The sequence below is a fragment of the Rhinolophus sinicus genome, chromosome 1 (assembly GCF_057876585.1).
Source record: "Rhinolophus sinicus isolate RSI-liver-muscle chromosome 1, RSI-T2T, whole genome shotgun sequence".
Lineage (NCBI taxonomy): Eukaryota > Metazoa > Chordata > Mammalia > Chiroptera > Rhinolophidae > Rhinolophus > Rhinolophus sinicus.
This window is the reverse complement of record NC_142501.1, coordinates 107135405-107279583: the sequence shown is the minus strand read 5'-3', so window position 1 is coordinate 107279583 and position 144179 is coordinate 107135405. Positions and strand designations below refer to the sequence as shown.

Sequence of the window (144179 nt, the reverse complement as noted above, 5' to 3'; positions counted from 1 at the left end):
TGGGTCCTACCATAGGGGAATTCCACCTGACAGCTTCTCAATTTAAGATTTCTCAGTTTATGCTGAATTTGGTAAATGGGAGCCAAATATGCATTGTTTTTATTTTGAAATTTGGATGTATACAATTAATTAAGTGAAAGCCAGCATGCTATATGAATGCTAATTAATTATTCCTCATTTAAATATCAACAATTAAACCATTGTTCATGCCCTACTAGTCTGCATATGCAAATTGTGTTTTTCTCTGCTACTGGAAACTCACTGATCACAGCTGCATGAAAAACTGTCTGGTTTATGAAGTTTCCATCAATCTTCACATGATAATGCTTAGTTATGCAGAATTAATTAGCATTTGCAAATTAAAATATTTGACTTTCAGTTATGTCTACCTTTAACGCCTACAATTGTATAATTATTCCCTAAGAGAACCTATGAAGAATAACTATTGAATATTAAATCAAATAATACATTTAAAATGGGATGTACACATGTGAAAGAGAATGAGTGTGCTTCTGACAAATTGCACACATGCGGCCTTTTGATTCTTGTAAGAGCAATGATCCTGAGAAACCCCCAGGCAGGTCACGTTGGCAGATTCTCCAACGACTAAGACTGGTCTTGTTTTCTCTACGCCTTTTTCCACTTTCCCAGAAGCATTTTTAAACTGTGTGCTGTTTTCTTCACTGAAATCAGCAAATTACCTCAGACTTTTACAATAAAGCAAGAGAAAGGCCATTAATTAATCACAGGTACAGTAACAGGTACAGAAGCTGTTTTATCTCCCACACTTCCTGCAGAAACCATTTGCTCTCTCTGCACTCACAAGTTTTTTTTCTCAACTCACACCAAGAAAGACTGTCGTGGGCTCATTCATTCAGATGTGTATTGAGGTTTGTATAGCTTAAAAGTAAAGGTATCTCTAAGCCCCAAACCAAATCATGGTAAGAAATCATCCCATTTTCCTCCAATGACTCGGTTTAAAAGCCAAATGTTGTCTAGAAGTAAATTTGAGCATTTGTAGAAATTCAATAGGGATAATTAGGTACAGGAAAAATACCCAAATTTTCTCACAATTATACAGATCCAGCCACAAATCACCTGGTTCCCCTGGGCCTTTAAAATCAATGGGTGATTGACATGAGACTTTTCATAGAAGAAAAGTGCAGCCTGAGAATGTACATGACGTGGTCAAGAAATAATTAGTCAACTGGTTTAGGAGAGAGGGCACTTACGGAAATAAAGGGAGGTAAACTGGGAGAGACAGGATGGGACTGGACTATGGAGAAAGACAAAGATCAGAGTAAGAAGTCCGGATGTTAATTCCACAATCCGGGTCTTATTGACTATTTGTTGGCTCAAACTGCTATGAATAACCCTTGAATCCAGTGGACCAGGAGTAATAAGAAAATATCTCAGGTCATATAGGAGAACACAAAGAAGAGAGCACAGTCTGTTCTAGAATCAAACAGTGCTCCCCTCAAATGTTGGGAAGAGTGAAAAGTGAATGTGGAGACTTTAAATAAGGCTTGAATACAAGGGAGGCAAAAGGCAAGGCCTTATATTTTGAGCCGGAAGCTTCCAGCTCGGTTTGATATCAGTGGTTTTTCTGAACAAAGTCATTCATTTTTACAGAAATCATGACCCCTAAATCCTAAGACTTACAGGATACTTGTAAGATGTTTGCGAAGCATTCAAAGCTCAACTACCTAATGCACCAAAGAGTTAAAAATGATGAAATAATTAGGCAGGTGAGAATGGAGCGAGAAAAAGGCTTTAACATCTGCAGCAGGAGGATGGACTCAGCTAACTCTATTTTTTTTTTTTTTTTTTAAATTTATTGGGGTGACACTTGTTAGTAAAATTACATAGATGTCAGGTGTACAATTCTGTATTACATCATCTATATATCCCATTGTGTGTTCACCACCCAGAGTCAGTTCTCCTTCCATCACCATATATTTGATCCCCCTTACCCTCATCTCCCACCCCCTACCCCCCTCATAGACACAGACAATAGTTTAGTGGTTACCAGAGGGTAAAGGGAGCTGCCTCTATTTTATTTTTATTTTTTCTTCCTTTTTATTTTATGTTTTTAATTCTATATATAAAAAACTCCTTCACTCAACAAATATTTTTAGAATGAATGCTTACTGCGTACTATGGGAAGGCTGTCAGAACACAGGCTGGGAGTCGCAGCTGCCTCTAAACCCACACTCGGCCATTTTCTGGCCATGGGATTTTGGCAAATTGTATGGACTCTGTGGCCCTCAATCGCCTTTTCTGTAAAACAGCAGAAATGATATCCACCTCAGAGTCTGTTATAAGAATTTTGTTTATAAAATGCCTATAGTACGTGACCAATTAAAGGAAGCTTAAAATTTTTAAAGTTTCATTTTCTATGTTATCGAAATACTATGAAAAGACTTCCCACTGTGTGAATAGAGCATTCGCTAATTTCCTAGTCACAATTTCAGCAATTATGGTGGGTTCCTCCTATAGAAATAGCTTTGGTTAGGATTTAAATGTCTCCATTAAATCTTTAAACGTCTGTAGGAAACATCAATGAGAACTTCTTGGTCATTTAGGTGTTGGTCAATTCAGTTCCCGTGGATTTGGCTTCACTGCTTCTCCTCCGACTCAAAAAGAAAATAACAAACTGAACACTTTATTTGTTTCATGTGATTCTACTCAAATCACTTGGCATGTCTGCTTTCTATCTTCTCAAGCATTTAAAAATTCTTTCAAGCAACCTTGAAATATAGAATAACTTCTATCTTGCTCTTCCCGTTCTGTTTTGAGTTTAATTCATTGAGATTCGGTTATTTAAGCTTTTAGTAAATGATCATCCCAATTCTACTACATCAGCAATTCAGCCGAAAATTTTCCACAACTTATCATTGCAAAAAGCATTTTAATACTTAGATTTCTTTAGGCAGAGACAAAACAACTGATAAAAATTCCAAAAATTAGCTAAATCCCTAATACTCGTTAATAAGCCTGCTGTCTTTGACAATATTGCGGTAATGTTTATACTGAATAAATGGCTTGGTCTCTTTGCCTCTTTGAGCCGCCGGACATCGCGCAGGCGCCATGAAGACCTGGACTTCGGAGCACGTCTTTGACCACCCACGGGAAACTATGACAACAGCTGCAATGCAGAAATACCAAAACCCATGAACGCAAGTGTGGCTGGAGTTGATGTATTGGACAGACATATAGATCCTTCTGGAAAGCTGCACAGCCATAGACTTAGCACTGAGTGGGAGCTGCTTACTGGTGCAGCAAGAACCAAAACATACGTGCAAGAATATTCTGTAGAGAAAACAATGGAACTCAAATCAGCTAATATTCCACTTACAAATATGGTTTCAGTAGATGAGACATTTATATACAAACCACATCCTCAGGCCCCAGAAACAATTGTTTTGACTCAAGGACCCACAATCACTAATAAAGGAGTCAGTCCCAGTAGTTGTCTCGAAGGACTGATGGCAAGCACGGTATCTTCCAATGCTAACAAGGGCCAAGAAGCAATGGAACAGGCAACACACTGATTAAATGCTGAGACTGAAGAACTGACGGCTTTGGCAAGAGGACGCATAAGGACACCAACAGTGGCAGTGGCAGCATTTGCAGGGAAATGACGATGAAAGTTCATATACAAGGCCCAGTACCCCAGGTCTCGCTAGCTGGCAACATATTTATTTGTTATTTAATTTAAAAATACAACTGTATTTTAGGTCAAATTTTTTTTTTTTTTAATAAGCTGAAGACAGGCTATGTGACTTTCAATCAAAAGCAAGAAGTACAGGGTTTTAAATAAAAGGGATCATCCGAAATGATTAGTGTTGTTTGAAATGACTGTCTGGTTTTGAGGATCCCATTATTTATGTGAAAAATTAACGATTTTTGAAAAGTACTTGGAAATTGGTATTAGCCTAGTAAATCTCCTTAAGGTAGAATTTCGAAACTTTACATGTATTGGAACTCTACCTGGCTTTGAACCAACCACAGAGCAAAGCAGAGCCACCTCTTAAATATATGCAATTGCCCTTTGCAGCAAACTTCAAGAGGGAACTCACTTTAAAAGGAGAAATTGTAGAGTTTTAAAAGACATTGATTTGTAATAAAGTAACTTGCTCTGCTATAAACCACCACTAAAAACCACACTGTTTTAATTTAGTACTTAAATGACATTTTTGGAGTGAACAATATCACTAAAGTAACACATAATGCCAACAAAGATACGATTTTATTGTATTAGAGTATTGCATCAATTTGCCAAAGTTTTGTAACTTAGTAAAGGAATTTCTTTCCTTGGATTTGTATTGTGTGACTTAGTATGCTGTATATTGGGCTGGTTATATTAACTGAAAAAAATAAAGTCATTACTGGAATTTTGCAGCACTGTAAACTTAAACAGAAGCTGCTTACATCTTCTAGTAGTTCACATTTGCCTAACTTATAAATTGCCATGTGTCAAAATCCTGATTCTGTAACCCCTAAAGTATGATATTTCAGGTTATTTGAATATAATTACTTTTTGAACTAATTGTAACCACAGAACATCTTTTTTACATGAGGAGCTGTGCATCATTTGAAATCACTCAAATGATGTCTTGATCTGAAGCATAAATCCCAGGTACTTAATAAAGTGGTGCCACTGCAGGGTGTGGGGGCGGTGAGGAAGAAGGAAAGAATAATAGGGAGGGAAAATAGTATTGACCTAAACTAACCACTACATGAATTGTTCTGGAGTTTTTATTTTTGAGAAATCCTCATTTTGGGTGCTCTGCACTCTGAAAAACAATCCAGTAAATGTATTTTGTTTCATATTTTGTAGCAGTCAATTATCAACAAATAAATAAGATTTTTGATACTTGCAATTGTTGCATATAAAGTCTTTTTGTTAAAAGGTGAAGCTTTGGCCTCTGTTTCACAATGTTTAATGTGATAAACTTCCAGTCAGGTTTCCTATGAAAGAAACCAAGTAATATATGTACATACACCACAGGAATAGTACACCAAACTATTTAAAATTAGTGTTTTTCTACTTAAAATATTGTTTAGATTAAGACTTCTTAGGGCATTTATAAAAGCAAGTTAAATTCAATAAGGTTTTTGATTATTTTTTTGTAACCAGAAATGGTTTTTGCAACTGAACTAACATTTCAGCTAAACAAAACATTACTAGATACTGATTTAAATAAAAAATTGCCTTGTATAATTTTTATAAGTTATACTTGTTTTGGAAAAAAAAAGGTGTAATGAATGCCCTAATGATAAAAAGATTTCTAAACAACACACAAAAAAAGGCTTTGTGCAAGTTGGAGAAACACTTAAGAGTGACATTACCAGGTGTCATTTTTTACCTACAGAAAAATAACAAAATGGAAGCACATCAGGAACATTATATGTAGCCTTAGTTTCAAGAGCTTTTTTTGTCTGAAAATGGCAGAAAATCTACGATATTTTCCCATAGTTGACATGTCTCCATCAGTTAGAAAGGAGGGCAAATGTATGTAGCAAAATGTGATTTCAATCAGTAGCTTGAGGCATCCAACAAAAATGTTGAGATCGTATAACGTCTTCTCCCAGGGATGCTGTGCAAGCCAGTATTTTTTTCCCAAAAGACAAAACCAGTGACTGTTCAAAACCAACATGGCGAGGTGTACAATATCAGTAACAGCTGTGAATTTCTCTGCAAACCCATCAGCAGGCACAGGCAGTAATTTAACAACCAAATAAGCAAAGTAAATGACTCTACAGAGAACTCTTTTATATACGATGGGCAATGGGTGGTGACGCGATCAAATTACTCAGGCTCTCCCACTGAGTTTACAGTTTTCTTCTCCCAAAATACAATGCCAACTATCGTCACTGCTGCCATCACCACCTAGGTCTGAATGTCCCCTACCTCCAAACACCCATCTGCTACTCCATTCAAGTAAGACGTCTCCACGTTTTCCAAATCCATTAGGAACTTCCACAGCTTCTTATCTTTGCTCATGCTGTTACCTCTGCCGGGAATGACTTGTGTTTATTTCTCCCCTTGGAGAAAGCCTACTTATTCTTCCAGATCCTGTTCACAACATTACCTCCCCTTGGAAGACGTTCTCCCAGAGGCCCCTAATGGAACAGTTAGTCATTTACCTTTTGCTGTGTCCCCCGCCCCCCAAAAAAAATTCATATGTTGAAGTCCTAGATCTATCTAACCACCGATTTGACAGCTCCAAATGTATGTTTCAGGCTGCTCCAAAGTAACATGGCCAACACAGAACTCTGAATTTTGTATCTATAGTCTTTTCCATCACAGTAAAGGAGTACCACCACTTGTCCAGACGCATAAGCAAAATCTACAAGACTCACCTTTGCTCCTCTCTTTGACTCATTCCCTACATCAAACCCATCAGCCCCCTGTGTGTGTCAGAGTCAGACTTTGAAAAAGTCTTTCTCTGTCCAAGATAATTTTTAACCTTCCCCCACTCCATTGCTCTCCTTATTGTGTCCACTGGAACTCCAGTCAATCATCAGGGAACTCCCCTCCCTCTGTGACATCTTCTGTGCATGTGTTTTCATTGCCTTGAATCTCTTCTGAGAACCTGCCTTACCTGTAGCCTTCCCACGAGGTTTCTGCATTATCCCCAATACCCTTCATGGTACCCCATCCCGAGGCTGGGTTGGTGCTCTCCTTATTCCTCATGTTTGCTTCCAAATAATCCTCTCTTCCTCCTTCCTACAACTCCCTACATTTGAATTTTACGCCATCAATAATAACCCTGGCACAATTTCTTCTCCTTGCTGCAGTTCCTCATTGCCCCATGGGGACACTCTCCCTAAACCCTTGAATATTTTAGCTCCTCTCTCATTGGTACTTTCTGTAGCATGGTTTCTGTCATAAACCCATATACACATCAATGATCCTTCTATTTACGATGCTCATAGTTCCTTGACTTTCTTCTTCTACTATTTCTTGTAACTCACTCATTCCCATGGTCCCCCTCTTAAACTTGCCATCGCAAATAACTACAAGCCTTCCATTCCTTGACCATCATCTTCTGTCTTTCTAAATCATCCTTTCTTGTATTCTTGTCCCAACAATTCTGTAAACTCTGCCAACACAGAACCTTCAATCCATCGCTCATGCCACCATCTTTTACTGTCCCTCTCCCCGTCACATCCCAACTTCTTTCCTTGTCATGCATAAATTCCACTGTAAACTACATGCACTTCCTCACATAAACCCTTAGCCCCCTTATGCCTCTTTCATTATAGTGTATTCATCTGGCTGAGTCATGACACTGGATGTGGGAAGAAGTAGTTTCTGGATATATTTTAAAGGAATGTGGGATGCACGAGGGAGAGTCAAGGGTGATTGCAAGATGGTGGCCTAAGGGATGGAAGAACAGAGTTGACAGCTCCATAACAGGGAAGTCTGGGAGAAAAGCAAATGTGGGTGAGTAATATCAGAAACTTAAGTTTTGAACAGGTGCATTTCAGATGCTATTTGACATGTCAGTGGATATGTAGACGATCTGATTATTCAACTCTGAAGTTCAAGGAAAGATCTTGGATGGAGAAATAACTGTAAGATTCATCCACATCTAGATGGTATTAAAAACCAGGAGATAATGAAATACCTCAGAGATGAATCAGTAGAAGTGACCCAAAGACCCCCAGGAGTAAGCCTTGGGCACCCCAACATTGCATGGCCAGTAAAGTCAGCAAAAGATATGGAAAAGCAAGTAGTCAAAGTAGAGGAAATCCGGTGTGTTTGGTATCCTGATATCCAAGTGAAGAGATATTTCAAGAATAAGAGAGTGATCAGGTGTGTCAGATACTGATGCTTCCGTGGTAACAAGAAATCCCCAAATCTCAATGGCTTACCTGAACAAACGTTCATGTCTCTTTTCTGTTACATACTGGCTGTAGGTCAGCTATCACTCCGTTTAATCCAGAATCTGGGTCAAGGAACAGCCCCCATCTGGGAAACATCATTCTCATGGCAAGGGGTAAAAAGAACCCACATAATTCACTGACACTTGTGCTTAAACAAAATTCCTGATACTGCTCCCCTCTGTTCACTTAGTCAAATGGCCAAACCTAACTTCACAAGAGCCTGGGAGAGGTAGTTTAGCCATGTGCCCTGAAAGAGAGGAAGATTTTGATTAACAATTGTCAACCTCTAGGGAATGGTGGCAACAAGATGGCTGAATAGAAGTTTTCTACCACCTCCCCCCAGCAGAGAACACTCATTTTGACAATCGCCTTTTGACAAGAGTACCTTCATGAAAGTCCAAAAGTCCAGCAGAGAAGTTCTAGCACACTTTGGAGCAAAAATACTGAGACTGGATACCCTGAAGAGGGTAAGAGGAATAGTTTCACTTTATTTGTGTCACCCCTTCCCCAAAGTGGCACAGCTCAGGAACAAGAGAGACCTTCATGGCCTGTGATTCCTCCCAGGCAGGGGGCTGGGGGGGGGGGTGACAACCTGTGAGTGAGCACCCAGCTTCCTGTTGTGTGGGATGCTGCCAAACAGGCCTGCGTCTTTCTCAGCCCACCCAGAATAGCGAGGTCAGCTACAGGACTACAGGGCAGGCTCGGGCTGGGAGAACAGACAGGGCTCCGAATGTACCAAAGTGACGGAGAGCCTACCAATCGCTTCCCGAATAGCTACAGCATCTCGAGCAAGAACAGCAAAGCTGGAAGCATCACACTTTCTGATTTCCAACTATACTCCAGGCTATAGTAATCCAACGTCATGGTACTGGCATAAAAACAGACACATAGACCAGTGGGACAGAATAGAGGCATCAGGAATAAAATTAAGCATACCTGGTCAATCAACTTTCAACAAAGGCACCAAGAATACACAATGAGAAGGTATAGTCTCATCAATAAATTGTGGTGGGAAAACTGGATATCCACATGCAAAAGAATGAAATTGGATCCCTAGCTTACACTATCCACAAAAACCAATTCAAAATGGAATAACAAGAAAAATGTAAGACCTGCCGTAAAACTCCGAGAAGGAAACATAGGAGGTAAGCTTTTTGACATTACTCTTGGAATGATTTTTTAGATTTGACACCAAAAGCAAAGGCAAAAAACTGGCAAAAATAAATAAGTGGGACTATATCAAACTAAAAAGTTTCTGCAGAGCAAAGGAAACCATCAACAATGCAAAATGAAAAGGCAACCTATGGAATGGGATATATTTGCAAATATATTCAATAAGGGATTAATACCAAAAATATATAAAGAACTCTTACAACTCAGTAGCAAAAAAAAAAAAAAAAAAATCCCAAGTAACCTAATTTTAAAAATAGGCAAACGAGCTTAATAGACATTTTTTCAAAGAAGAGAAACAAATGTCCAATTGGTACATGAAGTGATGCTCAACTTCACTCGGCATCAGGGATACAAATAAAAACCATAATGAGATGTTACCTCACATGTGTTAGGATGTCTATTATCAAAATGATAAATGTTGGCAAGAATGTAGAAAAAAGGGAACTGTTGTACACTGTTGGTGGCAATATTGGTACAGCTGTTATGGAAAACAGTATGGAAGTTCCTCAAGAAATTAAAATAGAACTATCATATGATCCAGCAATTCCACTTCCGACTATGTGTCAAAAAAAAAAAAAAAATCACTAACTCAAAGAGATATCTGTACTCCCACATTCACTGCAGCATTATTCACATTAACCAACATATGGGAACAACCTAAGAGTCAACAGGTGAATGGATAAAGGAAATGTGGCATATATACACAATGAAAGTATTCAGCTTTAGAAAACAAGGAAACCCTGCCATTGCGACAACATGAATGAACCTGGAGGGCATTATGCTAAATGAAATAAGCCAGACAAAGAAAGACAAATACTGTATGACTCCACTTATATGTGGAACATTAAAAAAAAAAAAAAAGTCAAACTCATAGAAACGGAGAGTAGAAAATTGGTTGCCAGGGGCGGGGTGTGGGGAAAGGGCAAGAGGTTGGTCCAAGGGCAAAAACTTTCCGTTATAAGATGGATGAGTTCTGAGGATCTAATACACAGCACAGTGACGCCAGTTAATGATACAGTACTGTACATTAGAAATTTGATAGAGGGTAGATCTTAAGAATTTTTGCCAAAAAATCAAAATAAAAAACATAACTATGAGAGGTGATGGATGTGTTAATTAACTTGATTATGGGAATCATTTTACAATGTATGTGTACACCAAATCACCATGTTGTATACTCTAAATACATTACAATTTCATTTGTCAATAATACCTCAATGAAGCTGGAAAAAAATAAATGTCAGTTTTTGCCCCATCTACCCTATTAATTTTTTAAATAATAACTGTTAGCTATAACTTATTTTTGCTATATTAAAATCCATTAATTTTTATATATTAATTTTATGTACAATAACCTAAACTCTCAACCTTATACTTGATTTATACATTCTTTTTAATTTTCTAAGTACACAATCATCTCATCTACAAATAATGATCGAAGTTTTCTTCCCTATCCAATCTTTAATAGGTTTATTTCTTATTTTACTCTGCTGGCTAGAACTTCCAGTATAATGCTGAAATGTGGTGAAAGCAAACATTTTTGTCTTGTCCTAATATCAAGGGAGAAAGTTTCCAATGTTTGGCTATTATATTGACTCTAGGTTTTTTTAGATACTCTTTATCAGATTAAAGAAGTACTCTTCCATCATTAAGTTGAAGAGTTTTATCATGGATGGACGTCCACATACATCAAATGTTTTTCTGCATTTCTTAAAATGAGGGTAACTTTTCTCCTTTAATCAGTTAGTGTGGTGGCTTATTACACTGATTGACTTTCTGATGTTAAACTAACCCTGCAGTTTTCGATAACCCCAGTAAGCCATGATGGATTATAGTTTTTAAATATTACTGGAATTGTTTTGCTCATAGTTTGCATCTGTATTTATAAGATTGGACTGTGATTTTTCTGTATGTCCTCAAATTTGACAAATGAACTGATAAAGAAAATGTGACATATCCACCCAATGAAATATTATTCAGCCTTGAAAAAAAAAAGAAGGAAAAAAGAAAATCCTGCCACATGTGACACCATGGATGGATCTGGAGGACATCATTCTAAGAGAAGTCAGTCACAGAAAGACAAAAACTGCACAATTCCACTTATAGCGCATCTAAAATAGAAACAGAGAGTAAGATGGTAGTTGTCAGGGGTGGGGTGGCAGGAGGGGGACAGGGAGCTGCAATTTAGCAGGTGTAAAGCTTCAGTTATAGATGAATAAGTTACAGAAACCTGCTGTAAAACTCTGTTCCCAGAATTAACAATACTGTATTATGCACTTAAAAATTTGTTATGAGGGTAGATTTCATGTTGTGCTCTTACCACAATCAAATTTAAAAAAAAATAAAAAGTGTTCACTTAAAAAAATAAAAAGCCTCCTAAAATACATTGGGATAATGTCTCCCACATTTTTTTCCTGGTCAAGAATAGGCACCAGATTTAAATTATTTTATTACTTTTTAACACTTGTATTAAGGAATAATTCCCCTGCAGTAAAAGTCATACATTTTAATTGTACAAGTCAATGACGTTTGCCAAATGTGTAACAGAACCATCACCCAATCGAGATGCAGAGAATTTCCAACTCTCCAGAAAGGTCTGTGTGTCTGTGTAGTCGGTCTCCATCCCCAGCCCCTGCCCCAGGAAACCGCTAATGTAATTTCCCTCCCCACAGATGAGCAGTTCACATAAATGAAGACAGGCACACAATATGGGCTCTCCTTCTATGTTCAGCTTCTTCCACTCGGCACAATGCAGAAGCGGTTCTTCCTGGACCGGTTACATGCAGGGGTCCACTGTGGGGGCGGCTGCAAAGCCACGTTCCAGGCCAGTAGGAATTACCCATAGCATCCAAGTCCTGTGTGTGAGTCACTTCTTAGATGTCACTTCTCCCGTCTAAGGTCCACACTTACGGGCATCCCATCTGCCTGCAGCTAGTGTTTCAGTGTTTCTGTGTCCGCTATGGTTTAGATGTAGTTAAGGTTCATTGTGGTCTTGCTGTTTCCATTGTTGCTTTTGGGCGATGTTTGATAAGAGGAAAAAAGCAGTACTATTTTTACTCTGCTATTTTAATACTGGAAGTCTGAACCTTAGGAACTTGGGTTAGAGATTGCTGTTCTCTCTGCCTGGAAAGTTCAGCTGCTGTATCCCTCTTCCCTAGTTATCCACACGGCTGACACACTCGCCATTCTGGTCTTACTTACACGTCACTCTCTCACTGAGGCTTTCCACATCACTCTGGCACCTCATCTCTATCACATTCCCCTGTTGTACCTTCTTCGCAGCATTTATTATTATCTGGAGTGATCTCATTCCCTTAGTTGTTTACTTGATGGCAATCTCTTCCCCTACTAGACTGTAAGCAGTACTGGAAATAGTTCCTGACACCAAAAGGCTTTAATAAATATTTGTGAAAGACTGCACTAAAATGTTATTACTGAAATTTCTGATTTATACATCAATCTCTTATAAGCTTCTTTGACATACAAATTGGTCTCTCAGGGGTTGTTCTTTCTTGATAGATTTTGATTCAATCAAAACCATGAATATGCAAAGTTGCCTGGACTTTGTGCCAGGACTTTGGTACAATGCTGTATCTAGTCTAGGATGCCACCAGTTTGTCTCTCTGTCTCTCTCTCTTTCAACCCAGACTTGAAGCCTGATGAAAAACCTTATGACAACCGAGAAGCACTCTAGTCTCGGCAGCAACCTATTTTTAAGATCCCGAATATATGGTGATGGAAGGAGAACTGACTCTGGGTGATGAACACACAATGGGATTTATAGACGATGTAATACAGAATTGTACACCTGAAATCTATGTAATTTTACTAACAATTGTCACCCCAATAAATTTAATTAAAAAAAAAAAAAAAAAAAAAGATCCTTCACTGGCAGTTCCTTTTCTGGGTAACTAAACCTTTAATTCTAGGAGGTAATATTTTTCTGAAACTATCAATTAAGAATGAGCACCTGTAGTGCACAGTTCAGAATAGCCCCTCCCAAAGATGTCTGCTCCCTAACCCCCAGGTGTACCGTGCTCCCCCGAAAATAACACCTAGCCGGGCAATCAGCTCTAATGCATCTTTTGGAGCAAAAATTAATATAAGACCCAGTTTATTTCATAGTAAAATAAAACTGGGTATTATATTATATTATATTATTACTAGACCTGGTCTTATATTAATTTTTGCTCCAAAAGATGCATTAGAGCTGATTGTCCAGCTAGGTCTTACTTTTGGGGAAACACAGTAACTAAGTTGCAGGCCTTAAAATAGGGATGTTATCCTGCATTGTCTGGGTGGGGCCCAATCTGACCGAATGAGCCATTAAAGGCAGAGAATTTTCTCTGGCTGGAGGTAGGAGATGTGGCAGTCAGAGAGATTCCAGGGGTAGGAAGGGCTCTGCATGCCCTGGCTGCACATGCCACGTGGGGGCCACATGCAAGGACTAGAGCAGGGCTTCTAGGAGTGGGGCAGCTCCCATCGGACAGCCAGTAATACATGGGGACTTCGGTTCTACAGCTTGGAGGAACTGGGCCCTGCCACCAACCTCAACGAGGCTGGAAGCAGATTCTTCCAGAGCCCCCCAGGACCAGCCGTGCCAGTCAACACCCCGATCGCTGCCTTGTGAAACCTCGAGCAAAAGAACCAGCTGACTCAACCTGATTTCTGGCCTACAAACTGTGAGCTGGTGAATTGGGGTTGTTGGAAGCTGCTACATTTATGGTAATTTGTTACAGCAGCAACAGAAAACCAGTATTTGACAACAGGGATTCCTTGAGTCATCACCATTGAGTAATTATCAATTAATGAATATTTTCATTGACTTATTACCGATGCTTATGGAGGTGATTTGATTCCAACTTTCTGAAAGAAGATAGTCCATTTAAAGTAAAGAATTTGCTCTTTGTTTTGATTTGTAAATGTATTAAATAATTCTTGGGATCTGAAAAGACTCATTAAACCAGTTACTCAAAATCTGATAATATACAACATGTGACTCTAGTTGAAATATTGTTTTATACACATATATCAAATCATCATTTTGTATACCTTAAATACATACAATTTTTAATTGTCAACTATAGTTCAATAAAGTTGGAAGAAAAGTACATTTAAAAAAATAAAGCATGGGGGTCTGCCGGATGGCTCAGTTGGTCAGAGCGTGAGCTCTGAACAACAGGGTTGCTGGTTTGATTCCCACATGGGCCAGTGAGCTGCTCCCTCCACAACTAGATTGAAGGACAATGACTGATGGGTCCTGGGAAAACACACCGTTCCCTGATATTCCCCAATTAAAAAAATAACAATAATTTTTTTTAAAAGTATTTGCTCTTTGTTTTTACTTGTAAATGTATTAACTTCACATGATCTTAGAGGACTAATTAAATCTACAGCTATTTAGTCTTTTCCCTAAATACATGTGAATGTATTTCATATATAGGTCAATGTATTGTGATTAGCTGCCTGTAATTAATTCATCCATTTACCAAATACTGTCTGAAGCACTGCCGTGTGCCAGGTCGTTGATATGACAGAAAACCAAACAGAAAACGTATCTCTGCTCACATGTTCCAGAAAGGAGAAACAAACTGCGAAGGGGCGCAGGGAGGGCGGGGAAGGGGACACAGAGAAGGCTGTGCGAGGATGGACCCGGGCGGGTCTTAGGAGCTGCGATTTTAAAGAGTGACAGGGAAACGGATGTCCAGGCCGAGACCCAAAGACCCAAAGACCGCCTTGTGCTGATGCACCGAGCCGCCTGTCTGACGTGTTGAGGAGCATGACGAGGCCATGTGGCTGGAGCTGGTGAGGAAGATGAGTCAGAGGGGTGCGTGGGGAGCGGGGCTCGAGCAGGTCGTCAGTGAGAAGGGAGCCCCTCGAGGGCTGGGGCGGGGCAGCGGCTCGCGTGAGTGACATGAGGGAGGAGAGGCAGGCGTGGCGTCGGAGCAGAGGCGGGAGTGCCAATTGGGAGGACAGAAATGCTCGTCTTACTGTACGCATCTGTGCCTGTGTCTAAACACGCACACTGATACCATCTCTGCAGATAAGAGCCTGACAGATGTAGAACCGCTCACTCCGGCTTTCTCCTTATACATGTGTTGCTGTAAAACTGAACTCACGTGTGACAGTCGTTTGTACCTGCTCCTCCTGACACACTAAAGAGCTTCACTTACCATGTTCTTCATTTGATTGTGATCAGTAACACAGCCGGAAGAAAAAATTTAAACCTACCGTGTATTTATTCCTCGACTTATGCATTTTTCTCTGGCAGCTTTGGCAGATGGCTTCTTGAATCAATGCATGAAATGCAGTCAAGAGTGGCTTTCCCTCACTACTAGGTAACACGACATCTGAAGGGGGATCTCCAAAGTGAAAATAACAGTGTCTCGTGAAAACAGAATTTACATCAAACTTACTCCACATCTCTTAATAGCTTTGGATGGTAGGTAACATTTCAGGAAATTCATAGGACTTTTTTGTTGCTTGTTTCTTGCATTTCCTTCTGATTTGCTGTGAAATTTGGACAAGTGCTCACATTGTGAACTAGTTGGTGCTCTCTAAATATTTATTGAGGAAGTAATTCATTTCAGATACAAAGTAAACTCAGCTGATCACAGTGGAAGACAGAATGCCTTGTTGAAAATAGCTGTGAAGGTGAAATGCTAGAGGAAGAACTATTTTGATCAGGCTAAGTGCTTCAAGACGGGATTTGATGAGGGATACTTAGAGCTACGTGGAAATGGGAAGGGTGACCTGGAACCACTTTCTCCAGATTTCCCAGCATTTGAATTAAAAGAGAGTGGCTGCCTGAAAACACGCTGGAGGACTGGAGACATCCAAGACACTGAAGCTTCTGCAGTTGTGTGACCACTACTCTGTCCTGTGACAACAGATGCAGTTAGGCCTTGTTTTCCAACAACTTTTGAAACTTGCAACAACTACTAACAGTGCTCTTCTCAAGAAAAACTCTACTAACACGGGTTTTCATGTTTAAAGGAACTCCCCACAACACTCTCTCGGAGCTACTCTTTTTCTATTTTCTAGTGGAAATTATAACCACAGGTTACCTTGTTTTCTTTCCTGTGTTTGAAAACCACATGTGTTTTAGTGAAAACATTAAAGTGAATAATGAGATGGAAGGCTTTAAAATACTGGGTACCTGTCACTGGCAATGGAAATATTTTATTTACTGCTGCCTCAGTGGCAATAAATTCTAGTAAGTTGAAAATGTAACTTTTAGTTGTCAATCTCAGCTGAATACAAATCACATTTAACGATCCAAAGTAAAAAAGTAATACTAATAATACAAATATTTGTCAGAGTTAGTTATTTGGTACCTTATGGATCTTTAAAATTGAAAGGAGCATTATCTAACCCATCACTTCATTTTAAAGCTGAGGAAACTGAGGCCCAGAGACATGATGGGAACCCACACATCCACGTGGCTTGTCAGTGGTGAACTTGGAGTTCCACTGCTCTGAAGTCCACCAGCCTCCACTGCACCACTCTCAATACAGCAGAAAAGGGTAAGGGGGGATAGATTGCGTGCTTCCCTAGAAACTTCCACGTTTTATTTAAACTCTTTGTACCTGTGAGGTAGGTCAGTAGAAGCAGAGATGTGTTGTAAAATGTACTGAGCACCTACCATGTTTCCCAGAAAATAAGACCTAGCGGGACAATCAGCTCTAATGCATCTTTTAGAACAAAAATTAATGTAAGACCCAGTATTATATTTTATTATTATATTATATTGTATTATATTATATTATATTATATTATATTATATTATATTATGCCCAGTCTTATAGTAAAATAAGACCTGGTCTTACATTAATTTTTGCTCCGAAAGATGCATTAGAGCTGATGGTTCGGGGAAATTTGGTATTATAGTATGCAGGCACTTTGTCATAGGGAGACTCAGAATCAGGATTCCACTAGTGTGGAAGGTAAAGAAGGTGATAGTGCTTCTTTACAGATGCAAGTCAGAAACCAAATAAATTAACATTTACACTTTTCTAAAAACATAGCTGGAAAGTTCTCTCCATTTCTCTGACTTGCTCAGCAACACCAGAAAACCCCCAGGCCTGCAGTCTGAGCTGAGGCCGGCCACCGTGAAGGACACAGTGCAGCCGTCGCTGGTGTCCGTGAGGGAAAGGCTGAGGACCAGCTGGCTACAGGTCGGCCGGAGCCTGCGGTCCCCGCTAGCCTGCACCACGGACCTTCCTCTGTCCCATCCATTCTCTCACACTATGTCCTTCTCTGCTCTCAGCAGCTGGCCCCTCGGGTGGCTGCTCCTTGAAAGCTCCCTCTCCCAGCACCGATCCTGGTTTAGCAGTTGCAGAGACTCAGTTTTGTCTGGGTGATGCATGCGTGATGAAAAAGAGTGCAGTCCCCATCACAGCGGGGGCGAGACCAACTCATGAGCTAACCGGCATGGTTCCAATCATTCAGGAGAATAAACCACAGGTTGAATCAGTTTTTTGGGGAGCAAAGGAATTTCTGAAAAAACGATAACAAAAGGTAGTGGGTTTTTTCAAAAGGATATTTCTATCAAGCTAATAGAGGCGTAAGCTTTTGCAGTTTAGCAACATATTTTTGGAAATAAGTATTTTCAGCTCTTTAAGAACAGTTAAGTACAACTGAACAATTTGGAAGACAAGCAGACAAGTTCTTATCGGCCAGCACTCCGTGTTCAATATTCTTTATCAGTCCCCAGGACCTCTGTCATTAAACGCTTATCTCTAATTGACTCATGTAAAAAAATTTCTGTGTGATTTTTCATTGCCTTTATGTATATTCTGTGGCAGTGACTTCGGGACACTTCAAGCTCATGGACATGCTACCACCAAAAACAGGTGGGTCGGTCATAACTGCTGCCATTTGTACTTGTGCATTCTTTACTGGACTCCATTTAGAAATTGGCATGAGCTGTCCTTCGCCCCAGTTAGGAAATATCCTACTTTTTTAGTTTTTCAGGCATTTATCCACCAACTATACTGTGGAATTCGGACTTTTCGTCACTGAATTTTGCCTCTAGAACAGATATTTTGTATTATCTACTCTGTACGAGGATGGTATTCGGGAAGCAGGGGAGGTACAGGGGGAAGGATGCACAAACCGATGGCTGAGGTGATGTCAGTGGGTCACCGCTCAGAGCAGGAGAGGCCAGGTGTGTCCTAGAGTGACAGGGTGAGAGGGGGAGGGGAGAGAGACTGCTGTGAAAACAGGACATCATACGAAGCCTGCAATAATCCGCGAAGCCTAGAATCAGAACAGGAGGGGTCCGAAAGTCCTGGTCACCATTTTGTCTGACTCCTTCACTCATCAAATGAGGGGGAAAAAAGAATTCAGAAGGCATTAATGACTTGTTTGAAGTCACGCTGTCATTAAGCTTAACTTGTTGGCATGCTGAACAGGAAAAAGGACAGAGAAAGAGAGAGACAGAGACAGGGAGAGAGACAAACAAAGGAAGAGAAACACAAAGACAGAGAGAGAATCAGATACAGACAGAGACTCAGATATAGACAGAGAGAATTATCACATCAGCCACATGGTCTGCACTCACGGAACTCATGAACTCTCCATTACCTGGGCCACCAACCCTGTTTCTGGCTACACAGAAAGGGCTCTATAAATATGATACTATTGCGTCCCCTTTTTAAATAACCTCTGTATTGGGGCTGACACACACAGAAAAGCACACGAGCCACAAAGGTACATCTAGATGAAGTTTTACCAAGTGGACACACCTGTGTAACCACTGCCTCCGACAAGTGATAAATATCACCAGCTCAACATAAACCCTCAGAACGCCGTGTCCCAGACACCATGCCACCTGCCTCCCCACATGTACTAACGACTGCCCTGACTTGTCATAACATAAATTCATCTGACTTCAAAAACTTTACATAGTTTTTGAACTGTACGTAAATGAAATCATGCACTTTGTGTTCTTCTAGACCTGGCTTTACTCACTCGGCGTTATGATGGTCAGGTTTGTTCATGGCTGTGTCAGTATTTCGCTCACTGTCATTGCCACTTTGTGTCCGCTGATGACGGACCGCAGTTTAGGGATCTTACAGTGGAAGGCCACGTGGGCTGTCTCCTGCGAGCAGCGCTGCGATGGTATGCTGTATGTGACTTTTAGTGCGTGGATGTACACATTTCTGTGGGTTATGTATTCGTGGGATATCTGGCACACAGGGCACACACATGCTCAGCGTCAGCGAATACTGTCAATCAGTTTCCCAAAGTTGTACTAATTTGCATGAGAATTCTCCTTCCTCCCATAATGCACATGATGGATTCACTATGTCCAGGGAGTTACAGAGAAGGTAATGGTATTTGAGGAGTTTTCTTTCTTAGCTAAGAAATAAAAGGAAGACTCCTAGTTTAGAAGAGATCTCCTTTCTATCCAAATAAAACTGCAAGGAAAAGAGGAAATGTGAATCTGCAAATTGCACTGTACAATAGTTTTTTAAGTATTTCTTTGTAGCGGTTTGACGCTCTATGGAACGTGCAAAAGGCCATCATAACCTCAAGACCCCGTGTTGAAAGACTTCCAGTTGATTTCTTGTTTGGTTGCTTTAGCTCTGGTGCTCCCTACGTTCCTAGGAAAAACGGGTGACAAAGCTGGAGCCCCTAAAGTGCACTGCACCTTGCCGTGTTCCAACCAGAAGCCTTTCTGTGTTCTTAAGTATTTAAGTCCTTTTAAGTCCCCCGGGCAGGGCAGGTCACATGACATAAAGCTCTTCAAGCAACAGCTTTCTCGCCTTTTGCTTGGAGAGAAAATTTCTTAGTGTGATTAACAGTGAATCCAAATTTCTGCAGCCCTCTCAAATTTATGTAACACCCAAACTTAGTCTTACACTTCAGTATCAATTGCTTTAGCTGGACCAAAAGCTTTTTCCTCCAGTTAAGTGCAGGATCCAATTAGTAAATAGCTACTTGGTGGTTTTCTTTCACAACACACTGGAAATGGCTTCACACAAGTTACATTTGAAGAAAAAAAATTAAGCCATTATGTGGAGTTATAAGGGCAAACTTAAACAATATCATTATTCACATTTTTAATGTATTTTGTGTGCGTGTAAATAAATTTTTGTTCTTTAGCAAAAAAGCAAAGGAGCTAGTCTCAATCAGAGCACCCAGAACATTCCTAAAATCATGTTTGTAATTTCTTAAAAAATAAAACATCAACAAATCAAGTAAAAATCAAACAAACAATTAAAAAAATGATGTTGTGAACTATAAACTACAAATTGTATGAGTAGATAGTTTCAGCTTTAGTATCAAGATACATGCTCTGAGCCATGACTAGGCTAAGACAGCAGAGTTTTAATAGTTACGTTTATATTTTTAGATTATGAGGGATTTAAAATTTCTTTTACATGCATTGTTGTATTTTTCAAATTTTCTATGATGACTACTCATTGCTTTACAATCAGGCAACAAGTAAAAGTCATTTTTTAAATGAAATAATTGCAAACATTATGTATAGATAAAAGAATGCAAGGAAATATACCAAATGTCAAGTGTCTGGATGATGGAATTATAGGTAATCTTTCTTCTCTTTTTACTTTTCTCTGATTCCCAGGTGTGTGTGTGTGTGTGTGTGTGTGTGTGTGTGTGTGTGCTCTAGTGTGTGACATGTAGATAAAACAACTGCTCTCTGAAAATATGCTGAACCCCAAATATAGAGCTTTCCTTCTTTTGTTTGCTGACTCTGCCTAGTGACAAGCAGAAAAAAAGAGAAGAAGGAAAAAAAAGAAAACGTCAGGTTAGATCTACTTACACATACAAGCCAATATAAGTTTAAAGAAATAACCAGTCTCAAGGGTTGCCATTTGAGGCTAACAACAAACATTTCAGGGGTAAGATGCTTAGGTTGGGGGATAAAAGGTGACCATGCAACATAGCTCACCTAACCAACTCCCACAAGAGCCAAAAATGGTACCTAGTCTCATTAGGCCTCTGTTCTAATGAGAGAAAAAGAAACTGAGAGAAAAAGAAAACTCTAACTTCCTTAGAGTTTTGTTGCACAAATGTTTTACTTTAAGGTGAATGGTTGAAACGATGGTGCAGTCAAGAAAGCTACAGACAAAACAGAGAGTAATGATATGCTATGTTTTCCTGGCTATCAGTATATGATTTCCTTGAGAATATTTGACATTGTTTTCATACCAGTGAATATATTAAATTAGCAATGCTACAACTAGAGGCAAATTATATTATATTCCTCATCACTGACAGAGCTTTCTTTTAACTGATATTTATTCTCAGAATTTTATAGCTGGAAGAAACCTGACAGAATACCGTGTAGTCCAAAACACTTTTGTAAAATGAAAAATTCCCTCCCTATGCGTGTGTGTGTGGGGTGTGTGTGTGTGTGTGTGTGTGTGTGTTAATGGCAGAAAAAAACATAAATAATATATGTTTGAGGGGTATGGACTGAAAGAGAAGGAAGTAATGAGGAGCAGGCGTGACATTTGCATTTTCGAAAAAGAGACTGAGATATATACAGATAGATAGATAGATAGATAGATAGATAGATAGATAGATAGATAGATAGATAGATATAGATATATAGTAGTTTAAAGTAAAGTAAAGCCTTCATTGATAGATTTTTCAAATCCGAGGGCAACAGCACTGTCATATTATAGAATTGCAATAAGCAAATTTATAAATATGACAAAAGGTTTTATCTTGATTTCTTCCTTCTGGATTCACAGATCAATTCTCAGATTTATTAATCCTTCCTGGGAAGGATTTCTCACCAAAACATATAGGCTCTCAGACTTTGGGGTTGCTGTTACTTTTCTGCTGTTAGAACAGAATCACTAAAAAGTGGTCTGTATAGATTACTCTATCTAATCAACACCTCTTTAATTTCAGACACAGTTTCATCATGCTGGTATCACCGGACTCACCAAATCCAGCACCGCATCTGCGATCCTTAGAAATACCAGACCTTCCCCTTCTGCCCCGATTCTACCCTTAGAACTTACAAACATACTGCAAGTTTGTGTGAACTTCTATCTATGTTAAAACAACACTGAAAATGTTATTCACGATCTGATTCATATACTTATATGATCATTAGTGTCTCTTTATTGGCAGTGATGTCTTAAAAAAATAATCAATATCTTTAGGATTGCAGAAGCCACAGTTAAAATGAGACTACAATATTGGCTTTTTATAACTCCCCTACCTTTTAAAAAAAAATAGTAAGAGAAAGACTTGCATGCTCAATTTCATTCTTTCATAATGCAATAATAATTCACACGCAGGGAAAAATCTACTCTAACTGGTCTGTATCATTCAAGATTAAAATTGCTTTATTTTCTATGGTTGTATTAGTAAGTGAGCATGTTGATACATTATAATTTACAAATTGGCCATCTATACATGTGTTGACTCTTCTTAGAATACCTTAATAATTGGGACATCCACAAACATACACAATTTTTTAACTGTTTCAAGAGTCAGGCTATAATTTCAGGTCTTCTCTTGCTTCTGTCTATATGATGGCAAAACTCATGGATTTAGGGGTCAGCAGAGTGGGAGTCAGAGCATGCCCACCACTTACTGGCTCAATGATCCTGGCAAAGTGACTTGATTGACCTCTAAGAACGAACTGTCACATCTGTAAAATGAAGAGAATATTACCCATCTCAAGGGATTTTTTTAATGAAGTATTTAACTCCCTGCCCTCACATAAGTCCTAAATGCACAATAAATATTAGCTAATGTCAGGGTCACTTATTATCTCTTTCTTAAACGAAGACAGAATATTTACCTTCCTCACCTTGCCTAAGGTTTTTAAATTAGCTTAATGCTACGAAGCATGTATGATAACAATGGAACTTTTCAAAAATCTCTCTTCTGAACCTTGTTCCTCTTTTACCCCCAGGGGAGGTGTGCATTTACCTTTCACCATTCCCCCTCATGGCTTGGAAGAGTGGCTATCCTATTATCAACAGTAGCCAAGATTTATTTACTTCACAAGGGGAAGACCAATTTTTGCTTTGGGTTTAGAGCTCTCTTCTGACAATAACAAATTCTAACTTCTAATTATCCTTTTTGCCCACTTGGAAGTCTAAGTTGGATTGAAGAGGGGGAAAAAAAGCAAAAAAACAAACCTCCCTTTCCCTTGTCCAAGCTGTCGATTTAAAAATACCTGTTTTATGTCTGCACCTCTGTCACTTTGACCCATAGATCCTAGAATAATTTTGACAATTTCTGAGTAATTTTACACTAGACTCCACATCTTCTGCAAGTCTTTGGTCAGGGTGGATCACTGTCTTCTAATTCCATGCTGGTTGTTCTGAGGATTCAGGTGGACCACTTTAAAAACATCATTGCCAGGCCTTTGGAGAAGTAGACGGCCAGGTAGTCAAACACCTCATAAAACAGTCCAACTTGATTTTCTCTGAGTGGTGACTTCCTGCAGAGATGGAAGTATCCTTGTCATATAATCCAGTGCTTAAGTGATCTGCTTGTCATATCCTTATCTCCCCAAATGCCATCTTTCTCGAAATTGAGGCTCATAATAAGAACATTTTCTTTTTACTCTCTATCCTAAATCCTTCATTGAAGGTCAATCCGCAGAAGGATGAACGAGGTGGTCTCTTTGGGAGACAGGGCATAATTTTCAACTAGGTCCAAAATAAAGGCCAAGTGATGTCCTAGGCTCCCTTTAGCAAATTCCAAGTTGAAGGAAGATGGGCCGTGGTACCTCTGGGGGTCAGATTCCTGGGAACCACTCCTTAGCTCTGGATCCAAAGCAGGAATCGTGTCTTCCCGGCTACAGTGAACTGATGCAGCTGCCCCATGGTCTGTGCTCAGCACGATTCCAGGAAACTTTGGGCCAGAAACTGAAGGAGGAAAAGAAATGAGTGACTGAAAGTGCGGGTGTGTTTAACGTAATGAGTGGAACCTCACCACCCACACACAGTCCTCTCCAGGAAATGCCATTTCCTCTTCCAGGAAACAAAGGTGTGGAGAACTTCTGAGCATCAGCCGTGTTTATAAAACAATGAGACAATACCTGACAGCAAACAGAATGCCTTGTAGCCAGGCGAAGGAGAAGGCTGGCCAGACAGGATGCCGGGTAAAAGGGTCCAGAGGTATCCCTAACACCTAGCACGTATCAAGAACAGATGTGGACTTTTTCTTTTAGATGAGATTCAAGACCAAAAAGAAAAAATCCTTTTTAGACAAAGGATGAATATTGCTTTAGAAGATCCAGTCTTCAGATGAATAAGTTTTTCAATTACAGGACTATGTGGTTATAAACTAGAGTAGCGTGGGTCTCCGAGACCAGTTGTCCAATGAGAGGGAAGCATGAAATAGAAGGTACAGCTATAGGCGGGGGGCAATATTCAACAATGCTTGATGGGGCTGCTTCACACTTGCCTGAGTTTGAATCCTGGTTGCAGTACTTTAACTGTGTGATCTTGGGCAAGCTGTATAATCCTTCTAGGCCTCCCTCTTCTCACCTCTAAAACAGAGATGGAGATGATGATGATGATATAACATCTACCTCATAAGACTGCGAGGATTAAATGAACAGTGCATCAAAAGTGGTCATCATGGTGACAAGCATATAAGTACTCAGTACATAATCACCATTACTTGAAACTTTTTAAAAAGCCACTGATTAGTATTGACTAAATGAAAAGGACATGTGAATTTCCCTTGAGCCCTACATGTACTTAGCCCCCCTCTCAGATAGTCAATGAACCACCCAGCAATGAGGGATGAGTGGGTCTCCTATCTCCTAGGCAGTGCAGCCATTGACTGCCTACCCCCTCTTCTTCATGTGACAGGGTTCCTGTAAGGATGGCTGGAGAAGAGCTAGGAGGGTGGCATCTTGAAGGAGGAGGTTACTCTTTTGCAGTCTGTAGAGACGCTGGGCCTCTCAGGGGACCAGGGGTTGGTTGTCGTTCTAGCTCTGCCAGTGTGTTAGCCATAGATATGTTTTTCTGCCAAATCTCAATAGCAAATATAAAGTGAGTGCCTACTATGTGCTGGGCTCTGGCAATGCCTGGTGAGCTGGCACCTCTAAGGTTCTGTGCCCCCTCACACCTTCTGGCTGGAATCTTCCAAGAGGTGGCAGCATCTCTGTTGGACCATCCTAGCCTGAGGGTCAGTTCAGCACTGTTAGATATTAACGATAGGGCAGACAAGCTCATTTTAATGGAATATCTTTTTATCCTTAAAAGGTGCATGTGTTCCCTTTGCAGAGTTCATATAAGATGAAGGGAAAGAGTCACCCTCACATCTGGTTTCCATCAAGTCACCAAACCCTGCTGGACCTCCGTTTTTCATCTTTAAATTAAACTATCTGTACTCTGAGGTCCTTTTCAGCTGACACTCTATCCTTCAATGATCAGAAGCCTACTGGTCCAAAGCTTGGCTCTTTTCTACCTTTTTCATCTCTCTCTCTGTCTCCCTTTCTCTCTCTCTCAAAAAATAATTTTTTAAAAAAGGATTACTGTTTTGTTTCAGGCTAATCTGGTCTTAATTTGTATAGCAACAAAAGCCTTAACCAAATACATTTTAATAATTTAATGTCATAATTGAGAGGGAATGGCTCTGTAACAGTATTGGTAGCCAGACATATGATTTCTAACCTGAATGGAAAAAAATGAATTCTATGGAGTACAGGAAAAACGCCCCAACTACCCTCATCATGGTCATCATTAGTGTCACCAACAGGACATAAAAGTCTTCACATGACAAATGCACTGTAAAGACATTATATTGCAACTTCAAGGACTGTCAGGTTTAGAGCAGGGCACCTTAGGACATAGAAATAAAATGCCAGTGTGTAGGTAGAGAAAATAAAAATCCTAGGTCAGACACAATCTAGGAAAGATTATCCATCGCACAGAATTGCACCCAAACCTCCTCAAGCAGGTAATTGTAAATGAACGATGTTTACAAGTCCTTTCTAGTGTAAAACCCGACAAAACATAAAGTGCTTTTCACCGAGACAGCTTCCCCACTGAACGATCGTTTTCGCTTTTCAGTTTGGCTAGCTGCAGAGTCATGTGGTCTCATGCCCCTTTTTTCTCGCACTCAGCCTGTGGCCCCTGCTGAGCGCCCCTTCTGGGCCCTCCCTCAGCATCCCACCCCTGGGGTGTCCCATCCGAGGCTTCTGGTCTCTGCAGCGGGGTGAGAAGGGCCAGTAAGGAGTGAGGCTGGAGGGAGGGGCAGGCGCCGCGGGAGGAGAGGAGGCGCCGAGCGGCAGTGTTCGCTGCTGGCTGGTTCCTGGGCGAGCGTCCGGGCGTCCGGGGACCTGCTCCAGCTGTCTGGGCGCGGGGTGACGAGCGCCCCCTGGCCGGCGCCGCCCGCGGGCGCCCCACCGCGCGGCCCCGCCAGTGCCTGTGCCACCACCGAACAGCCGCGCGCTCGGACCCAGGCAGCCCACCCAGCAGGTAGGTCCTCGCGTGCCGGCTCGTCGCAGTCCGGGGGAGGGAAGGCGGTCTGTCTGCGCGGGTCCACGGCCGCGGGTCCAGCGGGTAAGGCCCCCGGTTCCGGCGGCAGTGAGATGTTCCAGGAAGAGGGTAGCAGGATGACAGCGAAATCTAAAAGATACCCCAGAGAAGCAAACTTTTGGTCACTTCTTTCCCGGGGCTTCTTGCGTGCGGATTGCACAGGGCGCTGTGGACCCTGGCCTGTGAGGAGGCCACCGGGCCTGGGGCTGGGGTCCTCCTTTTTTTTTTTTCCCCCACCTCTCACGTGAACTAATTAGAGGTGGGAGGGAAGAAGGGAAGAAGGTGGAAAGTTTCATATTCTTGGCAAACATTAGTAAAGAGAGATGTTTGACACAGATGTCAACCTGTCCACAGAGAATAACTTGTGTTCTTGGAATCTACTGCTAGCAGCTGAAGGGGCTGGCAACACTCACACTTCCAAACAAACCGAGTTTCTTTTCAAGGGCCTGGGGTAGGGTGAAGTGGCTCTGAGATAGATAGCAAAAAAAAGAAAAAAAAAGAAAAAAGAAAAAGAAAAGAAGAAAAAGTCTGGTGCTCAATCCTGTAACCTTAAGGGACAACTGTTTGTTTTTCAGCTTTGGGATCACGTATGTAGTAAGTGGAGTTAAATGTCTTTATTTCATTGAATTTTTAAGTTGATCAGTGTGAAATGGACTGTGGGTGCTAAAGGCCTGGGCATCCCCATGGGCATGAATAAAGAGAGACGCAGAGGCTGGCTCAACTAGGAGGTTCTGGTTGTTTGTGCAAGGAGCTGCCTGCCCTTGGGGTTGTCCTGCTCAAAGTTGCTAATAAAAGACAGTTCGGAAATGGCACAAGCTGACAAGGAGGGGTGGTGACATGGAGAGAAGAAGGAACGCTCGCTGCAGCTCGCTGTCAGTGGTGAGAACCACCACCCCGGGCAGTGGGCAGGGCCTGCGTGTGCCAGTGCCCTTTCTGAACCCATGTCCGGCAGCTCCACTCGGCTGCTGGTCCCCCTTGCGTTGTTCTCCAAAAGCTGTGACCACCGCCGGCCCTTTCCTGGAGGGGATGTCTCATAGGCCAGCCTTATGTGCAAGGTCCTGGGTGCCTCCTCTCCCACCCCACACCGCAACCTTGTGATTCACCATTTTTCCCCTAACTAACTTATCTTTGGTAACTCTTATAAAATGGCAGGCTTACCATGGACGCTTGATCTCTTTTAAAAATGCTGTGTCTAGTGGGAAGGAGGGTGACGTTTACTAATTTGGTTGCAAATTACTTTTGAAGTGTATGCACAGCTGTTTAAAATCCCTCCACCATCAGTGCCATTGTTTGATGCAGGTGTCTGTCACAGAATGATCTTGTCATCTCTTTCTTCTGCTGATTGAATGTACATATATTTAAAGACACAGCATAGGAAGAGCTTCTAAAACCTTCAAAGCCTCAGCTGTGAAACTCCTCCAACTCCGCGATTAAGTCTAAATTAAGTTTTGTTTGGGTTTTTTTGCTCGTAAACTTTTATCTCTGATTTCAAGAGTAACCTGTTCCACATCACCAGTCTTTGTTTCACCCTCCCGTCATTTTCTTGTAAACTTTAAAACGTAAATGTCCAGGGAGGACTCTCTCGTCTTTGTCGTGTGCATTTCCACCACTGTCTTGTGCTGTGGTAGATGGCTTAGGATGGCAAGGAGCTCTTGGGCCAATTTCTTGTCTTCTCTCCTACCAGCGCCTCGTCCCTACAACCCCTTATTGAGTCCGCTTTGAAAATGCAGTGGTCAACTACTGGAACTTTGATTTCTTTAGCTGATGTCCCACTCCTCCTTCAGGTACGCCTGCGTACTGCTCAATTCTTCACACCTCAGTCCTTATAACCTCAGCAATCCCCTTCAACCCTAATATTTGATGTCTCTTCTTGGTAGCAGGTGCCTGGAGGCTCCCTTGAATAGCCCATGGGCCTTTGGTCATTTCTATAAAGATCCTGCATTCCACTGTAATATATTCTCTCTCTTCTGGAGAAAAGATGGAATTCTGCTGTATCATGAATTTAGTGGTTAATCTAAAACTGCCTGTGCGCTGCGTCCAGGATTTTCTTTTGAGTGTGTGGGTTTATGGTACAAATCTGTGACTGGCATTCAGGACTAAAGCTCCACAAATCTCCGCATAATGCACTATGTAATGATAGGCCATTTGCCTGCTTTAAAATAGGAATTAGAATGAGTGCTTCCCTTTTTAACACATTTCATGTTTGAGTTGTTGATTATGTTGTTTGCCCCTGAAACGATCGCTGATAGGTGAATCTGATGTGACTGTTAATAAGGATGTATCTGATGTCAGGTGATTTCCTCTTTATAGGGTTCGATCTTTTTTTTTTCAAGTCATCTCCCCAAATAGTCTAAAATAAAAAGTTGTTATATGATGAAAAATCCCAGAGAACACAGATGTATCATGTGATTCCATATTTATAACTTTTTTTTTTTGCCCCATGTCACATTTGTCATTAAAAGGAGAGAAATTAGTCTTGTGGTGACATGCATAGCATTAAACTCACTCTTTCTGTTTACATCCAATACTTTGAAATTTTAAGCATCTCATTTTCAAGCAGCAATGCATCTGACTTTGCTTTTTTGTAACTATTCTAGCTACTAAGGCAGAAATCATGAAAAATTCATAGAAAAACATGGTGTTGAGCCAGAAAGGTGAATGAAAAGGGTATTTCTCTGCAATCATGGAAACCTCTTTCATTATTTTAACATGTCAAGCATTTATACACAGATTCATATTGTCCTGTCATCTAAAAATATCCTTGGGGCAAAAATCAATCAATCCTTGGGGCAAACGGAGAATCAGAGGTTTAACAAATTAGGGAGCGATCACCCAAGGCCGGGATTGGAGGCTTCCGCTCTGGGAACAAACTAGCAGATATTTAAAGGTTCTCACTTGGGCAGCACATACTTCTGCAGGTGGCCACGGGTCTATGTTAACTTTTGAACTAAGCTAATAATATTGATAATGATAATAATCAGGGCCATCAAAAATAATAAAACACAGCTTTATTGAGTCATTATTTAGGATTTATATGCCAGACATTGTACTCAGAATTTTATTTCTAGTTGACAAACATTACTATCTCATTTAACCTTGGCAAAGCTTTGATAAATGAGATATCATCGTCATCCTCATCCTCATTTTACAGATGAGGAAACTGAGGTTCAGGGAGGTTAAGTCACTTCCCCAGCTCTTACAGCTGGTAAGTGTTAGGGCCAATTTATCTGACCACCCAGTACTTGTCATTAAACCACAGAGCTGGACGACCTACCAATGAACGTTTTTTTTTCCACATTTTTTTTTAAATCAGTTTCAGGTGTACAAAACATTGTAATAGTTTGACAATTATACCCCTCACAAAGTGATAATCCCACTCCCCAATCTACTACCCCTAAGTTTTTTTGATTGTGGTAAAATATACATAAGGTAAAATTTATCATCTAATCTCTTTTAAGTATACAGTTCAGTGGCATTAGTACATTCACATCATGCCACCATCACCACCATCCATCTCTAGAACTCTTTTCATCTTGCAAAACTGAAACTGCCCATTAAACACTAACTCCCCATGCCCCACGACCCCCCTCCCCCAACTCTTGGCAACCTCCATTCTACTTTGTCACTATGAGTTTGATTTTCTTTCTTTTTTTTTTAATTGGGGAATATTGGAAAACAGTGTGTTTCTCCAGGGTCCATCAGCTCCAAGTCATTGTCCTTCAATCTAGTTGAGGAGGGCGCGCTCAGCTCCAAGTCCAGTCGCCGTTTTCCATCTTTAGTTGCAGGGGGCGCAGCCCACCATCCCATGTGGGAATTGAACTGGCAACCTTGTTGTTGAGAGCTTGCGCTCTAACCAACTGAGCCATCCAGCTGCCCCTGAGTCTGACTACTTTTAATACCTTATATGAGTGAAATCACACAGGTATTGTCTTTTTGTGACTGGGTTATTTCGCTTTGCATAATGTCTTCAAGGTGCATCCATATTGCAGTCTGTGTCAGGATTTCCTTCCTTTTTCAGACTAAAATAATAATCCCCTATGTGTATAGACCACATTTTGCTGATCCATTCATCTGTTGATGGATATTTGGGTTATTTCTAAATTGTGGCTATTATGAATAGTGCTGCTATAAACATGGGTGTACAAATACCTCTTCATGTCCCTTGTTTAAATTCCTTTGGCTATATACCCAGAGATGGAATTGCTGGATTAACTGGTAATTCTGTTTAATTTTTTGAGGAACCACCGTACTGTTTTCCACAGCAGCTACACCACTGACGTCACATCATTTGCTGCCCGATGTCAGGGGTCTAGGGGCTGATGCTACTCCTGAATCCACTGTGCTTTCCTGTCTCACCCTGTGTTTATATATCTTTCTCTAGTGTGGAATCACTGGGGTAACTACGACTCAAGCATCCCCTGATGGACTAGCGAAACCATGGATGGGGGCTCCTAAAAAAATAAACAAAGGTCCCTCTAGGTAGGGTGGCCCCTGCCCACGTGATTTAGAATGATCGCTTAGGAAGAAATCGTACTGGTTACACAGACCAGGGACCATTCAACCAGGAGTTGACAAAGAAGAAAATGGCCACCCTTTCCTCCCCCAGGCTTTCCCCTCAATGCTGGGAGAAAACAAGCATTGATAGTGCCACGTAAAATGATGGGCTTCCCTTTCTAAAGCTGGGGTCCCTGGGACCATAGCTGAATCCAACTGCCTACTTTCCCAGGGTCTAAACAGAGATTGGTGAGCTCCGCAGGAAAAAAAATATGCAACTATACAAATTCATGATGCTACAATTCCATGATTTCCACCTCCAGCCAGGCTCTCAGACTTTTCAGCTGTCTTTCATTTTCTACAACAGCTATTTCAGACCTTCTCCCGCCACCAATATCCCCTCACTCTTAGCACACTGCCTTTGCTTCCTGCTTCCCTGAGAAAATGGAAGCTTTCCTCGTAAGAACAACGTAATCATTGACGACAGGGCTATACATCAAGTTTTATCTGGGTCCACCTTCCCTTCTTTTACAACGGAAAGAAAAAGAGCCTCACTTCCTGTCTGATGTTCATCTTCCATCAGTGCCTTGGAAGTCATTTCTTCTTCATTGTTGGAAATCTCATTCTCTTGATTACCTCCTCTCTCACCTGTATTTTCCTTTCCTCCCTCATTACTAGTCCTAATCTCCCTGCATTAAACATGCTTAACCCCCATCCTCCTTTGAAGAAAAAGACCATCTTTCTATTCCTCCTGCCAGCTATTTCCTTCTCTCTTTCCTCCTCTTCCCAGCCAAAGTCCTCACGTTGTCCTCTGCACCAGCCGCCCTGTCGTGGCCACAGCCATCTGGCCTTGCCTGTATTATCTCTGGGAAACTATGGCACTCACACTCCGTGTTGCTGATTCTTGCTAACTACTCCTCTCTTCCTTGAGTTCTCTGTAGCAGACCATGCACTGAGCATTCCCGTTTACTTGGAGAAATGTTTTCCTCCCTTCCCGTTCTCCTTCCTTCCTCTCTTCTCCTCTGCAAGCTCCTCGTCTCCTTTCTGTCCCCTGGGAGGTTGATGTTCTTCAATTTTCTAACACCATGGACAACTGCATCCCTCAGTGAGCTCACCAGCCATCTCCTCGCTGAGCACCACCCAACCGTGACCTATCCAAGGCCCTACTGACCCTCTTCCACAGAGAGCTAATGTGGGCAGACCCAGCACTACAATGACCCGAGCTACATGTAGCATCTTCCTCCTTCCTCTTTCCATAAACTTTCCCCTCTCACTTCCTTCTATATCTGGCTCTGGCATCATCTGGTCTCACATAACCAGAAATCTGAATATTTTGCCTCGACTCCTCACATCCATAGCTCACCCCAAACCAAGTGCTATTAGTTCCACCCTGACTATCTCCTCGTTCCATCCACCGTTTTCTACCTCCATTGCCTCTGCTCTGTTTACCAGCCACCACTGTTTCTCTTCTAGATTATTGCCAGAACCTCCTAACTGGTCTCAGTTACTGTGGACTGTTGTCCACACTGCAGCTGGAAGGGTCTTTCTAGATTCCAGCTCTGAGCATTCACTCCCTTGCTTTAAATTGTCCAATGGCTACCCAATGCACTTGGAATAAAACTCAGACTCTGTAACATGAATTGGAAGGTTCTAGTTGGTCTGCACCCCCCTGTCATCTCCGGCCTCATCTCTCCTACACCACACACATCACACTGCTCCAAGTCTGGCCTCTCTGGGTTCTTAGCAGTTCCATGTGTCCTCTGCCTCATCAACTTTCTATCCAATCCTTAAACTTCTCCTTCCTTTGGCTAATTCCTACAGATCTTCTGTCCCCACCTTAGACATCTTCCTCTGGAAAGCTTTTCCTGATCCTCAAATTAGGGTTTAGTTTCCTCCCACATGTTCTTGAAGTACAAATGAAATCATCTATATAAAGTGCTTACAGTAACCAATCAATAACTGTTAACCACCAGGGCACTTAGAATATGTCACCATTGTTTGCTTTCTTTAGACTCCCCAGTAGGTTAGAACCTCCATGAGGGCAAAAGCCTCATTCTCTCTTACTCTTTGTTGAATCCCTAGCATCTAGCACTGCATCTGACGTACAGCAGGTGTTCAATAAATATTAGTGGAATAAATAAGTAAGTCATAAATGTTAGAACCTGTACTAAATAAGGAACTGGGTGCTAAGTGCTAGGAGAAAAGAATGCCAATCCAGACATTTAAATGTCTGTACAAGTAGAATCATTATCATCCCGGGCACTTTTTGCCTGTGGTTCTCTAGCATCACAAAGAGAAATTCTCCTAGAAGGTCACACTTGAAGGTTATGGACAGCATTGTAAAATTCCAAGAGGCAACTTGCTACCAGGGAAAAGTTCCATCTCCCTGTCTACAGTGTGGGTTTTCTCCCTCTGTCATCCTCAGTTTCTCACTTTGCTGACCATTATTATGCCAATGATAAAAAGGAAAAAAGACTCAGATCAGAATGGTCAGGAAATAAAAGGTAATATTAAAATATTCTGAAATATCCTGCAAGCAAAAGGACAAGGCAATAGGTAGACATTAAATGTGGGTATACTGAGAACTCAAAAATTATTTTAATAAGAAGAAAATATTAAAGGATAAAAGAGGTTAGCAGATTTTAATGAAACAACAAAAGACTGCAAGGATTCTTCAGAACAAAATCATAATTACCTTAAAACTCATTAAAGCAGGTAAGAGTAAAAAAGATACAAAGTAAAAGACTAGATTCAAGAATTTGGATGAAAAAAGCATGCCAAAGATAAAATAATTGAAAGCATTCAGAGAAAAATGTTTTTAAAATAAAGGGAAGTTATTTAGAGGACTCATTTAAAGGTAGAATAACCACAGCTATGAAACCAACTGGGTAAAAACATAATCTTTTAAAAGAGATTAAAAACAAATCCCAGCAATAATAAAATAAAATGGGCACCAGTGTGAGTTCCAAACAATTAAGCCACAGCTAAAACACTGTGGAAACAGGAGCTTAGGTTTCCGGCTTGTACTGCACAAGCCCCCGTTACTTCCATAGGATTTCAGAGTTTACAGAGTGCATTTGGCTTCATGAATGTCACCGTGTTTCAGGGGAAATGCACGGTGAGTTCCACCGTGACATGTCCCTCCATGGCGAGTACCAGCACAAATTCAGGTAAGGGCAACCAAACAGTATGGTCTCCTTTGCCTGCAAATAAGGGAGATGCTTCTTGCTGTAAGACTCAACATCCTCTGCATTCCAGCCCTAGTGGCTTCTCCATCCAAAGCATCCTGCTTTCCTTTGGCAAACAAGGTGGCCACCTAAATTCTAAGTGCATTCCTTCCTTTGTTCAATGCAACCAGAATCCCTTTTAGCAATTAGCAAAAAGAGGAAAAAAAAAAAAGTGTCTTTTTGTGTTCTATCTTTTCTCATGTGTTACCCTCCCTCATGCTTTCTTACATCTCAGGGAACTTGAGGTTTCTATCCAGCTCCTAACCGGGGCTCAGTAATGATATTTTAATGCCATTATTATCTCCTGAGTAAGCTGGCCTAAGGGCATGTGTCAGGTCTTCTATTTCCTTCTCCTTTAACTCTTGGAACAGAGCTCAGACTGCACGTTCGGGGAAGCTTGTGAAGCCACTCAGAGTCAGGGAGTATATTTTATTTTCCTCCAGTCATCAACGTGACGGATTCTAAGTATGACCCACACTTTTCAGGCCTAATCATCAATATTAAGAGCCCTAAGCACTCCAATTTTTATCCATATTCTCAAGGTGAATTTTAGGGATCTGACAGAGAGTGGTTTACAGGGCCAAGTACATAGCTCCTCTTTGGTCTGTTGACTTTATCATCTGCTGCTTGCTCCCCTCCCAGGTTCTAAGGTGCCAGTGTCTGTACCTCACTGCTCTCCAGTTTCCCGACAATAAACAGGGAAACATGGGAGCTGGCACACAAGGATATGAAGAATCCCTTTCAGTAGACACTGCAGAGAGGCCATAGGATCTGGTGGCATCACGCCCCCTTCTTTGTCCTGCTCTTCCATGGCCCTGCCCGTCTTTCAGAGCCGTCTACCAGTGAAGGCAGAATGAAAGGTCACAGGACTGGGAGCCAGGAGATCAAGGTTCTCATTCTAGTGCTGCCATACTGACCATGGATGAGTGAGTTGGACCCCTCATGATCCTACTGCATTGTAGCTGTTTGCAGTTGTTCTTTTGGTTTCCACGTGTTGCTGGGTACCTGGGGCCGGTACAGTACTGGATACAGTTTAAGGATTCCAGGTGGTAGGCAGCCCTTCGTGAGTGTTGGTGAATAGCCTGTGTAGATTAGAGAATATACCCAACAGTGGAATGCGTAACCCTTCACCCGTAAACTAAAGGGCAGTCATCCACACCCTGAGTCATTCAGCTACAATCACTTCTGGTTTTCCAAAATCACATTTTCGTACGGTAACAACAAAACATCTCTCCTTCTACTGTGTAGTTGGTGATGGTAACACAAGGAATGTTATAACAACCAAGTCTTCTCAAAATGCTGCTTCTCCAAAAAAGAAGAACTTGATTTCCTCAGTGGACTTTATTTCTTGAAGACGAGATGATGATGAATAGCAGCCAGAGGGCATCTTCTCACTTCTAGGAAAGTTTCACTTCTTCTGCATTAGTCATTCAAAACGAAAAATAAATTGGCCTGGATTTTTTTCGGGACATAGTCAGCTACAGAAGGGGTGATATTAACAGTAGCCATAAAGTCTTTAAGAGGAATTTGAATTACTCCACCCCTCACATACAACGGAGCCAATCCGAGAGAGTTTTATAAAATCCTTTTTTTATTATTAGTTTCAGGTGCACAAGACAAAGCAATACTTAGATGTTTATCATTTATATCCCTCACACTGTGTGAACCCCCCCTCCCCCATCCACTACCCCTCTGACATCACACACAGCCATTACATTTCCACTGTCTCTATTCCTAATGCTGTACTCCGCTTCTTGTAAGTATATACATATACACATATATACATATACATATATATACATATACATACAAACTTGTAGTTGACATTCATTATTGTTCAGCTTCAGCTTCAGGTGTACAGTGCAGTGATCAGGCATCTACATTAAAATCCTTGAACGTTGATGAAATAATCCAGTCAGAAATAACTGGCAGAATTCCAGGTTCCACAGCAGAGGCAGCTTAAGTATTTGCTGAGGGTACAGCATGAGGTACTTTAACCATCCTCCCCCTATTCCAGTAAAAAGGAAGATTTTACTCCTGGGAATCTCTCCTACTTCTAGGGCACTGAGATTAGTTAACATATGTAGTATACTTGAGATCTATGACTAAAAACACTTCAGGAAGGCATCTGAGCAACAGGAAAATGCTTCCTGTTACTTATTAAAATAAAATAAATGCAACTTACTTGACAAAAAAAATTTGCCAATATTTCTAAACATAAACTACCTCATAACTTTAGAAATGAATGAAATAAAACTCATCCGTTAACAAATTCACATAGGTAGAGCTGTTAGAGAGGAATGTCAACACATCACACACTTGAATCTCATCATTTCAATAGAAATGAAAGGGAGACGAGCCCCTGGCCTTTGGCGAACAGACTAGAAGTATTCAGGACAGAGAGAACGTATGTTTATTTAAACATGTAAAAATCTATTTTCTCCTGAAAAATATTGTAGGTCTAAATAGCTAGACCTAGAGAGATTATGATCTCTATTTATTTGAGAACTGTTGTTATCTCAAGACACTTAGCCATGCCACAAAGAAAGCAAATTATAAAGAATCAGCAGACATTCTGCAGCTCCAAAAATGAAACCTGTTTGTTCAGACATGTGTCTTAAAACTACCAAATGGGAAAGGTCAGACTCAACTCCAGGGTTTTAATACACACACCACAGTTTCTTAGCCTTTTTCAAGACAGACTCAGAGGATTACATTTTCTAAGAACCCCTTTTTAAAAAATTTGAGCGCTAATCAGTGAAGTGTGACACAGTCTCAAAATGAGATTTGGTATTAAGTAATTAGGGCTGAACTACAACTTGATACATATCGACAGTAAACGAATGCCATCACTCTGAAAGTGGCAAGGTGGCAGTCTCCTATTTATTTGACGTGTATTTATTTGACCCAGAGTATTGCTTGGCATATGAATTGCTGTATAACAAACTGCCCCGAAACCTAGTGGCTTAAAATGACACCAATTTTATTTGGTCATGATTCTGTGGATCAGGAATTTGGGCTGACTCTGCTTCTCATGGCGTCCCTGGGGTCTCTCATGAGGTTGAGGTCAGATCTGAGACGGGATCCCCCACATATATGGTGCTTAGTGGGTATGGCTAGAAGACAGGAACTGCCCCACATCCCCTCTTTCTCTCTGAGGCCACCTCGGGTTTCTTTTCGGAACACTCCTAAGAGTGAGTGTTCCAAGCACACAAAGGCAAAAGCTCAGGTGTCTTTAGGCCCAGACTAGGAAGTCACAGAGCATCAGTTCCGTCATGTACTGGTCAGAACACGTCACAGGCCAGCCGAGCTCACGGGGAGGACAGTAGACATGGCCGAGAGGCCTTGCAAAACAGCTGGGGAGTGGCAGGTGCTGTCGTAGCCATCTTTGGAAACATGGTCTAGCCCAGATATGTAGGCTGTCAATCTAACAGGTCACAGAGGTGACCTCAAGTTGATTTCCTGAGTGGGAGCCTCTAGTCACTCTTTTCACCCACTTTCACCCTGCTTACAGAAGGTTCTGACCAAAACGAAAATCTGACCGCGACTCTCTGCTTTAAAAACTTCCTGGTAGCTCTATATCACCTACAAAATAAAATCCAGATGCTTCACTGGCTGCTGGGTCCTTCCCCGTCGGTCCCTCACTGCCTCTCCAGCCTCCGTCTCACGACGCCCTGAGCACTTGGTCAGGCTTTAATGGGACCACAAGCTAGAGACGCACTTTCCCTGTCCGAGTCCTCAGTCTGCTAACCCCTCAGACATCACCTGCTCTGTGAAGGGCCCCCCAGCGCTGTATTTAAACATCCTGCCACTGGTGCCGTGGCGTCCTGCACAGGAAGCCTCTCGGCAGTGACAACACCCCCCTTCTCACCCTGACCACACCGCGAGCTCCTGAGGGCAGGGCCTGTGTGTCTTTCTCTCCAGTCTGGCCCTGCCTTTCTCTCCAGAGTCCCCCACACAAGTGCTCAAGAAGTACTTCTTGAATGTCAGTGTAGCACAGGCAGATGACAGAGCAGCGGAGTGCCTGGGGGAAAGACCAGAGAACCCCAAACAGGAAGAAGGCGGGTGTGATGAAGAGGAGGGTCCAAGTGAGCTGTGTGAGGAAACCAAAGTGGTCAGTGCCACACTTCTAAAGTGCAGGGAGAGCGCATACTAGATTAATGAACGACAAGAAATGAGCGCAGCAAGTAAAACAGACAATTCAATTGGATGAGAGAGAGCAAGTGTGTGTCATGGTTCAGAAGGAAGAAAACAGGGAGTTGATAGACTGCCTAACGTCAGACCTGGCCATGCGGCATCCACAGAGATATGAGGAAAGCACACCCTAAGGGCACCCCAAGAAATTACCAGGCAGGACACCCAGAATCCAAACAAGACAGCACCTCCCTCCTCCAGATACCATGTGGCTCTTAGCAGGTGACTGACTGACTGCCCAACCTAAGAGGGCAGGAGAGAAATTGGGCCAAATGATGCGAAAGGAACTCGAGGCTTCTGGGAAAACCCACGGGGCTGTCACTCCTCAATTCGAGATGTTGCTTATTTCTCTTGGTTGGGTATCTTTATTCCTGTGCCAAATTGACTGAATAACATGAAAGTGAAGCTGACTGTGATGAACTTGACTCTGGTGTCAAGGTGCAGGGGAAATGGTGTGACTGGGGACAGGTCGGGTGGTAGCTGAGCCCCAGCCAGGAACACCTAGCTTGAAAGAACCCATAGCCTTCTTTTAACAACACAACTCTAAAGGAAGTGATTGTCGGGAGAAAATCTTTTTTGTGCTAAGCAGTGGAAGAAGAAAACAGGACAATCATCCTTTTGACTGTACTGAGTACATAAACGTAGTACTAATAATTATAGCTATCTGATATTGAGCTTTCTCCGTATACCAGGTACTGCTCTGTACACTTCACACCCATTCAGGCATTTCACGTCAGTCCTCTGTCCTCACTGAACAAATGAGGAAACTGTAGTAGCGTGTTCCAAGTCACAGAGCTACTAAACAAAACGGCGGGGCTGGGATTTGAACACTGGCAGTTTGAGGCCGTAGTCAGTGTTCTCGACACTCTCCAGGACCAAGCCTGAATTGGGCAAGATACTGTATCTACTGACTCATTTTTTAAAAATACTACCTGACCTTGGTATTAATTCTAAGAAGTGAGTTTTGACACTTCCTTCCCTTTTTACATCTCCAGTACTGTTTGGGGCATATTTCCTTGTTTTGCTGTGCAATTTATTACTCATTTTAGTAACAGAGAACACTCATTCGGGTTCAGCTTCATACATCAAGCCAGGAGCCCTGCTGAGACCTACACTGCTTTTCTGGAGCCTTCGAAGGCATTTGTCATTGGCCCTGGAGGGTGGATCTCTGCACCCTAGGCAGCTTGCAAATTTTTCCAGGCATTTAGAGCGACTTTTAAAAAGCCTAGAAAAGTGCATGGAACTCTCGAAGTTTCTGCCTCTCAGGGTAATTGCTGAGGCAGAACTGGGGACCGCCGCAGGGCTTCACTTGGGCTCCAAGTGCCCTTGGAGGCAGAAATGCCTGAATGAAGCCCACAGACACGGCCCAATTTCTCTACCTGGTCCTCTCGTCCTCAACCTTGAATGTCTACGTGGATTCCTACTTCTTTCCTGCCTGCGCGTTTCCTTTTCAGTAAAGCCAGACACCAGATTCACTGCTCTGTGTGTTTCCTTTCTGCCAGCTATTTTTCAAACCGACAATACTGTAAAGGAAAAATATATTTTAAGTCAACTTGAACAATGTATTTCAGAATCCCAATTCATTCTCCCGCCTTTTTATTAATCTCAAATTCTCATTACACCTTCCTTGAACTTTCCTCTTATATCTTTACTCTTTCGTTAGTTCTTTCATGTATTTAATGCTGTATTTAACAATAGAATAAACAGATTAAAAATGGCAAATTCTATCACATATGGACACACACACACACACACACGGATTGCTGTAACTTGCAAAGAGCTGTTAAGAAGAAGGATTTGTTTAATTAAAAATGAGTGAGAAATGCAGCCAGATTAACATTCTCGAGCAATAACTTTGAACTTCAACTTCATGGGGTTGTTCTGGAAATTAGAAGAATAAGATATTGTTATACCGTGAGATAAATTGTTTTTCAGCATATGCCTGATGTAACTTTGTAGTTTGCTTTTTAGTCAGTCTGTCTTCATATCTATGAATCACTAAGAAGTTTCATAGTAAGTTTCTGAAACTTTGTATGTCTAATATTTAGAAATTATTATTATTATTGACAAGTTTCTAAAGCACAAGATTCCAAAAAGTTCAAACAGCTATCCTTATTCAAGAAAACATTTTTGCCACTATTGACCAAAGAATAATTTTTAAAATTTCAAGAAATCTGTACTTTATTACTTTTTGGTTGGTTTGCAAAATAAAATCGGCAATACAATAGATGCTTCATATTTGACCAAATGGACAATTTCCAAAGGTTGAGCAATTTCTTAAATATATAAATATTAGCCCTGAAAATGAATAAATAGGAAAATAATAAGAACCACACAGAGCATCCATGACTTATTGTATGGGGGGGGGGGGGGCAGAAACAGAGTATCCACACTTGCATGGCTTCCATTTTAGCCTTATCCTTCTGTTCCTCGTGGACCCCGCATGGGCAGCAGCACTTTTAGAAGAAGGGGAAGAAGCTGTGAAAAACCAGAACAGTACGAAGAATTTTCTCTTCTTGGAGTAGACTTCCTAGTAAATCAAAAGTTGACCGCCACTGGAATGCTAACTTCTCACCTGGTCTCGAAATACCCTCCATTACGCTGCCAGAAAGTTGTCAGTACCTGAAATTCTGCCAACCACCAGTTCAGGAGCAAGATCCTCTTAAAAATGCAAGTACTGCTGAGATTTCCTTTACACATTAGCATGGATTAATCAGTAACTTAGAGAAAGTGGGAATTTTTATGGGGAAGGGGAAGGTTGTGATTGAGTCAGTCAATAAACATTTCCTGATCAAGCCCGGAACGAATCATTGATCTGGGTGTTGCGAGTACAGGAGAGAAAAGAGGGCCCAGGAAGCCTACTTTTCTTTCGGAGGATGCAGATAAGAAAAAGGAAACAGCACGTAAATGAGATTCTTTAGATGACGCCAAGAGCTGTGAAATAACTGCAAAGGGAGAGAGGAACTACAGGGACAGATTTCTGGAAGCTGCCTTGCACTTCCATTACTAAATGCTTTCTCTTTATAGAGACTGAGGGAGAGGAGAAATATCTGATATGTACTCACTGCCACAAAAATTGTGCTTAAAAAAAATGGAGGGTGCAGACAAGTCATCGGTGATTTTTTAAAAGGGCATAGTCTGTCCTTCCCTGGTCCCAGATAACGCATAATTTTTGTCTTATTCCTTCATGAGGATGAGGCCTTATAGTACCTGCCTGGCACTTAGTAGGTGGTCAGTAAACATTTGTTACTAAAAATATGGACTCTGACTATTGATGATTATAATTCCTACTAGTAGTAGGGATCTGTCCCTTTAAAAAACAATCCTTTGTTGCTGAAATGAGTAGAAGGAAACTGGGGCACAGAGGAGGTGAGCAGGCTCTCGGGGTGTCACAGCTGCTTAGGGGTAGAGTCAAGATTACACCGAAAGCCTCCTGGCACCCACTGTTTAACGATGGCTCTAAAACAGCCTTAGCGAACAACGGTGGTCTTCCATTTCAACCTCAAAAATTCAACTTCAACCTAAATATCTTATTTCTCCTCCTAGTATATCAAGGTAACGGTATCCTCACAACTGAAAGGGACACATTCCCTTAGGTGACGACCTTCCAGCAGGCAGGGGTTCCCCTAAGAACGTGCTGCTCCCAGGAGCTCCCGGAGCCCATCCATCAGCATCCTTCCCCAAAGGTGCTTCCTGGGCCTTCAGACTCTACCCATGATGTTTGCTTGCTAAACCATCAGCTTAAGTTATTTACGCCATATCTTTTATCTCAGTTTTCTGGTTGTATTTTATCTAAGTCATCTTTACTTTAGTTGAGCTAAAGCTGTGGTTTTGCAAATTAAATCAGTTGTGGGTTTCTGCACACATCTCCGTGTGTTTACTAAGCTCTTTTTTTTTTCATTAGCATCACCTGCCTGTTTTCATCTTTATCACTGTGTGAGGGAAGATTTGTTTTGCTGAAGGTTCTTTTAACCAAATTCAAGACTATTGAGACGAGCACACTGTAAGAAACCAGAACATTTTGTAAATGTCCTGTTTAACCTATATCTTTAGCCACAACTGAGTTTCTTTAAAGTTTTGAATTTTGTCCATAATGAAGAGATCACATGGATTTTGAGTCCAAACTTCAGGCAAAGAGAAGCTGTTTCATGTTTTTCAACATGGAAGAGATTTAAAAAGACAGCTCTGAGGGCTAATGTGCAAGAAGAAGAGGCAGCATGCAGAGACCCAGGGGTTGGTACTAATTAGAAATTCAGTGCAATAATCTAGAGAAAATAGCTGAAGTTCTCAAGCTAAAAGACTGAAGAGGAGGGATCCAGTGCAAAAGAAATAACCAGATAAAACCTGTAAGACTTGTTGCATAGTTGGATGTAAGGAATGAAAATGAAGGCGTACTCCCAGTTAGTTCCAATATTTCTAGCTCGGAAGACTCAGCAGATAGGAATCCCATTGTTCAAGACAGGAAGAGAAGAGAGGTAGAGGCATTGAGGAAAAGGCGAAATTCATATTTGTTTGGATTGTGCTTGAAGAGCTGGTGGAACACCACTTGGAGAGGTCTGCTATGTAGCTGAAAAGAGAGGACTGATGGAAGCAGGAGGATAGTTCAAGAAAAATGTGCTTTTTGAAGTTACCACTAAGTAGAGGATCCTTGCAGCCATCAGTGTGGATGAGACTGGCCAGAAAGGAATCAAGTCACACTGGACATATTCCATATATATTTAGGTAAAGAAAGCTGAACCAAAACACTAGGCTGAGGATGACCAAAGTGATGGAAGGACAGCAGGAGGGAAGATGGGGAGCCGGCAGTGTTATATATAATATCAAGGAAGAAGACCGAGAATGAGCCAGTAGATCTGCAAAGCGGCATCCCCGGTGCCCTCTGAGAAAGCAAGAGGTGGGCGGGGTCACCAAAAGGCACAGGAAGTAGGAGAATGGTAGAGCCACATCTGCAGAAGAAGCAACGAGCTATCGGTAGACTTGTCTGTTCTACATATCTCGTATTATCTGCTGTCTTTAAAACATGATCTATACAATACGAAAAAAGGGAATAACAACAAGCTAATAATTCTTACTATAATGGCCTATAGGTGAAGAGGTCGTTTTTAACCATTCCTTATTTTTTTAACCACCATATGGTAACTGCTTATAAAACATTACTCTAACATTATAAAATTGGTATATTGTATTACCCTACAGTAATTCAAATGTGCTGCAGCCTTTGAAACCCCTTAAATTCTACTTAGATGCTTATTTATAATATATACACATGACAATGGGTGTCTTTTCCCTCCATCCAAATGATAGCATAGAATTACAGTTTGGTAAATATTTTTCTGTTTAGCAGTCTGTTTCAGAGGATTGCTTTATTCATCTGAATTTGTATTGTCTGAAATAGAAGTTCCTAAAAATAGCTTGTATGTGCACCATTTAGAAAGACAAGAGGTTTCACAACTAAGCTACACAAACAAATAACAACTCTACTTTAATGTCAGTGAAAGGTGACATGAACAGATCCTTACTTCTCATGAGGAGATTAAATTGAGTCACCCTAGCATTGCACAGGGTTATTTTTAATGGAAATCATTTTTCTTCCCAGTGACAGTAAATTATAATAAGAGACATATTGGAAGAAATGTCTGATATTACAATCATCTTCTAAATACAACTTCCATTTTCATTTTCTGTGACGAAATACAACTTTCATTTTCATTTTCTGGGGAAAGAGCTGACAAAATTTCTGCAGAGGAGATGAGTGAGCTGTGCCTCTTTCTATAGCAGTATATATACAGTAGACCTGGTCTTACCAGATGCCTTCTAAATTTAGGGCTCTGGATACAAATGTCAGCAGCCACCGCATTTCCTGGCCCCTGAAGCTAGCTACTCCCCTCTACATAATGCTGACCAAGCTATAAAAACAAGGGAACTGCCTTTCCTATCGTTCCCCTTCCCCAACCTGCCTCCCCCCTCTTCCTGTTCCAGGGCCCTTTCATTCCGCGCTCTGAGCCCCAGTTTTCCCCTAAAGCTACTGCTAGGAGTTTTCTCTCTTTAGAATTATGATTCCTTCAGAAATCTGTGTGGATTGTGGCACCAATTGGACTTTGTTGCTTTGTGTATAAGTCCTGTATCCTGAGGAGACTACAGTCTTCTTGAAGATGGTGTGTTTTAATCCACAAAATCGTTAAGTATTAACATTTTATAGAGGGGGACACTGGGCCCAGAGAGGTGAAGTAGCTGCCTAAGGTCACAGAGCCGAATTCAGCAGACAGGTGGTTGAACTGGCATTGAAGAGGCTGGGGAGGGAGATGGGGGTGTTTCTTCCCTAGAAACACTTGAACGAGCTCTGCCAGAGTCTGTCTCTGGGGCTCTGGTTTTTGCTGTTTCCATGGCTAACCAGTACCTTTTTGTTCAGGAGACCTTTCTCCACACAAGACAAGATTCTATACTATTAGTTATAGTTCAGTTTTTTAAATTATAATCACATTTCCTGCCTCCCAGAGATAACTTTGACTGAAGTCTTAGGTACTGGGAAACTATTTAGTGACACATGTACAGATTGGAAATTCTAGAGTGCAATTTGGAAATAACTACAAAAGTTGAAGGTGTGTATTCACAAAAACCATGTTTTTCTACTACTTTGAACATATTCTAGAAAAACTCTCAAATATGTGCCTAAGGAGGTATTTATATAAATGTTCATAATAGCATGGTTTATAAAACAAACAAAATTGACCATCAGCAGAAAGCAGAAAAAAAGGTTATATTTATTTCAATGGAATACTAAGGAGCAGTTTTCTCAAAGTGGGGTCCAGGGAACCCTGAAGGTCCTTAAGACTCCAGGAGTTTTCATGTCAAAACTAAATTCATTGTACTACTAAGGTCTTCTTTACCTTTTCATTCTCATTCTGTACAGTGGAATTTTCCAGAGACTACATGTTAGGCTAGCAACAGACTGAGTACAGAAATAGGGAACAAGAAGCCAGCTGTCTTCTTACTAAGCCAGGCATTAAGAAGATTTACAAAAATTTTTTAAAGTACCACTTTTCTCATTATTTTTTTGTTTTGAAAAATATCATTATTTACCATAAAATATGGTATTTATGTTAACATATAACGGGTTTATTGTTATTTATAATAAATAAAGAATTGTTTCCAAATTTTCTCAGTGTTACTCTCTGACTTGGCAAATATTAATAGATTTAACCCCCATAAGCCAAAGCTCTTTGGCATCTACAATAATTTTTAAGAAGGTAAAGGAACCCTAGGACCAAAAGGTTTGAGAACCATTGCTATAGATCAATGAAAATGGATAAATTCAGACCACATGTATCAACAAGAATGTATCTTACAAACATGATAAATACAGTTGCAGAAGAATATAAACAATGATTTATACTGAGTTTTAAAGCCAGTAAAGTATGCTATATATATAAGATAGATAGGTAGGTAGGTAGGTAGGTAGGTAGGTAGGTAGGTAGGTAGGTAGATAGATTGATAGATAATTTCGTGTATAAAAATGGTGGGAGTGATAAACTCCAGTCTGGATAGTAATTCAGTTAGTGGGCACGAGGAGTATGAAAGAGAATGCTCCTCGAATGCCAGTGGGAGGACTGGCAACTTCAAATATATTCATTAGGTGTTCTTTTTTAGGTTGGATTGTGAGCATAAGTACATCCATTAGGTTATTTTTATATGTTTATATGCCTGAAATATTTTGTAAAACAATTTAAAAACTAATAGCTATATACAACTCAACAACAACAACCAAAATTTAAAAAGTAGACAAAAGATCTACATAGACATTTCTCCAAAGATAATACACAAATGGCCAAGAAACATATAAAAAAGTGTTCAACATCACCAACCTAAGAAAACTGCAAATGAATACCAACTGAGATGCCACCTCATGCCCATCAGCATGACTACTATCTATAACAAAAACAAAAAACAAAGTTTTGGTGAGGTGAGAAATCGGAACCCTTGTGTACTGTTGTTGGGAACGTAAAATGGTACAGTCACTATGGAAAACAATATAGCAGTTCATCAAAAAGTTTTTAAAAAGAATTACTGCATGATCCAGTAGTCCCACTAGTGGGTATATATCCAAAAGAATTGAAAACAGTGTCTCAAAGAGATATTTGCACACCTATGTTCATAGCAGCATTATTCATAGTGGCCAATAGGTAGAAACAACGCAAGTATCCACTAATGGATGAATGGATAAACAAAATGTGGTTTAAATATACAACAGAATATTATTCAGCCTTAAGAAGGAAAGAAATTCTGACATGATATAACATGGGTGAACCTTGAGGGTATTATGCTAAGTGAAATAAGCCAGTCATGAAAAAAGACAAATTAATACTGGCTGGTTCCACTTACATGAAGTATCAAAAGTAGTCAAATTCATAAAAACAGAAAATAGAATGGTGGTGTGGAGAGGCAAAAATGGGGACTTATTGTTTAATGGTATCAAGTTTCAGTTTTGCATAATGAAAAGTTCTGGAGATTAGTTGCACAACAACGTGAATATACTTAATACGACAGAACTCTACAAGACTTTTTCTGACCAAGAGATTTTCAGATTCCTTGCTGTCATGCCAGTGACCATAAAAAATAATAAATTAGCCATATCTGAATTATCTAATTGCATCTCTTGCTCAGACTTCCTGCTTCGGTCCAGTGTTGGACATTTTCTCATCCTGGGCATCCTGCCCTTCCAGAATCCCCTCTATTTCCTCTCTCCTACCTAAATCCTACCTGAAGGAATTCTGATGAACCCCACTGGAAGATGCCCAACCAAGGTCTGCTTTCTCCCTGACCAGGAACCGTCCTAAGCATTTGGATTCCTCCTGCCTTGAGGACCTAGTACACTTATTTTGTATACAACTTATTATCCATTACTCATCTGGTCCCACGTCTTGCTGGTTTTTTCCTCACCCCAACTAGAATTTAGGCCATTGGAAGACAGGAACCAATAACAGATAATTCTGCATGCCTGTAACTGAGCTTTGCATAGAGCTGCCCCACAATACGACTGGGGAATGAATGAATAACGGATGGATGGATGGATGGATGGATGGATGGATGGATAAGATTTTAAAGATGCAACCTAATGGAATGTGATAAGAATTAAGTAAAATGTCTTCCCAGAGCTGCTACAGCTCTGGTTTCCCTTCGCCTCGCTTACATTCCATGCACCAAGCCCCAGCTTTCCTCTCAACAGCCCCATCTTGCTTCATCTGAAGAGGTACTTCTACCCCAACCCTGGATGGAGAGAGGGTGACGCGGTCCTTACTCCCCTACCCACTCCCATTGCCACCCCATTTTACTGCCCTTTTGTTTTAAAGGGTTTACTCTTAATGGATACAGAAAAACAGATATCAGGTAACAAAAATAATATGTATCAGGGTTTGTACAACATCGTAAGACTAATGCCAGGTATTTGATGTCAGACATCTCTGCCCTTCATTCCTCACTACTCCACGTACTAGCTGTGACTTCTTGGACAATTTACTTTAACCTTTGTTTTTAATTGTAGCAAAACATACAGAACATAAAATTTACCATCTTAATCATTTTTAAGTGTGCAGTTCAGTGGCATTAAGTATGTCCACATGGTTGTGCTTGGGGTTTCCAGGCAGGAATTCTTGCCCATTCTCAGGAACATTTTTCACTTTTCCATTCCCAAATCCCGAGAAAAGTTACTTGGGATATCGGGAAAATCACCTCCTTGAACCCAGGTTGTTGGTAGTATCAGCTATCACTTTGTAGAAACACGATTCATCATGGAGAACAGAAAACAGTTTACATCTCGGGATTCGGGAACAAAAAAGTGAAAAAAAATCCTGAGAACGGGTGGGAATTCCTGCCTGGAAACCCTAGTTGTGCTACCATCACCACCCTCCATCTCCAGAACTTTTTCATCTTCCCAAACAGAAACGATGTCCCCTTCCCCTCCCCTAACCCCTGGTGACAGCTATGTATTCTAGAGACTTTCTGTGTCTATAAATTTGACTATTCTAGGAACCTCAAGACTGGCTTATTTCATTTGGCATAATGTCCTCAAGATTCATCCATGTTGTAGCCTGTATCAGAAATTCATTTCTGTTGCGGGCTGAATAATTCTCAAATCTTTCTAGACCTCAGTCGCCTCCTCTGTAAAATGGGGTGCATAGCCCATTCTTCAGAGGTTGCTGTGAAGATTTAACGAGACCATGAGAAAGGATGAGCAGGGCTAGCACACTGCTCTGACCCATGATAGAAACTCATTTAGTTTCCCTTCTCTTCCCTTTCTAAATCCTAAATTTCATGAGGACCAGGTGCATGCAATATGCCTTTCTCATTTCCTTAGTTCCTGATTCACATATTAGGGAATGTGCAGTAATTATTATGTTTAACTGAATTGAAGAATCTCCTTCTTTAGTAAATTAGAGAGCTGCTGCTCTCAGCATCCCAGCATTACAAAAGCGTTCATTCGTTTCAAACTTCCTGATAATCCCTCCCCCCACAGATTAATAACATAAGGAAAATAATAGCAAACCCCTGTCACTCAGGAAGACAAAGCTGAGGTCACCCACTATGCTATTGGGTCTCTAATAGCTTAGGTAAGAGACAAGGCTGAACAGTTATCTGAGAAATCCAAATACTGACAGACTAAATGAATCCAAACCACAAGCAAGATTCCAGTTTTCATTTACCTTAATTTGCAATTGTCCTTTGGCCTAAATCAATTAGAGGTAATCGCTGTGGAATTGTGGTACCTTGCTGTTACCATTAATTACACTCCATGGTCACTGCATCATTAAAATGGGCCAATGAGCACTTCAGCTGACAGTGGGAAGGTCTGTAAAGGGGCGAATCTGATGAAGAATCTTCAGTGATGCTGATTTTAGTGGAAACATAAAGCCATCCATGAACTTTCCAGAATGGATATAAAGCGGCAGGAATTAAACTCAAGACTGACTCTGTGACAGACAGTTTAACTTCCATCAGATTGGTTTTCCTCGTTCGTAAAACTTCTGTGAAAAAATTCCTTCCACATTCTCTTTTGATTCTTAAAGTATTGTTTTCTCCAAACTTTCTCTCTTGCGCTCCCCACAAGATGATAATTTAATGCATAGTTGTTTGTCTTAAGAATTTCTTTTGTCTTTCATATGAAACAGTAGGAGCATACACAGGGAGAAAAGTCAAGTTTTGTAAAATTCTACATTCCATTCAATGAAGCTTGACTATCTAAATCGAAAAAGCAAAGAGCTTACGTTTATTATGTAGAAAATAATGTCAAGCCTATTTCATCATCTCTTCGGAAAAAATGGACTGGTGAAAGTTGGTGAATATTTTATTAGGCACCGAAAATAATGTAGCATTCCCAATTTACTGAAAGTAAATGTGTCATCTTCCCTAAAGAATAGGTTCCTGAAAGTGTTAGAAACCTACGCTCCATATTTCAGAGCGGCCAAGCCCACAATCAACCGGAATATAAAGGAAGGCTTTATGTATACCATGCTAAACCCGGAAAGCAAAATCATTTGTAGGTCTTACACAGTTGGGGATCTTTCTAAAACTAAAGAAAAGGCGAAACAGAACGTTATACAGACAAATATCGTATCCTTCCTTTACTTCCTAGGATCTCATCCTTAAGGGTCACACAGGACCTTCCTGAAGAATAGCGTTGTTTAGCAATTAGGCAACAGTTGCTTTTGGAGACAAACAGAGCAGCACTAGACCCCTTTGCAGGGGAAGGGGCAGGGGAGTGCAAAAGTGCCTCAGATCTTTGTATCAGGCCTGCACATGACGATGAAATAGAAATTAATGTGGCACTGACATTTTGGCTGTCTTGCCTTTGTCCCAAAATAGACAGAATATTGTGACTTCTTTGTATTTCAGGCTAATTATAAAAGAAGTGAAGTTTTAGAGTAGTTGCATTGTTTTAACTACATTTTAGTAATTCAGAGGTCCGTAAAGCAACTAAATAGTTACAAATAGGTTGTCTAGGAGCACCCATCTTTAAAAATAGAAACTGCCTGCAGGTGTAGTGGAAAGGGCCTTAGATGCTGAATCCTTTCCTGTTTAGCTGGAAATCCTTGTGTCAATGTTTAACCACTTTGCCCAGTTTCTTCATCTGTAAAGTGAAGAAACCTTGCACAGCTACTATGGGCATTTTTTTTAAATGGTTTTGAAGCAGTCCAGTAGCTGCTCAATCGGTTTCCATTATGTAATCTAACTCCCATTTCCATTATGAATATCTGCAATTTACACACTTAAACACATCCCCTTAAGACTTAAAATAGTCTTGGTATAGTACTTAGCAAAACCTTCAATGAAGCATGTTTCCCAAAGGTAAATGTCAATCTGTTACTTCCTTGTGAAATTGAACACATATTCCAAAGAATCAGGGGTGAGGGGTGGACTAATTTAATAAGGTTTCTAATTTACTGCACTAAGACACATGATATAATCAATTTTACTTACCTGAAAGGACAGTGGGAATCTGCTCTGAAGCTACATGCAAACCACCTGAAAAATGCGTACACAAAGCCTGAGTCACACAAGATCACTGTCATCTCAACCAGGAAGAATGAGCTTGAAGAATGAGTGACAGGAGAAGCGTCCATGGAAAGAGTATGGCCGACTCCCAGGTCTCCCCAGGCTGGTATTCATTCCAGCCCCGGGGTGGGTTTCTCTGGAGAACAGCTCCACCGGGCACAGAGCGGCCTTGTCAGGAATCTGCTTGTTTAGGTTTGAGTTTATTTCATCACTGATGACAGAGTTTAAGTATCTGGAGGTGTGTTTGCTTTTCTGATGTAACCACAAAACAGCGGTTAGTTTCTCTCTAATAGATAAGGTGACAGAAGTTACTGTTGGCTTTAAGATGATGTATGAACTCATATTCTGAGAATGAACTTGGTGAGTTTAGTCATGACAGACCTAGTGCTTACTTTGTCCTCTGTCCCCCTTTTCCCAACAGCGCCCTTCCCCTTTTCGTTTTTCTCTTCCATTTGGAGCTAGAAAGAAACCAGAGTGGGCTCAGCAGAAAGTGGTAGGAAGCACATGCCACGCTGACGGTACTTTCAGATGCCTGGGCTCCACCTGTGTGGCTTTTTCTCCGTTATAAAAGTAAACACAGCAGGACATGAGCACACCAAGTACCCAGCACAAAGAAGTAGGGGAACTGTGGGCTGAGGAACAACTTCAAAGGATGGTGGCAGGAGCTGGCTGCCTCCCTGCCAGGCATTCAAAGGGCTGTGCTCTCCCCGGGAGGGAGCACGTTGACTTCCTAGCCCCTGACCTTTCTTAGAGCCCCACAGAAGGAACATTCGCAGCAGGATTTCCCTCTGGCTTTGAGACCTTCTGAACCCAAGCAGAGAAAGTAACCTTTATATTAGTTTATTTGGCAGGAACAATGAGAAGAATGTGAACTTGACTTTGAAATACCTTACACCTTACGAATTATGTATTTTTCCAACGTATTCCTAGGATTACCTAAGGAAGCTAACATCTAGGTAGCCTTTATTACCTCCATTCTTTTTAGATAAGGAATTTGAAGCCCAAAGCAGGCGAGTGAACTTGAACATCAAGTTGAACGTTATGCTGGGCCCCTGAGATGGGCCCCTGGGCTACAATCTAACAACACAAGATGTTAGGAGGCAAAGCGCACCTGCCACTCCAGATGCTGAATTACCCTCAAATTCTACGAGTCTTAGAGTGAGAACTGTTAACTCTGATTATGGACGCCAGCTAAGTTACCACCTCTCCATGGCTTCTATCAGCGCTGTGGGCTTCGTGTTTTACTGCTTCCACTAAAAAATGTGAGTGTTTCGAGGATGAAACACCTACAATCCATGCTAGAAGAATATTCATTGTGTGAACATTATCACTGAACAGACCATTGCTGTTATTCCCATATCAGAATGCAAGGGTGTTTCTGCAAGACAGCAGGTTTCTGTCTGTAAACGCCATTAGCCTCAGGAAGCCTGGAAGCCATCACCCACTATAGGGCGTTGAGACTAAAACAGACTGAAAGGATTAATCTCTACGCCCTCATTTTAGAGGCAAAGAAGCTGGGACTCGCAGAGGTGAAATAATTCCCCCAAGTTTACTGGTTCCTCCTTGAGCTGTGTATGGGTTTCCTCATTCTTTGTGAGAACACCAGAACTGGCCAGTCAGAACGGCGGTTCCTTTGCACAGCCCAGGCTCCTGCCTGTGACAGAGAATCGAGGAATGTGTTCAAAAGGGGTGCTTGCTTTCCTGGCCCGGGCAGTTAACAGTGCAGAAATGCCCGTGGCTCTGTGACATCGGTTCATACAGAAATCAGACACTAGCCAGAAATGGGGGGAAATCATTTGAAATTTGCATATGAATACATTTTGGAGAAAAGAGTAAAGAGCAGATAGTACTTCCTATGGAAAAGAGAAGGCTTGTCGGTGATTTCACCTCATTGCATCAATAGAAGAAGGATAATTGAAAAAAGAATCCTAAGCCGCAATTTTCTAACCTTCACTTACAGGAGAGAAACAAGCTTGTACTATAGCAGGAAATTTCCTGTTTTAGTTATTAAAAAAAAAAAAGAAAGAAAAAAGTGATAACCAGCAGGACTCAGCATGGACTTACTAAGCCTCATGCAAAACCCATCTAATTTCCATTTTGTAGAGTTACGAGTGAAATGCTAAACCAATGAGAGTATTTTGACTTCAGTAAGATACCTGACACAATGTCTCATAACACTCCTGTTAAAAACATGAAAAATACCTAGCTGGTACCCAGGGAGCAATAATTCATTTCAAATTCAAGAAAGAGAGGTCTTTAGTGGTAGGTCGTAGGAGGCTATACCAGATTCTGCCCTGGTCATCAGCATTTGTAGAAATAAATGTCTTCAGTGAAGACTTAGAAGTCAGGCCAAATTAGCAGCTGACCACACAAAACTAGAAGTGTTGAGAGAATGCAGCGTCAAAACAGTCACATGAACAGGAAAGCTAGGTAAACACCAAATAGAGACCTAACTTTGGTAAAAGCCTTCATTTAGATTCAACAACCTAACTGGTCAAGGGCAGGGTGGGGCAAATATGGCTTTAGAATATTCTGCTGGTGAGGATTCAGGAGTTTCCGTTAAGACTTCTGTATGAGGTAACTACTGGAATGCAGCTTCCACAAAAGTCAGTTTCTTCTGAGCCTGCCTTGATGGATTGTCAGTGGACCACAGAATACAATCCTTTGTTAATCTGACAGTATCTGGAGAGTCCTGATTATTCCAGACATGTTTTTCTTTTTTTGAAAAGCACAGGGACCCACACAAAACGATGCCCACCATCACTAATCATTAGGGAAATGCCAATCAAAACAATAAGGAGACACACTTCATACCTATTAAGTTGGCTATTGTCAGAAAAACAGAAAATAACTGTTGTGGAGAAACTGGGCCCCTCAGGCATTACTGGTAGGAATGTAAAATGGTATAGTTGCTGTGGAAAACAGTACGATAGCTCCTCAAAAAGTTAAACATAGAGTTACCATGTGATCCAGCAATTCCACTCCTAGGGATATACCCCAAAGAACTGAAAGCAGAGACTCAAACACTTGTACACCCATGCTCACAGAAGCATTATTCACAAGAGCCAAGAGACAGAAACAACCCAAGAGCCCATCAACAGATGAATGGTAAACAAAATGTGGTCTATACGTACAATGGAATATTATTCAGCTATAAAAAGGAATGAAATTCTGATACATGGTACAGTATGGATGAATCTTGAAAACGTTATGCAAAATAAGCCAGACACAAACAGACAAATGTGTGATTCCACTGAAGAAAGATACCTAGAATAGTCCAATTCTTAGAAAAGGAAAGTCAGATGGTGGCTACCAAGGGCTAAGGGAAGAAAGGGCAGGGGACTTACCACTTAACAGGTACAGAGTTTGTTAGGGAACATGAAAAAGTTCTGGAGGTGGATGGTGGTGATAGTTGGGCAACATTAGGAATATCTCTAATGTCACTGAACTGTAAATTTTAAAATGGTAAATTTTAAATATTTTACCACATCAGAAATATTTTACATATATTTTACCACAATAGAAATGCTATTAAATATGGGTTCATTATCCTGGCAACAATAACAACAAAAAGCATATTGGCAAACGTCATTGTGTACTTGCAAAGGTAATCGAGACAAGGGGTCTAGAAACTCTGACAAAGTAAAGGTAACTAAAGGGAGACGGGGGATTTACTACTGAGAAGAAAAGGCAGAAAAGCATGTCAGCTGTCCGTGGCTAGCTGAGAGGACCTTCTGAGGCAGAAGACTCAGAAGTCACTTACTCAACTTACTGAGAGTAACCTTGGGGACAGAACCAGGGTCGATGGGGGAAGTGATATCCGGAGAGGTAAATTTCAGTACAGGAAAGAGTCTCTAAGCAGTCAGAACTATATTTAGCACTTCCCAATGGAATAGCCTCTATATGATGTTTCTTCTCTCTCTGCTAAGAGGTCCCTCCTGTTATTATAGAATGCCTCCTACCTCCCATCAGAAACCAGCTCTACTTCCTTGGCTTACTGGAGGCCCAGCAAGGAAATGACTGGAATTGGTTGTGGTCACGTCAGACCAGACTTACACAGCCATTGCCTACTGCCCGCAGAGTCAGCCACCCGAGGCCCTAGTCCTGGAAGCCCAGAGGGTGGCTCCTGGAGCACAGTGGGCCTTCACCCTAGACCAGCGACTCCATCTCAGGGCCTCAGAGGAGGGGCGTTTAGCCAGAATCAGAAGGCAGGTCCTGGGGGAAGCTGGCAGCCACCTCCGGCCACTCTCACTGCCCCTGGAGACCCCCGTGCACACCCTTCCTGGACAGCACCGGGATACAGAAGCAAAGCCCCTCCTCCCTCTCTTCCCTCTGATTTGCCTGAAGGCACATGTTCTGTTTCTGTCACTTATCTTTTATCCTCAACCCATCACCAGAGAGGAAGCACTGAACTACAGAGGGCCCAGAGGAGGAAGTGTGGGGAGGGGTGGCACCGCCGTGGAAAAGGAAGCAGAAAGAGGGGGTATTGATCCTGCTCTCCCTGACCCAGCTGTGCCGAGACAAGGGTGGATTCGTTCTTGAGAGCAACTGAGGTGAACGTGTCTTTGGAGAGCATCATCTGCAGTCAAGACCGGCTGCAGCCAACTCAGTGGGAACCCAAAGTTTCTTGACAAAGATGTCAACATAAAACGGTCAGATGTAATTGAAAATAATCATCAACAGAACAGAACTTAGCTTACAGGAGATCAAAGTACTGTGTTGCTTTCAGAGCAGATCCTGAGAAAGGAAGAAAATGTGTACAGCAGAGAGCCCCCAGGTTAGCATCTGTGACACTTGAGCTCCAGTGGCTCTCTGCCATGATTAGCGGTGTGACCTTGGACAAATGTCCTCACTTCTCTGAGCCTGTTTTCTCTACCTGTAAAATACGGGGAAGAGTATCAACTTGGATATGCCACAAAACTGTGGCATTAAAATGGAGGAAATGTATGTGAAAGCACTTTGAATGTATGTCAGATTTTCCTGTTCTTCAGTCTCATTTATTTCCCCAAGAGGTAAACTGAGGTACAGATTAACAAAATAGATTATTGCTTCCAATTATTTTCAGAACAAGGTGAAATGTTTGTTTTAAACACAAACAAAAGTAAGAAGGAAAAGAATCTCCCGCTTCCCTGCAGCCATTTACAAATGCCCCCAGTGAAGAGCCCGGAAGAGTCCATGGATGCTCATCCCTGCCCATCAATCCACACCCCTGCCCACCCTGCCCCCACCGTGCACTCTGATGCCTGTCTCTCTCTGTCCCGTAGTGTCTGAGCGGGTTCCAGCCTCATCAGTGCTCATCCCACTCTGAGTCCCTAGGTTGGGAGAGGTTGAGATTTAGGGGTGGGGTATTCTAAGGTATTATAGGTTTTTGTTTTGTCTCAAAGAGGAAGGGGTTGCACCCCCAGAGTTCAGCCTTCCTGCTCTTGCAGCCCAAGAGCGTGACAGAGGTGCTAGGTACCCACCATGCATCTTCTTCTGAATTCTCTCCCAAGTTCTTACTCGGGCAAACAAATTTAAATTTCAAATTTGTAAACCTCAGGAAAATATCTGTGCCCAGAAGATGGATCGGATTTGTTTGTGGTGTCAGTTGTGGGGAGGGCACAGGATATTGAGGCCGGATGCCCATTTGGTGACCACTGTGACATCCTCTTTTTTTTTTTCTGTGAGCAGGACAGGGCGAATTGGCTGGTCAGTCTGGAGGAGGAGGAAGGGGATAAGAGGAGGAGGAAGACATTTTAGAGTATAATAATGAAATTATATTTTGTTATTAGGGTAATTCTCTATCTTTCAGAAAACGCTTCCAGTTATATTATTTGTTTTGTACTACAGTCCTGTGAAGTGTGGTATTAGTCTAAGTTTGGCTGCTGCTGCAGGGCTCTAAAATAACCGTGGCCTAAATAAGAGCCCAGGCTCAGGTGGTCTGGGGCATCACCAAGGTGATCGCCAAGGTGATTCAACGCCATAGCCTCCAGGTTGTAGCCAGTGGTAGGCAAGTGAGCCCAACCTGGAAGTTACACATCCGCTTGGCTCTCCTGTCATTAGCCACATCCAGCTGCCAGAAAATGAAGCTACCAGCTCTCAGTCTCTGTGTGGGTGGTAAGGTTTGAGCCATAGGCCGGCCCAACCTTCAAATGCCCTTTGTAGGAGAACACCAGTTGTACATGTTCCCTTTCTTCCCTTCATTCTCCTTTTTCTCACCCTCCTAGTTCACCTTCCCGGAACCACTCCCCATTGTCCTGTGTCTTCATCCCCACCCCCACCTGGAGCCTGTTTCCGTCCATCCTCTTTCCCCACTTCACCTCTGCCCTCCCCACTCAGCATCAACTGAGGACGCATCTCCCTGACTCCCATCTACTTCCCCAGAGCCCTTTTCTTGGACCTCAATGTCTCACAGCCCTTGGCCATGGGAGGCCCTCAAGCCACCTGGAGCTGGATGGAGGACCTGCCCCCACTACTGAGTAGGAAGGAAGAGCAAGCTTCGATTCTACTGCCACGGCTACCCTAGGATGTGTTCCTAAAACCCCAAATGGGAGCTTAGGCGGTATCTCTTAGTCTATCTATTGAAAATCCACTGTAAGTGATTTCTTAGTACCGTTTAATACTTGAAAAAAATGTGCATATGTGGTTTCAACATCATGGGGAACATTTCTATGGGGAAAAAATAGATTGGACAGATTCCTTATCCAAACCATCCTGCTGAAACAATTCTGTTTCAGAATTCATACTTTATAAAGGTAATGAGTTACACATTATGTGTTACAAAATATTCCCAAAAAGCTGTATGTCGCAGGGGAGGCTGTTAAGAATTACGTCCAGTGCAGTAAGTAGCCATAAAAAGCGCACTTCAGAGTTTGCTACAAAATGAGTTTGCACTACAGAATACATTTTTTTTCTATTTTCAGAGCTTTTTGGATTTTGGAATTGCAGAGAAGGGATTATGGAACTGCTAATTTACATTTCTCTTATTTCTAGTGAAGTTGAACTTTTTCCTGTTCTATTGGCCTTTTATAATATTTCTTTTGTAAAATGCCTGTACTTAGACTTTGCCTATTTTTAATTAGGCAAATAATATTTCACTATTATATTGATCCCTTTTTATTGATATTTAACAGCTTTTCTCATATTTGTTAAATATTTTGCCACATGTTTTATAGTTCTATCTCCCAGTTTATCATTTGTCTTATATTTTGTTGAACGCACATAACTTTTTAGGTAAAATCGTGTAGAAATGTGTTCCCTCATGCAGCTTGTCTCTGACATCCTATTTGAGAAGTCCTTCCTAGTTCCAAAAGGATATAATCATTAATCTACATATCTAGGACCTTTCTTGGTTTAGAGGTTTTATTTCTACGTGAGTATCATCAATCTGAGTTCTATTTGGATGTTGGCCGTTCGTGGAGGCTTCACCCACTGGGCACAGTCCCATTTATTAAGCAATCCTTTCTTTTCCCACTGACTTTAAATACCATCTCCATTGTATACAAAACTTTCATAAGTACTTGGATCTGTTTTGTTCTGATGGTCTAGCCAACTCTTCTGCCACCAACACCACACTATTTCTATTTTTTCATCTTTACTTTAAAATCTATTAGGGCTGGGGGAAGGGGAGGATGAATAGATGGAGCACAGAGATTTTTAGGGCAATGAAACTACTCTGTATGACACTATAATGGTGGGTACATGTCATTACACAATTCATCCAAGCTGATAGGATATACAATACCAAGAGTGACCATAATGTCAACTGTGGACTCTGGGTGATGACATGTCAGTGTAGGTTCATCCATTGTAACAAATGTCCCATCTGGTGGGGATGTTGACAATGGGAGAGGCTGTGCATTGGGGGATGTGGTGGTACTGGAACTGTCTATACCCCGTTTCCATGAAAATAAGACCTAGCCGGACCATCAGCTCTAATGCGTCTTTTGGAGCAAAAACTAATATAAGACCGGGTATTATATTATATTATATTATATTATATTATATTATATTATATTATATTATATTAGACCTGATCTTATATTATAATAAAATAAGACCAGGTCTTATATTAATGTTTTCTCTAAAAGATGCAGTAGAGCTGATGGTCCGGCTAGGTCTTATTTTCGGGGAAACACGGTACCTTCTGAATTTTGCTGTGAATCTACAACTTCTCTGAAAAATGAAGTCTATTAAAAAAAAAAAAGAACTATAGATTGCTTCTGAAATGACACAGCTTACACTCAAGGGGGAATATAGAAAGATAAATAGAAAATTAGAATAGATTGCAATTTAGCAACTATTGCGATACAAATCACAAATAGGTACTGAAAAACCACTGATGCTTCTCAAACTCTGTGATGAAGGACTGATTACAAAAAAGAAAGAAAGAAAAAGACAATGTCCATATCTATTGGGACGCAAGCTCTTTACCACCCCCATCTTGGAAAAGCTGTTTGTAAACTGTCAAGTACTCTATGCATATTAGTTGTTCGCCTCTAATCTGCAATGGATTCCTTGTTAAAATGAAGATACTTATTCACACTGCCTGCCTTCAGCTCTGGAGAACAATGAAATTGCAGTTATAAACACTGTGATGGCCTCTTAAGAGAGTGTTGTCTTATAAGAACAGGCTCAAGTACATTTCAAATGATGGCTCTGATCACAAAATAACCTAATAGCTCACTAAAAATTCACCCAGTAAAATCAAAGCTTGGCATTTGCAAGAGACAGACCCCCGTGACCAAGTACTTTTTCTTCTTTTTTCCATGCTTTTCTTTCATGAAGCAAAGTTTTAAATCTCTTCACATTTTGTAAATACAGGAGGAACACAGAAAAGTCCGTTTTGGCACTAACTCACTAACTAAATGCCTGCCTGCATTTGAGGCTGGTACACTGCTCAAAATTAGCAAAACTAGTATACATCACAAATATTAAGTCTGAGTGAGCCAAGGGTCTGACATCTGCTTGTTTAAAACCAGTATAAGGATTACTAATATTCTGTGCATTTGTTCAAATCATATTCCTCTCTGAGTGAAAGTAAAATAAAGTGCAAAGATGCATGAATAAGGGTGAGAAAACCTGGGTCCTACTAATGTTCTGCCACTAATTAGATATGTAGGTAACTTTGGCCGTTTGTCTTAATTTCTCTGAACCTCAGTTTCCTTCTCTGTTACATGAGAGGACAGAACACTTGACCACTAAGCGTCCTTCCAGCTTTCAAAAACAACAACAAAAGAACAGATCAACTGATTTGTTCCATGATTAATTCATTCATAATTGATTTATCCATTTACTTATTCAAAAGACGCTGCTGGTGGGCATATTACGTGTCGGTTACTGTGCTACTCATGGCCCCACATGAGACAGGACTACGGAAAAAAGAGCGAACACTGCCCCAAGTCACCGTACTCCCTTCTCGCTGAGGGGCTGGAATTCTCATTGTGGGGAAGTGGTGAGAGAGGGTGAGGGCTGAATACGGGAAACACTCTTGGCATCACCACATTTCACATATTTATTCAGAACAGGGTTTCTCAGCCTCAGCACTCTTCCCCTAATTGCTGCAGGGGGCTGTCCTGTGCATTGTAGGTGGCTTAGCAGCATCTCTGGCCACAACCGACTACCTGCCTAGGGGACCCTCTCCCCCCACTTGTGACTACCACAGATGTCTCCAGATGTTGGCAAGTGTCCCCTGGAGGCAAGAGCGCCCTGGTTGAGAAGCCGTGGTGTAGAGCCAGCTAAGTGCCAGGTATGGTGCTAGATGTTGAGCAAATAAAAAAAAAGGCACAGGCCTTGTGGCATTCACACCAGTGCCGTGCTTCTGGAACTTCAGTGTGCAGCGAGTCACAGGCAGGACCTGTGAAAACTCAGATTACGGCACAGGGAATAGTCACCAGGACTGTGCTAACTGCATATAGTGCCAGGGGGTACTAGGCTGGTCAGGGGCACCCCTCTGTAATTTGTATAAATGTTTAACCACTATGTTGTACACCTGAAACTAATACAATATTGTTTGTCAGTGTAGGTTCATCCTACACTGTAATGGAAAAAAAACATTTTTTTTAAACCTTCAGATTGCTGAGCCCCGCCCCTCGGTTTCTAACTCTGGGTCTGGGTGGGGCTGGAGGATGTGCTTTCTAATGAGTTCCTAGCCCAGGCTGCCCCTTCTCCAGGACCGCTGAGAACTGCTGAGCTACTGCGGCCCGTCCTGCGGGATGGTGCGTGTCCACTGCGAGAATACGGGTGGTCTCTCCTCACACGGTGAAACTAGCGTTCCATGAGAACCAGAGTAATTTGTGCTTTTTTAATTGAGAAATTAGACCCCAAATCGGCTACTGAACCCCAATAAATCTGAAATGCCTTGGGAAGAAAAAAAAGCAGAGGCTCTCATAAGCTAGCATGACCACAGGGGGTGGTGAGTTTCATAAATGAATTTTTGTCTTCATTCTGGATGAACAGATTAGATTTATAGTTAGCGGGGCAGTCCAGGGACGTAAATCATCTTTAGTCTCACAGTTTCTGTGGATTCTAAGCTCCAGTTACAAACAGGCTTTTACAACCCACTCATTTCCAAGGTGGGGACATTTCTGTGTGTAACGAGACGACGTGGGCTACTCACCTCGACCTACACTCACACATTACCCTCAGCCGTCTTTTTCTTCCTTCTCCTGGCCCTCATCACCGGTCACCCTATCCCCTCACCCTTAGCACTCTGCATGTGACGGGACCCAGACCAGCACACCCTGTCGTGGCAGCACGCACGACTCTGTTTATACTCTGTACAAAACTGTTAGCTCGTCAATGGTCCGAATACTGTTATTTCCCTTGCTGCGGTGATAACTACCAATTAGTGTATTTTCTTTAAAAAGTATCACACACCCTCCAGAGAAAGTGGGGTGTAGTGTTAGAGCAGTGCCAAGAGGACAGGGATTTTGTGACTGGTGTAGGTAGGAGTGACAGCCCACTCTGCCATTTTTTGTTCTCTCTAACACAAAGTCCGGGTTAACGGGCCACGTTAACTGGCCAGGTCACTTATTCACAAGATAAAAGGAAAGAAAGTGTGGTCCAGGCTCTCAAAACCTCCCTCTCTATTCCCCTCTAGTCAGAGATGGCCTATCCCATTGAGATCCCCAGGTTTATGTAGAACAGACACTATGTCATGTTCTTGTATCCAGCACCGACCATGCTTTATACATAGTAGGCAGGTTTAGAAACGCTTATTGAGTAATGGCAAAAAAGAGACATGTGTGTCACCTCATTTACTTAGCCATTACCTTACATGTATTCTAGGCCATGTCGGATAATCCACTGAGCAAGTTATCATCATCCATAACTCATCTTCATCATGGAGAATTTCTAAGGATCCTTTGGAAAAGTCCTGTGTGATAATAATAGCTACCTTTTCACCAAACACTGTTGTAAGCATTCCCCATGAATTAATGTGAAGTGGGTCTACTCTTTTCCCCAGATATGGATACACAGTCACAAAGAGATTAGGGCATTTGTCTGAGACTATGCAGTTGGTAAAAGCTGGCTTTTATACCACAGCAGTTGCGTGTACACACCTGTGGGCTCGTCCGTGTGCCCCCTCATCCCTGGGTCCCCATGCCTCTTTGCAGACTGCCATGCGAAGACCAGAGGGCAATGGACCGTGTGCCCAGGGATGTCAGCTTTGCCTTCTTAGTCAAGGTGCCCTGGGACCAGGGTGCCCTGGGCGCTGGCTCTGATGTACCATCCCTGACTCAGATGTGTGCTTTCCCTCTCTGGTCCCTCATGGGCAGGAAAAACAACTCTTCCTCTCATGTGTTAGGAAGATCACAACGCACTGTTTCTCATTAGAGCTACTGGGTTGATAAAATGGTAGAGTCACTAAGAAAACTGTCTCTTTTCCCCCCAACTGTAAGCTATAATTGCCAGTTAAAAATGGATATATTTAAGGTATACAACTTGATATTTAATAAACGTATAGTGTGAAATAATCGCCAAGTTAAGCTAATTAACATATCCATCACCTCATAGTTACCTTTTTCTTTTCCTTTGTGTGTGTGTGTGTCTGTGCATATGTATGTTTATGTGTAGTGAAGACTGTCTTCTAAAAGTCATTTTGACACAGTAAACAGAGCTGTAAATTAAATTTGCTTCCTCTACGAGGCAGCATCTATCTTTGGACTCAGTAAGTGACTACCCTAACTATGGCTGGACAATGGTGCCAAGGAGACTGATTTGCTCCAATTGTCCGTGAAGCAGTTAGTTTTATTCAAGACTCTGCCCCAGCCGTCCTCACAGATGCCAAGCTGCCATCAGTAGCAGTGTTAGAGCGCGCAGGTGAGACGGCACAGGCTGGTGACGCCCTGGGCAGACTACCCCCGGCAGCGGCGCTGACCTCACCTCCAAAAGAGAGCTTAAGTTATTCCAAGAAACTTCAACTCCATTTATATTACCCACTTTTTAACTCTTCAGATTATAGTCATGGGGTAGGAAGAAAGATCTTTAAGAAAGAGAGATCATTAAAGCACAGGTACTGACAAAGAGAAATGTCTGATGAGAACCTTAGATAATTAAGCAAGAAGTCAGCACGTCTAACTATTACATTGTTTTGTACTCCTGAAACTCATACAATTGATTAATTAAATAATAATAATCTATGGTGAGATCTCCATGTTTTCACTTCCTCTCTGACCTCATCTTAAAAGGCATTTTCTAACAAGAAATAATTGACTCATTTGGGCAGGGACACTTAGCAACCACGCTGTGTGACCTAACCCACACTGCTTACCCACTCCATTCTTATCTGTGGAATGGAGTTAATTATGCCTACCTCGGGGGATGGGTGAGAAGACTGAATAATAATAGAAGCTCTGTAAAACTCTGCAGAGTTTTATGTATTGTAGGGAACCCCATAAATATCCCTTCTAGGCGACACTTGTGCTTGGAACAAACGGCAAGATAGACAGGAGTTGGGGAGATGGAAAAGAACATGTTGACTGGACTAGTAATGAGGCTGGATGGGGGAGTGGGGCCGACGCGTTCCAGCCAATGGACTGGTCATCGTCCACAGAGTCCTAGGCAATGCTGGACAATGGCCTCCCTCCCAGGACTGAGGCGGGCCGGCCCCACCCTGCTTATGGCAAGGCAAAGAAGAGTGGAGAAACAGACTCTCCGAAGTCAGCTGATCCCCCCAAAAGAGAGGAGGGCGCTGGGCTGGCTGGGCAGGTACAGTTACAGTTTGTTCTGCTAAAATTCATCAATCAGATAAATCACTCCTTCCTGTGGGGAGCAGGAAAGAACTTCTGAATGAGGCAGAACATAAGTGAGGTCCGTGAAAGATGAGAAAGACTGCAGGATGGCAGTTGTGCACGCGTGGAGACAGACCGTTCCCACAGAGGACGGGTGCAAACAGGGCGGTGGAGATGGAGAGCAGATGTGTTCAGCGAACAGAAGTTGAGAGGGGCTAAAAGTCCATCATGCTGTGTGGGCAATGGAAGCCAACACCTGGAGGCTTTTAAGTAACAGGTTAGGAAGTCACGACTTAACTCATTGAGGACTGGGACAGTTTTCTTGAGTACTTGTGTATTCGATCAGAGCCACGCTTTAGTGGAACTATTATTCACGTGGCATTAAAATTAGTGTCAGAATATGAATAATGTCATTCCAGGTGCTTTATTTTCTATATTTCAATATTTGTTTTATTTCTACACTGTTTTTTGATGAAGGAGGGGGTGTGTTTTATTAGTCTGCTTAGGCTGCCGTACAGAATACCACAGATTGGTATTAAACAACAGGCTTAAACAGCAGATGCTTATTTTCTCACAGTTCTGGAGGCTGGGAAGTCCAAGACCAAGGCGCCCTCAAGGTTGGCTTCTGATGAAGCTCTCTTCCTGGCTGGTTTATGGCACCTTCGATCTGTGTCCTCACATGGCCGGTGGGGAGGCGGGGGGTGAGGGAGGGGAGGAGGCAGGAGGGGGTGTCTGGTTGTTCCGCCTCTCCTCATAAGGACACCCGTCTTATTTGATTAGGGCCCCACCCTACAACCTCACTGAACCTGAATTACTCCCTAAAGGCCCCATCTCCAAATACAGTCACATGGGGGCTTAGGGCCTCAACATATGAATTTGGGGGACACAGTTCATTCCCTAATGGGGGAGGGGCTTGTTAATGTTCCCAAGAAGGAGGGCAGGGCTAGCTCTGTGGACAAACCCCCCTTCTTTACTAGTTCTAACAGCTGGTCGAAGGTTAGGCTTCTTCTTTTGTCATTACAGCATATTCTATAGCGGTTCTTTTAAATACCATCTTCAGTTCATATTTACTATGTTAATTCACTTTTGAGATCATATTTGTGGGTGAGAGACTAATATTTAACCTGACTGTTTTTATTATACTATTTGGTAGAAGTCCTAGCAACAGGATAATACAATTTTCGATCCTATGATTGTTCACTGCTTACCATCTTTCTTTGTGCATGTTGCCAGGCAGGTTATTATTATTATTATATTATTAGTTATTTTCTACAGCATTAGGTCATTTTATTCAGCAGTCACCTTTACCTAAGAAACCTTTCAATCTCACAAAGAAATGTAAATGCTATAGGTCGATCTTAATTTGCCAAAATTTGCCTGCTGTTTACTTTACCAAATTTTAGCTGAACTGACACATTTGGAAACCACTGAATGCTTTTTTTTCCTCATTCCCAAGTTGACTGCCGATTCATTTGTGTTCTCTCTGGTACATGTCAGAGGTTCTGATAAGTCTGTGAGACTCTCCCTGAGATGTCACTGAGACGTCTCCAGGTAGATTACAGCAATACAAATGCTGTCCAGATTTTTTTTTTAAATAAAGAGGTATGTTCATTCTTATTTTATTTGCTGCAGTGGGCGAGAAGTCTGGATTTTTTTAGCTGATGGGAGTATACAGCACTTTCATTGCGCTCTGTTTCTATGGAATTTTCCCCCATCAGCTTTTGCTATGTGGTAGCAATCCTGAAAATCACTGTGAAAGCATTTGGCAGGTTTGAATTGTGGCAGGTGAGTCAGTAAGTAGGAGAGTCAGTGCCCAGAGAGTCAAGAGACCAGAATTCTCCGTTCGGTACTTGATTATGTGTAACCTTAAACACACCGCTGAGCAATTACACTTGACCATCTCCCTGCAGCATAGCTACCTGCTAAAGATGAATGCGATCGCACTTAAAAGTGAAAACACTGAGCTGGAAAAGTACAGCTTCTCGACACATTTAAAGTTCCTATTATAATGATATTTCACAGCTGGGATAGCAAAAGCACAGACGATTGCATGGATAGTCTGATCATTCATCCTAAGTGCCGGCATCGAGATGACTGTATTAGAGGGTAATACGTGCTGTAGGAGAGACGCATGTGGGGTTTATGGGAGCTCGGTGGCAGGGTACAGAGGGAGGTCACATAACTCAGCCTAGATATGCTTGACTCTCTCCTGCCCTTTTGTGGTACAATCAGTAAAGTCAATAAAGTCCATTAGAAAATATATCAGAGTTGTAATGATAATAATAAATAATATTTTTGAGTGTTTACTAGGTACGGGCCCCATTCTAAGGTACCCCCATGTATTTGCCCATTTCGGCCTCATCGCGCTCTGAGACGAGTAATGGTATCATCACTATATTCCAATGCGGAAACAGGCTTAGCGAGGTGGACTCACTTCTGCTGCTGAGCGCTGAGTGAGCATCCTTTCTCCACCCGTAGCAATGCCTGGGACACCTCCTTTGTACTGACTTCCCGATAGCTGTCTGCTGCCTAATTGGACCACAGTGCACCCCCTGCAGGTAAATGAAAGGCATGCAGATTAAGAGATCATGTAAAATAAAAAGTTGCTTTTGAAAATTAAGTTACTTAGCAACACTGCATTGAGCATCTGCTGTACATGAGACAGAGGGATCAGCCCTGGAGCTTCGTGGCTGATTGGGACGTGGTCCCCGTTCTCAGAGCCCCATGGTCTTGTGGGGGGACCGACGTGAACCAATAAATCTCATAAGGGTTCCAGGCAAATATGCTGTGTGAGCAGCCCACCCCGTGAAGCTGAGGGAAATGTCCAGAGGAAAGTGATAACAGAGAAAATCCTTTACCACGGCTAGGAGCCAGGAAGTCAGGCACCCACATGCACCCACTCTGGGGGGAGGGGTTTGCTAGATGAAAAGCTGATGAAACTAGAGGGACTTCTTCTAAGTACATGTGGTACCCTAAGGATTAAATAGGAGAAATCCAGTGGGGGGCTCTATGTCCCCCAAATTTGGGGACTGAGAAAAAGAGACAAAGACAGAGAATGGGAGTGACAGATTTACCGTACTGAGACTTTTGAAATGGCATTGGAGAGGTAAATAAAGGTGACAGGTGCTGTCCTGCAACGTAGCAGGGACCCACGGGAGCCTGGAAGGCCAAGTAAATCCCACCAAGATGTGTTGGAGGGAGGATGGTAGAGGTGGGGAGAAGGAAGGCTTCAAAGAGGAGATAAAAATGGAGCAGGAACTTGACAGATGAGGAAGTGGGGGTGGGGTGGATGGAGGATGGACCAGGCAGAGGCAGCCGTATTACTAAAAGCCTGGAGCTATGAAACAGCATGACAGTTGGAGAAATGGCAGCAGTTCTGCACAGTCCAAAGAATGGCCCTTCGGGCTGCAGCCTGGAAATCTGACTGGGAACGGAAGGTGACCAGGACCGCAGACAGAGACACTGGGTAAGCTGCTGCAATGTGTCAAACAAGAGAGGCGTAGAACTGAGCTAAAGCAATGTGAAGGGGGCAGGAGGTGGAGAGGGAGAAAAGCAAGTTGGTGGTGGCGCCTGCGGGAAGGGTTGATGTGTAAGCAGAGTGCTCAGCTGAGTGTCATGGCACCAGTCACTGAGCTGGCAAAATAAAGGAAAGGCAGACTTGAAAGGCAGGACAATGCGTTCCGCTTGGTCCCGGCAGGTTGAGGCCCGGGAGCTGTCCAGGAGAGAGTTTGTTGCGCAGATGAGAGGTGTGCACAGGGACCTGCCCCTGCACGGTCAGGAACAGCCTGGTCAGTCCGTCTTCTCCACACACTGTTTGTTGTAAAGGGTGAGGCCATCACCAATGCCAGTCAAGAGGAGATGTATGAAATTTCCGCTCCACAGAGAGACCGGGGGAGGACAGCCTGACAGATGCTATTCCCGTGCATATATTTTTGTACACAAACAATTCTCCTTTCTATTTTAGCACCCGGGAAATCCCCTTTCTCTCTTACCATCAGCTCTGAGCACAAAAGAGCCAGCCCGCGGAAAGCTTTCATGTTAATTTCTGCCTCTTGTGTTCACGGCACATACTCTTGGCTCTCAAGATATACATGCGCGCACACATGGGCTCTCAAAAGGGGTGCGGAAATCTACACTCCAAACCACATTGTATAAAGGGCACGAGTCCTGTGGTCCTTGCCAGTGTTAGTTGGGTAAGACCATTTCAAAACTATTTGCTAACTGCCCAGGTAAAACACTATTATTGTTTTCTATTTTCTATTTTAGATATTTTAACTCTTGTCATTACAGTTTAAATTAAGCATTGAATGGTAGTAGTACCTCAAAAAAGGCATTATCAAATTCTAATGCTATTTTTTTCTCAGCTATTTGCATCAAAATGCAAAATTTCCAAAGAGCTTAAATACTACAGAATAAAGGTTGTTTTGTTTTTTTAAGGCTCCATTTCCCTTTAGAAATTGAGGCTCCTCTTGACTACCTTACAATCTAAATTTAATACTTTATTATATGTCATCCCAGTTTCCTAATGTATATTCTTTGTATATTATGTATATAACCTCTGGATCTATAATCCATGCCTTAAAATGCCAAAAGCATTTATTTTTCAATTTAGTTTTTAAATTAGCATACGATAAAATTGACTTTTGTTTTTGGTGTCTAATTCTGTTGATTTAAGTTTAGATTTCTGTGACCACTGCCATCATCGGGCTATACAACAGTTCAATCTCCCTCCCCACCCCACCCCCCGCTTGCTCATGCTGTCCCTTTAGAGCCATACCCTGTCCCCTCCCCAAACCCCTGCTAACCACTGATATTATTTTTGCCACATCATTTTGTCTTTTCAAGAAGGTCATATAAATGCAGTTATATAGTATCTTGTTTTATTTTGCATTTCTTAAATTGCTCACAAGGTTGAGCAATTTTCCACATAACTAATTGCAGCTATGTTTTATGTGTTTTGTATAGTTTGCGTTATTACCACTTATTTACTTGGGTCGTAGGTAGTATTTATCTATACAAATTTGCATATCGCTCATTATGGAATGGTGACGCTAACTTGTTGTCTATTGCACTCACCATCAGTATTTCCCATTAGGTTTTTGCCTTTATGTTTTGTTATTTTCTTTTTTTCAATGTGTGAGACCATAAAATTGGAACATCATTTGACCTAGTAATATTATAGTACTCTAGTGACCTAGTCTGATGCAATAGTCCTAATTTTTTAAAAAATTGTATAAAGATGCTTATCGCAGCATTATTTCTAGTGTGGGAAACTTGGAAGCGGCCTACATGTGAAACTACAAGACTTTAGTACAGCAGACCCTGGAACTGTCCCTCCGTACCGTGTCATGCCAGAATTTAAAGGATGTAACAAAGATGATGTAGGAACTTGGACAATTTTATGGTAAAATTTAAATTAAAAAGCGAAATATAATCTCATACACACATACGAGCACAACATGTAAAACAAAAAATACAAAACCCGGTAGATGAAAAAGACTAGAGAAAACACATCGAAATAGTACCAGCAATTTGCTTTTCCTGGTGGGACTGTGAGGAGATGTTCCAATTTCGTGTGTTTGCTTCGTTTTTCATAAGGATCACACTGCTGTGGGGGGGGGGGGGGGGGCAGGGCGGGGGCAGGGCAGGAATTCTGAGTAGCTCAAGGAGAAAATGCTACCTTTGACCTAAAAACACACCCCTGAGCTTGAGGCTTTATTACACAATGTGTGAGGTTAAGCACACAATTTCAGTTCTGCCTACTAGATGTCAAAATGGCAGACTATGTCACCGTGTCTAGGCCGTTAGAAAGAGAGACGATGGCTGGGCTCTCACACAGGTGCGTGCATTAGGTAAACTGTCAAATGCTCATGGGCAAATGAATCTGGTGAAATGGCAAGTGAATCCGGACTGCTAATGAATGAGGAGTGCAGCTGAGGTCTAAGCCCTGTGGGGGACGGAGGTCCGCTGCACCTCTCTTCCATACACAGAACCCCTGGGTACCCTAGAGGTTTCTTTCCATTCCCAGACAGATTGTCCCAGGTGCCTGTTGAGCTGCTGTCACCTAACTCTGAACCCAGCCTGGAAATAGCAGAGTGACACATCCCTCACTAAAGGTCAGAGCGCTTTAACTCAGGCTTTATGAGTCAGTGATCCCTTCAAACGCAAATAAGAATGACTTGCTTATGTTGACTTGTATTGAGGAAATCTTCAAAAAGTCCACACATAGTAAATACTCCCATTAATGAGGATAGTTCTTGGCGATTTTTCCTGATTACTGCAGAAATACAGATTTGTCCAAAAGACCTATGTGCTATCTCGCCCAGGAAAGGGGGCAGTGGGGTCTCAAAGAAGTTCTCTCTGGAGAACTCGTAGTTATTAGCCCCGCTCTTGTGCTAGAATTCTAAGCTCCGAGGGTAAAGGGGGCCCCCTAAAGACACACCTGAAAGTCACCTAGCTGCTGATTCAACAGTGTGACTTACAGAGAATGTGTTTCAGAGACTAAGAACAAATCACGAGGACTCCGTAACCATCTCCTGCTAAACTCTGCAGGAAATTGGGACTTTCTTAAAATCCATGAAAATAGCAGTTGTTAAGCGCCCCTAAGCTGTCTCTCTCTGGGTTCAGAAAACCCCCAAAGACCGCCGGCATTCCTGAGGTCTGGTGAACTTTCATCACGCTGCTAGATGCGGGATTCTGGGCCCAAGGTTTCCAGCTACGTTACTCTCACATCTAGATTCCTAGTATTCTGAGCCGTTTTCTTTCTTTATAAAAGGTAGAAAAGTCAGCTAATGCTTTGTTCTTATGAACATACTTAAGAAAGTTTGGGGAAATTCAGGAGGAGAAAATGATTCAAAAACACAGAATGAGCAAGGAAGTAACTTTGGCATTAAATATCAGATGATGATTTCAGAGTAATGGGACCTCATGGAAAAGTAGTTTAGGAAAAGAAAAAAAAAAGGGTGTGTGGTTGAGGTAAGTGGTGGCCAGAGCAAACAAGGAAAGGAAAGAATAGCAGATGAAGACTGGAATCCCAGAATTTGTAGCCAACACCATGATTTTCACCTAGATCTCTAGGAAAGCGTAATTATCAGTGAATTGGATTTTATGAAGTACTTTATTTATCCTGACACAAGAAAGCACTATTTTATCCTTCGATTTAAGGTTTTTTAAGTAGTTCATGATGGTCAAAGGCTTATTTTATATATGTGTATACATACATACACATACACATATATATGACTGTGAAGAAAGCAACCTTTTTGAAATGTCTCCAGTAAATAGGGATCAGCTGTTAAGTGCCCAGAGCCAATTCCATCACACACATAAATAGCCCATGTAAGAATTTTCTGGTGTCATATTTAACTGCTGTGACTAAAATAGGCTCACTCTTCATAAACTCATTTTTCTTATTATTGTGTGTGGGTTCCTGGGTACCTATGTGAATAACAGAAGAAATAAACTGTTGGAAAACTTTTGCCTCTCTCTGCAACTATTAAAGACTCCCTTAAATTAAGAATGGAATTACCGTCCTGGTGGACGAGGTTGAATCACACAGACTTCTAGAAAGACTCTTCCCTTGGCAAGTCAGTCTGTGTTTTGGGATGAGCCCACTAATGTATTTTGCAGAAGGGGAAGCCAAAGCATTTGTTCGAATGGATAGCTGAACCATTGGAAGCATTGGGCGTCTGTGATAAAGCACTATTTAAGTGGGGATGGGACACCAAAAGTAACACAGTTTATAGCCCCCAAATAGCATTTGTCTTTTGTCGCTTTACAGGGAACGACCATGTCACCATTTCTTCGAATCGGTTTATCCCACTTTGACTGTGGGTCCTGCCAGCCATGTCAGGGAGAGGCTGTTAACCCTTACTGTGCCGTGCTTGTCAAAGAATATGTTGAATCAGGTAAGCCTGAGTGGGGGGTGGGGGGAGACCCTGCTATGAACTATGAAGCGAAGCCTCTCAAGGTTCTTCAAGGTCGTCTGGTTCAACCTAACTTCACAGTCCAGGAAACCGATGCCAGGGGAAACCAAGTACTTCCTAGAGCATATGGCTGTAGTGGTCATGTCTGAACTACAGCCAGCTCTGCTGCCTCATGTTCTGTTTCACTGCACTATTTTTCCACATAAATGAAGGGAACAAAGGAAATAAGACATGGGTTTGCAGACGTTGTGTGAGGAGTTAATGGGGGGGGAAATGTAGTGAGCTAAAGCAGGACAAGGGACCTATAATTGTTTTCAGTGATTATAGATAAAGTCTGCATAATCTTAGAATTACCTCTAAAGTTGGCTTACTGCTTCTTTGGCTAAGCTTTGACGAATGTTACAAAGAATATATATTAGCCGTTAGAATCCAAATTTCAGAAAACTTACTTTTGCGTTTACTAAGACCCTGGATGAGTGAAAGAATAGTCACGTTCTGTCGAATTGAAATGTATATAGGCAGTTCATGGTAAGAGGGCAAGTGGGACAGTCTTCTAAGATTCCTTGTATAGGTTTAGATCATTCAATTAAAATAACTCTTTTTTGTCTGGAATCTCTCCAGGGTCACTTCAACTGGCTTCCATTCTCCTCCTCCCTGCCTCTGTATTTTAAGATTCTTACAGACTTTCTAAAAGAAAGGAAGGAGGCAGGTTACAGCCCAAGGCTTTCCCAGCCTCATTACCTTCCCTATGTCCTGCCATACATTTCTCATTTTGGCAGACACTCTGGAGAGAAGTATGATTACCCCGTGCAAGTTTTCAAGAACAACAGAAGCCATTACGTTCATTTATACAGAAATGGGGCGCCAATGGCATACTGGCTCAGCAAAAGTGCCTTTCCTTTAGTGTTTCTACGCTAGCGGAGGAAGACAGGCAATGAACCAAAATGGAATATGGTCCCTCCTGTGAAGCAGAGTAAAGGGGGGAGAGAAGCATTGGGGACAGAGAGATGTGAGCTATTTCACACAGGGTAGTCCTAAGAAGGCCTCTAGGGGTGCGACACACAGATTCCAGGGGACCCTGATTGCACAGTTGAGAACCTCCAGCTGGGCGTTTCCAGATCAGGATCCTGGGGTTCCAAACCCTCCTATGTTGGGCATTCCCTCCCTTAAAAGAACAGGTCTCATGGCCGACTTCATCCTTTCAGCCACTGAATCACCCTGATTTCCCTTCTGTCCAGATTTCGCTCCTTTTTAGTTAAAAGTAAGAATGGCACTTGCTCCCAAGCTAAAACCTTTCAAATGTCACAGAAATCTTTGAAGTGTAAAATGTGTGAGTTTTTCAAAGCCACTCTGGACTTAATGGGTCTCCTGGATCCAGTTCTCTTTACAACCACAGGTCTCCCTGACATTTGCCTCCCAAGAGCCTTTTTAAAATTTCTTCTTCTTTTGGCCTTGCCTTTGAACTTGGTCTAATCAGCCATGTGGATCAAGACCTTGTCAGAAAAGAAGAAGACTTTGTTTTTCCAAAAGGTTAGCCTGCGGAGTTTGGAGATTTTTGCTTTTGATTTTGTTTTTGTTTTGTTCTGAAAAGAAATCTCTCTCAACATTATAATTCAATTATTACTTCTACAGAATTTAAACACGTTTCAACCTTGAGGGTGTGAGGCTATGTTTTCCGTGATGAGGCAACAGAACAGAGACAAACAGGACACAGTGCCGTGCGTTCCAGAGCCTTTGAAAATGTAAAACTCACTGTAAATAGACAGGATCCTAAATTCTGGTCCTCTTTTAGGTTATTACAAACCTAGTGAATGAAAGTATGAGAAATGCCTTGCTGTGGAAATGTCTGTCCTTTGCCGGGCGTGGAAAATGGTTATGTTGAAAAGAATTATGAGAAGGAGAGGCTTCAAGTCCATGGAAGTAAAATGTTACTATGATCGTTAATATTGCCATCGTTTGTTTGTTTGTTTTTGTTTAACTTTTATTTATTTTAAGTATGTTTTTCCAGGACTCATCAACTCCAAGTAATTGTTTCAATCTAGTTGTGGAGGGCGCAGCTCACAGTGGCCCATGTGGGGATCAAACCGGCAACCTTGTTGTTAAGAGCCCCGAGCTCTAACTAACTGAGCTAACTGGCTGCCCCCATTTTTTTGTTTGTTTGTTTTTTAAGTCCAATCTCCAGTTGAATTTCTTTTAAACGAGACATTAAAATCTTCCCCTTCCTATCCTACGGCTTCATATGATCAGAGTTTATACCTCTAGTAGCCAGCTTTACCTAAAATTTGAAGTTTTGGCTACTCAAATCCCGGCCTACCCCCGAATAATAATTTAGCACATGCTCAATGCCTGTTCCATTTTAGCATTATGCACTGGGAAGAAAGGGCTATCAGGGGTCAGAACTGCTTTGTCTCCCTGCTTTAAATGGATTTTTCCCTTTTGCCTCATCAAAATCTGCCACTTAACATGCTCGTTATCATAAGAAACAAGCACTCAAGTACAGCTGCAGTTCTCTGCTTCTGAAATGATTAAAGAACAAAGACTGTAGAAATCCAATCTGGACAAAAGATAGGATACGCACCCCTTAATCCCACTAGTGAGCTCTTTCCCAGTCTCCTGCTGGTCTGGGGACGCTCCCTTTACACTCCATCATCCGGACCACGTTTCTTGTCAGGACCATTTCCAGGAGCCCTGCGTACCTTCCCTTCCCCACCTGCAGGTCTGTGGCCCGCGCCACGGGCTCCAGGCAGGAAGACCACCACCTCTCTGAGTTAGTTACTTGTCAGTTTCTGTTTAGGGTGCATAGGACATGTAAGATGTACCCTCATTTGAGAATTAGAGAAGGAAATAATGGCTCACTGTGTTTGAAAGGTTTTGCCTCTTAGTGTATTAATGGCAAATGGAAAATTTTTACATATATCATTTTATATACTCATTATAAACCTTAAATTATGCCTTTGTGTCTTTCAGATGAATACAAGGTAGTTTTGTATCAACTATTTTTTACCAGATGTCAGTGAAATTAATCCGTCATGTACCCACACCTTAGACATTAACAAAAGAGGATTCCTAAAAGGCATAAAAGTGTAAAATGTGTAAAAAATGGGGTCTGGGTCACTCTATGTTACCAAATATACCAGGCTTAGCCTGAGTTCTTTATATGGCTCAGGTGTTCACACTCAAAGTGAAGCAACTAACTCTTGAATAAAAAATGAACACTGGTAGTCCAAGCCATGGTCATATTTTTGTTGCCTAACTTATCTATTAATAGATTGACTTTCACATTTCAATACATTACCTTGCATGCAGACCTTGGAACTGTTTCATCCTATCCTATATTGTCTCGAATTGTTTTATGTGTTACTTTTGTCTTCCCGACAGAATTATATACCCTACCGAGCAGAGGGAATGGGTGCCACTGCTGAGTTGAATTTTTCTCCCAGAGCTGGCTAAAGGAGTAACAAGACCGTATCTTTCTGTTCGTAGAGAATGGGCAGATGTATATCCAGAAAAAGCCGACCATGTACCCTCCCTGGGACAGCACTTTTGATGCCCACATCAACAAGGGGAGGGTAATGCAGATCATCGTGAAGGGCAAAAACGTGGACCTAATATCTGAAACTACTGTCGAGCTCTACTCCCTGGCCGAGAGATGCAGAAAGAACAACGGAAAGACAGAAATATGGGTAAATATCTGAGCTGAGAGCTTTACTTAACGAGTGTATATCATGACGTGGTAAGTACCAGATGAGCTAAAGACTAGCTCAAAACTGCAACGTTATCCTAAAATGATGATACACTAGCTTTGAGTAAACAGACTCCCTACCACTTACTTACTGGTGACTTGACAATGACAATGATTATTCATTGTGGAACGTATTGACCTGTTCAAATCTCTGATTCCTGTGTAAGGTGAAGAAGATATCTTAGGCTATGTAGTACTGTTACTGATTTATAACTAATAGTAAGCTCAGAAATATCACAAATTTCCCCTAACTTGGGAATCTCACCCTTCCTGAATGATCTGAGACCCAGAACATGTTATCTATTTATCAAGATATCTTGATATCTTATACTAAGATAAGGTAGATAAGACAATAGATCCATAAGTGAGAGGATAGAACAAAGATCCATTTAATGTTTGGTCTTCTTTCTCCAAAGTAGTTTGCTAATCCCTATAAATTGTTCTAGCTATAATGTATTCACTTAGCTTCCTTTTACTAAAAAGTACATCGTGCAAAATCCATGTTACAATTACTACACCAAGTTTTGGAAAACTTAGGTTGTTACTGTTTTGGTAGCAAATGTTTAGAAATGTTAAAGGGAAGAGTAGAATATGAAAGCATAAAAAATTCTAATGAAAATTTCTGGGGCCCACAAAATGAAAATATATACATATATGTACCAGTAAAAACTGCTTTTAAATGATCTGAGACCCAGAACATGTTTTCAAACGTTTATATCATTTATGCAAAAAGGAGAGAATCTTATCTTTCTGTTTATTTCCAATAGTTCACATTTTTAACAACTCCACCCAAAAATCTTTCAAGACACAGGTTTCAAAATGGGAATAATATAAGCCAAAAAACCAGAATTTTGTGTCCGTTTTGTATTTGTGACCTTAAAAAAATTCAGTCCTTTTTAGGAAAGTGTGTATGTATGTAAATCTTTGTGTCACTAAAATCATCTTTAACAATAAGCATATACCAAGGTTTTAAAAAAAAAAAAAGTTCCCATGCTTTGTTAGATGTGTTTAGATCACTCAGTTCAGCAGAATCTATTGAGTATTTCCATGTTCAGCTTGGGGAAGGGGGACATGAAAACAGAATTCCTCCTGGATCACTGTTTAGGCAAGTAGGAAGCCGTGAAAAAACTGGATAATGTCCCAGGTGTGTAACTTAGTGTTAAAAGGTTTATACAGACCGGGTGAGTGAGAGGGGTGAAGTGGCAGCTGGGCCTAAACGGCAACATCTAACTGAGAAAAAGAAGAGATTAACTAGAGAAAGTCTTCCCCAGTTTTCCTCCATTCCCATTTCTTTTCTGCCTTCTGCCTCAATAAAAAAAAAAAAAAAAATTTAAAAAGTCGTCAAATTCCTAATTTTTTAAAGTAGCATGCTATTTGATTTCCTTCTCAATTAATGAAAAGATAACTAATTTTTTAATTCTTTTGTTAAGCATCACCGATGATCAGGGTGCTTTTCTATTTATAACTCAAATGCATTTGATTTCTAGCCTTGGCTTTTTTTCTGATTTTATTCTTATCAGATTTTTCACTTTTTTTTATTATTCATGATTTAGTCATAACACTTGGTGGCCTTCAGATCCTCATTTAACTGGCAACCTTTTCACATTTTTCCATCTTTTTTTTTTAAGGTTGTTCCTTGGTTTACTTTTATTTGTAGTGTTTAAGGGCCAGCAGGTTGTTTTGGACTTATATTTGCCCTTGCTTCTATTGAAATCTGCTTTCCAAAAATTAATTTCTCTATTTAAAAAAAAAATTATTTTCTCAAAGTTGCCTTTCACCTCCACAGACACCATCATCCAGTTTCTAAACACCACATGGAGACTTGCCTCCTGCTTTCTCAAGGATTTCACTGTTTGTATCATTATCTCTTATTCACCCTCAAAAACATGATGGACTGTAACTTTATATGGATATCGTTTTCCCAGCAGCAAACTAGTTTAATTTTCTCCATCACCACTAAGTCCTGAATATTGATGACTTTGTGGTCACCTGATACCAATTTTCCCCACTTTGTTTGGGAATGAGCCCTTATCTGGCTCTTCTAGTTACATCTTTGCGTCCATCTTTATTGTGTATTCCACAAACCAGAGAACAACGGTGTATATACTTGATATGAAAAGCACTTCTCTTTTCATCAATCTATTTAAGCTTGCCTGAGAATTTATAGTTGACCAAGAAGTACAGCTTATTTTATCATAAAATTCTAATAGTAGTGATGCTGTGACATAAGTATTGCTATGATAATAGCTTTTCAGTGATCTTTGAGCGTTTAGTGACTTGCATAAGGTCACACTGCCAGTCAATTATTTAGCCACGATTCATATTCAATCCTGGGCTCAACTGGACACTTCTTACTACTTCTCAGTTATTCTAGTTAATTCATGGATGTAATTATCAATAAGGACCTTCGATTCATCTTTGTATTCTTTTTGGCATAGTAACAATACAGTGTTATGACTTAATATATTAGCAACAGTTGTCAGGTTACCTTGGATTTGCCATTTTTCCCCTTAAGTCACATCACAAGATATCCTGCATCATTTAAAATGTCACTTTGCTCTGGTCCTTTCTACATAATGATACTGGAATATATTATTTTATCCCTTCTCAAACCAATCAAATTAAAATTTCCCTTGACGTATTATCCAGCACTTTCCTAAGGAGAAAATCTCTCCCTGTGAAAGAAAAAGGCCACCCCCATTTCATATCCTGATTAGCCTAGAGGCCTGTGTGGAATCACGCTTGGTAAAGAATTCCTCTTTCCTTCTATAGACCAACTTGTTCCCCAAGTGAGCTAGTCCCAGCATCATCATTCTTTTGCGGGGATTCAGACCTCAATCTATCCTTTACAATGCTTCAGATAAGCAGCAGCCCTGGGCAAGTAAATCAGACAGAATCCATTTTGGAATTCTGTTTCTTCCTTCCGGAAGTTTTGATCTCCAAGGAAAAATAATGAGCTGCTGAGGTGTTTTAATAAAAGACTGTACACGGATGCTGTGCTATTATGATAATGTGTGTGAGTTAAATGAGAGGGAGCAACGCTTGCGTCCTGCATTGGAAATCTGCCATCACCAAACTCGGCAGTAATGACGTCATTAAACTCAGCTTTTGTTTCACATGCTGACTGATCTTTCTTTCCTTCTCTCAACCAGTTAGAGCTGAAACCTCAAGGCCGAATGCTAATGAACGCAAGATACTTTCTGGAAATGAGTGGCAAGTGACATTTCTTCTTCCTGTTGGGGGGTGAGGAGGACATGTCCCTTCTCCTTATGTGCAACTCAATGTACCTTCTACAACAGCAGAGAAAACAATTAGGAGAAAATGGAAGCCCAAGGGTTGTTCTTAAAATTCCCAGTGGTGCTCAAACATTAGTTGAAATGACACGTATCTGGGCTAGAGAAACATAGAAATGTAAAACATTGATAGCATTAGTTTTTCAATTGTGTGGACGCATATGCCCAGTGCATTTATAGTCTGTCTGTATTTTAGTTTGAGAATTTAATGTAAATTCAAAACAGGCTCTGTTTATGTGCCACGATGTGTCTACAAACTGTGTGTAAATGATGTGATATAACAAACTATTGCACATCAGTAGAATACAAAATAAATAAGAAACCAATAAATAGTTCCCATAATGCTAGTGCAAAATACCACTGTCTTCAAGTTAGTCACCTCAAAATCCTTTTAGGAACAAGGAAGGAAAATGCATTGCTAAAGAGTTTCCATTCCACATCACACACAGACATTGGTCACAGAATTACATTTACGAGTGTGTGCTTGCTTGTGTCTATGACAGCCTATCAGTTCTTTCTGTTTAAAAGAACCAAATGCTACTGTTTGAATGAATCAAATGCTACTGCTCATAAAATCCTAAGCCTCAGAATGGATATGTGAACTCACTGGTGATCAACTGATTTTATTATTTTCTAAATTAGCTTTTTAGTAATTGTCTAAATTACCACCAAGAAACAAGTTTTAGTTTACAGATTTAAGCTGCTTTCTGCGTTTTGCTTCACATGGACAATTCCTTTAAGTCCAGATTTAAATACACTGGAAAAAACTGATTATGAGATAATCAGGGAAAATTGAACACTCACCAGATAGTTGTTCATTGTTGAGGTATTGTTGTTAATTTTTTAAGTGTGATGATGATATTGTGGTTATATTTTTGAAACGGTCCTCATCCTTAAGATACATACTAAAATATTTCCAGATAAAATAATATAATACCAGGGATTTCTTCGAAATAACCCATTAGCGTGGGGCCAATGGGGTGGGAGGTGTGGATGGAGTATATTAGAAGAGTGGCCATGAACTCGTAATTGTCAAAGCTGCGTGACAGCTACTGGGAAGTTGATTGCAGTATTTGCTCAATTTTGTATATATTTGAAATATTCCATAATAAACCTTTTTCAAAAAAGAAGAAAAAACTCCTAAAGAGGGAACAATACAATCTGAACTTTTCTTTTATCTCTGCTAGCTCTAAATATATGGTACATGTCATTATACTATTTTTGAGTCTGCCAAATGATAGAGAGTGATTGTAGGACAGTTGAATAAATAAGTTTCCATAAAAAGTGCAAGTACTGGCCTAAATGATAATACGAATACTGTTTAATTCCTTGAATAAGAGAAAGTATACTTCTCCCATTCATTCAAAACGTGGCCCAGTGTAAATCGAAGAAGTCCTCTATCAGAATGCAAGTATTTTTGGTAAGTGGTTTAAAGACCACTGCTTTGAAAAATAATTCCACGGATATTCATCCTACTATTATGAAACTTAAATTTTGTCTTAGAATGAGAGAGAAAATTCAGGTGGCCAAAAACCAATGATATTTTAAAAACAATAATTATGCAAGCCCAGGAAATTTTTTTAAAGAATACAACTTTGTAGCATTTAAAAATTTTTATATCTAGACCCAAATTGAAACTCCATCTCTAAATTTTCACATATTAAAAAATCATAATTTTTTAACAAGCAATATTATGGAATAACCTAACTAGAAAATTCCTTGTTGATGACAAGAAGTATAGGATATCATTCAATTTTAAGAATGTTTACGACTACATATAAGAGTTCTTACAGTTAGGGATTTTCAACCCAAATTGGAGACTTGGTGCAAATTAGACAGTTATAGAATTAAACCCTAAACCACATAAACACTAATTAACCAAGAGGTACTGATGGGTTACCGTCATTCCAGAAAATTCCACACTGCAGGCACTGAAGGACAGGCAAAACTGAGATCTGCAAAGAAGACGGGTAACATCTAGGAGGAAAAAAATGTAGGCTTGAGCAAAAATGTGAATGGACAGAGGACTGTGAGAAGACCAGTGGAGGTAGATTAGTGGGCCCCTGCTAAAATCAGAATGAAGAATCAAAGCCAGATCCGGGCTTGGAAGGCAGGCAAGAAGAGTGTGTGGACATCGGGAAGTCACCATGAACAAGGAGTCATAGCCACATTCTTGAGCAGGACTTGATATAATGAAAGCAGTGTTTGGGGGCAATTGCTTGTGACAGAATGTGGGATTGATTTGGGAAAAGAAGTAGCCTGGATATAGACTGTGATGAGAATCTCATCTGGAGGTGTGGTTATAGGAATGAAATAAAAGAAAATAGGATAAGAGTAAGATTTTGGGGCAGTGTAGATGAAAGGGTATGCCCATTGTAAGGACATAGTTGAGGTGCTTTTATAATTCTTTTAAAATGAAAGTTGAGTGAAGGCAAAAAATGTTGATGGTATCTCTTAAAATCGCCAAGACTAGGGAAATGATAATAGGAGTGGTAGAAATGAGAGATATGGGAAGAGAAGGCAAATGAGAGGGGATGAGGAATTCAATCTTGGATAACAATTAAGATGTGAACATGTCTTTTACACTCGTCTTTAATAGAAGTCTCAATTCCTTTCTACTCTCCAGGGAAGTAAATGGCTCATAGCTCTCTATACACAACTCACTCCATTCTTTCTCTTCTAAAATCCCCATTCCTTGATTTCTGTGCTGGAATCACTTTTTCAGTGTTCACTAACACCACCTGATACCCCACCTCATATTTTCACACCTCCCTACACTTTTCTTTATCCATTCAGTAACCTACAATCACCCTACAGGTCATCAATCAATCAGAATTCTCCAACCCGTCAAGGACTCAATCAGACCTTCTCCTCTCAGAGCTCATCCTCCTCCCATGTCAATTCTGTCCTCTTTCACACAGTAAGTACCAGACTTTACCCTGATCTAGTTTCTCTTTCACACTCATTTGTTTGCCTACTTCTAACATTAACTTCTGACCTCACCTGGAGTCCATGATGAGCCCTTGCCAGTACTCAGCTCTCACAAGCACCCTCTTCTTCCAGAGATGTTCTGATCTCCAAACCACATATATGCCCCTCTCTTTCTTCAAGCCTTTGCTCCATTTTTACCAGTAAGCTATTTGTTTTGTACTCATTGTCTTAATTAATTACTATTTCATCCATGCAGAAACCTGGAAGTAATTTTTATAGCCTCCTTTTCCTTCAACTTCCCACATTAATCCAACAGTGTCTGCCCATGTTGTTTACTTAGTCATTTTCAATTTTATCCCCAGCTTACATCATCTTTACCTCATGCCAAATCCCCATCATTCTACTTGGCTGCCAGAATGAACTATGAAAAATTCCATTCTGAATATGCAATACATCTGTTCCTCCCTTTGCCCCTGTCCCTGCCTACCGCCTTCCAGTGTTTACAAATTATCTGCAGGAAAATTTTCAAACTGATCTGATATCTATATGTCTTCTAGATGTGACCACTGATGTTTTCTGCTTCGTATGCCACACTCTAGCAATATACACATCCTGAGATAACTTATCTCTGTACCCTTGCTTAGTCTCTTCCATCTAGAGAGAATACTTTTTGTTTTTCCCCACCATACTTTCTCCCACACATTAGTAAGTTATTTATCCTTCAGAACCCAGCTCAGAAATCATCTCTGCTAGTACGTCCCATGTCCAACTTTCCTCTTTTTCTCACCTCCACTGACCTACACCTGCTGGTGTAGCTTCCTCACCTCCAAGGACCCATAGCATCCTGTGAATACCCCTGTTTAGACAATTACTACATTAATTATCTTTCCTTCTAGACTCTAAATTCCTTTCAGGAAAGCAATGGTTGAACCAATCTTACTTGTCTCTAACTCCAGCACCAGGTTGCATACTAGGTATGTAGGAGGTACTTAATGAATGTTTGTTGAACTTTTCGGTAGGACTCACCGTGGCATTTAAAAATTCATTTTATTCTCTTTTGATTCCCATACAATGGCTATTCCAAACATTCCCATGCTCCTTGGTTTCTGAGGGTATCCTACTCTTCTCACTCTTGGAGGTTGGCCTATCCCCAATATAACTGGGAGAGACTCCATCTTCTGTCTGCACTTAGAATATAGCCGCTTCTCCCTACATTTTCTTCCCACTCTTCTGCCTCAGAGAAAGTCCCTCCCTTTCTTGGTCTCCTGCCTCCCATCCCTAGCAGCTCTGTGCCATCAACCATGTTTCCTCTCTAGCATCTTCAGCTGTTCCTTCTCTTTGATTTCCCACTCATTGCCGAGACATCCTGAATTAAACCATCTTCTCCAATCTTGAAAAAGATCTTTTTCTTTCACCTTTTTACCTCCATCAGCTTTTCTTTCCTCTCCTTTCCTGACACATTTCTTGAAAAAGTAGTTCTTATTTATTAGTCCCTGTCTCTTCACTACTCTGTCAATTCTTAAACCCTAGGAGTCTGGCTGATATTTCTACCAATCTGCTAAATGCCTTTCTCCAAGAGTATGAATCCTCAAGACAAATTCCTGTTTCTTGGCCTTCAATTCCCTTGACACCTCTAGATCAGTCAATGCCAAAAAACAAAACAAAAAAAAAACCCTGTTCTTCCCCTTGGCTTGCCCAAAGTGGTATTGTTCAAGTTTTCCTTTTAAATTTTCAGCTGTCTCCTTGTGGTCTCTTTTGTCATTCCTTTCCTACCTCCTAAAAAATATGGGTGTACACACCTCCAAGTCTATTTCACACCATCGCATACTGTTCTTTGCGTGAGTGCCACATCTCCCTGACTTGACTTTTAGCCACTCAAAAGTTAGGGATAATATTTCATATTTCTTTAGAATATTCCATGTAGCAACTTGCTTGTAGCTGCCCAGGAAACGTGTGTGGTTAGATTGACTACAAACAAGTGATAGATTAAACTAAATAAAGAGATTAGGAGCCATTACTATACAAGAAGTAACCAAACATATAAAAACCAATGAACTTCATCAAGCTAAGAAACAGAGGAGGAAATCACTTCAGAAATAAACATAGTAAATACCGGACGAATTTAAGAAATTCTGAGTTTTTATAAATTTACTCTCTTGTAATGATTGAGATGGTTAGAGGATAAAGGATATCACAAGAAGCAGCAAGGGAATAAATTCATTTCTAGCACTTTCTGACATTTTTAAAAGAAATCACAGGCTTATAGTCTCATGCAGAGAATATATATATTATTTTTTATAGTAATGCATCACTTCCATCCCTTGGTTTAAAAGTAATTTTATACTTTATTTATTTCACACTGTTTCATCTGGACCAAAATAGAAATGAGTCAAATCTGACTGACAAATGACCTACTACACCAGTCACAAGTTGTAAATAGATCTCCACACTTATTCCAGAACTTGCAGGCAAAGGCAATTGCCTCAGTGACCCTGAATTTCACCCCTTATTCACCAACCCTAATTTATTTCCAGCCTAGTTCCAAATAAAAAGACCTGAATTACCTAACCTTAAAGTATGAGGCAGTGTTACGCCCCGTCTGTGGAACTATTTATGTGATTCTGGGGATGCCTGTTATCCGGGGTCCGGAGTTGCCATAAAACAGACCCGTGGATCACTGTAGAGAAGACATTGGTCCTGAAATGTGTCCTGGGATTTGGCTGGATTCCTGGGGGAGACGGATTCCTCTCCCTCTACACAGCCCCACTTCTGTCTACTCACTATGTTTCTAGCCCCGCCACCATTAGGGGTGTGAAAAAGAAGGTACCTTGGCAGGAATATGTGCCCCAAGTGTGTTGTCAAACCGCTGGCCTGCTTAGCCAGAATAGAAGTAATTTAAATATTGTTAATTCTTGAGATTTGTGAAATATGATCCCATATTCTCACCAAACCTCCATTTTTTGTATTTGTAAAGATAAAAGAAATAGAATAAGTAATCCAAGAATCTGCAAGCGATTTAAAATTCTAAGCGTCATCATCATTAACTGCATTATGCTTATTTTAGTGATGATGATGATTTTTATTCCTTTCTTGTTTATGGTGCCATTCATTCTCTCTCGCATGGTGCATTTTTCACCATGCTGTTTAACCGTAACCTCCTTGCTATGGTGTGTTGTCTCTGGACCTGGACTTCAGCCAGAATAGCACTGGTATTCTCAGAATTCTACCAGCTTTGGGAAGATGTCAACAGGGCCCTGTGGACAGTAACTGCTTAAAACGCCTGCAGCAATACCCACACATGACAGTGAACTATCAGTTTCTGGCCCTTTCCACACTGACCAGTGTGGTCTGTAACAGGTGCATCTGATTACTGTGGACATCAGGAAACAGAACATAAACAACTTCCCCAAGTTCTTTTGCCCTCACTCACAAATTGGCCAGCTCCCTCCAGTGTACTGAACTCTTTCTGTAACCAGATGTAAAGCATCTTGGAAACTTAAAAAAAAAAAAAAGAAGGTGTTTCCAAGTTGCTGTCAATAACCACATTGTTCTCTAGAATTACAGGCAGAAAAGTATTTGCCACTTCCTGCCTTTTCTGGCTGACTCATCACTGACAGTGAATAGGAGAGGCTGGTAAATACCTTGAAAGTTCTGGCCTCTGGTTCTAAATTGAAAGAGGCTAACTCAGCACAGTCAAAGAGTTAAGGATTGAGCCAATAATCCAAAATCACTGTTTCAGTCCTACAATAATACACCTATGATGATTCTGTTTTAAAGAGTTAAAGAAAAAAGGCTTAGTACTGCAGCAAACTTAATAAGTACTTGAAAAAATATATGTAAGTACTTGGGATTTTTTTTTTTTAATTAAAGTATATTGGGGTGACAATTGTTAGTAAAGTTACATAGATTTCAGGTGTACAATTCTGTAATACATCATCTATATCACATTGTGTGTTCACCACCCAGAGTCAGTTCTCCTTCCATCACCATATATTTGATCCCCTTTACCCTCATCTCCCACCCCCCACCCCCCTTACCCTCTGGTAACCACTAAACTACTGTCTGTGTCTATGAGTTTTGTTTCTTCATTTGTTTGTCTTGTTCTTTTGTTATTTTCAGTTTTATATCCCACATGAGTGAGTACTTGGGATTTTACTGATTTCAACACTTGTCTAATTCCTTCTCCATCTCTGTTCCTTCCCCAGCAACCCACTCTCCCCACCCAGCTATGACAGCCATGTCACAGAATTTCGCTTTGTCCCTTATCCTCTTCTGCAGACACAAAGGACTTGAGTGAATTTGAAGCTGAAGGCTTCTTTGCTCTGCATCACCGCCGAGGAGCTATCAAACAGGCCAAAGTCCATCATGTCAAGTGCCACGAGTTCACCGCCACCTTCTTCCCACAACCCACATTTTGCTCTGTCTGCCATGAGTTTGTCTGGTACGGTAACTTGGCATTTCACTCAAAGCTTTAGGTTATGCATTTTGTCTCATCCCCTTAACCCATTGGGCCCCACCTGAGGGGAGCGTGCCAGAATAAGTACTACAGGAGAGCTTTCCGTGGCCTCACCTGGATGGAGAAGGCTTAAAGGGTGTGATTCTAGAAAAGATTTTCATAACATGGCTGCTGTACAGCAAAGAAGCCAGCTCCATCAGGAAAGGGTTCCAAAGCCTTTAGTTTCTGATTAAAGGAGGCTGCGAGGTGAAGAGGGGAGGTACAGAGGAGGGACAATCCTTATTGTAAGCACAGTTTCACAGTCGAAACTTCCACCACCTCGACAGCCCAAGTGTGCTGGCAGTAATGTGCTCAACAGACAACACTTGCCCATTGGAGCTCATGGGTTTAGATGCTTATGGCACTCCTGGGTGTTTGAACAGCCCTCAAACAGAGATGGGTTCAAGCCTCAGTAACCACTCAGCAAAGTCTGTGATAGAGTGGACACTGGAAACAACTCCTATCTCTGGTCTCAGCCTCCTCGCCTCCTAATGAGGTATTCCATTTGGGCTACTGCAGAATCCATGAATGCACGACCCCAGGTATTCAAGCATAACCAGGATATCCAAGGTCAAATACACTTTGGGTGGATTTCCATCAACCTGTTTTCATCTAATGACCTGAACCTCCTTCCTTTCTAATAGTGAATGTTATTCAGGAATTGGACTTAAGCTTCTAAATTTGTTAGTTGCAAATAGTTTCAGATACTCAGAAACAGGAAATAAAACGTTATACAAATGTCTTTGCTGATCATTAGTGAGCTTAGTGAGACAATGAATTGTTAAGTGTAGGACATGGAAATTTGCTATTAAGCGCCCATGAGGCATTTTAACCTCTACATGTTTGTTTGGAAAATACTCAGATGAAAGGGAAATCAATAGTTCCTCTTTTATTTCATCATCAGACTTTTCACAAAGCAATTTTGAATAAAACACACAGGTTAACACTCTTGGCAAATGATAGACCAGGTCTAGCTGATCATAAAACGCTCTGCGATAGCAGGAATCTGTGCGATCTCATCACCTGTTACATGTTTGTGTTGCTGCTCCTGGTTCAAATATCCATATAAATCAAACATGTGTTTCATTGCAGGGGTCTGAACAAACAGGGCTATCAGTGTCGACGTAAGTAAGGATTTCTGTTGTCTTATCATCATCCTTTTTGTTTAGTTGTTCCTCAACTTCTGCAGATCTGAAGCTGCCATTGTTTCCTTTCAGAATGTAACGCAGCAATTCACAAGAAGTGTATTGATAAAGTCATAGCCAAGTGCACAGGATCAGCTATCAACAGCCGAGAAACTATGGTATGTATTGAGAGTCTGCTCTTCGGCTGAAATGCCATTTTATCACTGGGCTGACATTAAATTGTACAGCCCACTCATTCTTTTCAATACTTCCTGAACTTGAATCCTTAGGCTTACTGATGATCTCCCAAAAACCCCTCTCCTTTTCGGTAATTGTGATTGAAATCCAAAACTAGGGCATGAATAAGAAAAGCACAATAAGAATTTTTGTGCCTCTGCCTTTTCCAGAAAAACATATTAGAAAGTGGCCAGAAAGCATAGTTTGGATCAATTATATGAGGACAATTTCTGCGAGATCTATAGCTAGAAGTGACAGTTAAAGAGTAGAAGCAAATGATAATACAGATATCGGCATTTACAAGGTCAGTAAGAGATGGTAACAGATGTAGTATAATTCTTATATTAAGAGATAAATCTTTCTTTCAGAATGAACTCTGAAGTATAGGGTAGTTTAAGGACTAGTTAGATTTTACCCCATGGAGAAGGAGAGCTGAGCTAGAAAGACAGGCAGCCTTCCTTTGCCCACGCTTTCCATCTTCATTCAATAAATATTGTGTATCTAAATCACAGAAGATACTCTGCTATGTACAGTGTACAGCAGAGCACAAGACAGACATGTCCTGCCTTTATGGACTCTGCCGTAACGTTGGGGAAACAGACAATTAACAAATGACTGTGTATAATTTCCACTTGTATTCGGTGCTGTGATGGACTCTAACTGAGTGACCCACTTAGACTGGAGGTCAGGGGCTCTCCCGGGGGAGGGAGCATTTAAGCTGAGAGATGAAGGTGAAGGGAGCCAGCTGTGTGAACAGCCGGAGGAATGAGTCCCCAGATGGACTGAAAGGCTCCGAGGATGGAAAAAATCAGCATGTTCTAGGAAGTAAAATGAGACCACGTGGCTGATACAAGGGCAAGAACAGGACAGGAAGTTGGGGCACTTGGCAGGACCTAGATCAGGTGGGGCTCCTTTGGCCCCTGGAAAAGTGGTTGGAGTTTATTTGACTGGCAATGGAAAGCCCACTCTGTGGCCGCTGTAGGGGAAATGGTGGGTTGCAATGTAAAAGTAAAAACCAGAGGTGCTGGAGTCCCACCAGGGCAGAAGTGTGATGACAGTGGAGATGGAGCCAAGTGAGCAGATTTTCAGGTGATTTCGAGACTCAGAATGACTGTATTTGCCAGTAGACAAGACGCGGAGAATGAAAGACAGAGAAATAAGGATGATGGCTGAGTGTCTGCCTTGAGCAGCAGGGTAGTGAGCAGGACCCTGAGGACATGAGTAAGACTAGGAGGGGAGGTCTGGGGGCAGAAATTCATTATTTCTGTTTCGGACAAGGTCAGTCTGCGATGCCTATGGACACCCAAGTGTGGGTATCGAATAGACAATGTTATATGCGCTTGGAATTCATATGAGCCAATGGATCACATCTATAACTTTGGGAGTGACAATCATGTAGGTAGAAAGTGAAGCTGCCAAAGAATGACCTAGTGAGGGAGTATAGAGCCAATCCTGACCCCCAAAGGAATCGCAATTAGACGTTAGGTAGAAGAGAAGGAGCTTGTGATAGAGACTGAGAACAGGGTTCAGAGAGGGCTCTTCATATACTGAGAGTGGATGAAAGGATCAATTGTGTTCAGTGCAGCTGAGATGTTGAGAAAAATGAGGGCCACGTGGAAATCTTTGGAGCCCTGATCAGAGAAATTTCAGAGGATTTATAGAGGTGATCCCCACATTGGCCAGCACTGAAGGTTACTGGAAGCTGATGACATGGAAACAACCTAAGTATTACCATTATCATGAAGATTAACCATGAGGGAGATCACGGAAGTAGCACAGTAGCTGGAAGGTGAGACACACGGGATGGAAATACTCTCATAGCTAGAAAGCAACGACAGATGAATGAAGTCGGAGAGAGGGGCAACCAAAGCAGTCAGTCTTGGCAAGAGGAGAAGAGGTCCAAAGCACGTGTGGAGATGGGTCTGTGATGGACAGGTGGACAGTTCATCAGTTGTAACAGGAAGGGAGAAGGAGAAGATGGCTGTCGGCTTGAGGGCAGGCAGGGGAAGGAGCTTCCCTTGGACAACTGATGTCCTCAGTGAATGAAGTCTGAGGGTTGAGAGAAGGAAGAAGGGACGGCAACACTGGCTTTGAGGAGAGAGGATCTGTGAGATAATTATCTTAGAGATGAGAAAGCAAGGGTTTAGAGAAAAGCAGAAGGACTGCCGGGCACAGTTGTAAGTCCTTTTGAGTTTGAGGGTGTCAACCTGCCCAGGTGTGTGATTTTCTCCAGCAAAAGGGCAGGTCCAGAGAAGGCAGATTGGTTGAGTTTTTTTCCAAAGTGGGATTTCCGTTAAAATTTAGAGCCAGAAGGGGATACTCTCATGTTGTAAGTGATTGTGCTATGGCTCAAAGAGGTTAAAGTGGTTTGTCTACGGTCAACCACCTATAAGAGGCAGAGCTGGGACTAAAATTCAGACCTCAATCTCCCCGACTAATATTTTTATCTGTTTAAATCAAATTGCCACCTCCCAACCCCACCCTCCTGCTCCCTTTAGTTGATGCTTCAGAATCATAAATTGTAAGCATGACTATTAACTTCAGGGGCTAAAGTCCAACAGAAATAGAATGAGCCACAAGTATAATTTTACATTTTTAGGTAGCCACATTGAAGAAAAAAGCAACAGGTGAAATATCTTAACATTGTATTTTATTTAATCCCATCTGCCCAAATTTTAACATTTCAATGTATAATCAGTATAAAAATTGAGATATTTTACATAACGTTTTTCATACAAAGTCTTCAAAATCCAGGGTGTGTTTTTACACTTACAGCCCATCTTGTCACCACCTTGCCCTTGTTCACTGGCCCATGTGACTCAGTGACTGTCACAGTGGAAAGTACAGATCTATAATCTTTCCCACATGTATCTTGAACCATTTGGGCTTGGGTGCAAGGTTTCAAGCCGATGCCTTCTAGCCTGGACCTTGACACTGGCTGTTCATATTCACATGGAAACGTTGATACGAAATGAGTTTTGAAAGTTATCTTTTTCTTGGTTGAAAATGGCTAGAGTAAGTGCTGGGCAACTCGGAAACAATTCTAAACAGCCGTTCTAAAGACCAGCAGCCTCAGAGGGAAGGAACAAGGCCGCATCACTTGCATGAATAAGTCGTTCTCACGAACAAGGCGTGTTCCCAAACGAATTGTTTCATTAAAAACATGCAGACATTATACTCATAAATCGTAAATAAACAGAACTTTTTCTATTGCACAAGAATATTGGTATTCTTGCCAGGATTTAAACTGCCTGATATCTTGTTGTTGTTCATGTGATAAGTTTGATGAAAGGAGAAGATTTAAACTCTGGAAAACTGTTTTTAAAAATCTGTAACATATCTACCACCAGCATCCCTCTCTCATCTCCCCTCTCCCCATCCCCTAAATCATACTTTTGTTTTGAGAGAGAGAAGAGTAACAGTGAAAGTAAAGGGGCCAGTGATTCTGACGGCCAGGCTCATAGATATCCCAGCTTGCTTGACGGCTGTGTGACCTAGACAAGCGTCTTGCCCTCTCTGTGCTTAATCTCCTCTATCAAAGGAAGATACTGGTAGAGGCTGCTTCAAATGGGGTATTTTGAGGATTATATGAGATATCTCATGTGTAAAAGATTATAGCTGTGACATGTGTGTCCACAGCACCCAGCAGACCCGTTATCTACCTCTGGGCTCCTCAGCTCATGTACAGTAGGTGTGAAATGCTTCACACTTTAGGCTCTCATGCTAATAAACCCATGGCAATGTTTCCTCTAGAGGAGGCCTTATATAACATCTTCCAGAGGTTAAAGCACCAGTTCTGGGTGAAATATTTAGATTAAAAGGAAATATTTATATTAAAACAGGAAGGGAAGTGCAATGTTTACTTAGCTCCCATTTCAATAAATAGCCCTAGTCCCCGCTTCCTGAAATGTGAGCCCATCTGTGGGGACTCCTCAGACTTCAGCTGTCTGCAGGTCACTTGGCTACTGGATAGCACGCACTTGCCCCTCACCCAGAAGAGCTACATAGCTGTCTGGGTTCTTGGGACAGGACTCTAAAGCTTGACGAGTAAAAACTGTGGTTTAAAATACACATCGGTCCAATCGTTTTATTATTCTGCTGGTGATGCTAACGTATCTGCTAAGATGTCAAAAGCTGGGAAGCCAGGGATACACAGCATCACACCTGTTTTCTCCTTTCTTTTCAGTTCCACAAGGAGAGGTTCAAAATTGACATGCCGCACAGATTTAAAGTCTACAATTACAAAAGCCCAACCTTCTGTGAGCACTGTGGGACCCTGCTGTGGGGCCTGGCCAGGCAAGGACTGAAATGTGACGGTGAGTCTAGTGGGAAATGAGTGTGGCCCCAACAGAAGCCCCAGCCCCGGCAGTGTATTTGCAGCTTTAAAGGAGAGCAGGAGCAGGACGGAGGGGTGATAGAGCGACAGTTAAAGGATAACCCCCTGAACCCCTCCCCCCGACACTCACCACCACCCCCATCAACACCCTAATCCTTGAAGCCAGGTAAGTGCAAAATCGGTCCATTAAATGATCAAGGCTCCTGGGCAGCTGCTTTCTGTAGTGCCTGTCCCTGGGGAGCAAGGAGAAAGCATTTCTCCTCTGACTGGTCCCTTCCCTCTGCCTGACCTGCTGTCTCCCTGAGCCTGGCCCCTGACTCTGGCACCTCAGCTGTGCCCTGCCTCTGCCGCTCCGCTTTGCACCAGCTGGTGACATTCTTTCTGTAGTCCCATCAAGGAGCAAGCCCGCCTGTCCCCCTGGCTGATGGGAGGGCCTGCACAGAAAAATTCTGTGACTTAAGCTATAGCGTCTGTCCCCAAACAGGCTGCCACCTCGAAATGCCCATGAAGGGGCTGAGCCCGGCTCCCACTTGGACCTTTCCTTACAGCAGGGGCTCGGCCTCTGCAGTCGTCCGCTGGTCAAGTTATTCAGACCAACCCTGAGAAAAAGCAAAAAGGGCTTTCTTGCTCTAAAATTCCTAGTTGCTAAGGCAATAACCTTTAGAAACTGAGATGCTGCTAAGCCAGGATTAGGGGGTAGGAAGGCAGAAATTCCAACAAGAATGACAAAGCACTTCTGCCTGTTGAGTGGGGGTGAGGGTGGGGAGGGGGCCCAGATAACATGTTCACAACGGAGGGTGTCCTGCCGCAAAGAGACCTTTCTATTTTGAATTCTTAAATATAAAAGCCATTTTTCTTGGCAGCCCCCTTTTATTTTATGTCACTGGCTAATCGTCTTATCTCTTAAGTGACAGAAGGCAGCTGACTTAAGGTGAAAGGTCACCTTCAGGGTCGGGGGCCTTCCTCTGTCCCAGTTGCGTCCTGTCCCGTGTCTGGGGAGCCAGCGGGAGTGACACCTTAATGGAGGCAGGAGGGGACAGGTTTTCAAATCATTACTGAAAGCAAAACTCACATGTAGTCAAAAGTCACCTTAGGGATCCCTCCATAGCCCACAAACACTGCGACATGCTTTCCCCTCCACACCTGTCCAAAGGGCCTGGCATTGTAGGGAATGTATTTACCAGTGAGTAGGCAACAAGCAATTTCAGACGTCCTAATTGTACAAAAGAGACATGAATCATCAAAACCCCTCTGACGGCCTCCTACCCCATGAGCGTCTCACAGTTGAGGGTTCCTGTCCCTGGAACCCCAGGTGCCCCACAGGCGGAGGCCCAGCCTGTCCCAACAGCGTGATTACGCTCTGAGCTTAGAACTTCCGCAAGGATTCTTGGCATTGTTTCACGGCTCACGGGCCTGCTTTGTTCTGCTCTTTTCTAACGTTCTTTCTTCTCCATTCCATTCTCTTCCCCACTCTCCCACATCCTGCATGTCAAGTCGCCCCTCCCTCTTTTCTCTCATCCCCTCTCCTCTTCCCTTTCCTCCCCTCCCTCTCCTCCCTGTGTCATTCCCTACTCTCACTGTTAACACCCCCAAAGTCCAGTTTCCTCACCTCATGCCCTCATCCTTGTCACCTCCCACTCTCTTCCCCACTTTCTTTTTCCCTCATCCTTTGCTGCAACTCTCTTTATCTTGCTCTCCTATAAGCCACCTTCCTAAGTAGGGCTTCCCTTCACCCTGACCTGTCTGCTTTTCTCTCTCCGCTGTAATCCCCATGAAAATAGTCATCAAAAGGGACCACTGGCACTCACAGAGATCCGTGTATCACCTGATAGGTTAGTAACAAAGACTTTGACGTTGTCCAAGTGGGGAGGGGACCTTTCTTCACGACCTCGCGTCAGAGACAAGCTTAGACCTGGCTACAATTTTAAGGAGCCAGTAAAACTCCCCAGCTGCTTGTGCTAAATCCTGGCAGCCTGCTGCCCTAAGCCTTCCACAATGAACCCCCGCTAACGACCCCGGCTTCAGAAGGGCAGCGAGCCTTTACTGTTTTCAAGATCACACTCCGAATCACCGATGCACATGTACTGGGGCAAGTCATAGCTTCATGCTTATTCACGTACAAAATGCTGTTTTATTGTGTTTTGTTATGAACTGCCTGGGGAAGAGTGAGTTAAACTTAGAAGGTGAAGGCTGCTAAAATTTCACCTCAATATTTCAATATATATTCCACTGTAATAAATCATGAAGATGAAAGAGAAGTTGTATCCGATTAGCAACTGTTTGACGCCAATCACTGTGCTAAGTTTTCTGCATGCAAACGGGCTAATAAGCAAATAAGATTCAAACTGCGCGACTGTAGGGCTTCTTGTGCCTAACGCCATTACAGTGCCTACATCCCCACTGGTTTACCTTTACAGAGCTAAGTAGGACTGAGATCTGCTAAGCTGGAATTTGGAAATCTTTGTTAGCTTTTTTTTTTTTTTTTTTTTCACTGTAACAGTGATGTTTCATAAGCAGAGTGTGAATTTACTAAAACTCACGACGTGATGTAATAATCGCCTTTACACAGACACACAGATGCACGCACGCCCCCACCCCGATCCAAGGGGGCTCACACAGTCACAGTGAGTGGAGGAGGGCAGACCTCGATCGTGCTGTTTTCAGGACGAAGGAGTCAGAACACTCCCACAGGATCGTGAGTGTCAGAGCGAGAAGCCTCCACCCATCACTGAGCTCAGCTGGTCCCGCTCTCCCCATAGTGTGAGAAGGAGCTCTCCAGCCACGTTCCCTCCTTCCACCCCCAGCCCTGAGCACACACAGACCACCCCACCATCTCAATTTCAGTTCCGCAGACTGAGGCTGCCCCTGGGCTGCAGCCTGAAGGGGAGAGCCGCTCCTTGCAGCCCACCCGTGTGGGCCAGACGACGCTTGGGCTCTGGTCTGGAGTGGGCATGAAAGAGCTTCAGGTCCAGCATTGCACATCCCCACCAGTGACAGCCAACACAGTCTTTTCCCCTCAGCAAAGGCACAGTCTAAATGCATCCTGACAAGCTGACTGCCCTCCCTGGTTTCATCTCTAGTGGGGATCACGTCCCAGCATCACGCCAGGACCATCTGGTCTATGCATGTAGGTTTTGGGAAGGGGAGGTAGATGAGTGGTGTCATCATGAAAGCACTGCCCTGACTGGTTTGTATTCAGTGTCTCCCTCTGCTGGGAAGATGGCACGGGGATTTGCCAGCTGTTCCTTCAACATCATGTACCGGAAACAGATCATGTGCCAAGTCCATGGGAGTTGGTTCTGGTGCTCTGGCTCACGGCGTCACTGTCTTCCTTTCAGCATGTGGCATGAACGTACATCACCGATGCCAAACAAAGGTGGCCAACCTTTGTGGCATCAACCAGAAGCTAATGGCTGAAGCACTGGCAATGATTGAGAGCACTCAACAGGTAGGAAAGGCTTTAGGTGACAAGTTCCCACAATTTCATCTCCACAAGGACCACCCCAGCCCCTCTGCTCTTTGATCTGTAACAACTGAATGGGATGATATGGTGTCTATTTCTGAGCACTTGCCTTTCCCCTCTCACCTTCATACCCAGATCCTCCTTCTGAGATATTTATTTAAAGCATTTGCATTGTACAGATCTTTATAAGATCTTAAATTCTTTGTGGGATGAGCAGGGGCAGACATAAATAAATTCATTAAAATTATGGAGGATTCATCACCATCTCAGTACCTGTACAGTAGGGCTATGTAATTGCCTAGGGAAAACACTTATTTGCTAAAATCATCCCTAGAATGCCCTCAGAACACTGCGTCCAGGCCACCTTTTGCTTTGCCATTTACTAGCATGCCAAATTCGTATATCCACGAACAAACCATCTTTAGGAACCAGTGATGCTATTTGTCTATCCAATGATCTTCTATTCTTATTTGTGACAGAAGTGGACGGCATGGGAGAAACCAGTTAGCCCCCAGGAAAAGTATGAAGGAAGTGAAATACATTCTGCTTGAGCATAAAATACAATAGACAGACTCTCACAGGATATGGGATCCAAAGAGTCTTAAGGAAATGAAGACCTTTGGTTGTCCTATGTCTTTAGAAACCTTAAATGGCTTTTGTCCCCATGGAGAACAGGCTGAGCTGTTGCATCAGTTGTGGGTGGTCTGACTCTTTCTTTGTAATCTAGGCTCGCTGCTTAAGAGATTCTGAACACATCTTCAGAGAAGGTCCCGTTGAAATTGGTCCCCCATGCTCCATAAAAGGTGAAGCAAGTCTGCCCTATGTATCAGCACCGGGGAAACGAGGTAGCTATCCTGGTCCCTGCAGAAACCAATGGCAGTAATTAATCTTGATAACCCCAGTCCTCTGTGTCTACATTCTCATTTACCTAGTCTGAGAGATTATTATTTGCTATTTAGAGGTTATAGACCTAGCTACCAACTAAGAGGCTCCTATTTCTTAGAAGTGAAACCAAAATGCTCCCCAGTAGGAAACCTTATTAAGAGGGTGGGAGGTTTGGGGTTGGGGGAGGAAATGGGATGGGTCCAGAGAAAACCACTGTAAATCTTTCCTTAGAATGTTAGAATGTAACTTCCTATCACTGTTAAACCATTATATAGAAATAAATCCACCATAAAGCTCAGTGATGGGAAGACCATTTTATGCTGCGCCCTTGAGACTGTTCTGGGAAGTTTAAGAGTAGAGAGGGGAAGAACAGCAAGGCCCAAAGTCCTTCACATTTAGGACACGATGGAAGCTTACCCAGCCTACTATTTGAAGGTCACTCATGATAAGTTATGACCACCTGATTCTGGAAACTGAATAATTTCAGAATACATTTTAAAATACTTATTTTCCTTGGATTTAGGGAGATTATGAAGGATAAACCTAGACATTGAAAAATAAATGTCATTACTCCAACCACAAAAAAGGAATGATAATTACGTGATGTGATAGTGGCAATCTTATCACAACACATAAATCTATCAGATCAACGTAGTGTTCACCTTAAATTAACACAAGGTGACAGATATGTCAAATATGTTTCAATAAAAAAAGAAAAATTACAGACAGGAGAGAAGGAAAGAGTCCAAAAAATTTTCCCTATACCTCCTCCGGCATGGGGTGAGGAATAAATCAACTTAAAATGTTTAAAAGAAAGGCTGGGATTAGATTTGAGGAGGGTGTCCAGGCAGAGAAGTAGAATGTGTCTCAGAGACGAGGCAAGGAGGCAGCGGGTTGATTTGAAGACGGTGGCGAATGATGTAATTCGGATCTTGAACAATCTGCCGTCCATTTCCTCTTCCCTCCTCTGGTAAGTCAGAGAAATTGGCACAGCTGTGTGTGTGAGCCACGTGAGCACCTGAGAACCATTCTCCTCACATTTGGCGGAAATCCCTATTCGGCCATGATTTGACATTACGAGAGGTGCTCATTTGTGTTACGCATACAGTCTTCTGCTGACTGGAATGTTTCCCAGCTTGAAATGTTCCCCAGTCCAGCCCCATACGCCAGGCCCACAGGCAGGAGGGGCCCCCCCCACCATACACAGCAGAACCCCTTTTCCGCATTATTGCACTGGAGCCTAGAATGGAAAAGAAAGTGTGTTCTCCAAGCAGTTACAATGACCCTCCATTGTGCCTCATTTCCTTTTAACCACTGGTTGCCCTTTACAGAACCTCAGGGGATCTCCTGGGAGTCTCCCTTGGACGGGATTGAGAAAACGTGCCATCGTCCAGAACCTGAACTGAACACAGAAAGGCCATCTCTACAAATGAAATTAAACATCGAGGATTTTATCTTGCACAAAATGTTGGGGAAAGGCAGTTTTGGCAAGGTATGATACTGCACTGTAGAATTCTATGAACCAGCTTCCAAAAATGGAGGCACCAAGCTCCTGGCCAGGAGGACTAAACTCGGGGGACCAGAGCTGTGGGTGGGTGAGCAGGGAGCATGTTCCTGCACGTTTGGTGAGAGGGTAGAGATGTGGGAGTAAAGAGGGGCCCGGGGACTCCAGCAGGCTCTGCTTCCTGGAAATGTTGTTCCCAAGCCATTTCGCTTCAAAGGTGTCCATGCCACGAGCTTATTAGTTTGGAATCTTTGGCCGCCTGAGAAATGGGAAGGTGCTTCAGCAAGTTGCTATTTCACACAGGGTTTTTTTGCTTGGTTGGTGCAGTTTGGGTTGTTGTTTTGCTCCCTTCTAACACCTAGAGTGTTGTTTTACTTCTTACGTGATTCTTTTTCTCTATCAAAAATCCTCACCCTTCTATTAGTTTGCTAGGATGACTGCAACAAAATACCACAGACTGGCCAGGCTCCACAACCGAAATTTATTTCTCACAGTCAGGAGGCTGGAAGTCCCAGATGAAGGTGTCGGCAGGGTTGTTTCTTCTGCGGCCTCTCTCCTTGGCTTGTAAATGCCATCTTCCCTGTGTCCTCTTGTCGTCACCCCTCTGTGTGTCTGTGTCCTCATCCCCTCTTCTCAGAAGGACACCAGTCAGGGCCTACCTCAGTGACCTCATTTTTACTTAATCATCAGTGTAATGACCCTGTCCCCAACTCCACTCACATTCTAAGGTCCTGGGGCTTAGGACCTCAACCTATAAGCTTTTGGGAAGGAACACAATTCAGCCCACAACACGGCTGTAGCTTGCGAGTCCTGGGAAAAGCTCCCTGGAGAAAGTCCCTCCTCTAAATTCTTCCTGCCACACACTCGCGTTATGGGCTATCTCTGCCAGTCACAGGAGACAAGGAGAGCAGGGGGAAGAAGAAGACATCATTTAGGAAATTATAATCAATTATCAGTAATGGGAGAATATTCATAAGCCAGTGATTGTCAAGAGGGATGACATGGGAAATAGGATATCAGGTTATTTTAGCCAGGAAGGACATCTAATGTACTACATTTGTGGATGTGATGCCTTTGAAAATTATAGCCAGGTACTACTGTCCCATGAATTTGTGCATTGAAAAGCAGCATTGTGCTTGCCACCTGTTCACCAGACTTTGGCTGTAAAACTTACCCAGTTTATTTAATAATAAACAAACTAAAATGCAACTGATTGTTGTCACAGCTGAATGACACTGGGGTTTGGATTTAAACACCGGTGCATCGCCTATGGCAAAACCTATTCTGCCCTGCACATGGTAGCTGATACCCACTAATTCCTTTAGTTCATTTCCACAAGAATATGAACCATGCAGGCCCATTTGGTGTTGATCTGAGTGTAACAGGCAATCTTGCCTCCAGTCTTCATTATAATTGAGCATCAATGAATACGCCAGGATAACCTGTTACCAAAAATTGAAAACACATTACAGAGTAGGAATTACCTTTTCAGCTTCTTACTTTATGGCTGGTTTTGGGATGCTTTATTAAAAGAAGCAATTACCAAAACAGCATTTTAATTGCTAATGCAATGTTTATCTTTCTCTGTTCCGGTGTGCATTTCTACACTTGAACATCCACACCTACAAACCTACAAGGCTTTGTGAGTATCTCAAGGGACAAGTGAGCAAGTGAGAGCTTCAGGTCTCCTCTGCTCTACGTCCCCGGCATCAGCGCCCTGGGTCTCTGCACCGTGGGACCCAACGAGAGAAGGACAAAGCAGCAGAGCACCACGGGAACAGCCATATTTCCTTTCTTCACACACAACACTGACAATCCTCCAACGCCTATTTTTCTTCTTTCTTTTCGCTCTCTACAGGAAGTATGGCTCCCCACCCAAATGGTAGCCTCTATATTCTTGTTCTCTATCTACTTGGAGCCCCAGGAGAACAAACTGCATGTTTTGTGACGCTATTACATTAGCCATTTGCTCACATTCCCTTCTAAGCTCTACCCCCTCTATCAAGTCCTGCGACCCAAACGCTGTACATCGGCACTATAGCTTCTGAAACATAGACACATGCATTTCACTACTGGCTCAGCATCACTGACTTCAGTATTCCCAGAAAGTCAATAAAAGATACAAATGGCAAGTGCTCTTAGTGACTGTCATTTAGAGAGCATTTCATAGTTCACAAGCCACCGTCCCATGGTATCCCATGGGATTTTCACAGGGGTCCTGTAAGTCAGAGAACTTGCTGACAGCCCTCACTTTTATACGTTAGGGAACTGAAGCCCAGAGAGGTTACCTACTTTGCCCACATTCCCACAGCTAGTAAATGGCTGTGAAATGAGGCCGAGCTGGAGTTTCCTGCCTCCAAATGCCAGGGTCCTGTCAGTTGTCTGTGGCTGTATCGTTTGCAAAGGCCAAAGTTGTAGAAACTCTCCATCAAGTGCTGTCTGGTGTCCTTTCATGTGAGATTCATGATGTTATGTAGAAAAAGTAAACTCTCAAGTTCAATTTTCCACCCAGTAGCTCCATGAATTTGATAAGGTTAAGTTACTCTTTGAACCTACTTGTTTCATTTTTCCTATCTGCCTTGCAGAGTGTTCTGAGCTGCAAATTAAATAGATAAAAAGACAGCACCTGTATAGTACAAAGCAGAATGTCTGACACATAGTAGGCCCTGAAAATGGGATTAAGGGTCTGTGCCATCAGATAAGCTGGTGTGTGATCTTTAAGTGCGGAAGAGAGCGCTAATCCTTTTTGGCCTTGAAAGACCAGATAAAACTTGGAGTAGGGTTTGATGCTCATTTGCAGTGACGTTTCAAGTACAATCAAATCCTACACCCCACTGCGAGCTGCCGCTTCCCTCAGTACACATCTGTCTCTGTGGACTTTTACTATGAACTCACTCAGGTCCCTGGGCAGACAGGCCATATATACCTTTTTAAACAGAATTTTTCAGGGACTGAGAATAACCCATCCAATTGCGCAGTAGTTTCGTGAAACGCTTTGAAAGGTACAAGGAGAGTAACAAAGTGTCAGTGACACCCTACACCAGTGAAGCACTCTATTTTGTCTCCGTAAAGGGAACGGAGGGGGTTGGAGAAGGAATCGTCCTTTCTCACTCAACACATCTCCCTCACGATTTAGTCCCTTCTTTAATGAGCATGAATCCAAATTCTAAACTAAAGTAAGTTCTCCCATTCCTCCTAGGTCTTCCTAGCAGAGTTCAAGAAAACCAATCAATTTTTTGCAATAAAAGCCCTAAAGAAAGACGTGGTTTTGATGGACGACGATGTTGAGTGCACGATGGTAGAGAAGAGAGTTCTCTCGTTGGCCTGGGAGCATCCGTTCTTAACGCACATGTTCTGTACATTCCAGACCAAGGTATGGCTTCTGCACAGAAAACCCTTCATCCTCCTCCCCCTAGTAAATCCACCTGTCCAAGCACGGTGCCCTCCCTGGTGCCCTCCCTGGGAGATGTGGGGTAAGGTCTCCATTTTTTTCTTCTTTACCTCTCAGTCACCTTCTAGCCACCCAAACAAGTTTCTTCTCCTCTCCACACCATTGAAACAGTACTCAGAATTTTTCCATGTAGTGGATTGGGAAAGGGCTTGACTTCTGGATTTGTCTGTTTGCTTTTTTAGAATTTGGTTTAACTTACATAACACCTAGGATCCATGGCAGTTTGTGACTTGCTTGACAAAGCCGTCACTTTGTGGGGGTGGAAGGGGAATGTGACACCTGTTCATTCATCTACTTAAAGAGGCAGAAGTTGGGAAACAGATCAAAATGCATGTGCACTGATATTTCCCTTTAGAAGGCCAGGAGACGAGCGGCCGTTACCGGGGGCTGCGAGGCCCCAAGCAGTGAGGTAAGAGGGTGAATCATGTCAGAAGTCTCTCCTGCTCTGGGACGGTGCTCGTCCTGGTCTCTTACATCCTTCAAACAATTTTAATCACTTTTTCTGTTCCCGACTCAAAAGTCATCCAGGATCATTTTAGAGAATTTGGAAAATGCTTATACACTCAAAAAAGATCCTTTCTAATCCCACAACTTGGCTATAGTCACTATAAACACTTTAAAGTTTATCCTTCTAGATTTTTCCCCCGAGTAGATTTTTTAAAAATAAAATAGCAACCTATTGTAAATATCAACTGTTCTGTAAGCTGCATTTTTAACACACTAGTTACACATTTCCTCACATCTGTGGATATTCTTCTATAACGTGACTTATCTAGTTAGAACATGTATAACGTTTTGTTCTGGTTTAAATAACACTGAAGTGAACATCCTTGCAGGTCAATCTTTATGCACAAGCATTATGATTTCCTTGTTTCATTTTTCTACTCTCTTTCACCCCATCTCCATCAGATGTAGCACAGACTAATAAGCAGACCCATGTGGGATCGTGTGGTTAAGATCCAAAGCGCATGAAGAGATTTTTCTCTACTTCAAGCCCTGACGCTAGTGGAAGTGTGAATAACAGAGGGCCGCTAAGCCGCCGGTAGCCACAGTGGGTATTCGTGGGGAAACTGTAGGAATTGGTCAGAAAATATAGAGGGCACCTAGGGGTTTCATCCTCACTTCTCCAGCTCCCAGTGGGTTCTCAACAAATGTGTAATGAAGGAGTGAATGAATAAATACACTTAGCAAAAACGGTGTGAACCAGACCACAAAACAGCAGGTGCTGAGCATACACTGCAATCAAAGCACTGTGGAGGATATGGAAATGTAGAACACACTATTCTCCTGAACTCGAGAATTTCATACCCTAATAAAAGAGACCAGGTGCTACTTCAAACAGTGTGAGCAATATTACGCTGCAGAATGCAGATGCTAAACACCAGGGCTGAGAAAACTTAGAAACTGGAGTTCTGGAATTGGGATAGGCAGAAAGGGCTTGGGGCAGTAGAGGTGCGGGGGTGCTACAGGAGAGCAAGCACAAGGAATGAAGGGCCAATGGCTGATGAGCTGCTTATGAGAAAGCAGGCTTATGTTCTAGGGCAGGGAGTACTTTGGAATTGCTGGTTATGAGTTTGATTTTCTACTAGATTTTGTCCTGGATATCATAAATATCTGTTGGTCTGGGATGGTATAGATATGTCACCAAAAGGCAAAGTGAGGGACTCTTCAAGTCTGTCTTCTGAATTTTCTGGGCACCCTGGCATTGTTTACCATATCACTATTCCTCCTGAAACACTGGGAAGCTTGTGTAAATGCTAAATACACCTTAGACCAGGCTTCTAGGGGCACAATGTAATCAAGCTCCACTTGGCACCTTTTCCCTGCTGGTTTTGTTGTTTTAATATTTGTATATATGATTGTCTTCGTGTCTTGGGGGGAAGGCTATTACGAATCCCACTTTGTAGAACACAGGTATAGTCCCTTCTCTGTTTGTGTGTCAGGGCTCCAGGCAGGACTCCCTTCTTTCCCTACCCAGGAGACACTTGTAAGGTTCCGTGCAGCCATAGTGCTTCACCCAAACAGGGAGTCAGTGCATGGGAAACGTGGCAGCGAGTGTGCACACAGATGTCAGTAGGACTGGCTCACCACGTAAATTTCAAGGAAGTCAGTCCTTTTAGAAATAAGAAATGGAAAAAGTTTAAAAGCTTGCAGTACACTTTCTGAAGGACCTTGAGTTGCTTTTGAGATGTCCTAATTTATTATTCAGATCTTGCCTGTCAAAGAAAATAACCAATTAAATACCTCAGGTGAGTGTACAAAGCAGCAATTGATATGAACGATGATTTGCTCTGGGAACATTCAGAAATGGCCTTTGTGAGGGGACAGTCAGTCCCCTTTGCATACTAGTGAGGATATGAGATAAGGTAACGGCTATTTACTTTTCTAGGGAATTGTTGTTTTTTGGAGAAAGTTATTCATTTGCTTTCTGCCTCCAAAGAGCTCACCTGTTGAATGCCAGATAATTCGGCAGATTCTGAGGATGGTATTCCCGTGTTATTGATCAGGGTATGTGCGTTAAATCTTTATAGAGGCTTTTGAGTTTCGTGTATGGGGGCCCTATGACCTGTTGAAGTGTGAAAATAAGGAAAAGTCATGTAGGAAGCCACAAAGAGTGACAATAGCTGTGGACTGACCTTCTGAAGTTTAGTCCCAGCTCACTCACCGATCAGCAGGGCTCCGGGGCTGCCTCCTCCCCTCCCTGCACGGGACCAGTACGAGTCACCTGGCACCGTGTGTGACAGCTGTGCCTGGGGCGTAGGTGTGCAAGGCAGTGTCTACGGGATCTGATGCTGCATCTCAATGAAGCACAGGAGGAAATAATCTCTGAAATTCATTTGTTCCCTCCATGCTAGATAAGGTGACTTTGTACTTCATTCCGGCTGTGACACAAGTTACTGGCATCAGAGTCCAGTAGGAATCACCATGATGAGAGGCTGGTGTCTTAGCAGGAGGAGGGAATGACTTGTTCCCTTTCCTTTATTTTGTACTAACATTTCTTTATTGTAATATTTATATTTTGTGTCTCACATGAAAGTCCGTATGTCTTGAATTGCACAGTCCCGCTTCGTATCAAATTCAGCATGTACACCGGCTAACTTTCCCACTACTGGATTTCAAACCCATATATCCAGTACCTATTTTCTAAGAAAGGTGAACTTTGCTAAGACAATTCAACTGGGAGCTGGGAACAGTGTTCAGTCCTACCCTGTGTCTGTGTCCAGCTATTGGCCTCTTACATGTTCAGACCATGTAAGTATCTTAATGACATGACATCTCTGTAGTAACTAAATGCTCACCTTTGGGGAAGAAAACACACTGAGAAAAATAATTTTCCTCTCTTTTTAATTGTGTTAGAGTGGAAAAAAACAAAAAAACAAAAAGTCAATAACTCAAGTATCCAAAGTTTCTCTGATCTATTTCTGGTAAAACTATGGAAAAATAAGAGGGTTTAGTTCCAAAATGAGTTTGGAAAGGAAAGATGTGTCTCACACTGTGAGAACACCATTTTGTTTTGTTTTTTAAGGGGGCAGTTTTCCTTAGAAACTGAAAGTGCTCTACGGCCTACCTTTATTTGTGTCTTTGAATTCTGAAAGGTCTATTTGTATTCAAGTCTATCTATATTCAAGTAATTTAAGAAGTGTTGCCATTTCACACCTTAAGGTTTTAGGTCATGTTTTAGGTCACATGAGAACACCCCTGAGCTCCTCCTCAGGTTGGGTGGGGTGAGGCGCTGTGGGGTGGCAGGTCTCCACACAGACGCACCCCCCGGCACCACGTCAGGAGTCACGACATGAGTGTTCATTCCCACGGACACCACTGCCCTGGCTTCCACGCTCCCCATCTGAACCAGCTCAACCTTCTCAATCAGTAGTACTTTGATGGAAAAGAAACCTGAGTTTCATTTTCCATTTACAGAACACACAAAGCTTGACTTCCCGACCAACTGCAGCAGAGTCATCCCTCTCTCTGTTTATGGTTTCAGGTTAGGAACTTACGCCTGACACTTCGTGTGACTTTCAACAAATCACTTAACATTTCTTTACTTTGCCCTCTTTTTGCCTCCAAAAAGAAAAACAAATGTGTTTTGTTTTGTTTTGTTTTGTTTTTAAATTAAACCAAAAAAAAGCACCTGCAGAGGAGCTTGAATCCTTTGTGGAGAAAGTGCAATACTAACTGCAAGATTTTATTATTGTTTGAAATAAAAGAAAAACTCACATGGCAGTTATTTTCAAAGTATGTCATTCTGGTAGTTTCCATGGTTTTGAAGGCAAAAATCCATCTAAGATTGCCAGAAGGGTTTTAATTTCAAGCATTTCATTCAGAAACTGCCTCATCTCAGGAACGCTTTAATCCATAAACCCTCCAGCTGAGTTAGGAGCTCTGGCAATTATCACAATTTTAGCAAAGAAAAGAAAAAGCACACGAACCACACATGCCAAAACACTTATCCATGAACTAAGACAAGAATTAACTTTTTGTGTCATCCTCATTCATAGTGACTGATAAGCCTCTTTTCTTCACAGTCCTCCGGCAGTTTTCTGACACTAAGAATGCTTGGAAAATGTTATTTCAGAAACTGCGTATCACTTTGATGCACAACTCAACTGTGATTCAGCAGATGTTCGATTTACAGTCAATTTAAAGATTTCTGGTAAATTTGTGTGGCACCCTCTCCCCCCCAAAGACATGGGAGATAATCACCGATTAAGGAGCAAACATTCAGGTGTTCGGTGATCACGAGTGCTGCCTGGGGAGTTGGAAGTGTCATGCCCTTTCTGCACACCTGCTTTGTACGCTCACAGCTACTTCCTCTGTTAGTTGTTCTCTCAAAGCCCCCACAGGATTGTCCCCAGCTTCCCACAAGACATGAGCCTCTTACATCTGCTTCCAGAGTATTATAGGAAAGCTTGCTCAAAACTCTCTCCTTCATAATGGCTTTCAAATCCACTAAATCCTACTTAATAACCATTCCCTTTGGCTCCCTCGGGCGTCTCAGCTTACAAGACCCAGAAAGGTGGTTTTGTTCCTGGCCTTTTCTGGGACTGCCTTCAGAGGCACTTACTCTGTTTCTCCATGTAAGCAATACATTCCTTGATTATCAAGAAGCACGGTTTGTTCTTTTCCTTTGCTTCATTTTCCCACAGAATGCTAGATAATGTTCTGGGGTGTGGGAGTAGAAGAAAAAGAAATCATCCTATAGTAATTACCTTGGCTGACTGTAACACATCTGCCAGAATCCTCAGGTGCCAGAGGGGCTAGTCCTGGACAACCTCAGACGAGGGGACGTCCACCTTCAGCATAGCCGCTTCCAGCTCTCATGCCCTTCAATCCTGATTTGTCGTTCACCCCGAGTTCCCAGCCTGTTGTGCCCACTACAGCTGCCCGACTCTCTGCGTTGGTCCCACATCATTCTTACCTCTTCATCTCTCCTCATTAAAGCTTCCATCACCACAATGCCCTTTTCTCAGCTAGCAGTGTTAGAGGAAACATGATAAGCAGCACGTGCTCTGAGCAGTAACTCCCGCTAAACTAGGGCACTTGGAGCTGCGGTTCCATATTAAACCCAAACCACACAGCACCTGAGGGGTGACGGCACATCCCCTGAGGAAGGGACAGATGTGGGACTCGGCAAACAGGCAGTGGTGGAAATCGTGGGAAGACCTGAGAGTTGGGATAAACCCACTGAAGAGGCTCAGGCACCAAACCAAAGAAAGCCCCTTCTTCAGAAGCAGGAGGAGGAAGAGTGGGGAAAGCGACAGAAAGATCCCTCAGGGAGGTAAGGGGAAGACCAGCGGAGTTAAGCCAGTGGAGAGGAAAGAATTTCAAGAAAGTGAGGACTGACCGTGTATTCAGAGTGGCAAAGAGGCCAACTGTTGACTTCGTTTAAGAGGAGCAGACAGAAGCATCTTAGCAGGAGGATGACAGCATATGTCAGGTTGACAGAGACATAGGAGTGAGAGGCAGGCAGGTGGAGGTGGTGGTCATACAGAAATCTTTCAGAAAGTATGTTTCAGAAGATAGAAGCCTGCTATGATCACAGGGTTTAAAGGCTGAAAATAATGAAAACTGCTTGAGACAGAGAAAGAAACCAGACAATAGGGAGGAGTTTGTGGTGGAAGATTCTGGAAGGAAAGGGGTTAGGAGGGTTCTTACTTCTGAGAAATGAAGTAAAAGGAGGAAGCAGGAGAGAGCGACTCGGTTAGCAGGAGAGGAAATTTGAGGGTGCTCACAGTGAATGCAATCACCCCAACAAAGTAGGACATTGCCTCAGGCTAGAAATGAGAGCAACAGGAACAGGACTGAGACCCTGGAGACACAGAAAAGACTGGAAATGTCAGTAGCGGGGGCACCAAGAAAGATACAGTAAGAGACAGAAGAAATTTTGAGGTACTATCTAAGGACCAACGTTTAAAAGGGAAAGCGTCTGTTGGGAATTTCCCAGGGATGGAAAATAATGAAAATTGGCAAGGTGAGATTAGCCTTCAAGACAAAGAAATAGAACTTACTGTGTGACTTCTACAACCATTCCATCATCTGTGTTTATCCAGAATGGGAATGAACTCTTAAATCCTAAGTGCTTAATAGGTTAAAAAAAATAAGCAATAGTTCTCTAGGAAACACTATGAAAAAAAAACTGTTTCTAGAAGAGCACTTACAAATATTTTAAGTGGACACTGTCAATGAAAATAAATTAAAACATGTTTCTAGAAGTCATCATTTCAAGGGAGATTTTAAATAGAACCTACAACGCTACCTCTTTTGTGTAAATTTCTGCCTTTATGGGGCAAATAAACATTATGAGAATTTAGCAGAACTTTATTAGTCTCCATATTCTTGTCATTATTTTATTGATATTTGTATAAATTCCATATGAAGAAGACTCTAAAGAATGTTTTTCTTCTAGTCATATACATTAGCATTATTTTGAATGTACTGGCTGGTCTATGTCTACAAGTTTTTTTAATAAACAGACTTTATTCTTTAGAGCAGATTTAGGTTTATAGAAAACTTGAGTGGAAAGTACAGAGAGTTCTCACATATCCCCTCCTCCCGCCTAACCCGCATAGCTTCCCCTATTTTTAACATCTTGCTTTAGGGTGGTACATTTGTTATAACTGCTAAGTCCATATTGATGCATTATTATTCACTCAAGTTTACATTACGGTTCACTTTTTATATTGAACATTCTACATGCTTTGACAAATGTATGACATGCATCCACCATTATAGTGTCACACACAATTGTTTCAATGCCTGAAAATCGCAGGTGGGAAGGGAGCTGTTTTATTCTGAGGACTCTATTTGTTTTTTAAACTTTTATTTATTTAAGTGTGTTTTTCCAGGACCCATCAGCTCCAAGTCAAGTAGTTGTTTCAATCTAGTTGTGGAGGGCACAGCTCACAGTGGCCCATGTGGGGTTCGAACCGGCAACCTTGTCGTTAAGAGCACCGTGCTCTAACCAACTGAGTTAATCAGCCGCCCCTGACCACTGATCTTTTTATACTATCTCCATAGTTTTGCTTTTCCAGAATGTCATATACTTAGAACCACACAGTCTTTTCAGATTGGCTTCTTTCACTTAGTAATATGCATGTAAGTTTCCTTCATATCTTTTTATGGCTTTTAATAGCTCATTTCTTTTTATTGCCAAGTAATATGCCATTGTCTGGATGGACCACAGTTTGTTTATACATTCACCTACTGGGGTACATCTTGGTTGCTGATAGCTACTAATTTGATTAGTTGTACTCATTTCTTTTTCTTATGACAGACTCAATAGACAAAGAATTTTTTCAATGTAAGAAGGAGGCAGATCCCCTTATTTTGACACCAAAGGAACTGAGATCCAAACATCAGCCCAGCCGATCACTGTCTAGTGCTCTTCTCTAGACAACACTCTCAACCCAAAATTGTTAATAACCTTGATATTTCAAGGTACTTAAACCTCAAATCCAACTCATGGCTCAGTTAACTGGAGAATTAGCCACTGCATGTCCTAAATTTAGACCCAAGCAAGAGGGGCTCTCCCCACCCTCTCACTTGAGAAGCCTCCTTCTGTCCTTCCTCCAGCCACTTCTCCCCACAGAGCAAGGAGTCATGCCCCTCTCTGTCCCCATCCCTGTTCCTAAGCCATGCTCCAGAACCCCAGAATTCCAGACCCAAATAGCTCAACGCATGTGTGAACATCTTCCTAGATTCTGCTGTGGGAAGTGGGAGCGGGCAGGAATTCTTTCCCCTTGAGGCCACTTAACTGGGGCGAGACCTGGGGGAGTTCTAAACTCGTCACTGGCTGTCTTGGTCATGATTGACATATATTTCATAGAAATATACTAGGATATACATACTTAGTTTCATGGCTGATGAGCTTGATTTATAACATTTAAAATTTTAGACACATGGTATGGGGCACCTGTTTGTATTCTTGCTCCAGACCTTGTAAATGGTGGGGCCCTCCATGCTCTGACCATAATACAACTACATGCTTTCCTTTCCTGTGTGACAGAGTAACAACAATGCATGTGACAAAGTTCAACATGGACTAAGGAGTCCTTACTATGTGCCACGTACAGGGCTACATACTGTATGTGCATTATTTCATTTAATTTTAGATATGGATTGGCTCCCCATTGTTCCTCAGGGTGCACTTTCCAGAACTTTCCATTGGCTGTAACAGGATACGTTCCAAAGTAGAGCTGAATTCTACTCTCTGATTTCAATATTATACCACAATCTTGGATGCTACAACATTTATTACATATGCTTAACATATGATATTCTTAAAGGGGTACCAGTAATGAATATTTTGCTTCTAATTTTATTTCTTCTTCAGACATTGCAAATCTTCTCATATAAAATTCATCACATTAATTTACTAGCCTTTAAAGGAAAAAAATAGTAGGAAAAAATGACTACAACTATTCTTTTCCTTCTTTTCCCACTTTATTTTTTTCTGGAGAGGGAGTCTATATTCCTGACCTCAATTGCATGACATTTGCCAAGTTCTCTGTGTATTTTCAAAATTAATTGTTATTGGTTTGATAAAATTATTATTAGCTAATTTCTTTAATTGTATAAACTTGTCCTATATTCAACAAATACAGGCACATTTGGCAACCATTAGCTATACTGAATAGTCATCGTTACTAAATAATTTTCTGAGCTCCTTATTTTCATTCTCTTATTAAAAAGGAATGTAATCGTTCTAAGGAGAAAGCAGTGTAGAAGTTAGATCATATCAAAATAACTTCTGAGTCCATCTTTACATTTCCCCTTTACTAATTCTAGAATATCCATTCAAAAAATGTTCTTTTAAAGAACTATCTCACATTATAAATATTGATATATTTTGACAGCCCTAGGACTTTTAACTTCTTTAAATGATATTTGTGTGTGCAGACACAGTCCTGTGAGAAATCTATCACTTTAATCTTGCATTTAGTCATATTTCTTTTATATTGTGAACATAGATTTTTATTTTAATGATGCTTCCTTTTTTAAATCTTTCTGATATTTCTATTCTTCTTTGAAAGAATTATTCTATTTGCATTATTTTGATGAAATGTGATTTTAAAAGTATGTGATCAGATGACTCTACTACCCGGTGCCTTGGATATACTTTATTTATGTTTAAAAACCTGCCAGTTTCAATTTAAGTGACCTGAGAAAGATGGCATCTGACTTGCCATCCAACACTGAATGTAAATTTCCAGGCCAACACTACAAATAGGAGTACCATGTTTCCCCGAAAATAAGACCTAGCCGGACCATCAGCTCTAATGCATCTTTTGGAGCAAAAATTAATATAAGACCCAGTCTTATAAAGACCGGTATAGTATAGTATAGTATAGTATAGTATAGTATAATATAATATAATATAATATAATATAATATAATATAATATAATATAATATAATATAATATAATATAATATAATATAATATGGGGTGACTAACAATGAAATTGACTAGAGTACAAGGCCCTAACTATTCCTTGTACTTTGGGGAATCTGCTCTTCACAGCCTAAATCTGAACAAGAATAATCAATTCCCTTGGCAAATACTGAGAATCTATGCCATATAAACATAAGGGGGTAGAAAAATCACTCATTTAAAACTTTCAAGTAAAATTCATTAATACTTTCCCTCATTATAAAAGTAATTACACCAAAACATCCTTTCAACCCTGGAAAGTACACAAAACTATTATAAAAGAAGAGAGTTGTTCCCAGTTATATTGTTCGAGGATACCCAGACGTAGGATTTTGGAACATTTTCTTTCTTTTTCTTCTTTTTGCACCTTTTTTCTTATATCAATGATAATTTAGTAACTTTAAAATCTTCCACAGAGTAGGTCATTTTCACCTCAAAATCATATTCCTTAAAACTTGCCCTTTATGTTAAAACTCAATCTGCTCCCGAGACCCTCCCGTACCTGTGGACATACTCATGCATGTCTCAATACAATGTGCATGGCACGTGTATCACATGTAATAAGTACCATCATACATATAATAACAGCTGATATTTATAGAGCATTTACGGTGTCAGTCCAAGTCCGTGTTCTACGCACATTACACATTTTAGCGCGTTTAATCTTCACAGTAACCTTATGAAGTAGACACTATTATTATCCCCATTTCACAGTTAAGGAAAATGAGGTGGCCCTAAGAGGGTCGGCAACACATTAAAGGTCAAACAGCTACTAAGTATGGGAGTCAGGATCCGAATTTGGGCAGCTTGGTGGCAAAGTCCATAGGCCTAACTGTTACATTGCCTCTCATTTGGAGACCTAATCATATCAAAGAAAACAGTTTTAAAATTCATGAAATAGGGTCCTGTTTGTACTTCTGTGATGAAGGAAAATAATTTGGTTGTTATTAATGCAAGAAGATCCTGTGGAACAATAAAGCCAGTAAACACCAACAAAGACTGAGTTCTCACTGCAAGGTACAAACCTCTAGAAACTGGAACATTATTTCTGACATACACTAACGAATCTATTGAAGGCAGTGAATTTTACTAATTAGAGTTTACAGTAGAAATATCAACAGGCCCTAATAAATGAGTTTGCTAGTCCACAGAAAGCCATTTCTCGCTCCCTCCCCTCTCCCTTCTCTTCCTCCGCCCCCTCTGTCTGTCTGTCTTTCTCTCTGTCTCTCCATCTCTGACTCTGTCTCTCTCTCTCTCTCTCTCTCTCTCTCTCTCTCTCTCTCTCTCACACACACACACACTCTATCTCTACATTTTTATATAGAAAGTAAATAAGTGATTATCTGTTAAGTTTGTTATACTATATTCTTTATGAAAAAGGCAATACACCTGTTTTTCTAGAATGTTTTAATTTATAGCTCAATACGGAAGAAAGGAATAAATTACTCCAAGTTCAGAATTGCTCCAGCCTTCTAAATTACAAGCATACCTAAGGAACTGAGTGTTGGTGTGACCACACCGATGCAGGACGTGTAAGTGTACCAGTGAGCTGTTTGGGTGAGCCCAGCATCCAGTGTGCCCAGCAGGTATGCCAGCCGGATGCAAGCTCCACCTCAACTGGGCGCTCCTCTGAGCGCAGAGCTAGGGCAGCCCTGATCCCAGTTCCGTGGTCTATTTTGAGACAGGAAGTCCCTTCATGTCCTCATGACCACAGAGCTCAGGATGTCAAAAAAGGCAGCACTCACAGGTTGTTATTCTCAACTACAACCTTGCTTTGGGGGCACAGGAAGTAGAAGTAAAAATGCAAACCTTCACTGAAGGGGACCCCACCTCCACTTCTAATTCAGACTCAGTGCATCAACAGTGTAAGTAAAAAGTCACAAAGGCAGAGAATCAAAGTCAATGTCTTGGTTAAATTTAGACCGGACTGATTTAAAAGATTTGGCCTTGAAAACCACTGAAATTAGTACATAATATATGTTATCCAAAATCTATTTTTTTTCCAGCTCTTGGATTAGCAGACTATTTAAATGTGTCCATTTTTGTATACAGCCTTTACCTCCCTTCCTTTTTTCACCAGTATAAATTACTTTTACAGCTAAATTTCATATAGATATTTCACAAAGAAAATGAATACAAAGGAATTTAGAATCCCCCTAAAGTGATCTCATGTTTTTATAAGAACACAGGGGAACCATCTATACAGTTCTTCCAATCAAGTAAGGAAAGATACTTGTGAAAACTGGAAAATTCAGTACTTTGTACACAAACACACATAATTCTTTGCAAAAACACGAGGCTATTTTGAATTTTTGAAAGTACTCAATATATATTTAAATGATTATGCAGGAATATAACAAATACCATTTTTAAAAGCACCAAAAAATAAAAATAAAAAGCCACAGAGCTTTGAATACCCATCTAGCTACAGAATATCAGCATTGATTATTGCCTTCAGTTGTCAGAAAATCACAGCAAAGCAATAACCATTACTCTCTTGTTTTTATGGTCTGGCATACAGAGCAGCACCCATATCACAGGTATATTTGTAAACTGGAGAGCTGATCAATAAATAAATGTTATTGAATGGTATATCAAATGCTTTCTTGTTCGCCAGAGGTTGTGCAGCATTAGTCAATGAACCACTTCTTTCAGTGGCCCTGATGCAATTATACTGTCAAACCCCAACTCAAACTCACTTCACCGACAGGACGCAAACATGCCCAGTGTTTTATCGTTTCATTAATAAGATCAGTGGATGAAGGAAGAACAGTCAGAGAACTTACCTTGAGGACCATGTACATGAAGACTTATGGGAACACTCACTTTACAAATCAGTCCACCTTGCAACCAACAGAGGTTGCAAGAACCTTAGTGTGTTTCCTCCTGCAGGAAACTTGGCCAAGTAAGGCAACCTTCCAAATTATAAAATTCACTTTTCCAAGGAGCCAGTAGGTAGGCAAAGTGAAAACAACTCACCGACTGCTTGGACTGGGGCGCGGGTCCTAGGGGTTGAGGTCCACTCCTTTGTTTCAATTCGTTTCCAAAGTCAGAGGTAAAATACTCTTCTCCGGGCAGGCTTGCGGGAGTTCTTCCTAAAAGAATAAGACGCACGATTCAGAAACAAAATGCAAAGACCAATCCAGAAGTCATTCTCCTGCCATTCTTGTCTACCCAAAACAGGGCTAAGCCACAGTCTGTTCTAACCCAGTTTGCTTTTCAGCCCTGGGCCTGCGGTGGGATTCATGCGTATGGTAAAGCAGCCAGGACGCGGACACAGAGGTCCTGGCCCCAACAATAGCCAACCAAGGTCTATTGGCAGAACCAGGAGACTACTTAGATGGCAGGAGGGCCTCTGACTGGTGTTTTCAGACCTTCTCTGGGTGTCACAGTGGGCCATAATGAACCCAGCCATCGTACTTACTGCCTTGGAGGTTCAAAGGAAAGGCTCATCTCTACTCCTTTCATTTGTCTTTAAATATGCGTTGCTTCTGGTCAAAGACTGCTGTTAAGAATTTTACAAGCATACCATCTTCTTACCAATGTTTATCATTTGGGAAGCACTATATAAGTCTTGCAATGTGCTCACTAGTCACAGTTTGTTCATTTCATCTTTCCCCCAAGAAAAGGGGGGGAAATTAAATGTACAGTGAAAATCAGGGAGTCTTTAGGCCAGTAAAGGGGGATGTAGTTGAGGGTCCTGCCAATCCTTCTCATTTCCCAGAGGCTGAGACTGAAGCCTGGGGATGGTGAGGTTTATCTGATCTCAAGCCAGTTAGTGACAGTACAGAGACAGCATCTCCATGCCACAAATGTTGTGGATGAAAAAAATCTAAGTCTAGGGCAGATGGAGCATCCGGTCCCCCACCACCATCACGTGTCCATTCTCGCTCTCCTGAAAGAATCGTGGGCATCAGTTAACATATGACCAGACCCAAAGAAGAGAGGTCTACCCTGGCGAGTCCATATTCCCCCTCGGAAGCCTGCTTTGCATTTTCTTCCAGCTCGGGATCAGAACAGAAAGATCAGGCTGGAGGAGCGCCAACTCCATTTCCCTCTTTGTTTCAAGAGCCACCAGACTGTGCTGGTCCTTTCTCTGAAAAAGCTGCTGTGTGTTTTTATTTGTTGACTGGCTTTGAAATTGTCTCCTATAATGACAACAGCTAGCATATAGCGAGTGCATGCCGAGTGCCAACCATGAGCCAGCTTTCTACGTGTATCTCATGTAATATTTAGGACAACCCTAGGAGGTGGGGATACCATTCCCTCCATTTCACAAATGAAGACTATGAGGCTGGTAGAAGCTAAGTTAAGACCTTGTCGTTTCTCCAAGGTCACAAACAGAGGAGATCTGAATTCAGGTTTGAGGAAGGGCGAAGTCTGTGGCCTTAGCAATTACCCCACGGCACCGCGGTCCTCTGGGTTTGGCCCTACGCGACCCAATCTGGAGTTTCTCCAGTGGGCAGACTTGTCTTTTCGATAGTGGTCCTGCAGGGTTCCAGGTCAGGGGCAGGTCACCTTCAGCTCTGAGCACTCCTTGCCAGATGTTTCCGAAAGTTTGAGGCTATTCTATTTGCATTTACTTTTTATGACCGGGATTTGCGATTCAACTTGGAAAAGGTTTACCCATCTTTCAAACTGCGATACTCAAAACGCAAACCCCGGGACTGTGTAGTTTGTATGTGCACATGTGGATGCTAATTTCATCACAGAGCCATCTCACTGGGCCCAGAGTGGACCCACGGGTTCCCTGGATGAGTGGATCCCAGAGACTTCCAGACAGCTATCAGAACCCCTAGGAGGGGGCAAAGATCTCAGCACAGCACCCTCTAGAGGAATAACAGGTCGCCCTTCCTGCCCACCCAAGCAGGCCTTTAAAAATTAAGTCCATGTTTTAGCTGGTATTCACCCAAACCAAAGACTTAAACTAAAGCAAAATGCCATCATAAGTAACCAAAATCAGTGGGCTTCTTTCAGTGCCCCCAGCTTAATATAAAGATGAGAAATGTAACAGATCGTTTCGAAAGATTTACTGTGGAACCATAAAGTCTTTTAGTGGAATTAAGCATGGCATCCAACATGCTGTAAATCTCCATTACTGGTCAATTAGTAACCACTATACGGCAGCGTGGTCTTCTCGGGATGCCCATGGGAGTAAACAGTGGCCGAGTCCCATGGTTTCTTAGACTCTCTTTCGCGGCACAAATTCAATTCCCAATCCCTGCCACAGGTGCAGAGTCTGATCTAGACACAAGAAGCGATGGGCCTGCTGTGCCGGGAACGCGCAGGAGTAAGAGTTCACCTTTTGCCCCGAATCGCCTTCCCCCACTTTCAACAAGTCCAAACTGACAGTTTGTAAATTCCGAAATGTCAGCCTTATAGGAATTTGTAAGCATCCCAACACGGAAAGGGAATCTTTCATCTGAGCACTGTTATAAATGGTGTCACTTTAAGCTTTTATACCTTTCGTTCTCCTGAATCCTTGGGTGATCCCACCACTGTGCGTGTAAGGGCCATCGTAGTTGTGGGTAAAAAGATAAAGGTTAGAAAGTGTTCATATAATAGTTACGGCTACAAGAGCTCCAGGGCACCGGTGCTAATGAGAAAGCAGGTGTGTGCAAATGAGGCAAATGATTCATCTCAAAGTATGTGTGAAATATCAATGTTAGGGTTTATGTCAGCAGAGAATTTGGGCCTGTCCACAAGACCAAGAGTGGGCTCCACTGCCTCCTGTCTGAGGTCCATTTTGAAAAAGCAGAGTGACGCTTACATTTACCTGCATTTTTGAGAGAAGGGCCACAATACTTGGTTTCCCCAGTTCTGTGAAGACCTGGCCTCCATTAAAATAACAGGCAATGTACTCATTGTCAGAACAGGATGCCATTTCTACCGTCACCTCGTATACCCTGGGGCCACAGTTAGTTTCACACCGAAACTTAAAGGTTAATTCTGTTAAAAAATCACCCAGGTGAGGTTTGCAGGTGCAAATTTATGCACAGACATGCCACAATGTCTTTACACTTTATGGATTACTAATTCTGTGGTCCGTGGGGAGTCTAAAAATCAGGGCGCTCAAAGGGCTATGAGTATAGTTACAGAGGACGAACTGACTCATGCAGGAGGAGGAGCTCAGACGTCCTGGAATCATAGCCACCTCTGACAGTGTGACCACACCTTGCAGACCACTCAGCCTTGCTTTTGACAGCTGTCACTCAAGGGCACCAGCTCTAATAACATGCGTGGAGTCCTCTGACAGGGACAACATGCTTGCAAGCCGTGACTTGCCACCAGCGAAGCCTGGACTGGAGAGAGAGATGGCTGTTGTTGACTGTAAGCTCCCTGAAGGCAGGACTGCGTCTCACCATCTTTGATGGCAGAGGTAGCAGGGAGCATGTCCACGCTCATCCCTCCCACAGGCCCATGCCTGTAGAACACGTTCAGAGCTATTACTGAGTGTTGAGCACAGGGATGCCTCCAGCCTACCCCTGAAGTCAGATCCCCGATGTGGATTCTGTCTCCCATCCCACACACTGGCAATCTCAGAAGGGAGACAATTAGTACCCACTAAGTGCCAACATCACCCCACTGCCAGGCAAACGAGTCCAGCTGGACCCTCAGCCGTGCTGTGCCCGTCTGTGGAATCCTAGCATACGAGCATCCTAGCAAATGTCCAATAGGCTGCTGGCTTCTCAGGGCTCAGAAATGCTGTAGATCGGCCAATTTCGTTGGACAGTCTTTTCATAAGTGATCTCAAGACAGAATTGGTTCCTGTGAAATAACCTAAACCCATTTAAAAAGTAATCCTTGTGTTCTTTTCTTCAAGGAAGCTAAGGGTTGGGACTGCTTTTTTTTTCCCTAGGAAAACCTCTTTTTCGTGATGGAGTATCTCAACGGAGGAGACTTAATGTACCATATCCAAAGCTGCCACAAGTTTGATCTTTCCAGAGCAACGTAAGATTCCTTGGGAGGGTTTGGGGTGTTTCCATCGTTGTTGGTAGTTTCTGTGTCTCCCCACAATGCCCACGGAATACTTTTCCCCGGTGGCATTTTTGTTTCCTCACTTGGCACGCCTGACTCCCAGGACACAGTAATCCCAGGGAACAAATCACACAAGGCAACAGTTTTCCCAGTTTATGAAGCTCACATGCATGTCAGCTTTGTTTCCTTTATCTGTGTTTTGAAATCAACTGTTTAGTTTCTCAGGGAGATGCCTCAATTCATCCGGCTTCTGTTATAAACGATCTGAGCACGGAAGCAAATAGTCACCCCCTGAAAAGAAAGCAGTCAGATGTAGCACAGATCTTACACGGGTCACAGGATGAAGCTTTCGCGGAGGCCCTCAGTGGGAAGCCCAGCGTGAGCATGAAGCATGAGAACCAGGAAACAGGAAGAGGCACTTAGTGTGAAAATAAATCTTCACCTCCTTGGGCAGCAAGCAACCTGGATGCAAACGCGAACCAGCTGGCTGCGTTCACCCGCTGGGATGGCAGCTGAGTCCCACGGGACTCCCACCACTCTTCCTCGCGTGGGCCCTGTTTCCTGAGTGGTGGTGGAACCACGGTGACATCCAAAACACAAACTGTGCCAGCAGGTGCCTTCACCAATGCCGGCTACACATGAGCTTTATTTCTTCAATCATCTTTCACTCGCCCCTCAGGAACGCTTTGATTGAGGTTGAGCTGGATTGAAAGATGAACTTGCCCACCAGCTCCTGCAGAAATCTTGATGAAATGGCTGTTTGGTGAGATCCAGCTACTGAGGAGCACGCCGCTGACCTCACTGCCTTCAGGGGCCATCAGCCAAGTGCCCAGAGATAACTGTCTGGGATTTCCACAGCGGAGAAACCGTCAGGCATTTTTCGTGCCAGAAAGGATTCACTGGGTCCTGCGTCCTTTCCAGCGCTGCACGACACGCAAGCCATCAGACACACGCTAGCTAGTGCGTCCTCGCGGGCGGTGTTTGCATTCTTCTGTGAAATCCAGCAAACCGCACGACCAGGAATCTCTCCTTATCTCTAGCTGTAATCCCACCAGTGATGGTGTAAACTCATTTCCTTTCCTCTGTCCCTGAAGATGGAGAGCCCCGTATCACCCCCATCTTTTCATAGCCTTTCCTCCCCTTGTTGGGCTGCATTTCTTGCACGTAAATAAGGCAGGTCTATTTGGAATGACCCTGCATACAGGTCTAAGGGCTCGATGCAGAGTTTAAAATAAAAGGGAAAATTATTTTCCTATTATGCTATACTATTATTATATAGTTAATGTTCGTGTATGTGTTATTAGGGGGAAAATGACAGTGTGAGCATTGTGGTTTAAAATATAAGCACCAGCTGCAGGTAGCAGGGAGTACACACTTCTGATGCCAGCTCTGCTTTGTCTGTCAGGGCTGACATCTGCCCTTTGCTCGGATGAAGCAGAGTTGTGTGTGTGCACAGAGCACTCGCTAGATAAAGTGGGGGGCTGTCTGGTTCCGTTAACGCTCTCATGTGAACCCTCATGTTCCTCCCCTCAGGTTTTATGCTGCTGAAATCATTCTCGGTCTGCAGTTCCTTCATTCCAAAGGCATTGTCTACAGGTAAATTTTACTCTTTGGAGAGAAACACTGAGCTATCTGGATGACCTGGTCCCGTTAATGTAATCATGGTATTTGAGTGACGTGAAATGGCCCGGTGGCAGAAAGTTCCACACCCAGGCTTCCTGCCCGTAGGGATAACACAGACGATGATTCCGTAACAACCAAGGAAGAAATTCCAGTCTCAAACGCACTAAGGTCCCGAGCTTACTTTGTCCTTTTTCTGGTCCTTACTCTTCTTCTGCCTCTCACCTCCATTCCTCTCCTTTCGTTCAATCACTCTTTGTCTTTGATACCTTGTTGCTTCCTCCCTCTCTTCTGTCCCCTTCGTGTCTCTTGTGTCTGCGTGGATTTGCTTTGGGCCACCCAGAAACGCTGGCTGAGTGTTCCTTTTGGGTGGAGGCAGAGGGGAGGTCCGCCTTGAACACTCAGACACACCCATGAAACCTGTGGGAGTCCACGAGATGCCACGCGCACCCTCTTTCCTGAATGGGTGTCTGTCCCATTGGATACCCTCCTTCACATCCTCCTTAGACGAAAGCTACTGTACTTCACTCTCCTTACTTCTCAATACAGCGCTGACATACAAATCTTCAAAAGCTGATTGGCCTGCTTTCTGACTCACTGCAGATTAAGGGGGAGAAGTAAATATAAAAAAGGAGCTAGACGGGGGTGTGGCTGAGCTGCTGGAGGCCAGCACCACGACGCAGTGAGAAGGGACATTGAGAACCTGACATACAGGGAAGACACATTACAGCTAGGAGGAGAGTGGGACAATGCTCTCCTGTGGCAAACGTTCACGGTCCCGACCCAGGGTCATCAATAAGGGGTAGGGGACGTCCCACACCAACTGCTGAAGACAGCAGCTGTGTAATCCAGCCCTGAAGTTTTCCATCAGGGATACTCAGTACCAGGCTGGGTGCTTACAGACTAGGCTGACAGTTCACTTAGGGAAACCATTTCCAGAGAGTGTAGCCAAAGTGAGGGCGGCCTGACTACGAGTGATGAGACAAGAGACCACCCCTCCTATGGCGATTCTATCTTAACAAAATTGTCATTATTAAAGTGAGGTTTTGCTTTGCTTTTGTTTTGCAGGGATCTGAAGCTAGATAACATCCTGTTAGACAAAGATGGACATATCAAAATAGCGGACTTCGGGATGTGCAAAGAGAACATGTTGGGAGATGCCAGGACGAACACCTTCTGTGGGACCCCTGATTATATCGCCCCGGAGGTAGGGACGTGCAGTGCTCCTTCCCGATCCCACACACGTGCACCAACCGCTGCTTCTTCCTCCCCTGCTGACCAGAAGATCTGAGGCAGTCTCACTGGGGACTTGACTTTGTTTTCCCCAGTATTTCATACACGTGGCGCACACACAGGGGCTGCTGTTACTGTGTCATGGAGCACAGTACTCATGCTACTCAGGTCACCTCTGAATGATGCAGCACGTCCCTTCACTCACGGCCCCCCGACCCCCGGCCTTAAAATATATCCACTCTGCCCAGACCCACCAGAGGCAACAGCGGCGAGGACCCAGGTGGATGCTGAACACGCTCATAAGTATCCACCTGAATAAGTCCAGTGGTGTCATCTGGGGACCAGAAAAACCTACACAGTGGTCCCCAAGTGCCACTGTGTGAGCACAGAGAGGATCCTGGAGTCCATGGACCTGCATTCTCTCTTCTACAAAATGAGGATAGTACTTACGCCACGTTATTACGAGCATAAAGGGAGAACCTATGAAAGCTGATTTTATAAAGGCATCACTCTCATATTCTGAGCCCCCAGAAGAAGGTCATTTGCCCGGAAGGCTTCCTTCCATCCATCCATCCATCCATCCAACTCTCCCCTCCCTTCCCCTTGTTATGGAGTCCTCCCCAGCTGCCACCTCAGGGAGATCAGACACCCCCATACCACCTGGTCCTCCCCACAGTATGACACTTATCATCCTTGCTTTCTCATCTTTGAATCTCTCTGCACTACCAGCCAAGTCAGGGGCTATTTCTTATTCCACTTTTACTAACTTTCTATTTTGAAATAATTATAGATTCACAAGAAGTTGCAAAAATAGTACAGAAACGTCACCCCTGTATACCTTTCACCCAGCTTCCCCCAGTGATTACATCTTACATAACTCTGCTACAATCTCAAAAGCAGGACATTGATATTGGCACACAGTGTGTATCATTCTGTAGCATTTTATCACATGCAGTTTTGTTAAGATAGAATCACATGTAGATTACTGTGATCTTGTTCACTCTTACATGCAAGGACAGACTGCAGGGCTCGGTGCTAACAAATAGTCTTTCGGAAGAATGAATGAATATCAGTAAATGTGTGAATGGTGCTAGTTGTTTGATAGGCAGTGATGGACCTCTGATTTCCTGGGTCAAACAAACAGCAGCAAATCTCTGTCATTGCCAAAGTAATTGTGCCATCCTGACTCTCAAAAGTATGTGGTTTTGCCCTGGGCTGATGTGGTATTTAATTTTGATTTAACCTGGTCTAAATGCAAGATTGGCCTCTGGTCAACAAGAAATTACAGCTTTTAACTTCCCTGCCTACAAACGCCTTATGCCACATCTTTCCTCTGGCAATCCTTCCTTCCTGATTCTGTTTCCCTCGACATCTTCCAGAATTTAGCTTCAGTGACTTACTTCTCTCTTTGCAACTGTAGTCTTTTTCTCTCATCTTCCAGCATGCTTGCCTTCACATGATTCCATCATTGGTCCTCTTCTCTTCCTATCGACATTCTCCATGAGCAACTGTATTTATGATGATGATTTTAACTCCGAAGGCAATATGGCCAGCCCAAACCAACTACTTCTTCCTGCTGTGGACCCATATGTCCATTTTCTTGCTTGAAATCTCCAACTAACTGGCAAAGGCCATTCAAACATAACAGGTCCCAAACTCCTGTCTCTGTTGAGCTTGCTCCACTCCCACCCACCCTGCTCTTTATCCCATTCTTGGTGAATTACACATCCATGTAGCCAGAACACTAGGACTTATCCAAGCTTCCTCCTTCTTCCTTACCCCTCCTGAGTCCAAACACACAGACCTTTTAAATTTAGACCACAGAGACTTCTCTGTCTATTCCCTCTCAGTCCTCAGAATGAATCCCTTTGCGTTAATCCCCCATGCTTCTCCAATTCCTTCCCTTCCTCACTATTGGTACCTCACCCCAGGCCCTTGGCATCTGCTGTCTGGACCCCAGTGAGGCCTTTTACCTGGCTTTCCCCTCCATCACCATCCAACTGCCAGTGCATCTTCTTTATATATTTGCAAACGTTTTGACCATGCTCCCTCATCAATTAAAAAAGCATCCCAAGTACATATATATTTATTATATATCACCTCATACATTATTGCCAATATAGTCTGTGTGTTATAAAATATGCATAAAAAATCATCAGGTTGAACTGAAGATGAAATAGTTTTTAAATAACTAAATTTCACTCCCTTTATTAATAGTACAAACATATTTATGCTTCATTAAACTAATGAGGTTAAATAACCAAAAAACCAGGCTTCAGAACATACCGTAGCTTTCAACTCACTGACTAGGAGACCTGAAGTAAGACTTGTGACCTCCAGAAGTCCAATTACCTCAGGGGGTCTTATAAATGAAACACATAAAGTATGGGAAACCTTCACGCACACCAGCAAAGCATTTGCAGACGTTCTAACAGCATATAATTGAATATGAATCTACATTTTTTGCTTCCTCCTAACTTAAGGCTGAAATTCTTTCTTAACATCACCTAGCTTTAGAAGGCTTCATTTCCACCACAGCTGTCTCCCGTCTTCCAAATTTCTCTTCACTTGTCCTGCCAAATGAAGTTGTTTACAAAGATGTGACCATACTCCAGCAGTTTCTGATTGCTTTGGGCTCCCCCTGGTGACACATCCTGGGAATTGCCTGTGAACTGGGCCGCTCCTTAGTCAAATTTATCAGAACCGGTTGTGCCTGTGTGTGCATCTTCATTTTCTTTGCCAGTTCTCCCTGGGTTTACTTTTAGATTATTCCTTAAGGCCAAGTTAACTTTCTAAACTTGAAAGTGAACTTTAGCATTTAAGTATTGAGATTCTGTTGGCAACTAGCTCTTTATTTTCACAAATGGGTACCAGTTCATCGAGACAGATATTTATCACGTAACATCTAGTCATTTCCATGTGACAAAGCACTGTGTCTTTCCTACTTCTCACTGGATCTTCACAACAACCCCAGCGAAAAGCTGGCCAGATATTATCACTCTTCACAAAAGATGCTTAGAGAGGCCGGGGATTCTGCCCGAAACTACACAATAAGGGACTAAGCCAGCAGGAAAACGGCAGCATTTCGGCTGGCCATCATGGCTGCTTCGCTGTTGTGGGTGTTTGTTTAGCGAGTCTTGTTAGAGACGCTTTCACAGTATGCCTAAACTTCACTTCAAGCTTCTCTCATTTCCCAAGGACAGTCCTGGGGTGGGGTCGGGGTCACAGACAGCTGCTCTGCACATTTCTCTGCTGCATGAAAAGTCCACCAGCATCAAGACACGCCACTTTGCTAGAAAATACGGGAATGTCTAGAACTGTAGTGTCATTTTTCTTTTGTAATGCCATCAATGCTACAATTCCATGATTTATCCCAAAGGGGGGGCGGACGATTCCATTTCACATAAGGAACGCTCTCATAAAATGACCTCTGTGTGTGTGTGTGTGTGTGTGTGTGTGTGTGTGTGTGTGTTTATGTGGATATGCTCACACACGTGCACTGAGCTAAGCCTTAAACTGCAGGGTGAAAAGGATGGCCACCCCAAGAGGGTCCCAGTCTTGCTTTCTAAATTCTGTACTCCAATACTTTATTTTGTTTTGGGCAATAAAGCAGCTGGCCCCAGCCCATCCTGGCAGCAGCCATCATGAAAGACAAGGATCTCCCCCTTCCATTTAACAACTGTTGTTGTGCTCCTATGTATGGATTTTAATTGTGGTAAAATATACAGACCATCAAATACACCATTTTACCCATTTTTAAGAGCACAGTTCAGTAGAATGAAGGATATTCACATTGTTGTGTAACAGGCCCCCAGAACACTTTCATCTTACGAAATGGAAACTTTACACCCACTAAACAACAACTCCCCACTTCCCCCCAGCCCCTGGCATCCACCACTCCATTTTCTGTCTCGATGAAGCTGACTACTCTAGGTTCCTCATACAAGGGGAATCATATATTTGTCTTTTTTGTGACTGACTTATTTCACTCAGCATTCATCCATGTTGTATGTAGCCTGTGTCAGGATTTCCTTCCTTTTTCAGACTGAATAATATTCTACCACATGTATAGACCACATTGTGTTTATCCACTCATCCATTGGACCCTATATACTGTTTTAGAGAAGGTGACAGCACGGTGTGCTGGGATGACAAGCATTGAGCGGAGTGACATGTACATTTTCTGTATTCCAACCTTAAACACGGAAGTGGCTGAAAGTCCAAAGTACCAGCCTTTTCTGCCAGGAAAGTGGCTTGGTGAAAGGGTAGAAATATTTTTAAAAATTAGTTGGGCTTCCAAACTTTAAATCCACTTCCCTAAAAAATACATCAGACCAGCTCTACTCAAAACACTGCTATCCAGCTGTGCATAGCGCTTAAGAGATCTGCCGTCTGTGTCTGAACACGTTGGTAACCTACTCTGTCTCTTGGCATAGTCACAATGTTTGATTGTCCATAATGGCAACCACAAATGACGACCAAAATGGTGAGCCGTTAGCTGTACAACCACGACCAGTTAGGCTTTAGGGAGTGGGCTTGGTCCGATGACCTCTCTGGGTGCTTGATTACCTCCGGAAACTTCATGCAAAGACTCAGGACAGTAGGAGAAAAACACGTGGATTGGGTTTAGTCCCCTCATTGGCACTGGAGCATTTGGATACATACTCGCTCTTTTACGTCTGAATCCACCAGTTCTCATATCACAGGTGGGAAATGAAAGCTAATGGCACAGGTCAGTTGTTTTGCTTAAGGCCAGAGGAAAAGTAGAATTGAAACTCAAAAACGTCTACTCAATTTTGGCATTGCCCACTCACTTCTATCCAGGTTTCTCAAAAGATGTAGTTGTCAGTGTGATCTTGGCCCAAACCACACCTACTGTCATCACCCTCCATGATTTGCTGAGTGGCGCTGAGAAGTCCATGCGGGGTTTTCACTCCCCAACCTCGTTTTTGTTATTGACTGCGTCTCTGCCTTTCGGTCACACAGATCTTGCTGGGTCAGAAGTACAACCATTCTGTTGACTGGTGGTCCTTTGGCGTTCTCCTCTATGAAATGCTGATTGGCCAGTCACCGTTCCACGGGCAAGATGAGGAAGAGCTCTTCCACTCCATCCGTATGGACAGCCCCTTTTACCCACGGTGGCTTGAGAAGGAGGCTAAGGACCTTTTGGTGAAGGTAAGAAGTGAAGTCAAGGAGACTTCATCAGATTGGTTTTCTCATCAGGATTCCCACCCACTTCCAGGCTCTGATTTATACACAGTAAACAACAATTGTATCGAACCTAATTAAAATGGGATGCTTGGCATCTGTGTCTTAACTGATGCACCAACATTAGATAGCAAGATGGACATTGGATAGCAAAATGAGGGTAACATAAACCCTTGTGCACATAATTTACCAAAGAAATGCCCAGGAACCAGTTCCATGACTCTTGGATGCCCTCACTTTGAGATGTAATTAGTCCTTTGAACAAGCACAGTCTGTGGTTTAAAACCACTTTTTGTTTCCCGTAGTCCCTGTTAAACCTATTCAGTCCCGTTAAACTTCCCTGTCCCTGGTTGAAAACTTGGACAGGACGCATGACTTTTCTGCTCAGTCTGAGGCAAAAGACAAATCACTCGTCACTCTGAAGTCATAAACCACCACCTCCATTCACAAAATTGTTCAGTGCAAGATATGAGTCACTACATCCATCTTAACTCTAAAGCAAAGACCTGTCTGCTCCCTCTCCTCTTGTCAAGTTCATGGTGGGTAGCCGCTCACCTGTAGAGACAGGAGTGTGGTCATACTGTGTGTCCTGGTCATACTGTGTGTCTTGTTCTCTTCCCCTGAGTTTGTATTTCAGAGCACACCAGGGAGAAGATAGAGGAATAATAAGGAGAAAGAACTGTTCTTATATGGCTGGGTGGCTTCATGCTTTCAGTCTGGTGGGTTGTTTAAGCCAAGGCTTTTGGTGAGGCATTCTAGTAGGGTTTTTGGAAATACCCATCACTGGAGACATTTTTGGCTGAAGCCCTTGAAATACAGACTACACAATGCATTCCCCAGCCCAGCTCCTGTACCAAGTGCTAACTCAGCAGCACTCCATCTCACTGACTCTCTCGCTGCCCGTTGCCTGCTGAGCAGAGTCTCTTAGGCAGACCAGCCTTCCTGCCACATCCCTTCCTTGTGTCCACTGGAACTACTGATGCATTTTTCACCCTGAAATTATAAGAGTGCAGACTGTTGCCATCTTAGCGGCATCTCCAGAATTCACCATCAGAGCCAGAGTCAGAGGCCCCGACCGTGATAGCCAGAATCAACAGAGAATCGGTGTTCAGTGCTACGGGTGTAAACTGAGCTCTGAGGGGTATCAGCCATGAACAGACAGCTCCCCGGGCAAACCAACACAGACACATAAGAAGCACCTAAAAGCCATCATTCAAGATTTGGACTTCAGGGCCGGCCCGGTGACTCAGGCGGTTGGAGCTCCGTGCCCCTAATGCCGAAGGCTGCCAGTTCGATTCCCACATGGGCCAGTGGGCTCTCAATCACAAGGTTGCTGGTTCAACAACTCGAGTCCCATAAGGGATGGTGGGCTCCGCCCCCTGCAACTAACAACAGCAACTCAACCTGGAGCTGAACTGCACCCTCCACAACTACGATTGGAAGGACAACAACTTGACTTGGAAAAAATCCTGGAAGTACACACTGTTCCCCAATAAAGTCCTGTTCCCCTTCCCCAATTAAAAAAAAAAAAAATTGGACTTCAGGAAGAGTCTCGGATTATCCTTTCTAAGGATGCAAAATACCATCTACGTACAGAAGTTGTGAAAACTGAAAATAAATCATGGTACTACGACATGCCAATTACATATAATAATAATAACCACCTGCATTTACTGAGCTGTCCCAGCAACTATCTGGAGAAAAGAGACTTTCCAGTGTGATCAGGACGCTGACAAATCGAAGAAAAGTGGACCAAGAATACAGGTGTTTTGAACAAAACTGTGTGTTCTGATTTCTGGTATCTCATATCTCAGCTGACTTAAACAAACAAAAATTTAGGGAACTAATTTTTAGCGTTGTGCTTCCTGTATTGAAAAGGGACATAGGGTAAGAGCTTCTAACATTAGAAGTTATCAGTGGATTTTAAATGTAAACTCGGGAAAAGATTACCAGGCCCATCTTTTTCACTAGTCTACTTTTTTCTCATGACGAATACCTGGAATTAAATTTAAAGGGCATACACTTCTACCTGGCTCATGCAACTGACCATTTGTCTAGGGTATTTGAAATGTGGAGGCCACTTCAGAGCTCTCCCAGAGGAATCAAGATGGTGACTCTGAAGTGCTGACAAATCCCCATAAAATACCTCACTCAAGCCTGGTGGTATTTACATCTCTGAGCCAGTTCAACTTAGCTTTCACTTTCTGCTGTGATCCAAACAGGCAATAAACTTAGCTCCCCAAACGACCCATTAAAAGGATTTCCAATGACAGAACAAAACACACATAAAATGAAAGCTGATTTCAAAATGAACCAATTAAAAAAAAAAAGATGAAAGTAAAAATGAGAGCAGGATTATAATGTAAACAATTTTCTTCATATCAAGGCAAGTTCAACATTATTACAGTTGTTACATTTATTTCACACTTGGCTTTTCCAAAGACTTAACATGAGGTATGTTAGTCGGCTCTGTTGATGTAACAAAATACCATAGGCTGGGCAGCTTAAACAATAAAATAGTATTTGCTCACAGTTCTGGAGGCTGCAAGTCCAAGATCAAGGTCCGGCAGGGTTGGTTTCTAGTGAAGGCTTTCTTCCTGGCTTGTAGGCCACTTTCTCACAAGGCAGGGGGCTCTCTGTTGTCTCCTCTTACAAGAAAACGAATCGTATCGGAGCAGGGCCCACCCATAAGGACGTAACCTAATTACGTCCCTCCTCCAAGGACGTAACCTAATTACGTCCCTACTCCAAGTACGTTCACATGGGGTGGAGGGTTCAACAAGTGAAGTTTGAGTGGACACAATTCAATCCACAGCATGAAGGCTGCGCTGAGAAGGCCCGAGCCAACAAAACCCACCAGAAAAAGGAAATAAGGAAAAGGCTTTGGGGCTGTCGGAGACCGCAGCACTACAGTAGCAATCCACCTTCACCTGTTGATTTGCATAAAGCCGAACAGCTGTGCTTCACAAACCCAGCTGCACCTTAGAGTCTGGAAGAGCTCCCAGCAAGGAGTGAGAGTGAAGGAGTAATTGAGGCCGAGTTAAGCAGAAATAACTCCCTGAAAAGATGCTGGGAGCATTGGTTTCAAAGGAGAGCAAGACTGGGTAGGAAGAAAGGATTACTTCCAATTAGAGGAGAAAGATGAAAAGTCATGTATACGGAATATTACAAAGCATTCAAAAGGAATGAACTATTATTGACCTACAGAACACTTGCATTGATCTCAAGGGCATTATGTTGACTGAAAAAAGCCAATCGCTCAAAAGGTCACATACTGTATGAGTCCATGCATGTAACATTCCTGAAAGGACAACACTGTAGAGATGGAAGTCAGATTAGTGTTGCCAGGGTTTAGGGATCGTGGAGGCTGGGGATTGATTATAAAGGGAGATCTTTGTGGTGGCGGCACAGCTCTGTATCTTGTTTGTTGTGGTGGTTACCCAGATCTACGTATGTGATAAAATGGCATAGAACCAGACACACACATTGTACCAATGCCAGTTTCCTGGTTTTGATATTGTAATACAATTATATAAGATATAAGCATTAGGGGCAACTAGGTGAAGGGTTCACAGGACATCTCTATACCATCTCTTAACATACCGTGACTCTGTATGTATAGACTGAATGTGACCCTCCCCCAAAAAATTCATAGGTTGAAGCCCTAACCCCCCAATGTGAAGGTTATAAGAGGTAGGTCCTTTAGGAGGTAATTAGGTATAGATGACCTAATGAGGGTGGGTCCCCCATAATAGGATTAGTGCCCTTTTAAAAGGAGCTCTCTCTCCAAGTGCATCACCAAGGAAAGGCCACGTGATCACACAGTAAACAGGTGGCTAAGAGCCAAGGAGAGAGTCCTTACCCGAAACTGACCCGGCTGGCACCTTGAGCTTGGATTTCCAGCCTCCAGAACTGTGAGAGATCAATGTCTGTTGTTTAAGCCACCCAGTGTATGGCATTTTGTTATAGCAGCCCAAGCAGATTAAGACACTGTGATTCTTTCAAAATAAAAAAGTCAAAAAAACAAAACAAAATCTAAGGCGAAATGCCAGCAAACGCCAAAAAATATCTTTTACCAAGTTCCAGAAGCAGGAAAAAGATTTGCCGCAAGAATAGAAAATAAATGTGGTCGAAGAGAGCAGAAACCAAGGCAATTAAGGATAAAGAAGGGGAGAAAAGGGACTGGTTAGTGAAAGGAGTTCCAAATCAACGGGGAAGAGTTTGGACCTATTCTTTCTCACGTGAGTTCGTGAAAATTCCATGTCCTTGCTCCGTGGGGAAGATAGTTCTCTCCCAGTTCTAAAAGCTGGGGTGATACAAATGAGTTTCTCTCATGCAATTTACTGACTGTAAGACCAGCTTCTGGCTTCATCTGTGCTCCTCGCTTGTTCTATAACTTTCATCCCACAGCCACCATATCCTTGAGCTCACTTGTTTTTTTTTGTTTTGTTTTTTGTTTTTTGGGTTTTTTTGCAAACATCCAAGGTAATATCATTTCTGAGACACTCACGTTGTGAAACCCAGAATGAATGGGTCTTCTTGGAAAAGCTGAACAAAGCAGCATTTAGTGGCATCTGTTACAGCAGTGGCATCAGAGCCAGATTCTGTCCGTTTTAGCTCTCGTAGTGCAGGGGTGCATGGAGCACACTGAACAAGTGTGCCCCAGGGGAGGCTGCCCTCCATCAAGACTTACAGTGGGGACGCTGCTGTCCAGTTGACTCTTGCCAAAGGAACGCCTCTCTCTTCCTCGTTTATTCATCCAGGATGTCCTGTCCATTTGTTTGGGAAATGATGGAAAATTAATGACCTCAAACAGAAATACCTCTCCGTTTTGTAGAAAGATAATCTGAGGAGAGAAACGAAGAGGAAGAGACGATTCCAAAGACAGGTGCTAAGCACTGGGGACCATCCTCGGCAACTCCACATTGCTTGCTTTCCCAGACAGTCGAATAAGTTTAAACAACTCCAGCTACATCCTGGCCATTCATGTAAGCAGTGTACTGTTTCCTATAAATGTAAACCACCTTTCTGACGGCTTTTATGGACAAAAGCCAGTCTTTCTTCGTGAACATTTATTCCCCCGACGCAACTTCCCTGCCACAGAGCCGATGACCTCCTGTGAGGTGACCGATCATCTTTGGGACTGGGGAGAGGGAGGGGCTGATTTGCTGCAGGGCAGGAAGCTGACAATTTACTCTTCTGTGCTAAACCAGAAAGAATTTTGAGTCTTGAAACTAAGGATCGTATTACATTTCTCCTTATACAGTTTATCTTTTTAAATACTTTTTTAAAATTTCACAGGTACATATACCAGGTTCAGAAGGCTCTCTGTCATGATTCTCTTGGTACAAATGCCACATGTTACTGGAAAAATCTAATGGAAAACGTAGCATGGTGCATACTTGGCCTAGGGAAGTTACATCTAACTTAATACACTAAAGCATTTCATTGTAATAACGTACGCTAGTTTTTGGCGTGGTGTTGAGACACTTACATCTCCTCTCTTATCTTGTTTCATCACAATGTCCTTAAGAAGTGGAGGTCAGTAGTTATTATGACCATTCCAAGGGAAAGGATATGGAGCAAGTCACTTACTCCCTCTGCTTCTAAAAACATCACCCTGCTTTTCCATCCGGTGACTCATCCTGGTGTTTGAGTCTACAGAAAACTATGTTTTACTGTGAACTTTGTGCCTTTTCTATATGCTGCCCTTTTTGCTAAAAGCAAGAGGCTAACAGAAGATGAGGGCTGAAGACACGTAATCTGCAAATATAAAGTCGAAAGACAGCTACTCATGTGGTCAACAAACATTTACTGAACTTCGACCTTGTGCATGGCGCGCTTCTAGGCTCTGCAAGAAGGAGAAACATAAATGGTGCCTGCCCTCCACAGCGGGCACTCCAGCGGGGGAGACGGTCACATATACCTGGGTGCCAAATAAGGATGCACGTGACTTGTATTCATCTTTTGTTATTGGTATACATCGAGTATTACAATTTTAATACACTTTTTTTTCCTTTCTTAAAATGTGTATACATTTTTTTGGCACCTTCTGTCAGACAAATAAGTTCGCGAACTCATCCTAGAAAAACTGCTACATACCTCATTGTTGAATATCGCTATGGTCACCTTTGACGTACTCCCCTTGGGAAGCTATGCACTGATGCCAGCGCCTAGTCCACCCTTCAAAGCAATTTTGGAACTCTTTTTCTGGAATGGCCATCAGAGCTGTCGTCATATTACCTTGATGTCGTGAATGTCATCAAAATGTCTTCCTTTCAATATTTCCTTTATCTTTGGGTAAAGAAAGAAGTCATTGGGGGCCAGATCAGGTGAGTAAGGAAGGTGTTCCAATACAGTTTTTTGTGTACCAGCTAAAAACTCCCTCACAGACAGTGCCGTGTGAGCTGGTGCATTGTCGTGATGCAAGAGCCATGAATTGTGGGCGAAAAGTTCAGGTCGTTTTTGTCTAACCTCTTCGCGCAGCCTTTTCAGCACTTCCAAATAGTCAACTTGGTTAACTGTTTGTCCAATTGGTACAAATTCATAATGAGTAATCCCTTTGATGTCACAAAAGGTTAGCAACAGCGGTGCAACAAGTTCGCGAACTTAATTGTCAGACCTGGTATATATGGCTACTTCTCTAATGAAGGGAAGCTGTCCCATGGAGCGCAGAGGAAGACTATCCAATACCAGAAGTAGGAAGGGGCTGCTTATAAGTTAGGCTCCCCACTGGCTGGACCTGTCTCCTCGAACAAGTTACTTAGCTACTGGGAGCCTCGGTTTCCTCAACTGACAAGTGGGATAACAACATCTGCCTTTTAAGAATCAGGATGATAATAGCTAAGGCATCTAGCACAATGCCTGACTCAAATCAATCATGTGACAATAACTGTGACCTGAAAAGGAGGGAGAGCTCGCCATGAGTCAAGGTGATTAAAGAAACCTTCACAGGGCCGGCCCGGTGGCTCAGGAGGTTGAAGCTCCGTGCTGCTAACGCCGAAGGCTGCCGGTTCGATTCCCACATGGGCCAGTGGGCTCTCAACCACAAGGTTGCCAGTTCGATTCCTCAACTCCCGCAAGGGATGGTGGGCTCCGCCCCCTGCAACTAGGATTGAACACGGCACCTTGAGCTGAGCTGCCTCCTGGATGGCTCAGTTGGTTGGAGCGCAGGCTCTCAACCACAAGGTTGCCGGTTCGAATCCCTCAAGGGATGGAAAAAATAAAAAAAAAATTAAAAAAAATAAAAAATAAATAAAGAAACCTTCACAGGGAAGAGGGGCTGTGAGCTGAACCCTGAGAGGTGGGTCAGGATTGAAAGATGAGAAGGAAATGGGAGCAGAATGTGGAGAGAGGTATCCTCTTCCAAGATGGACATCTCATTAGCAAGTGCCAGAGGTAGGAAAGACAGGTGACACATTCCATGAGTAGACACGGCTGAACAGCAGAGAGAGTTACAATGGGAATCGAAACGAGTATTGGCATTTGGCTACAGGGAGCCTGGAATACCCCCCCGGGGGCTCAGAGAACCCTGGGGGCATAGGATCACCTTCCCTCACCCTGCATTTTACAGGTGAGGAAACTGCACCTCAGACAGCTTGTCCAAGGACACATGGGTAGCAAGCCTCTTGGGTGACAGTCTCATGTTATTTCTGCTGTGCTGTGGTTTGGAACCCCAAGTTTCCACTGGGAGGTGTCAGCAGCCACCATATAATAACAGGAGAGGAAGTTGGGACCATCCAATGACTTTTAAAAAGATTCTCCTAATTCAAACAAGAAAGAAAAAATCTCTCATTACAGTATGTTGTTTATTTATTTATTTTGGTAGAATAGAGACTTTGAAGATATTCAAGTACTAAGGTAACATAGGTAGAGCAGTGTTTTAAATCACACAGACCAGCTATTCCGATAAGAGGTAAAAACAAGAGATCCCTGCAATGTAGGTACGAATGGAGATCAAGTCCTGCCAGAACCTCCTGGAAAATAACTGTCTCACCGTGGTTTCTCTTTAAGACCCACAGCCTCATATGACACCCTGTAACTAGCAGTTACTTTATAAATAAACATCTAGCTGATGTAGGAAAGAGGAGTGACTACTCCACACACTCAGGGGACCCATGGCTTCTCTAGGTTGCAAATTTGGACTCTCTTATTCCTTAATGTCTTTGACATGTTTTGTTTAAGTTTGAAGAGTTTCCAAGTTTCTTTCCCGTTCTGGCCATTGTTCATTTTAACCTCATGGGGAAAAGTAACAGGAGAGGGGAGAGTGCAAAGGAGAAAATACAGCAGGTCAGAGATGACTAAAGATGATTTGAATGAAGTATTACTTGTTCAGCCGGTTTGCAGGAGTCACCAGTGATTCTCAATACTCAGCTGCTTACCCAAATCTGACTGTCAGGGCCCAGTTCACACTATACCTGATGTGAGCGTTTCCTGTGGCGAGACTAATCTTAAGAAGGCAGCTTTGTAACAGACCGAACTCGATTAATGGACAATCAACCAAACAATAAGTAAATTGATTACTTCCTCTATGTTGTTAGGTTTTACAGACCAGGAATTAGTACACGTGTGTGTGAGTGTGTGAGCGTGCACGTGCGTGTGTGTGTGTGTGTGTGTGTGTGTGTGTGGGTGCAAGTGTGTGTGTGTGAGTGTGTGTGTGTGTGGGGGTGTTGTTGTTGTTTCATTTCACCCCCAGAACAGCCCTGTGAGGAAGACACCGCACTCCTTTCCCAGTGCGGACACTAACTCAGAGAGCCCTGTAACTTGCCAGAGGTCCTATAAGTAACACAGGGCCCAGCTGGCTCCCAACCAGGTCTATACAACAAAAGACAGCATGCTAGGGCCGTGCATAAGGAAGCAAGAGCTCAGGCTCCGCAATATTCAGAAGGCTTGTCGGAGGGAGAGTGTTGCCGCCACTCGACTGGAGTGAACAGTTTATCACGGTAAGGAGAAAAATAAGGTTTGAAAAGCAAGTGGCCAAAAACCAGGCCTTTATCTTTTAGAATCGAATTCCTGTGGCTCCGAGCTCAGCTCCTACATTAAGAAATGCAACCTGCATCTGAGGCCGAATGCTCCTCCCTGGAGAAGTAACTGCTCCCTTCCTTGCTCCTTTTCAGCTCTTTGTGAGGGAACCTGAAAAAAGGCTGGGAGTGAGGGGAGACATCCGCCAGCACCCTTTGTTTCGAGAGATCAACTGGGAAGAGCTTGAAAGAAAGGAGATTGACCCACCGTTCAGGCCTAAAGTGGTAAGAAGCCTCCGGGGACCATTTGGTTCCAGCCAGTCTCTGTTTGCTCCCAGGCAGCCTGCCTGGCCCCTGGAGGGCGGGAAGGGCCCAAGTCTTAGTTATGCTGCCACATAAAAGTGACTTTTGATAATCTTAGAAAGCTGAGCTCTACGCCATACTGAACAGTATTTATGAATAAGTGTTTGTTTTTTCATTCTCTCTCCTTTTTTTGTCATGAGCACCAAATGGACCAGTTGGCTTGAGGCGAGTTTGTCCCAATCGGTGTTGTGTATGGAAGACAATTGATATGTTTAATAATGAAGTCAAAGTGGGTAGGGGAACCAATGGTAGTGAAGGAGGTGGATAAAAGAAGAGGAATATATAATCTGCAGAACTCCTCTCTGCTCCCCTGTAGATTAAAAGGACAGAGGTCAAATTTGGGCTCCCCATTTTTTCAAAGGTTGCCAATCCTGCTTCCAATTAGCTAGAAACATTAGATCCTATGTGAATTTATACAATGGAATGCCTCTATATGCATTTAATTATACTATTGATAAACTGATGACTCGGGATCTTAGGGAGGTTCCATAAAAACCATAACAGATCATCGGTAAGTACAGTGGTACCTTGGTTTTTTAACGTAATCCATTCCGGAAGACTCTTCAAGTTCTGAAACGTTTGAAAACCGAGGCACAGTTTCCCCATAGAAAGTAACGCAAAACGGATTAATCTGTTCCAGACCTTTAAAATCAACCCCTAAAACTGCAAATTTAGCATGAATTTTACTATCTAATGATACCATAGATGCATATAATTTACGGCGTTCGTAAACCGAAATGTTCATCAACAGAGACATTCGAAAACCGAAGTACCACTGTATTACTTCAGTCTAGTTAATCCACAGACACCAATATTGGCATATACAGGTTATAGCCGAGATCATAAAAGGAATAAAAGGAAAGGTAATTAACTCAGTGGCTGATTTTCTTCCCTTTCCCCCCCTTCAACTCCGATCAAGAAATCGCCGTATGACTGCAGCAATTTCGACAAGGAATTCTTGAACGAGAAGCCCCGGCTGTCATGCGCCGACAGGGCACTGATCAACAGTATGGACCAGAACATGTTCCGAAACTTTTCCTTCATTAACCCAGGGATGGAGAAGCTGATGTCCTCCTGAAGGGCCCTCCAGACACGCGAAGCAACACTCCCCCGCGCTGGGAACTGGTTCCAGTGACACTCCCTGGGTTCCTTCACCACTTGGAGAAGAAAAGAAACACTCAACAATATAAAGGCTGAGGAGTCTTAGCCCCTCACTGACTTTGAATCTGCAGCAGAATCCAACTCAGCTTCACTAATGACAATGGTTTCTCCCCTGTCATCTTTCACAGCCACTCTTGAAGTCAGGTCATTACTAATCATAGTTATTTACTTGAAAGATGGATCTCCACACTGTGAAAGATTTGAAAACTTAATCCTGCTCTAAATGATGGCTCTTTACTTGGGCACCAACTGCTGATCAATGAACTACTTGATGACTCAAGGAGCAAACATCGCGAGACTGAAACAGCACATTGCCTGGGGTAGTAATGGATTTCATTCAGCTGCAGACAAGTAACCACTAACCTACTGTATTCTGTGCACATCTGTGGAAGTGTAAATGGGGGGGAGGGGAGGGGGGCAAAGCCCTGAATAGGTTTTTATGGGAATTCTTCACAATAAACACAGCTTGTAACTTGAGATTTACAAATCCATTCATTCTGATGAGCAATGAAATTCACGAGAAAGAGGAAAATGGGCGGTGGGAAGAGCTTCTGTCACTGATATGGAAGGTTTGATAGAACATCTCCTCTGGTTATCTCGTCAACATAGATACTGAATTTAGAGTCCAACAAAGATAGAATCGTGGTACTCCTGCCAATAAAACCTTTCCATCATCCACTCTCAGTTGATTTCTGTATCAGTGGCAGTCCCTCATTGCCATCCTCACATTATAACAAGAAAAGAAATGAAGTGCATAATTCTTCTGAGAGAAAAGAAAACCAATCCCTTATTGTATCATTACTGATGATCTGCTGACTCATAAGTCTCTCTTTAGGCATCACTCAAGATGAAAGACCCATGCATGCTACCTTGTAGCAGTCAATCTTGTTTAATTAGAATTCTAGCTATACATTGTCAAGTATCTGTGCTGTTTGTATATTTTGATAAAATGTTGTGACTCAATAACAAAGAGGTGGATATATAAAGATGAAATAAAAGAAAGTGGCATTTTAACAGTTTAATTCCCTTCTTGTCACATACCCCCACCCCCCAAGAACTTAGTTCTGTTGTGGTTTATCATCAAAATGTAACTAGCACTGAGTTGATGTTTTAAATGTTGGGAATCATTAAAAATCCCAAAATGGGTGAGAAAGTCTGATAACCCTTAAGTCATTGTATACTGTTCTCTTTTCCCTTCACAAGATTCCTTTAAGGAGTGGTCTACATGTATTGTCTCTACTTCTCCAACACCCGAATTCAGCTCTTCCCTCCGACCTCTCTCCTGCCACTGCTTCCTTAAAGGATTACCTCCTTTCTGGCCCTAGGAATGTTCTAGGTCCTCATCTACCTTATTATTCCAGGAAAGACCCTTTCTTTGATCTCGGCACCTCCTTCTTTCATGCCCTCCACCTTTGATTACCCTCTTGGCTGGCCCCTCTTCCTCCTCCTGCCCCAAATCACTTCCAAGGCCCCTCCATCCTTCCTTCCCTTTCCCTTGGTTCTCTCCTTCCACCTCCTGTCTTCAAGGATCACTCAATACAGTTCATCTGAAATCCATATCACCAGTTCTAACCTCTGTGCCAGGCTTCGAACAGGCTCTATTAACTCATTGTATTTTCTTACGATCTTTCTTTCTCATGTATTTCCTTTTTCTATTAATAGCACCATCACAGGCCCAGTCATCCAGACTCAGAATCTCAGTCATGGTTGAATAGTTGGCCATCCCCTTCTCTCATTCTAATTTTTTTTTTTTTTTTTAAACTAAATTGTCATGATTCTGCTCTGCAATCTCCAAAATACATAACCATCTCTCCTTTCTTTCCTATTAATCATGGCTGGATCAATCTCCCCATCTTAAGTCTCTCTCTCTCCATTTTAATTCATATATATAACATATATTATAAACTTTAGGCTAGGAATAACTGTTCATCTACCCTCTTATATCAAGTGCCTGGGGCCTGCAAATTAAACTGACAAAAAAATAGAGTAGGAAGAGAAGCATGCTTTTATTTATACATGCAATGTGCATACACGGTGAAGTGCTCAGTGATGAATAACTCAAAGGGGTGATTAGAACTTGGGGCTGAACTACCTAACGTAGCATGAAAAGGGAGGGGAGAGAAAGCAAAGGCTTCTGTGGGAAGAACAAATAGGCTTCTTTAGGAAAGATAAACGGGGTTTCAGGAGAACAAACAGGAAATAAGAAAGTTTGTGATAATATTTGTCCATACAGGTATGAGTGGTCTTTCCATCTTCTTCAGGGCCATAAAAACCCCCAGAGAGGGAATTTATGGGAAGTAGGTTTACTCCTAGTCTCACTCATGCCCCAAAGAAGGAATTACAGCGGCCCTTGTTTCTCTGCAGTTTCTGTATTCAGTCCGATAAGAAAATTCCAAGGAAGCCTCTTTCTGCATCTGTTGCATCTTAAATATCTTTAGCTTAAAATAATCCTTATTATTTATGAACTATAAAAATACTTTCTTCACAAATCAAAGTTTTATCCCACCACACTCATGCTCAAAACCCTGTGTAACCCTCACTGGCTAACACCCATTCAGGATCACTCACCCGTTGGATCCCCAGACAGCCTGTCTGCCTTTACCTCTCATTTCTCCCTTTCACTCGCCTGTGCTCCAGTCAGTCTGAATGTCTTAGCACTGCCTGTACACACTGTCCTTTCCCAACTCTGTGCCTCCCTGATGATGCTAGTTTTTCATCCCCACGTGTTCGATGTCTTCCTGTCTCTGGAGATCCAGTTCCATTTGCAGGTCTGCAGTGAGGCGCCCCCCTCTCCTCGCCCACCTCCCACACAAGCCGCAGCATCTCTCACTTCTCCAAGCTCCCATCGCATTGTGTTTCTCTAAGCTTCTCTCAGGGCACTCACCATTTTCTGCCAGGCTGTAAAGGCGTATGCTTTGCCTCCCTTTCTAGGCAGCAATCCCAAGGGGCAGGATCTCTCTCCAGTTCATCTTTGTACTCCCCACAATTCCTTTGTATATTCGTGCTCAAAGGAGTTGTTGGGGAAATGAGTACACACATGAATTCACTGTGTAGTGTTTGAATAGTGGTGCCTCAGAAGGTATGTCCACCTGGAACCTGAGGAGGTGAACTTATTTGGAAAAAGTGTCTTTGCAGATGTCATGGAGCTAACGTTTAGCCTAAAGACAGCCTGAATAAAACCAATTCTAACACTGTATTTAAAATCACACTCTTGTGCTTCCTTCTAAAATATTGTAATACGAGATTAGAAAACCATGCAGTCAGTCTGTTACTCATTAGACATTGTTTTGCTTTCCAATCAGAAAATCATGCCAATATTTATTGTGCACCTACCATGCACCTGGAAATACCTGGCCTGTCTTCTGGATGCCCCCCCAAAAAACTCTGAGAATGTTCCTCTCTATGCCCTAATCCATCTAAGACGTGTGCTACTCAAAACACCAGCCGAAGTTTGGTACCTGCAGTTGTCAGAAACGTGACTACTTTTATCCATGTATTTTTCTCCCACAGACTGAAAACTGTTTTCTTAAGCGGTGACAGTATTCCTTGAACAAGTCCCTAAAGTTGTCTTTAGGGCTCGTCTTGCGGTTTCCTCCCAGAGAGCCCCCTTGGCTCTGAGTCCTGACTCTACTCTCTTCCAGGCCTGGTGCTGGATTCATCTGCAGTCGCGATCAGCTGCTCTTGGGCTGGTGACAACCTCCCACATTACGGCAAACACTGCACACGTGGGGCTTGGCCTTTGGGGAGTCAGCAAACTGAGGGGCGAGTGGAAGCACATGGAGTAACAGAAGATTCAAGATAGAAGATTCAAGATAGAAGAGTACAGTAGAGCCAGGTTTCCAGCGCTGGAGAATTTGACGGTCATTCCATCGGCCAGGTGAAGCCACTGAAATTATGCCAACAAGTGCCATGAAATCCTCAAAGCATCAGCACCAGAGGCACAAATGGAAAAAAAAAAAATTTTAATTAAGAAATAAAGAGTTTCCTGCAAACCTGGAAGAAACTCTTCTGGAGTGAAGCTCCACCCCGTTTTCTCCATGAGCTCATCAGCGAGGTGGGGGACTCAGCACTCTCAGCCCTGGTACCCCCACAAAAACAATGACTTCACAACTACTCATGGAGGAAAGTGGCTCTGGGAGTCCTCCGGGGTACAGTTAAGGAGCTGCCACGACCCAGTGGAAGGAAAAAACTGAGGATGGTCACGCAGAAAAGTACAGGAAGTGGCTTACCTGTGACACCCCATCTTTCAGACTGGCACCACTTGGCCCTAAGAAGAGGCCTCTTGGCCCCAACTTCTTCCATGCAGAGGGAAAAGGAGAACGGGAGCCACTCCACCGCTGCCGATACCCCTGGTATGGGGCTAATGTCCACGCTTTATAAGGAACTCGTACAACTCAACAGTGAAAAAACAAAACAAAATAAAACTCTGATCAAAAACCGATCAAAGAGCTAAAATAGGTATTACCCAAAAGTCATACACGTGGCCAACAGACGCATGAAAAGATGCTCAACATCACTAATCATCAGGAAAATGCAAATCAAAACCACAATAGGGTATCAGCTCACACCTGTTAGAAAGGCCATTATCAAAAAGTTAAGAAATAACAAGTGTTGGTGAGGATGTGGAAAAAGGGAACCCTTGTGCACTGATGGTGGGATTGTAAATTGGTGCAGCCACTATGGAACACTATGGAAAATAGATCCAAAGGAAACAAAATCAGTATCTAGGAGGCATTTGCACCCCCATGTTCATTGCAGCATTATTCACAATGGGTTAGATGTGGACACACCCAAAAGTCCATAAATGGATGAATGGATGAAGAAAGTATAAAATAAATGGATGTATTTTATATATAATGTATATCATATGTTATATAACATTTTTTATAATATATATAAACTATATAATATATATAAAGTATATATTATATATAAAGTTATGTATATATGTAAATATAGATATAGATATAGATATAGATATAGATATAGATATAGATATAGATATAGATATAGATATAGATATAGATATAGATATAGATATAGATATAGATATAGAATTCACCCTTAAAAAAGGAAATTCTGCCATTTGCAACAACATGGATGAGCCTGGAGGACGCTATGCTAAGGGAAATAAGACAGACAGAGAAAGACAAATGCTACATGATCTCATTTATCTGTGGAATCTAAAATAACACACTCCTAGAGGCAGGCAGTAGAAGGTGGGTGCCAGGGGCTGGGAGAAGGAGGAAGTGGGGAGATACTCATCAAGGGGTACACGGTTGCAGTTCTGCGAGACGAGTAAGTTCTGGAGAGCTGATGTAGAGTAATTTGACCCTAGTGAACAGCACTGTATTGTAGACTTGAAATGTGCTAACACAGTAGTTCTTCAGTGTTCCTACCACAAAAGAAAAGCGTAAGTATGTAAAGACATGGATTCATTAATTGGTTGGACTGTGGTGAAAATTTCACAATGTATGTGTGTATCAAAGTATCGCTGTACACCTCATGTATACACAATTTCTTGTCAATTACATCTCGATAAAGCTGGGAAATTTTTCTTTCTAAATTAAAAACAACCCAAACTGTAAATACAATGCGGTAAATAATACCTACATATTAAATTAGCTGTGTACGTGTTTCATATAGCTGCTTGTTGTGTGTGCATTTGTATTTAATGAATGAAGGGGCACATGCATCTCCTAAGCCCTTTGCACTAGTAGCTCCCTGAGGCATCAATGCCAGAAGGACTGATTCAGCGTCTACAGATGGAAGATGCTAAGAGAAGAAAAGCACTGACCAAGAAACTGGAGTGATGGTAGCTGAGCTGGAATTAAAGTTCAAGAACCTAGTTCCCCATCGCTTGGCCACCCCTCCCCATACCTGGGCTGAGACCTTGTGGTTCTGTCACTGTTCACCAAGAGCTTCCTCCTGTTTGTTCCTTGATGGAAGACTACACTGGCCAGACCCCTGCCTGAGGAGAGCCCAGAAACCCGTCTCTGCCCCAGGAGAGGCCCCCACTTCCACCGCTGGGGGAAAGAGAAGAGCCACATCCACTCCTCTCACCAGAACAAAGATATGTGACTATGCCACATAATTCATTCCTCGTGGGCTGGGCAATTAGCAAAAGGGGACCTCCAATTACTTTTCAAACTCTTAGTATATTTGTTACACTGATTTTTAGAATGAATTTGAGGCCAGTTTTATTTTTGGCCAACGCAGTATTCTTGGCCTTTTTCAGAAGAACTGAGGTTCCTTCTGAAGCAGGAAAGTGACAAGACTTCTGCCCTCAGGCTCACAAACTCATGGTCTCTGGGTCACAAGCCAACCATTTCTTAGCAAGTGAGCTCTACTTTTCCCCCAGCACCCACACTGCATGTTACTTACACATGTAAAACTTACACACCCAAATGTGTGCAGGAACTCAGAGAAGAAATGTGTGTCCATATTAGTTTCTTTGTTCATTTCATGTCATAGCTTTTGTGACAAAAATATATTTAAAACATTTGTATATACGTATATAGTCTATGATAGTGGTGTATGATGATCTGATTTTTTTTCAATGGGATGAAAATGTTTTGTTCATTTTGTACAGATTTCATTTCCAGAGATGGAATCTGTGTAGCTTTGATCACTGAGCTTTACTTTCTTCTTTCAATCTTCTATCGTCCTCCCAGATAGGAGACGTGAAGGCAGATAGCCATTGTCTCCTAAAGTAATAAACATACGCTTCATTAAATTTCAGAACTGGGGATAGTCAGCTATACAAAACCCTCAGTTTGCTTTTGAGGAAATAGAAGGTTCTAGAAGACAAGTGGCACCCCTAAAGCCACTAGAGAGTGACTGAGGGAGAAGCCCGTTCTTGAGCTCCTTCTATGGGATCTTCATGTCCCATTTCACTGCTTCCTCAACAATTTAGAACGGGAGAAGGATTCCAAAATTCCCTAGCAGAGCTTTGGCCTACAGAAGGGAAGCTGGGTAAAGAACCAACACTTATTAAGCATTTTATGTGCCAGGAGGAGAGTAGATATTCACAATAACCCTATGAGTTAGGCATAGCTCATAGTCACACAGCTAGTCATTAGCCAAG

The 144179-nt window shown here is 42.3% G+C and overlaps 1 protein-coding gene and 1 pseudogene across 3 annotated transcripts; both read left to right on the top strand.

The window, feature by feature from the left end:
- The first annotated feature begins 3090 nt into the window (after positions 1-3090).
- Positions 3091-3644, top strand: LOC109450664 (PRELI domain containing protein 3B pseudogene; annotated as a pseudogene).
- Positions 3645-26334: 22690 nt separating this feature from the next.
- On the top strand, positions 26335-138106 carry PRKCQ (protein kinase C theta). Of its 3 annotated transcripts, none has more exons than XM_074325017.2 (18): positions 26335-26516; positions 72032-72158; positions 75660-75859; positions 79071-79131; positions 86421-86583; positions 87730-87761; positions 87855-87940; positions 92185-92314; positions 95673-95782; positions 96525-96600; positions 98014-98174; positions 101386-101559; positions 118429-118520; positions 120081-120143; positions 121236-121374; positions 126387-126575; positions 135725-135853; positions 136851-138106. In XM_074325017.2, the coding sequence occupies exons 2-18, from the start codon at positions 72041-72043 to the stop codon at positions 137007-137009; spliced, it is 2082 nt and encodes a 693-aa protein (XP_074181118.1). In that variant the 5' UTR covers positions 26335-26516; positions 72032-72040; the 3' UTR covers positions 137010-138106. The 3 variants fall into 3 exon arrangements, with proteins under 3 accessions (XP_074181118.1, XP_019593808.1, XP_019593807.2); XM_019738249.3 differs by having other exon boundaries at positions 96525-96642; XM_019738248.3 differs by lacking the exon at positions 26335-26516 and adding an exon at positions 67611-67717 and having other exon boundaries at positions 96525-96642.
- The last annotated feature ends 6073 nt before the right edge of the window (positions 138107-144179 follow it).

Bases quoted from the DNA above. Each gene is read 5' to 3' on its own strand.
- PRKCQ (XM_019738249.3), top strand. From the start codon at position 72,041: ATGTCACCATTTCTTCGAATCGGTTTATCCCACTTTGACTGTGGGTCC. The intron at 96,643-98,013 runs GTAGCTATCCTG...TGCCCTTTACAG, and splicing joins ATCAGCACCGGGGAAACGAG to AACCTCAGGGGATCTCCTGG. The intron at 118,521-120,080 runs GTAAGATTCCTT...TCCTCCCCTCAG, and splicing joins TTTGATCTTTCCAGAGCAAC to GTTTTATGCTGCTGAAATCA.